Genomic DNA, 141,642 nt, shown 5'->3' on the forward strand with positions numbered 1-141,642 from the left:
TTTACGGAGGCCGAGGAGGGGGGGGGCGCAGCCGGGCCAGTTTAAATATTGAAGGTGATTGCGTGGAGAGGGGCGGGGGGGTGGGGGGTGGGTGTGATAATTGAGCTGAGTGGACCTGAGGAATCACATGACCTCCAGGGGATCCCACACATGCTCCCGCACGGAGAGGGCAGCATCAAAGGAAGAACGTATTAATAGAATTTCAGTCCAAAGGGTGGGGTGGCGGGACACGGGCTCGTAAAGTTTGGGGGAACATTCTTCGGGACGGAAGCGCAACTGGAAGCGGGTGACAGGGGGGCAAACTCGGGGGCGAGGATCAAGGAGGCGGGGTCACTGCGGTTGGGGGCGGGGCAGCGCGGGGCTCGGGTCGAGGCTTGTTTCAGGAGGCGACAGCTCTCTGGCCGGGGAGGGGTGGGGGGGGCTCTGTTGGCCCTGCAGGTCTCTCCTCATTACACCGCTCATATGTTTTATTTATGCCGTTTGTAGCGGGTCCAGCCCTAGCAGCGATCGCCCGGCCCTGCCAGAGGCTGTGCCAGGAAAGGGAGGATAACAGCTGATGCCAGAGCCCCGCGGTCCTCGGCCATTGAGGGAGTCCAAAAGATCAGAGACGGGGGGGGACCGCCAGCGGACCCCGGGGCCGCCCCTCAATCACATCACCCCGAGCTGCTGCGCGTAACCGGCTGCCTCCCCCCCGGCCCCCCCATCCACCCTCCCCAGTTGCACCGCTGTTTATTGATCAGGATCTGCCCTATAACTTAATAGTACACCTGCTTATTTCCCCCATGGAGTCTGCTTCCTGTCACTCCGGCAATGGGGGATCAATGGGAACCCTCCCCGGCAGGAGAAGGTCCTGGCAGGGGTCGACGGCTGACTGACAGGGGGCCTGGTTCCAGTTGGCAGCAGGACAACCGACGGTCAATGAGGAAAGCGTGTTGCCTTTGATACTGTGGGTCTGTGCGGCAGAGGGCTGCTGGTGGTGAATACGGCAATGAGACATAAAGGGGGTTTCTGCGTGAATGATGAGGACAAAACGAGCGGAGAGATTCAGGCTCCCCTAACCAGCCCAAAATAACAGCCTATTATCATTAAAGCACTCATCGAGCCACCCTTCCCCGAGCCAGGGAATTTAACACAAACACAGCCATTTGCACAGCCCACCACTATTATGTAATTTGTTTCCTAGGGAAGCGTTTATGTTTATGAGATGAGCAGGCGCAGACAGACACACCCCAGAAGTGACTCACTGATGGCAGCACAAAAGCAGGCAGAATAAAGACAGCCAAGCAACACCCACAATACCACGCCTTCTGTTTGGGGCGGGCGGGCTGTGTGGACCAGTAACAGGCAAGGAAGGGTTAATGGCTGGCCAGTGCAGAGAGTTACTTAAACACATTGCCTCAATTCACAAAAAAATGCTAAGGGCCACTGGTGACAAAGAAAGAGTAAGAAAGAAAGAGATATCAAGTGTAGTAATCAAAATGAAAAATGGGGCTCCGGCTACTTTAAACAAGAGCTAATTTATCACCAGAAAGTACGGATAAGTAGCCGAGTTGTTGCCGTTCAGTAAGTACCCGTTCCGCACCAAATTATTCCACCCCTGCTTGCGTGCGACCATAAATCATACACTTCCACACATCTTTTCCTATTAGCGGCTGTGCTAGGCATGGGTGCGTGTTCAGCTACCAAACACAGACTAATAGGCTACAACTTTTTAATTTTAAGAAAGCCGCCCTCCCCCCTTCTTTCTCTGCATCCCAAACACACAATTCACGCATCCACACAGTAGCAGAAAACCATCAAGCCAACCGGTTTGGGTCATTTATGCATTTGTTACTGCTGAACAGTGTTCACCCGCCTCTCTCCCTCTATCTCCCTCCATGCCTATCTCACCGTTGCTGCTTGCCTGGGAAGCGGGTTCTGGCACAGAAATTTCACCAGAGTGGAGACAGATCAAATTTCTGGCCACAGGAGACTTGGGGTCATTACTGTACAAGTTATTAGAAGAGGGTGGTCTCAATTTAGCCATCTCTGTATTGCAAACACAGATTAATAAAATGCTTCTATGGCAGACTAATTTCCAGAGACTAATGTCAAGAGCGCTGATAAGCAACTGCATTTCTATCTTGAATTGTCACTGGATGAATACTTCCATTAAAGGTGCAAATTAATGTCAACAACAATTTGAAAAGCATCAATATGTATTCTTGCGAACTATGCAATTATATGTAACCTGATTTTTTTAAATATTCAGAGTTCCACCTCATGTCCTAGATTGCTCATGCTAAATGTTGCCAGGCAACACATTGTGGTCTGGTTTCATAGACACAGATTAAGCTTAGTCCTGGACTAAACTGAGTTTCATGTGGAGAATCTCCATTCTAGGCTTAATTTGTTTCTGTGAATCTGACCCTATGAGCTGCAATTTTCTCAGGGAATAATTTTTACTTATTTAGGGCTACATTTTAAGAATTTGGTCCCATCAGTTTCTAAACATAGAGAAATCCCTACAGCTCCCATAAGGTGCAAAGAGTGAAGTTCAGGGAAAGAGAGATAAATGCATGTAACAATCCTATATATGTAAAAAAAAAATATATATTTTTCTTACATTACTGGATGTTGTAACAGAGTGGTTTGCATTAGTTTTTCTCTAATATCTTGATATCAAACATGCAGGATGCTTAGTCTGAAAGCGGTGAAGCATACATTAGAGGTCACAAGTGGAGACACACCCAAATGAAGAAAATTTAGCAGCTCTACATTTACACTGCAGGTCTTGATGCCCAGTTCCGATTTTTTTCCTATATCCGATTTTTTTGACCGCTTGTTTACTACTGTCTACTTTTTAAAGAGACCCATATCCGATACCTGTGCTCACATGGTTTACACTTGAAACAACCCGCATGCACACAAGGGTTTGGTTACCGATACGACAGTAAACAGCCACGCCGCCACGGCCATATCACCATCTACAACGGACACAAAATGAGAGAGAAATAATAATTCAAGCACCTTAGGTCCGCAACATCCTGTATTTTGGCCACTGTTCTTAGCCTCATCTCTTTTCTTACCTTGTTCAACAGTTGGAATGAGCTTCTCCACTCAGCCATTTTCCACAGAATCACTAGCCATTTTCCACAAGACTGAAAATACATATTTTCAAACTATGCTTCAATTAAATGTTTACAAAAACCTAACTTGTCTCCCCCATTGTTGTGGCTTGGTGGTGTGCATCTCTGTGATGGTTCTGATTTGATTTCTACTTTGCTGACCTCCCTAGCGGTGGTGCTCTAGCCTAAAAGCACAATAATTGTGCAGCGCAGCAGGTGGACAGCAGAGTGGAAATAAGTAGCGGCTGGCTGGATGCTTTTCGAAAGATTTTCTTGAAAGTGTGTACCCTCTGAATAAGGACGTAGCAGTAAGGGATTGGGCCTACAATTATGAGCAGCCATTCTAAAATGAAGAGAAACGCTGGAAGGAAAGAAGTTGTTAAAAAAACGCAATTAAGATAGGCATTGACACAAATTCAGCATGACAAAGGCAAAGGGACATCTGAGGCGAGACGTCCTCAGCACCAAAGGAGGGGTACAAAGTCCAGTCCAGCCTGATCTTCCAGCCTGATAGGGGTTCCCACTGATGTTCACACCTTTTTGCCAGTGATATGCTAAGCTATCCTATGCCCCTCCTCTCCCTCACCTTCAGAAAGGGGAAAAAAAACCAACAACAACAGGAAAACAATGGTGACAAAAATAACAACATCAAAGGAGTGGCACCTGAGCTGCTCCTGGAAGCCCCCGGAAAGACACAGCGCACAAGTCAGACGAGGACCTAACAGTGATGGATGGCATCTTTGACTTCCAATAGAAGTGGCATGATGGCCCGGCATCTCTCCGAAGTGCCGCGCTCGCATCGCCACCAAATCCCGTTATGTCCCGGTTTCATTGCGCTGACAGCATGAGGGATGCCTGGTTTTGTTCTCTCCACTGTTGTCATCCATCATCAGTGGGACCCGAGTGCAATACTGGCCCAACCCCCCCACTCCAACCCCCCGCCCACCCTGGTCTGCCGAGACGCTGCACACCTGCCAGGCCCTGCCTACTTATTTACAAACGTGTTGTGAAATTAGTCCCCCTCGCTTTTAAAAAATGCTTTTTAAAAACTATGTAACAAGCTCAGTTGAAATTGTACAAGCTGCTCTGCAGTTATATGAAATGTATTTTCTTGCTTAAAATGACAAACCCATCAATGTCTCGATACTAGCCACTAGCTGGCAGGTTGTTGGAAACGTCTGCTAGTATCTAAAATATCCTTCATCACAAAAAAAATCAGCCATTCAAAAACATGCACTAAAACTGAAATAATATCAAAAAACCTCAGAAAGTTAACTTTCCCTTTAAGGGAGCTGCATGGCTTTGTGTGCAGTTGGTGTAATGGAAGCTCAGTCACTGGTTCTTTATCATGTGTCACTGGGGATCACTGTCCATGAGACACATGAGCGGACATGCAGGGCAGTTTCCTAAAACAGTACAATAGTTGTTGACAATAGTTTAAGTTGCGCTCTTCTAAAGATGCTTGCACAAATATAGCAAGTGGCCATAAATCATAAATTGGTCAAACAGCCAAAAGTCTCTGCTTAAAGGCCAGTCATTTTCATATATTTCCTGCTCAACAAGAGAAGGTGTGAATGTTTACAGAAAACTCAGGTTAATATTCCCCCAGTCAATGGGGAGCACACAATGGTTCGGGACCATGAGTGAATTTCGGTTCCGAAAGTATTCTGGTTGAAATTCTTCAGATTAATCATTAAATCATGGCCATTGTGCCATTTTTTTCCACAAACATCTTATTTTTCTATCTTACCATTTCTATTTAATCGTATGCAAAGAATACCAGATCAAACTAAAGTCACTGAAGTTGATATTCATTTACCAGGATTCTAGATTAAATGAAGGCATGTCACAATCCGATGGCTAAACTTGAGCACGCTGAACATTCAGAAGTTGAATACTTCCTGCCTAACACTTTCAACTTGAAACTAACTAGCTAATATATCCAGGAATTCAATTAAATCAGGAGTCTCACATGATCACGTACCAGGCATTCCATGAACGCAGGATTAATAGATTAATTTTCGTCAAAAGTGGTCAAAGCTGTAATATCTAATTAGAAAGTAAACAAAAAAGGGAGACCTGTATCCAATCATGACCAGTCAAGCAAAGAAAGGGTCTGCTGTGATGGGGGAAACCTCAACTCCCAGCATATATCACATAATAAAAAAACTAATTAACAAGATTTAATTAGTGGAACATGACAGAATTAGAGAGTTGTTATGTAGTGCCTTTCATGCTTCTGTAATGAAAGAGAAAAAGAGAGACCCAGTCAATCCCTCTATTGCTCCAAATCCCTCTCAACCCAAGAAGTAAAACACCCAGTATGGTATGAACTTAATTGTTAAAAATGGATAACTGCCCCCTGTGATGCGAGTTAAAAGGTATGTCAAACATCAAATGCTATTGTGTGTCAGCTGACGACACAGCTGCTCAAAAGCTTAATTCAAGGGTAGCAGGAGAATACAGGCACAATGGCGCTACTCTTCAGATGTCCTTGTCTTTTGTTCTTTCCATGAGGCAAAGGGCCCTAATGAGAAAGAGAGCAGGACGCTAGTCAGGGATGTCACTGATCACTGCTCCAAAACTAATGCTTAATTGCCACTGTCTTTAGGTTTATCTTCATTACTGAATATATCCAGGATCATGTATCTACACATTGGAATGTCAGCTCGAAATAGGACTTTTCCTGTGTTATAACATAGCAACAGGACAGTGCACAGTGTTACTGTATTAGCGAATGGATACACAGGCTTGCTGTCACCTTAGACTCCCCAGAAATTCAATTTGAGTTTCATTCACTTAAACTGTACTGGTGTTTTAAAAAAGGGTGCACAGTATGAATAGTTACAGGTACTGTATACCACTTAAAAATAATGAATATGGCTTTTGAATAAACATACGTGGAAGGGTGTCAACAATCTGTGGTAAAATTAAAACGTCTTACATTTTTTGGCCTGCCACAAATCTCTGACGATTGGCCAAGGAAGGAAGTGTGCACATCTGTAGGACATGGAAGCACCCTTAAGTACAGAAGAGACCACAGAGGTGGGTACACTGCATGAATTTTATGGGGTCTGTTTGAACTGCTCTGCTCTGGTCCCCAATGAATACAACCTCAGCTTTCCTTGAGAGCACAAAACAGTATACGTGTGGACTGGCGTGGTCAAACACATTGCATTGACACTTTGTTAATAGTCCACTCGAAGTACCAGCAGTTTGAAATATGGCAATTTATAAGATCCCAAACAATGACATGCCAGTAGGAAGAAGGGTGGATTACTACCATGACCCCTAACCCCAGTTCTTCCTCATCATGACTTTGAAAGGACATGGAGCAACAAGCCTGGATGGCAGAACGGGGCCCCCTGCTGTTCCTCCATCTGCTACCGAGTGGCAGGATTTGGGTCTCCCCTGTTAGCTCAACAAACATGGCTGGTCACCTTTGAGTGAGCAACTATTTTATCGCTTTGCTGCTTTCTTACATCTCAAATGCAGGGGTTGCGTTTTGTACTGTGCTGCAAGATGAGTGTGCTGCACCTGATGTCATGATAAATAAAATGATGCACTTGGAGCCATTATAAAGAACTCTACCAACTGCAGGTTCTTTCCCAGTATTGGTCTGGGTGCTTCTAAGAGAAACTGTCATATAAATTAAATTCTCTTCAGTTAATATTAAATCAATAATAGTTTACCGGAGTCAAATGCGGATATTATGCATCCTATTTCAGTTCAAATTAATCGGGGTTTATTTTATAATGATCGTTTATTGTACATTGATCACTTTACGCACAATTCCAAAGTGATAATATCATCAATACTCTCAAGTGCAGAGGTTTCTTTTGGCCTCTGCACTTGCTTTTGCCATCACTCTGATACAAGTCAATCTTGGTCTCTGACCACAGGCCTCTGCAGGCTCAGTTAGGTGCTTCCTGTTTTTGTGGCTGACTAGTGTTCTTGCATTTTGCAGTGTAGCCTCTGTTCTGTTTCATGTCTGTTCCCTGAAGAGTGTTTCTGATCTGTTGGGCAGGCGTTTGGGGTTTTTTCTTCATTATGGTGACAATTCTTTGGTCATCAAATGTACAAGTCTTCCTTGACCTACCAGGCCCTTTGTGATTACTGAGCTCACCGGTGCCCTCTTTCTTCTTAAATGATGTTCCAAACAGTTGAGTTTGGTAAGCCTAAGGTTTGCTGTGCTCTACGTCTCTGATTGTTTTTTCTTATTTCTCAGCATTATGGCTTCCTTGACTTTCATTGGCACAATCTGGCCCTCACGTTGATACCAATTACTCCAAAGGCAATCAAATGCCTAAAATCAAGACTAGATACAAGAAAATCTCTTATACTTGCACCAAGGAAGCAACTGAACACGCCTGACTAATCAGATACACCAGTGAAGGCATTTGTCCCAAACATTATGGTGCCCTTAAATGGGAGGACTGTATATAAAACATGCTGTAATTTCTATATTGTGATGCCAAATGTATAAGAATACCCTTTAATAATCTGAGAATGTGAATTTTAACCATGTGAATTATTTGATTACAAATCTAAAATTGTGGAGTACATATCTAAATCAATAAAAAAATGTATTTGTCCCAAACATTACAGAGCTCGCTGCAATGTTTAGGATGGCGATTTCTATGGTAATACAGTATTTAGAAATAATTCTTAGAAATTAAGATTTGGAATATACAATTCTGGAATATGAGAGCAACTGAAGATTGACCCAATTGGGATTCTCTCCACACTGAAAAGCTAATGAGCTACATTTACAAAATCAGCAGGCAGATGCCACCCACAGCACTGTCATATTTAAAGAAATAGAACATTATGGGTGGCCATCTTCTCACAATGATCTCCCTGCCCAACCCTGAACAGGACTCCAAAGGTCTCATCAAAAGAAATTAATAACAGACTACATTTCATTTATAAAAACGCTGCACAGAACACTTTGGCATATGGGATGGAGAGGGAGAGGGAGGGAGGGAGAGAGAGAGAGAGAGAGAGACAGAGAGAGAGAGAGAGCAAGAGAGAACCTGCCGGGGCCTAATTTTCCTCCAAGAAAATGGATAGCGCGTCCATGTCGTAGCTTAGTTTAAAATGCAAAATGTGGACATTATCTGGCGCGGCGATTCAGCAGCATCCATCACGCTATGCTAATGCGGCCCGCTGGTTAAGATATTCTAATGTAAGCCACCCTGGAGATGTAGAGGAATTAACACAAACAGAGCAGGGCGGTGGGAACATGGAGGGGTCAGGAGATAGGAGGGGACAGGGGAGCAGTGCTGAGACAGCCGTTGCCACACACACCAACCTGCACGCGCGCCACACCGATGGGACACACAAATGAGATCCCCAAACTGATAGGAACTTGGACCCCGTGTCCCGTGACTCACCTCAGCTTTACATGCCAATCCGACGGTCCCAGGAAGGTATTCATGAGATTGATTGGACGGCTCAGAACAGACCATCTTAATTATTCAAATGGATACATATGGAGCCCACTGCTTTGGATGAAATGCAGTGCTGAAATACAAACTAAATAAAGTGTGGGTATGAAACGGTGCTAGTCTGTTGAAACACTTAAAAACACCAAAACAACCCCGTAACATCAAAGGTCCACACCACATTTCACCATATCCTTTAACATTTTAGGCCATGTACACCATCAGTGGGTTAGACATAGGACATTTGAAAGGGACGTTATACCTACAGTGAAATATGGTGATGGATCTTTGATGTAATGGGGCTGTCTTGCATCTAATGTGCTTGGGGCTCTTGTTAAGGCCAGTGGAATTATGATCTTCAGCAAGTGCCCAGACATTTTTGCCAAAAACCTGGTTCCCCCTGCCAGGAAGATCAAACTTGGCTGAAAATGTACCTTTCATCTAGACTCTGATCCAAAGCTTATCTCAAAATTGACCAAAAAATGATGAACTGTCCACAAAATTACAGTTGTATAATGGCCACCTCCAGGCTGGTACCTGTGTACCACAACTGCAGAACAAAGTATCTAAAGGGTATTGAAAGGTTTTGTATGAAGCAATGATCAATGATCACCAACCAATATATTCACCAATCTCATAATGCACTAAAAAGGATTACTCAGTAGTGTTATTCTTGCAAAGGAAAGGAGCACAATGTACTGGAAACATTGGTAGCAATAATCTTGGTGCCTGTCTTTTTGGGGAATACAATTAGTACTATAATTATAATGAAAGAACAGAGTTTTTACATATTTTGAGCATAAAACATAGCTCATAACCTGTGGTGTTTATTGTACATAGGCATTTTTTCCTCATCATTAGGGGTGCCAAATAATTTTGGAGCTGTGTGTAAAATCACTGAAATATTTTAAAGCTACCTGAGAATCCAAAAAATTCTTTGGGGAAACCATTATACAGAGAAAAAGATTACTTGTATGAAGGGTCTATAAAATACTCAGAAAAATGATTACATACAGTATGTACCTCTTCCACAGTACATTCTTCTGGCTTGTTTTCTTTTAACAAATCACCCACCAGAGAAACAAACTGATGGGTACTGCTTATTCATTTCATTCATATTACATTTGCTTACATTAATGGTTCAGATATAATTTAAATATAAAGACAGAACAATGCTCAACATGCTACCAGTTTGTAGATAAAATAAAAGCTGTACAATATTTAATTCCTATGCAAACCAAGCTGTATATATCTTCAGTGAATATAAAATCTCCAGATTCCCCCACTGAGACCCTATTCCTCACACCAAATGTGATTGTAGATCTGGTCATTTAATTTGGGGAAAAATGAATCAGACTGAAATGTAAAATATCAGCTAAAACCTGTTGACAGCACCCCCCCCCCCCCCCCCCCCCCCCCCAAATGGGATTTCCACAATTAGTTATAGAGTAAATATTGCCCTCCAAGCAAGCAAGCAATATCCATGGAACATCCTCCACAATGCACCTTTGCAAGTTGCTACAGTATGAACAATACATTCTCCTACTGCAGACAAACATGTTTGTACCAATTTATAATTCAGACAACACGCTCTAGTGGGCTCCTGGACTGCCAAAACTAAAATAAAATGTGTTTTCTTACCTAGAGAACATGCACAAGGCAAACAGAAATATATGTAATTTGCATCTATAAAAGGTTAACTAGCTTTCTCGCAACACTAGCTATCATCTTTAAGCAGCCAATGCATATGCATATGGTGCAGGTAGTCCATAAAACATTACGATTCATGAATACTTCCTGTACTGCAAACAATTACAATGCCCAAATTTCCCCTACTCACATTTACTACTCTATTCGTTTTACTGTCCTTGAGGAAACAGTGTCTGAATGCATTACTTATTACAAATGCACATTCATGCAAAACCATAATGAAGCTGCTAAGAAATATGTTGCAATATAATCCATTCATGGAATGTGATCGGGATACAGGAAGACTGGGATCAAACAAAATGCTAAAATGTTGGATTGGACTTGGATGCCAATAATCATCCTTTATTTTACCAGGAAAACACTATTGATTAAAATCTCTTTTGCAAAGGGGATCTAACATAAAACAAAAGTTTATCCAGTCCCTATATGTTATAATATTTTTTCTGTTGTTCTTCTACATATTCTACTTCTAATAATTGTTTCTGGTCTTTTTTTCTAAAAAATAAAAATAAAAAAGTTCAACATGGAAACAGATAATAACATCATGCTCTACAATAAAACAAAATCGTACTGTTACTGAGATATGTCAGCAGTACGGTACTAGTATCTTGCTTAATTCAATTCAGTCATTAGCACCATTGGTTTTTATAGCCAATTATACACAAAACGTGGCAAACCTTTGTGTTGATCGGTAACCCTGGATTGGACAGTTAGCTTTAGGGTTTCTGGGTTCTTTCTGAATAGCACGTTTAGTAAGTGGCAAGTGAATGATTTTGCATTGTGCAGTACATTTATATTATGAAACTGAATCATTGTATAGGAAGCTCATTACTCCACTGTATCTTGCCCATGTGAGTATAAAAATTCTTAGTGACAAAATCACACTGTAATCCCTACTAAAAAATGCTGCACATATTTTTTATCCTTTGCCACATGACACACATATTTGAAGGACCACACTCTGTTCAACAGCACGTACATGAATATATACACACACTTACAGTACAAACAGCATTCAGGGTATAATCCCAGAAGGGTTTGTATTATTGGCAATAACACTGCATCAAGCAGCATCAGCTCCTACAGTCCCAGCCACGCAGTGCACACTGAACCTCTCCTCCGCCATCTGCTAGAAAAAGAGCGCTCTTCCAGAGCAGCCGCTGTGCAGCGTTCTCTGCACTCGGGCCTTTAGGTGGAATTCGGCGGGGGGGGGGGGGTACCTCTTGTTTGGGGTGCGGCGATTGCGAGGCTTACTGCCCAGCGTTGCTTGGAAACCTCCTCCCCAGCCGGCGCACTTCCCCCTGGCAGCTCGGCTGCGGACCTCGAACGCCGGCGCTGCAAGGGAAGGCATTATTATCATTATATTAATGTGACATTAATTGCTTTTACTTTTTCACTCCATTAAGTGTGCACTATCTCTTTGGGAGCCTGGCCAGATGGTTTATCGCTCCTGTGCTGTTGGTAGCGCCATTAATGGGCTAAGACACAGAGCTATAAAATAATTGCGCCGCGGTGTTGAAAATGTTCATTGCTCTAATTGAAAAGTAATTGCGGAGGTATAGAGCAACTGTCATACCATAAAAGCCCTGTCATTGGAAAGGAGGAGGGATGTCTTGTACAGGTGCATTGTTGTTCGGTTGCAAATGAAGAGCCCCCTACACACTCTCGCGATGACGTTTAGGACAAGCCATTACCATGCAGCTGTGGCTTATGAAGCTTTTAATGAAAGTGCTAAAAGACAGTATCCTGCCTTGCGGTTATGATACATGTGATTTTCCATATTAACAGGGAGCCAGATTTAACAGTGGAAGCCTTCAGAACAAGTCAGCTCTAACGGGGTACTGAGCTAAAAACAGACTGAATACTGGCGACTGCAAATATAATTTTATCTTTTACAGTTCTTGCCTATCACAGTCAGAATGCAGTGTGTGGGATTAATGTAAAGCAGAAAATATCTGTAGGAAAGAACTCATGTGAAACATGCAGGTAACATCAGGCTCTTTCAAACAACATCAGGTGTTTCTAGCCGCCCCTTTGCCCAAAGTCCCTTCTCAGTTCAGTAAGTTTACAACTTGCAGTACCCAACTTCGGGCACCAGAGGGAATTCACCCTGGTAGATTTTCATCCTGGCAAGGTTGTTTTGAGTAGGTAGCGAGGGAGGGCTATGTTTTCATCAAATGAAAGTGTATCTTTTTGAGTTATTTATTTGTCACATTTTTTTGTGTGTGTAAATACTGCTATAGAATTGTGATAGATATATAATATATGTAAATACAAAGTTCATAGCTAAAAGTTACATTTTTTATGTTATCATGAATATGTGTCAAATCTATCTGGTTTTTAGCCTGTTTTGTCCATATGAAGTGTAATGAAATTATGTAGGTCAATGTAGTCACTCTCTCTTTCAACAATTTGAAATGTTTATGGAAATAGTACATGACATCACACAAGGCAGAATTTGTTGCATTACAGGAACCCTTGTTACAACCATGAAAATAAATAAATAAATAAATAAATAAATAAATAAATAATATGTGTTTTCTACTTATTCAAACACTAAAAAGAGTCTTTGGATGGTTATTGGCATTCATGACCCTACAAGTCCAGCACCCCAGCCAGCTGTGCACCCTAACTGGCTGAAAACTGTAGATTCTGTTCACATAGCTTTTCGTAAAAAAATTTGATTCTGTTCACATAGCTTTTGAGAAACTAGATTCTGTTCACATACTGTTTATTTGGTTAAACCATAGATTCTGTTCACATAGCTGTGGGGAAAGAGTTAATTCTGTTCACATAGCTTTGGGTAAACCATATACAGTCTGTTCACATACAGTAGCTCTGGAGAAACTAGATTCTGTTCACATACTGCAGCTTTGTGTAAACCATAGATTCTGTTCACACAGCTTAGGGGGAAAGTATAGATTCTGTTCACATACTGTAGCTTTGGGAAAACCATAGATTCCGTTCACATAGCTTTGGGTAAACCATAGATTCTGTTCACATAGCTTTGGGGAAACTGTGGATTCCGTTCGCATAGCTGTGGGGTCCATTTGCCATTAGAATCCTGCACAAATGCCATTAGGAAGAGCTCACGGCCGCATCCTTCAGACTCAGCCGGGCCCTTCGGTCATCACGGCGTGTGTATTCTGCAGATGTGCAGTATCAGTGACCTCGCACACAGAGCAGGGTTTGTTTCCAGCTGCGTATCGATGTTTTATTGTGTTTGTGATGCCGGCTGAGGGCGAGTGACGGACAGGAGGGGGCCGCCAGTCCGTTAAGCCGTCATTACTAAAACAAAGGCAGCCTCTCGCTTATCAACCCCCATTGACTCCCCTTCCTGCCTTTGTCGTTGAGCCAATCCACATTATCGACACCGAATTGAATGCGCGCGGGAGAGAGCTGGACGGTGAACTTGTCCAACATGGATCGGGGTCAGGTCCGAAGAAGGGGGGAGGTGGAGGAGGGAGCGGGAGGGAGGGGGAGGGGGGGTTCGGGAGACCCCCACGTACTGGGCCATATATCCGATAGTGCTGCGTGCTCCTTTCCCTCATGTGGCCCGTAGCCGGATCGATGGCGCCGTACGAAGACACAGGCCGAAAAGGGAGCGATTGATTGGAGCGGTTATGATGCCATGTTTATTGATGGCCTTTGATTTGTGGGGCATGCCTTTCGATCTCCCCGGGCTGCATGTATGTGGGAAGTGTGTGTGTGAGGAGCGGGACTGAGGATGCAGGTGTGCAGAGCGCCTGCGTGTGTGTGTACAGGTGTGCCCTCATTCGTGTGTGTGTGTGTGTGTGTGTGTGTGTGTGTGTGTGTGCGTGTGCGTGTAGGTCAGTCTAGGAGTCGTGGCCTACTCCAACCATTGTCACCGCCTTTACCCCACGTCCTCTTATCAAGGTCAATATCAGCAACAATTATTCTCAAAAGTTGGGGAATTTTAAGCATGGTCGCCCCCTCTACAAAGGTCCCCTCGGGGGATCAGGAAGGCTGTGACAGTGTAGCAGTGTAAAGTGAGGAGTGGACCCACATTCTCTTTAGGTCTCCATTAGCCGCTCTCATTAGTATCATTCACAAACGCTTTGAGGAACCCAGCATATCAACTTGTCTCAGGCAAAACTCCCTCCAGAGAATTGCTTTGTATTCCAAGAACTGCCTTTGAAAACCAGGCCAACCAAATGACATTAAAAAACCGCTGCAAAAATAAACTGCTGCACACTGCTGCAACAACACTGACTCTAACTGGCAGTAGTAGAGCGCCCTGAAATGGAGGGAGAGTGCTGAAGATGTTAAACAGTTCAGGTGAGCAAAAGCTGGTATCTAAACGTCACTTTCACTTTTCAACTAAATGTGGCCAGGTTTTCATCTGCACCCCCAGATAGTGCTTCACCAACATAATAGTATAGTAATCACCAGAAAACTGTTCACTGGAGTCAAGCTCAAAACACCAAAATAATTACATGAAATAAAATTAAAAAATTTCTATATCTTCTATAGTGTGTGCAACCTGTTCAGTACAGTGCATGCACACACCAATATTTACATATGGTGAGGATTTACAAATGGTGAATGTGCATGCAGTCCTCCCCGTTAATGAGTGAAAGTGAGCAAGCCAGTGAAAGTGTGTCTCCGTTCCTTTTGGTCACTCTCACTTTTCACTCCGGTTGGCAGGATCACAGTGTCCGCATTAGCATGCCCGTGGCAGCGCTGCGGTCACTGTTACAGCCCCATGAATAAAGTATCCGGCCGTGAAGATCTTTAAGGTCAAAGTTGAGCCTCCACCGTTTTTGCCTGCCGATGGACACTGCCAGGCCAGAGATCGCTGGTGCCAGAAAACAAGATTGGTGCCGATTAGTGTAGAAGAGGCTCTGGCAGGTCACTGGGCCAATAATTGACCCGTGTGCCTGACAGTGTAAACTCAAAACTATTTTTTATATTTAAAAAAAACTCTGTTATATCCATCCATCAATCCATTATGTATATCCGCTTATTCCTGGTCAGAGGGATGTTGGAGCTTATCCCAGCGTGCATTGGGCGAGAGGCAGGAATACACCCTGGACAGATCGCCAATCTATTGCAGGGCATCAATTACATTTACAGTGTATATTATAGTTAATCTCCAACCTTATAATTATTTAATTTATGATTTAAATTCTGTCTGATCCAAAATGATCACATATGAGCACAAAAATAGGGTGTTGCAATCATCTGTGAAAAATCTAACTGGCACACAAATACATAAAATTAGTGCAAGACAGAATGTCCCTGACTATATTTAATCCTTACAGATACCACTGATTATTATCCTGAGTGTTGTATGAATAAACATTATGTGAATGATTAAAGACAGGACACTAGGGTGTTAGCGTGTGGGTCTGGAGCTGGACAGTTGGTCTCCAGTGGGGGCTCATGGTCATGCTCTCCACAGTTCGGTCTCAGCCCCACACAGCTGTTCCATCCACGTTCCTCTTCTCACGAGGGACCCCGGCAGCTGTCGGGGGCCAAACAATTTGTCGGGGCCAATTTGGCGGGTTCCCGGCCGGGCCGTCCCAGGGGACGCCGCATCCTCTTCTCCCCGTCCACACCCGGGCCGCAGAGCGAGCCAAGTCCGGGGGACGAAATATAAATCTGTTCATAAACTCCGGCCCGAAGCGGCAGCTCCCCTGACTGTAAATCACTCCCTCGCCCTCTCTCTCTCCGCGCCGCCGGAGTGTCATCCTCCGAGCATTTCCCGCAAAAAAGAAAGGAAAACAAGACCGGGGAGGGAGGCGGGGAGAGAGTGGATGAAAACATGGAGAGGTGAGACGATGACGAGCGGCGAGCTAAGAGCATCCGCTCCCTGGCGAGCGGCGGGGCTCGGAGTCACCGTGACAGCGAACGCCGCTCAGAAACAAAACAATGAAGAAAGGGGGGGGGGGGGGGGGGATGTTGCTGAAATACTTTCTTTGATTTTTTCGCTCGTCCTCTTTCCCAGCAGACAGGAGCACCTGCCCCACATTTCTACAGGGCCGACCCACAGCCTACACAACCAGCACAATGGGTTACAGTGGAGAGGTGAGGTCATGGATTCTTTGCAGATGATGTAGGCTCTGGTACCTTCTGTCATTTGTAACTGACAACAGCTGTCCCCTTTCCTTTCGCTCTCTTAATGTAAGCCTTGGTGGACTTTAATTGGGGGATTAAAAGGAAATTTGCAAAGTTAAGGCACAGTCTTAGTTTGATAAATGAGCCAAAGTGCTGTGGGACCGTTCTGTGTGCTTAACTCCTGGAGAGCCGGGCTGGCGGTAAAGCAGAGGCACAATGGCGTAGCGCAACAGCACCTGGGTCACGCGGCAACACTCGCAAACTCACTTAAGGCACGGACGATCTGAGCCATTTCCAAAATTAGCACAAAATGGCTCCATTTCATGCAGTTTCAATTTTACCACCAAAAAAAAAAAAAAAAACTGCTGAGCACATTAGTGAAAGATGACACTCGAGCATGAGTGCCTGGGTAAGCATTATGTGAAAATCATTAAGGTGTCAAAATCCACACCGCCGTACGTTCTAGCATGTCAAGGATACGAATATCGTAAGGACACCGATTTTGTGGTTCCCAATTTGGAGCGTCACACTTCCTCACGCTCCGCTCGCCTCGTTGTTCCAGCAGTCAGGGCAGGGCAGGGCGGCCATTACCGCGAGCGTGCCAATGGCTGACCGCGAGAGAAAAAACAAAAAGGGTGCGGCAAAGTGCTTCCTGCGCCACTTTTAAGGAGCCGCAAAGAGGGAAGTGAGTGATTTGCATAGAAAAGTTCATAAGCTTGGGACATAAGGATCCGATCATAAAGAGAGCAATAAAATTTGACTATGACGGAATATTAAAGAGGCTGTAAATTTAACACGGGCTGGAGGAATGACCCCTGCGGTGTGACACACCAACCACGGGCCCAGACTGCTAATCTTGTCATGCGAGGATGTGCACTCACTGTACACAGAGCATAAACCATTCTTTCTGGCCCCCTGACAGATATGGCTGTCTTTCGCACTTCTGTCACAGAGGATAGTTAAGATTTAAGCTAATGACACAGCGACTTTCACATTGATGCGATTTTCTCCCGACATTGAATTTTTTAAACATGTGCTTTCTTCCGGGGGCCGGCTGTCAGGCTTTGGCAATGAAAGAGTTGAATGTCTCGCGCGCTCGCGCTTCTTGATGGCAAGAAGAAATTGTTCGTAACACCGGCTCCCCACACTTGTCTCAACTCATTTATTTCAACCAAGGTCTACAGATATAAATAAAAGGAAATGTTACTGGAGCATTTTAACTTGGAACCAGCCTTGAGACCAGTAATGTAACCACATATCATCAAAAGTGCTGAATCTCCTTTTGTCACGAGGCATGACATGCAATCCCCCAAAATATATTCATGTTACAACAGATTCAAACAAATAAATAATAATAAAAGGCCTGCCTCAACCCCATTTGTTCACCCTTTGCAGTGATTGTTTGAGCACCAATAAAGAATAAGCTTCAGAAAGAACATGAAAAATTTTCAATGCAGAAAATCAGAAAATAGAACACCATTTCATTATTTCACAATTTATTTTTTTCTTGTCCAAATTCAATTCAAAATCGTGACTCTCATTTGGCTCTAACTGGCTGCTTAAGAAATAAATGTCCACTTGTCAAGTCTGTGGGTAATCTTAATTGCAGTTCAACAGGTGGTCTATAGATGGAGCTCTTTTCATTAGAATACATTAAAGCCATTTTCAGTTGGTTCCGTCCTTCAGGAAGGCCGCCGCTCGTGAGGCAAGGAGGGGAAAGGCATCTTTACCTGTCCTTGAGTCACAGAAAGCATGGATCGAGCGCGTTCATAATGCAAGAGACCTGAAATTTACTGCCTGATTAAATTTATATTGTGAATGTATTGATAGGCGTCTTCTTTTTCTTCTTCTACTTAACGGACTGTGCCGCTGTAACTAAAAGGGAAATCGCGAAGCGTGCCACTCCGCGGTCCAGACCGACTTAATTTAGTTATCCTCGGAAATGTAATTACAATAATGCACAGTGAAGATTGAGCAATATCACTCGCCACTCATTGGCAGTCACCTGTCTCGTGCCTTGAGTCCCAAGGGGGGGGTGGAGCTGACACACTCAAAGGAAACAACAACAGCAAGCAGTAAAGAATTTCATTGGAGAAGGTTTAATCATGATTCAGGACCCAGTAAAGTTTTTAAAGGCAGTAAATAAAAAGTGTACGAGTCGTGGCAGCAGACGGGAGGCCGGACTGCACGCAAATGTGCAGCCAGAGACCGTTTCAAAGCCAGGAGCTTAGAAAAGCACGAGCGGCGTTTGTTTCCCTGCTCGTTTGATCGGTTGCTTTTTTACCAGGAGCTGTGTAGAAGAAGGAGAAGGAACAGCCCAAACACAACAAATGAATAAATAAGGGTATAGGCTGTGTTCAAATAAAGGCCAATGGTGAGAAACCACTTCACACGGAAGTAAATGGCTTTCTCATTCATTTCTGTGCCGAGTGGAGACAGGTTCTGGGCACCTGTAAACAATAGACTGCGCCTTCTTAAAATAGAGAAGGAGAAGCATTTTGTGCTGAGGCTAAAGCTGTCGCTCGCTCTGTATGAAAACCCTCTGGGTTTCCCCCCCCTTGTTTACAGCCCCGCCCTGCTCCGGCTCAAAGTTACCGAGGATGTGTTCATCCATCAAGTCCTTATTTCTCCTCAGGAGGCCCGCCGCTCTCCCATGCTTTTATTTAAAAAAACGGCGAAACATTTGTCCTGCAATCCACTGTGCATCATTATCAATTAACTGGGGAATAACTCTCCCTCTCTGCCCTGACAATACCGAGTCTCGTCTCCGTGACTGTCGCAAACAGCAGAGGGCGGGTATTATCTTGTCATCATAATCCAGGTGTAAATATGAGAACTCAGATTTGGGTTGCGGACAGGCTGTACCTGAGGGGGGCTGAGAGACAAGCACATCTACCCTTCCTGACGTTGCTATTGGAATGTCCAAAATAATCCATGTTCTGTCCGTTCTCATTAGCTGCGCAATGACACAGTTAATTCCACTGAAAAGAGCCCCAAAAAGCCTGCCGATACACAGGCTCCAACTCCACAAAGACATTAGGAAAGCTCCAGCGCTTCACGGAGGTAATCAATGCAGAGAATTGACAGGTATGCTTTCGGAATATAATCCGAGATATAGACTGTTAAATAAAACCCACACAATAGTATTTCTGTGGAGAATGTTTGCTTTCAGAATTCAAAAGGGCACATTGAAAACACTACATTTTTCAGCAGTGACATATTACTGTTGTTATCAAGTCCATTATTAAAATGTGAGAAAATACATATTTCAGATAAAAATGTTTTCTGATAAAATAAGGAAAGTTTATATAAATACATGAATACCTTGCACAGTACTTGGGGTTAGGGGTGAGCCTGGCATATACTAATGGCTGAAGAAATGCTTATTTCTTATATCCTGGCATAGGTTTTTAATGTAAGGAGGCTCCGATTAGTATTTCTCCTTTTTCATACAGACGTATGAAGGACTGGGAAAACTGTCTGTGGTGAGAGAAAAAAATTCTTCCAAGGACAGCAGAGCAGTTAGAAAGCTAGCAGTCAGACAGCAATGGGCAGATGAAAAGAAATGTAAAATATGGAGCTGTGGGTTTCACGCGCGTGTCAACAACAGAGTGCCAATGCAGGGTTTTTTTTTCGAGCCGGCTGCCCCGCCTGTTGGCGAATACCATTAATTGATTGGGGAAGAATCTTTATCTTTACTCAATCTGCAGTCTGACCGAAGGGCTGTGCTGAGCGTGGGTGACGGGGGCAAGTGTGTGTGTGTGTGTGTGTCTGTGCGTGTGTGTGTGTTTGTGCGTGCCAGCGCTCCTCTGTGTTTGTGTGCAGCCGTGTGTCTGTGTTTGTGCATAAGTGCGTGCGTGTGTGCGTGCATGTATGTGTGTGTGTGTGTGTGTGGATAGGGGAACGTGTGCTGATAAAGCATCTGACAGGGTCTGAAAGGGCCCTAAATGGAATTATTTCCATAGGGCCTCCCCACAAAGCCAGCGAGTGTGCATGTGTATTAAACTCCCAATGTTCTGGAGCAAGGTCAAACGGGACGGAGCAGAGACGAGCGGGATGACAGGGGTGCTGTTAAGCCCCAGGCCTTGCCCGTGCAGACGGAGACCATATTGAAATTAGCAAATGGACTGCACAGTGTCACTTACCGCCCCGTTCACAGGCAACCCCGTTTGTCCTGTATGGGGTGAACGGCGGCGGAGTATTGCCATTTCGGAGGTGGGGGGGGGGGGGGTAATGCCTACCCCCTATCCTAAAATGAAATGGAGCGGCTCTTATTTATTTACTGCATGTTTTGCACTCATCCCATAGCACAGTAAATTACCTGTGTGGTCAAGGTTCCTTTCTCTGGAGAAGAGATAGGAAAAAAAGGAACATGAAGCATGTGATCTATACAATATTTAATTCAGGAATCATGTATGATCTGTCAATTTCCATATATCACAGTTTATGAGTCATATATTAAATACAAAATCACATTTATGAATATAAATGTATGAATTACGATGGGTCTTATGTATTATACTGAGTGCAATACGTCTATGGGCCCCAGACAAAGTGCCATGACTGTATTTATGAGATTTTTATTTCTTTCAAAATTCAAGGGGATAAAAAATAAATTATCTGCCATCTGCATTATCTGCAGCTTCTGCTTACATATCAGTTCTGCCTATACATTAAATGCACTCTTCATCATCTTTAAATGCGTTTGTAAATTATGAACTTCAAAATAAAATGCAAAAAAATGTTGGAAATAAATATTTCCCCTGTTCATTTATGTCAGAAAGGCCTGCCTTCCTGCTTCTGACACCCCGTTCACTCAATAGAAAGTGCGCTCCCTCATTCTCTCCGTTAACATTAAAAACGTGTTTTCTCTTCGCGCTGCCTACTTTAGGCACCAACACAAAGGGAAACCAATGGATTCCCGTATTGACTAAAAAGGGCACAAATGGCTTTGTTGAAATGGGGCTGACAGAGCGTGTGCTGGAAGAAACTCGTGAGTGCGAGAGCAGAGGTTTGTATGTGCAGGAACAGAGTGAATTCCGCAGCGGGAGATTCCCCTCGGGAGAGGCCGAGGTCTCCCGCGAGTCCCACAAACAAGCGGGAGCTCCTCCATTATGGCAAACAAGTGCATTTCTTTTAAGGCCAGTGGAGATTTCTAACCTTTGGCTGACATGCAGAAAAGGTCATGTCCATCCTGAGCTTCCCCCCACGTGAGTCTTCTTTGACCATTTCCTCTGGCTCCCGGCAAGCCTGAACTTTGCCTGCGAGTCCCTCCGAAACCGAAACCCAGGACCATAGACTGTAAAAAAAAAAAAAAAAACTGCTCCTATCTGCACAGTCACCACTAGTCCGCCACAAGACGGACGCAGAGGAAATACGTTTGACCCACAGGGCAACCCGCTTCGTTTCCTTTCTCACTGCATTAGGTTTCTACGATGCCCCCCACTTCAGAATACATGGCAGTTCAGTTATGATAAAATTGACAATTTAATATCAAACAGTTTCACATAGCCTCCGCCGAAGAATGAGGGGAGCTGGAGCAGACAGAGCTTTTGTGTCTCATTTAATGAGCAGAGCGAGACAAGACGTTCAGGTTAGTCTTTTTTTGAAGTTACTCGCGTACGGATTCTTTTTATGTAGGCTATGCTATGATTTGAAGCGCCGTCTATTCCGTTTACAATAGCTGGGCTGAAGCACGTCTGGTGATTTTTTCCCCCTCAGTCTCTAATCCGTGTTAGACCAACGAAAATAGCCTACTTGTTATTAAAGTGATGTGCAGAAAACATATAGCCTGATACCATCATCGCAGAACGAACTGTCGGAGGATTTGAAATCCAAAATTTGAAATACAGTAAGCTACAGTACGCAAACTACTTGAAAATAAAAAAATGAAAATATATTATACATTTTTGTTTTGTAAATTATTTATTTATTAACAAATCAAAAGCAGAAGGTAGATCTGAAATCTAGAATATTACTGAACCGAAAGGCACGTGCCATCTATTTTCTGTAGCCTATTAATCCCACGGCATTAGGCAGGGCTACAAGAGGGTAACAAAATATTCAGACTTTTCAGTGTATTTTTATAATATACTATAATCTGCAAAATAACCGAGGCAAGTCCAATTCCGATTAAAAAGTTTTTTTTTTAAATAGCCACTGAAATATAATGCATTTCAAGTAAATCTATTCTGATTAACCCACGCTTCCACAGGGATTGATGACTGAAATACAAACAGGAATAGATGATATAATACCTGAAACAAACAGATGACCAGGTTTGTCAATAATTGACAAGGACTTCCATTATGACTTCAGCACGCAATAATTTTTCACATATAATTCCAGGATCTCTGGATTGATGGCGGAGAAGAATCGACATCCCAACAAATCATAACAATTCAACTATTAGTCAAATATCTTACTGATTTCATTTCAAGAAGAAAAACAGAAACACCGTTTTTTTTTAAAATTAGGCATAAAGGTGTGACTATGGATCATAATGCAAATGTGTTATCACCAATCTGTCCAGTCTATTTTGTTAATCTAATGTAATAATAATTTGCAATAAATATAAATCATATAATCCCATATGACCATTATTTGTGTTTCCAATTAGCAATATTGGTCAATGTATAGCTGCACAAAACTACACAGATTTACGTGCTCACACACACACACACACAAGTGCACACACATACACACAAGCGTGAAAGATTACGTGCAGAGCTCTTGTAAATAGGGATATAACCTCCCTGAACCGTGGACCTTAGAAATTCATTCCACTTGATAGGCGTATTCATGCTTATCAGAATTCCTTATCTCCTCCTCATTCTTTACAAACCGATGGGAAAATTGGAAAATCTCATAAGAATGTCTGAACACAGTATCTTTAAATGGCGGATGCAATAAAACAGAGGGAGAAAAACTCCCACCACAGAGCATCGTTTTGCTCCTGCAATATTAGATACACTCTCTAGATAGTCTGAAATATTCCGCTCTCCCACACAGCAGCGTATCTGAGGGCAACACAGGTGCAGTCAGCTATATAAATCTCAAACGAAGGAACAAAACATCAAGTGGCATTTTTCTTTCTCTGTTTTCCTAATCTCTGCTAAAGGAGTGCATTGCACAGAGATTCATTCATAACAGGTGTAAAGCCACTTCTACCCAATTTTCACCTCTACTTTTCTGTTCTCCACGAGTTCACGTTTAAAATGTAATGTTTTTCTACAAAAGAAAAACCTCACCCGCCCAATCCCCATTTCTTTTTCCATTCTGGGGCTTCTGGTCAGAAGATATTTTTTTTGATCACTTCATCCTACGGCATTGACCCACCCACAGGATGAGGTCGTTCACACAGGTCCCTTCAATTGGTGTGAATGACCCTCTGCAAGTCCTCTGTCCTGGGATGACATCAGTGCACATGCAGTAGTCTATCATCATTTCATCTCTGGAATAAAGGCTGCAGAGAGGTCACTGCATTGTGCTGGCTGGACCTGTGTGTCTCCAGGCAGCATGCTTTCCGTGTGTGGCATGGCTTTTACCAGCCAAACAGCATCGCTGTGTGGTGCGCTCGTATCTATGAGACTATTATTCTTCCCTATGGAAATGAAGAGCTCTGTGGAACATGAACGCTTACACGCAGATGGACCGTCGTGGCATTTTGAGTAAGAGAAACTATGGCTCTGAAGTACAGAACACAAATACCAAATGAAAATGCAGTAACCCAAAATGTGGCCCTGAAGTGCAAATGCAACATGTGAAAGTATCTGGCAGCCAAAAAGATCACATAATTAAGACACCTGTTTGTATTTTTACAGTATGTTGCATCTGTACCTCAGAACTGCTGTTTTTTGTAATGTTAGTGTGTTGCATTGCACAGACAGAATTTTTTTTTTGTTTTTTTGTTTTTTTGTATGTTCACGAGTTGCAGTTTAGGGCCACATGTTTTTGTTTTTGTGTTTTATTTTTGTTTTTGTGTTTTGCATTTCGGGGCTTCATGTGTTTTCTTTTCAGATGTCTCGTCTGCATCTCATGGCTGCGTGTCTTTGTTTTGGATTTTACTTTTGTATTTGTGCCATCGTAAGAAACTAACCAAAGAAATAGTTATTTCACAATAATCCTCAGTGGCAAATGAACTGTGGAGAAAATGGGAAATTTGTCAAGCTTAAGTGATTTTGCTTTTAATTATGCCTATAATAACTGTATCAACTTTTTTGCGGCCTTGACAGCGGAAACTGATAACACATTTCAAGACAAAGTCCACACTAATACTCCCTGCAGGGTTTCCTTACTGTGTAATTCTTACAACTTAACTGCCTTATCAGCTTTAAAATGAAGAGCTGCAATTGACTCATCTCTGCTTCGTTCATTGTTTTATTCCCTGATGATATTCTTTTCCTCCAGCTAAGTCTTGAGCAAAGGCAGGGCCTAGAGTGGTCAGGACTCCTAAGTGCCAGGCACACTGGGTCAGCCAGGAGGCTGTACTACACCGGAGAGTCCAACCCAATGTATATTAAAATGAAGGGGAAAAGGGGGCCACCAAACTGATCAATGTGCTTCCAGCAGTGGAAGATAGTCATGGCCCAGGTGAAATCTAAGAAAAGCTGAGGTCTAGTCTGTATGGCTGCCTATTAGCGACACTATTGATCAGTCACTGCGTGCCCAGTGGGGGTCAGAGGTTACAATGGAACAAGATTGTTTGTATTTCCAGACCAGAGGAAACCAAAGGACCAGAATTAATCTCAACAATGCTTGCAAAGAAATAGCCAAAGTTTCTCACCTGAAGACCTCTACAAAGACACCCTGATAGAGTCAGTTAAATATTTGGTGATAAAATGTTCCATACCTTTTCCAGGGTTGAGAACAAGGTGTGTGGATTTTTTACCCAACCAAGGTCATAATCAAATCAGTGGTACTGAAGCACACTGAAAACTAGCAGGCACTGCGGGCCTTCAGGACTGGATTCTGACACCTGTCACCTGGATGAAGTTCTGAAGGTAGTGAAGCTCTTCTTGCTATTCTGGTTGTAATCTTACAAACCGATTGTGAAATACTAAAATCAGTTCTCAATTGATTACAACAGGAGGGTTGTGGGGAGATTTCTGGGTTTTGGTGAGAATCCAGGTGCCATTGTTTCATACAAGCAGCAGCATGTCTAGTGATATGGTGGGAAGACCATTGAGGCAAGTTGGAATAATCAACCCTGGAAAAGGTAGGGAACATTTTATCACCACATATTTAACTGACCTCTTGTAGAGGTTTTCAGGTAGGAAGCATAGGCTAGTTCATTGCAAACATTGTTGAGATTAATTCTGGTCATTTGGTTTCCTCCATCCATCCATTATCTATACCCGCTTATCCCGAGCAGGGTTGCGGTGGGTGCTGGAGCCTATCCCAGCGTGCATTGGGCGAGAGGCAGGAATACACCCTGGACAGGCGGCCAGTCTATCGCAGGGCACACACACACCATTAACTCACACACTCGTATGGGCAATTTAGAGTCTCCAATCAGCCTACCTGCATGTCTTTGGACTGTGGGAGGAAACCAGAGTACCTGGAGGAAACCCACATGGACACGGGGAGAACATGCAAACTCCACACAGATAGGCCCCAAGCCGAGAATCGAACCCACAACCTTCTTGCTGTGAGGCGACAGTGCTACCCACTGCACCACCGTGCCGCCCAATTTGGTTTCCTGTGGCCTGGAAATACAAACAATCTTGTCCCAAACATTATGGAGCTCACTGTATTAAGGATGTACAGGCTTTTGGTTCCCTTTTCTGCACCTTGCCTGTGGAATGCCCTTCCTGAGCAACCATGGGTTCCACCAATCAAATGAAGCTTGTAAATCTGGTCTTATGCATACAAAATGTATGTGTATGTATGCAGTGTATGTGAATATACAGTTCAATGCAAACGTATTGGGACAGTTGTCAAATTGGTTATTTTCTCAGTACTAATCAAATTTGTATTTTCAAATCAAACAATGACAATGAGGCAAAAATCATGACTACAGTTATTTCATGTGCCTCTTTTAAACAGGCATTGAACTGTATGACAACGCGGTCATTCAATGAGTCAAATCTACTTTTTCCAAGTCAGCATAAATTTTGGGACAATTGCCCATCAGCTGTTTCAAATTTCACAGGTTTACCGTATTACTGTTATTCATATTCCATTTATAAATGGAAAGCTGTGGCATGGATTCTATCCTTTGAAAGCATTTGAAGAGTCTACTTTATAAGCTAAAAGATATAACACAAGAAAACTGCATGTGAGTGCCAGAGAACTGGGTATGAGAACCAAGAAAGCTATCGTGAGGAAGAAAGAAAAGAAAAAACCAATTAAAGATATTCCAGAATGATTGAGTACATCAAAGTCAACAGTATGGAATGTCCTAAAGAAGAAACAAACTGTTGGAGGACTTAGAAATCACCAGTGATCAGGCGCACAATATCAGAAAGAGCTGACAGGATGATTATAAGAGCTGTGAAAAACAATCCTAAATAGTCGGCTTGAGTAATAATTGATCTTCATATCCACTGGGGTTGAAAGTATCGCAGGACACAGAAGAGAGAGTTACAAAGCAAATTACAAAGGCAACACTTTCAGGTGTAAACCGCTCATCAGTATCAAGGACAGAAAGGCAAGAAATTTGCAATAAATACATATACAAAATACAAAAATGAGCCTGATGAGTTTTGGAAACAAGTCTAATGGACAGATGAAACAAAGATAAACATTCACCTGAGTGGAAATGTGGAAGTGTGGAGAAAGAGAGGGACTGCTGGACTCTCGGCATACTACTTTATCTGTCAAGAATGGTGGAGGCAGTGTGATGACTTTTATTGATGATGTAGCCGGTGATGGCAGCAACAGAATGACAGCTGAAGTGTACAGGAACATATTGTCCACCAATATTCAGAGGAATGCCATCAAAGTCAGTGGACTGACGTTTATCATGCAGCAAGACAATGACCCAAAACCTACAGCAAACATAACTAAGGAGCATTTCAGGGAGAAACGGTGGAAACATTTGACATGGCCCAGGCAGTCACCAGATTGAAACCCCAGTGAACATGCTTGTCACTTCCTCAAAAGGACACCGAAGTCCAAATCCCCAGAAACTGAAAGAGGCAATGGTAAAAGCTTGGCAGAAGACCTCAAAGGATCACATCATGAACCTAGTGATGTCCATGAGGAGCAGACTCAATGAAGTCACACAATGTATCGGGTGTGCAATGAAATATTGATCTTGCAAGTAATTCAATTTGTCAAAACTTACTTTGTCCTCTTACTTATGTTGACTTGAAATAGGGGGACTTGAATGGCACTGTTGCAATTTAGTTCACAGTCTGTCTGAAAAAAAACGCATGCAAAAATGCAGACACTGTAAATTTTTTTAGCTTCATGGTCATTGTTTGATTTGAAAATATTTATTTTATTAGTATAGAGGGAAATAAACTGTCCCTATACTGCATGCATGTTTTCTCTGCTTTTAGCATACAAGATTTATGTGAATTTGTTTGACTTTTTTCTCCTCTTTGACAAAAGCCCATCTGACATGTTATTGCTGGGTTTTGTTCTTGATCTCAAATGTGAACAATTTAATTCAGTCAGATCATGACCAGGTGACACTACTCATTGTAGAACAAAAAAGTAGCATTTTTATTATTAAACATATCTACAAGTTTTCTGTGTTAGACCAGATTGAAATGCACTGCATGTGACACATACAGGTATAACTGCAGACGCTGTCATGGGGAATGTTCATAATGGGGTGTGGTAGGGGTGGAGGGGCGGGGCCTATCATGACACGTGAACCAATCAAACAGGTCAATAACAGAAAGGAGTCTAGGAGACCTGAAGCTTGGCCAGAATTTACAGTACTGGTCAGACCACAAGCAGAATTCTATGTAGAAATAAAGACAAGGCTTTCTTGAAAGTCCACCGGCTGGCATAGAATACAAACCCTTTAGACTAGAGCATATGGAGCAAAGGAATATGCTCAGATATGAGTGCTATGTCTGACCTTTCTTCATAGAATCCCTGTCCTTGGCAGCACAATATTGCTCTCTTTCCATAGATCAATATGATTCAAGAAGAGTCATTCATTTGTCACTGTATATAGATATAAAAACATATTTCCACATTGCTATGTTCATTTTAAAGTTGGTAAGAGGACATTCGGGGAATTGTATTGCCATTTAATTTTAAAAAGCAAAAATGTAAAGTATGTTTAAATAACAGACAATGCCACGTGCATGATATAAACTTCATCATTGTTTTATTTTTTTTTATTGTACATTTAGTGCACTGCTAAAACGGTCTCACTTTAAAAAAAAAAAAAAAAAAAAAGCATGTCGTCACATTGTAGTACACTGAGCCAGAACGTAGTACAAAGGCAACAGCAGAGGTTCCTAAATGAAACACACAATGAGCGATTTCATGTCCCATTCCAGTGTGCACACCCCTTCCATCTCCAACTAAGACATTGATGCCCTGGGATCTGACACCCAGCCCGGTTCTTTCTGTGCGGCGGACGGCAGATTCAAGCAGCTTTCGCAGAAGAAATCAGTCTTACAATAGCAGCTCTTCTACAGTTGCATACTGATCATGAGAGAGAGAGAGAGAGAGAGATGGAGAGAGAGGGTGAGAGATGGAAGGAGGGAGACAGAGCGAGGGAGAGAGAAAGAGAGAGAGAGCAGGCCCGTGTTTTATTTCTGTGCCGAGAGATCTCTGGAGCATTCTTGTGCCCCGCTTCCAAACTAAGTGTAATTTAAGCCTTTCGTAGATGCAAAGTGTATGCAGGGGCTCTGTTCAAATCTAATCACTCACACTGACATGCAATTCTTTTCCCCACCACCATCAACTCTTTGAGAATAATAAATCACATAAAAACATAAACCCTCATACGCAGGGGATGGCAATCACATCGTGATGAGAGTCGGTGTAATTATAACCAAAGGTATAATTATTTGTCATCTCGTAACCAAATAATTGGAAGCCGGGATTACCTAATGTAGACTAGTCATTGTACGTTGCTCTCAGACCATCAAAATGGCCATTACACCGTGGGCTGAATGTACTTAGTATGTGTTCGACAGACAAGCCAAACCCACGACAGTGGAGGAGGCGGAACAGTCTTTTCTTTCCTTCGTGGTCATCCCTAAGGCAGAGTCGAGTCAGAACTTTAATTGTCCCATTTCTACAGAGGATTTCAGTTTAGAAGACGATTAAAATTAATTGGTTATATACCATTTTAGCTACTTAAAATAAATTAAGCATTTTCGTTTATGTTCTTGCACTCATTTTAAAAAAGGAAAAAAAAATAATTATCTTAAATTGCCCCTTAGAAATGTATAGAATAGGGAATACTCAGTCCCAGAAATCTCAGCTTTTACTGTAAAGATAGAAACTCTGCCTTCTGTCATTTCTTGCCTTTTTTCCTTGTTAGAATGTCTGATTGCTGTCTGTAACTAATACATGTTCGGCTCAAATGTTTCAATGCAATTCGCATTGTATTCCTCCACAGCAGTTGTATGCTCTGCTGCTGCCCAATAGGTCCCACCTTTGCTGTATTCTCTCTCAGACCTCAAACTTAAATCTGCTACACAAGCAATGTGAATTTCGAGGGTCTGAGCCATACAAATGTACATGTCATCATGCCTGCAGGCTTAGGATTATAAGCAGCAACAGGGGATGTTTAAGTATCGGTACTGTATGTGCAAATTTAAAGGTGAAAAGTTACAACACAATAAGGTCTTCATTGTAATAATAATAATAATAATAATAATAATAATTTAACTCCCCAGACCTACGGAGGGTACTTTGGATCCAAAGGAAGACAAATCAATTTGGCATGAAATGCGTTGAAATGTTTAGGCTGACAAGAGGTTGCAGACTGCAAACCAGACAGAATACATATTAAATCCACAGGAAAAGCAATGGATATACTCTGAGATCTTCAGTCTTCACATTAAAAATACAGTTATAACCCAGTGATTGAAGTACATTGCAGTGGGAGGCATTTCACAGCAAAAACTAAACAGATGACACACAACAGTAGCTCTATTTCGGACAGACATGGCCTTGAGACTGACCTTTAAACACACCACATATATAGTCTAATAGAAAAACCACCCCTTTAAGGTCAGTAGTTAAAACCAATTTGATTTTAAGAATGGTAAACAGAAACCATCTCAAACATCTTCAAGAAGGACTTCTTTCAAGTGACGTGCTAGAACACACAGTACAATTTCAGTCAAATTGAACCTCTGTTGTAGCCCTTACAAGTTTGTTAAGTTTGCTATGATTACCGTTGGAATCCAGTGCATGAACACGGAAATCAAACATCGGCTCAACAGCATTGATCTTGCATTGTGTGAGGTAATTACAAGATGATATACAATCATGATAATTGGTCTTGTGAGCACATACTAGCAGTGCGTCAACCTCTGTAGTCTGAAAGATCTTAAACTGAAACCAAGGATAGTTTTGAATTTCCCTGGCCAAGCCTACACGGTGGACAGCCAAAAGCCAATGAAAATACTAACTGAACATGTTATGTGCCACATACAGAAAGACATGATGGGAACCAGACATGAACACCAAGGTAAAAAAACAAGCCCAAAAAACAAGCCTAAAATGAGGGGCTGAGGTTTTTTAGGTTCTATCCACAGAAATCTGATGAGACAGTGGAATCATGCTAAGTGGGGGCTTGTAAGTGATTGTATTTGTCCAGAAGATAGTAACGTTTTTTTCCTCTGTGTACAAGCTTGGGAGAAAACAGCCACTTTGATAATATTTGTAGCTATATTAAAGTACAATCATTTTACAAGAAATCTTTTTAAAAACTGTACTGTGTGTCCTATGCCATAAGTGAAATAAGGTGGATGTTTGAAAAGACATCTCTTGTCTTTTGTTGGTAGACCCACCAGTGCCTAATACTGCAGTAAAACAGTTTGTACAACCAGATAATGCAGCATAGTGATGCTAACTGGCTATCATATGGTGTTAGGTACACATGAAAATCCAAATAAACAGCATCTAGAATACAGTATGCACTGAATCTACCACCAATGCAATTGATAACCAAATCTGGTCAAGTCCTTTCAGATTTATTACAGTACAACAGGAGGTGTATTTATTAATTTATTTTTTTTACTGCAAACAGAATATGCAGGGCCCCAATTAGTTCAATAATTTTAGTAAATAAGCAGTGTTATTCATAAATACGATCACAAATCAATCCAGATGCCCCTGCCAATTTCCAGAAGGTTCTTAGTTGTTGGCAATACACAAGGAAATATTCACAAGATTTCAAGTGTTTAGTCAGACTTGGGTCCTTCAAAAAGCTATTTTTGAGAAACATTTGCATTGTTAATTTATTATGGGAGTCAAAACTGTGTACAGACTGGCCATTTTCCAGGCGTGGCCAAGGGAATGGGAGCTCTGTAGGGTCTCTGCTATACGAAGCTAAAATTAAACATGCATTAACGTTACTATGACACATTAAAGATTTATGTGGGTTCCTCTGGGATAGCAGTGTGTTCTCTCATGGGGAGGGTACCATGGTGGAGATCAGGTTTTACTGAACTGCTGTCTGTCTCTGTCAGTTGTTTGAGCAATAAAGCAAGCTTTCTCATTTGCTCTGTCATCACCGTCCCTCAGCTCAGCTCTCTCTCTCTCTCTCTGCTCTGTTCAAGGATATAGAGCAACAAAAATGAGTCACAGTTTTTGGGATATTTCTTTCTCCTTTTTTTCTATTCTTTTAACAAACAACAAAAAAATCACAGATACTGGTAAATGAATATTCAGAGACATCTATTTACACCTCTGCCAAAAAAGGTATACAGCACATCATAAATATTTATAGTGGGGAAGAAAAAGAAATCACTTCTTATTTCTACGATTAGACACCGATTTTCTACACAATGTTTGTACAATATAAGAAATTAAAATGACCCCAGTTTCATTATCACCATCCTCTTGGTTACATAGAAACTATAGAGTGGTCTGTGGCCGGAAGACAACACCTGTTGAAACAGCCGTTGTTAGAGAGTTCCGAGGGGGTTGGGGGGGGGGGGGGGGGGGCGTTGCTCATCTCAACCAGGCGACCAATGAAAGCCCAGTACACTGATGGTGTGCACTGAAGAAATCTCCCAGACCAATGGAATTCCAAGCGGCCACTGTCCTCTTTACAATGACAGGGATTCCTTTGATCGCAGTCTCTGATTGGACAGTTGTACAATATATATCATCACATGAATCACTTCAGTAGTACCAGCATTCCCTCGCCACCGTGTCCTCTCAATGGAAAAAAAAAAGAAAAAAAAAGCAGAGAGTCTACAGCATTTCCATTTTGGAACAATGGAAGCCAACTTGTGCGCTGGGTGTGACGTCAAGCTAACATTTGCTCGAAATGTCACCGCCCTGGCTGAAAGATATATTCAAGTTTTGTATAAGATCAGGGAGAGGCTGTCGTGTCGGACGTGCTGGTGGTTGCGTGCCTCTCTCCAAATTCCTGCCTACTGCATTGCTTAATGTAGACCAGTGTGACATGGTTGGTGTAACCCACTGGGTCAGACACCACTCCATGCACAGGCCTGACTCCCCTGAAAGCTGGCTGCCCATGTGACTATCCCCTTCTCGCTAAAAAACAAACGCAGCTCCAAGCTTGGCAAAACCAGCCATTCACCTTTCATTGGCGTGGATCATTCTAAATTAGAAACAGCTAAAAAGAAGCAGACAGAGCACCTTGCTCTTGGGGGTTAGGATAGATAGCACCCTTCATATACGGGCCATTGATGATTTTGAACACGGACTCTCTTGGATCTGTACTACTCCGTGTCATATCTGTGATCCCCGCTCCCTTGTCAACCTGATCAAATCACACGCCTTTTTCAAGAATGGATTATGCGCTTGTGAATGTGCCAAAATTTGGTCCTGGGGATCATGTTCTTGAAGATAGAAACAGAAAACAGGACATTGCGTTTGTAGCACGGAGTGGCTTATCCTTTGCCAGAACACACACACACGCACACACACACACACACACACGCACACACAAACCTCACAGTGCATCAACATCGCAGAGCACCTGCAACAGGGAGCAGAGCCAAAACCGTAAGTAGTTTGAGTGAGTCACCGAACACTGAAAGCAAACCTATCCCAGCTAACCCAAGCCTCCCTTTATTGCTCATTTAATGGATAGTAAAGTCACTACCTGTGTCTACATTAGATTGGTTAGACGTATTACTGCACTACCTGTCTATATTAGTTTAGGTTAGACATGTTACTGGTTATGTGTTATTTTCTTAGCCAGGAGAACACCAATCAGCGCAGTGCTCTTGACTAAACTTTTAACAAAGTACTGAGGAGGTATGTTCACAGATGTCTGGCTCAAAGGACCTCGCATATTCCTTTTGTTTTTTTTTTTTAGAGATAGAGAGATACATAGAGGGAGAGATGACCATCCAATGCACCAGACTTTTAAGAGTACAGAATAATCCATTGTGATAAATATCTACACATCTGGACAATGTCCAGGAAGCAAAAATGAGTTGTGTTACACACAAAGTCTTCGTGTTAGCTAGCTTTTCGGTTTCATCAGAACACACATATGCACACTTCAGTCTCAAAACTCGGGAAAAAAAATCTTTTAAAAAAAATGAAGCAGCACATAGTTTTACAGGAAGCTGAGGCTCTTCCTCCTGAAGACAGAGAGAGGGGGGGTTGTTCTTCATATAGGACCACAGACCATAAACAAAACAACAACAAAAAAAATCTTACCTCTGTACATAGTATTTGTTATATATTTTAAATTAATCTGCATCATTTATATTTATATTTTAACCCAGTTCTGCATTCACTTTCTTTTTTTTCCCTCTCTTTTTTTAAAAATTTCTTGGGCTCCAAGAAACAGCAGTCTGTAGCCTGCGGGTGACAGCGAGCAGCAGCTCTCCCTCCTCGCTCCAGACATCTGTCTGTGTGTCTGGCCGCTGCGGTGTTGTCCGTCCATCTGTCCGTCACACCTTGGCCTCCAGCATCTCCAGGAAGAGTTTGTGCATGGGCACCTTGCCCTGCACTTTGATGCTGTAGAAGTGCTGCACTGCTTTGGTGGCGGTCTGGCGCAGGAGGGGCAGGGTCATGAGCAGCTTGCCCGCCCGCCGGGGGTCCTCCTGGTGCTGGCTGCCCTCGTAGTCCTGCAGGGCCTCGTGGAGGGAGTCCTGGAGCTTCTGCACTGCTTCCACGTCCTCTATGTGCATGGAATCTGAGAGGGAGGGAGGGAGGGAGGGAAAGGGAGGGAGAGAGAAAGAGAAAGAGATGATCCGTGAGACCAGTCTAGACACAGAGCAGTTCAGAACAGTACCGTAATGACGGTCTTGGGACAGGAGAGCTTTGGGTTCTAGGCTAGCAGGCTGATGAAGTGAACACACTTTTATCACTGGGTAACATTATGAATATGAGTGTGAGTATGAATAATATCAATCTTTATTGATATGATGTATGCTAAGATTTAAATTATTGCAAGAATACATAGTATTTTATGTATGATGTTTGCATCTGGACATCAAATTAAAAGTGCAGTATATCTTCAGACATTAAGCTTTTTTAGTCATTTATATATTGGTTTAGGTGAGCCCCTTCTTCCAGCTTACATACTTTATGTTTGACACATTATCCATTTACATAGCTAGATGAATAAAATCCAGCCATCTAAATTTTGTTTTACGTTATAAGCCTAGCTCCCTTACCACGTTGCACACTGCTGCATGACATTGGTCTCATCCAAAACGAGGGGCATTCTGAATTACATGTTCTGCAGGAGACTGCGTTGATTTTCACCACACAAAAAAAAAAAAGTGAAGAGAATAAACGGGAACTCCCTAGGAGAGTCTCCCTGGACGTGATGGGCACAGACAGCTGGGGGCCATAAATTCCATCCAGAATAATTCCATATGGAGTCCGTGGAGATAAATCCCACACGTGCGTTTAAGCAAACATCCAATGCAATCTAACCAATCCCTTAATTTTTGATGGCTCAGGTCTGAATTTCATATTGCCTCTGACCAAAATGACTGAAAATCAATGTAATCCCAAAGATACGCCAGGCACAAGTGGAATGAACATCGGCTTGTCAAAGGCCAATCCCCGCAGTGAAGGAAAGCACATTATACACGCTGTTCCCTAATACAGCAGTGGACTGCATTGTGTGTCCTCATACTGTGCACTCCTTCTGGGGACCAGAGGCAAGGGCGGTCCTTCTTTAACATATAGAACACACACACAGCCAGCGCCCTGTCAAGTTAAAATAAATGACTTCTTACAGAGAGGAATAAATGATTAAGTGAGTCATACAAAATGGCTCATACAGTGTTCTAAGATTCATGAAATAAAGAGTTGGAGGATTTTCTTGCTCTTGTGTATCTTGTACCATTTTACTGTCCTAGGAATTCTCTATTTTATATAATAGTGTTGACTTGTTTACATGACTGTGTTGTTTTTATGCACCTGCAATAACTTTGTCATTTTTTTTGAAGGCAAGGTGCCTGGCTTATTTCTTTCCTTTTCTTTCCTGAATTTGCCTAATAGTCACTCATAAAAACCATTCATGTTTTTTGTACAGAATAGGTAGCACATTTATGATAAATGGAACTGCAGTGCATCTGATTTTAAATCTGAAACACAAATGAAAACATTTCAGTAGGACTCTTAGGCCAATAATGCTGAAAGAATCAGAAGCTGTGCATCACTCCAGTTCCACTGTAAAGGAATTTATAACAAGTGCATATATAAATAGTATAGTATATATTGAATAACTACATAATACATCTTCTATAATATAAAGTTATTAAAGTATAATTAAATGGACCCCACATTGGGTTTTTATAAAAATTACTCAATCCTGTATATCATTTTTACTCAGTAAATGTCAATGTTACTAATGTTACTTAATTAATTCATTAGTTGAAAACAGAAATCCATACACAGGAGTACATTTTAAAACCAAAAAATCTTTTTCTAAATAAAAAAAAATCAAATTTTAATAATCAAGTTTTATAAATTAATGTTTTATAAAAAAATTATCTGAAAAAGTTGGGATTTATATACAATTATCTGAATTAATACTAATGAATATGACTGCATGAAGCCATTTTGATCTGACTGAGGATAGTCCTGGTGATGGCAATGCAAAAAATAAATAAATAAATAAATTCAATTCAAAAATAGTCATGATTTTAAAACTTAAGTACCAACCCTAGCTGATTATTAATAGCACTCACCAACACTAAAATGAACTCCTTGTGTCTCAGCTAAGAACGTTCCTTTTTTTTTTACACAAGTTCTTCTAAGGGTGTCCTAGCACCCCATTACGGCATTACAGTTCTTTTGTGTGTGGTACTGCGCTGCACGGCCTTCTCCTCGTGGCGGGGGGGGGGGGGGGGGGGGGCACTGAGGTCACGGCATATTCAGCGGGTAACCTGTGTCTAGCTCTCTGTGCGTGCTATCAGCTCTCGTGACTTCACCTTGGTGCATATTTCAGCACGCCGGACAGTAAAAAGAGGAAAACAGATTCCGAAATTCGCTTGGAATTCATTGACTGGAACGACTGTATTCCCAAGACCTTGAGACATTTCTCACCCTGCCGGCTGAAAGCAGCCCGCAGAGGGAAAATAAAAGTGGTTGTTTGGGAAACGAAGGGGAAGAAAAAAGAGGGGGGGGGGGGGGCAAGCAACAGCAAGCGTCATCAATAACTCCGTGATGAGACGATCGATATACAAGGAACGCTCAGGATTCCTCGGTCATATAATTTGAGATATAAGGTGTAAAAAAAACATGGCCGAATGAGGCTCGTTGCACTCTTCCGACGCCTAACTGACGGATTAAGTGTCTAACACACGATCCTGTGAAATGCACTTATATCACAGGAAATAAATTAAATATACGTATTCTTGAGATCAAGACGAGGTGTGTGAGAACAAAAAGCACATGGTAGCCATGTCTGAGTACTGTGGCAACATTCAACCACTGTGTTTAACAAATGCGCTGACCTTGAATATAAGTGAGCCTCTGGAAATGGGGTGTGTGTGTGTGTGTGTGTGTGTGTGTGTGTCTCTGTGTGCAGATGCATATATGAGTGTTGGTGTGTGTGTGTGTGTTTGTCTGTGTGCAGATGCATATATGAGTGTAGATGTGTGTGTGTGTGTGTGTGTGTGTGTGAGTGGTGGGCGTGGGGGGTGGTGGGGGTGGGTTGTTGGAGGGGGGGGGGGGGGTGGCTGTCTGGGAGGTGGGGGGTAAAAAATAACTTTGAAGAAACAATTTCCTTGCAATCCATCAGAGAGCCCACGTCGATCCGATTGATAAACTGCTAATTACAAAATCAATGGCTATGAATTTTCACAGCTGTCAGACAGAGGGGATCCCGAGAGAGCGATCTCACCGGGTCCTTGTTCAAACGTTCCAAAGACTCCCCCACGGTACACAGCCCCCCCCCCCCCACTAACCCTCCCCACCCTCCCGCCCCCTCCACCCCTCACCATCCCCAGAAAGGGTCTGTCATCTGAAAGTAAAGCAAAGCTCCCGATCAGCATTTTCATTTTTCAGGCGGACAAAAAAAAAAAAAAAAAAGGCGGCGGCTGGGCAGGCATTGATCAGAGGGGGAACGGGCCCTGCCTTCTGAAAAGCAAGCTGTCGATACGCGCGCGGCGTCTTCACACTGGAACAAACGAGGCCCGTCGCTCCCTGACGCTCATTCCATTCGACTTAACACATTTTATTGACAGCCCCTGTGCTCCTAATGAAATGCTAAATTTATCTCCCGTGGCTGCCGTGCCCCGCGGCTAGCGCTATGGAGATAGAGAGAATGGAGGGACACCGCAACACGGAAAGGCATTCAATTAAAAAGCGCACCGTTCCCCGAGCCCTTTTGTCCACCCACCCTGTTTATCTCAAATTTATCAACCTGGCTGCGATTCCGCGCTCAGATAAAAACCCACCCCCCTCCTCCCCCCCATCTTTTAAACATTATCCTTTTGTTTTGTTGACTCCTCTGTCTGACAGATGACTGTTCTTTTTTTTTTTTGTTTGTTTTGTTTTCTTGTTAAAACTTCAAACTGTCTCCGCTCGCCCCTGCTTGGGGAAGAGTATTTTTACACGCGACACAGCGGACGCCGTTACGTCCTCGTGCCATTTGAGAAATGTCCGTGTCAGAATGTCATTGACCCCAGTGGCCCCTCGTGAAAATGTTAAGATGAACTTTGCTAAGATCGTGAATAATTTGTTACGAGTAGGAGGGATTATTTCCCTGCTACCTTATACGCATTTCTTATTAGTCTGTTCAACAAAGCATGCAGCTGCAAATTCAACAAAACAAACAATTTAACAGCTGAAAAAACCATCAAACAACACGATGATAATTATCAAAAACATACAGTACAGTTAGGCTCCAATAATTCTAGCGCAATTAAGACATTTCTCAGCATCCTAATATTAATCATCAGAGAAGAGAGTTTTCATCAGTAGAATCTTAATTGCTCAAACTGAGTATTTAGGAATCCTTGAAATCAATGCGATGTTTTGTACTTGTCACTGAATGATGTATATCTGGATTGAGTTACCAACAGAGACATTTAGAGATGAAATTGTGTATTTTTCTTTTAGCAAATGGGCACATACAACACACAACAAATACATTAGCTCAGCTACTGTAACAGCTCATGCTTTGGTGAAATAAATATTATAAGTATGCTAACATTGTGTTAACCTTTTGTGGTAACATTCATATCTTAAGCTTTCAGGACTACAGTTAAATGAAAATGTACTTGTAATTTCATTTGTGCCATAAAATGACAAATAAAAGTATGGGCTGCATCAAACTACATCAAATGGTATAAATGTTACATTTTGAATGAAAATCTTTTATTAAATTATAAATGAGAAATTTTTAAAAAATCCCAATTCATTGATATTTTTAAAAATATAAATAAAACGTTCAAGAAGCACACAGGTACTAAATACATGTTTTTTTACTCTGGATGTTTGGGAGGGTGGGCCTTATTTGCATCGTTTCGAGTGAGATTCGCAGGGACTACGGGCAGCTGTGCCTACCTGAGTTGGCGAGGGCGATGGCTTTGAGGGTGACGAACTCCTCCTTCTCCACCTTCAGCTTCTTGTACTTGCGGACCAGCTGCAGGATGGACACGTACAGGTCCAGCAGGCCCGTCAGGCGCGAGTGCTCCTCGTCCATGATGTAGTCCTCCGCGTAGACCAGCTCGTCCTCGTAGGGCAGCGAGCGGAACACGATGCTCAGGATCAGGATCTCCATCCATGCGCTCTGCAGGAGACTCATCTGGTCTCCCAGTGACAGGTTGGAGAACCCTGGGAAGGAGAGCAACAGCGCCTTGTCAGATCTGCTGTTCGGGTCTACTGAAATGACGCTGTGGTGGCAATTTGCATATTTTCTTTTTATTCATTTATTTTCATCCGTATTTATTTGAGGGGGTGGGTTTTATGTTTTGTTTTTTGTGTGTTTTGTTATTTGTCTGTGCTTTTTCATGTGAGGTTTCAAAGCCTTTTTCCTCAACATAACTCCTGACATGCTAATATATCCTCTCTGAATCTTTGAATCCACAACTAGCTCTGCCATTAAGCAGCCGATATTGTAGTGTCTTGTAGGGTCTTTGGAAGTTCCTTTGTCTGAGTGAACAGAACGTGTATACACATGCGTATACCGTGTGATGTATCATGATTCTGAGGTCAGACTGTTTCCCTGCTAACAATAACAGCTAAAAAAAAAAAGGAAACTCAACGCTAGATGGACGGCGGCGCAGATTGGGGTGCTGGGGTGGACCGTGTCGATTCAGGTCAACTCCCCACATCCCGTTCCTATGTTCAGGAGCGGCGTATTTTTAGACGCTCTCTGGAATGTCCTCTTCAGAAGGAGCGCTCCCGCACTTCAGAGGGACTTAAGAGAAGGCGGTAAATAAGCGGGGAGGTTAAGATCTTTGAAACATGAGGCTTTCCCACATTTCCCTGTTTCCCGTCGCACTCCTATTCATCTAAGTGATATAATCACTTGGACAGATCCTCATTCGGAAGGTTGAGGACGTGACCCGCGGTGCTTAGCCTCCTGCTAGCAGTGCGCGCACGTGTGTGTGTGTGTGTTTTTGTGTGTGTGTGTGTGCGTGCATTCACGTGTATGTGTGGTGTTAGTGTGTGTGTGTGTGTGTGTTCATGTGTATTTACGGTAGGGGACACGCGGAGCAGGTGATGAGGAGGTGATGACAGAAGCTAGGTCTGCCAGGAGAGAGGGTCAAGCACACCCTAAAGCCCTGCCCAAATCCTCTTTCCGGCCCTGACAAATAACAGCTTAAATATCCCAGCTCCAAGCTTTGTGAATGGCTACATTATAAATATAATTTACATCATTCCTTTGCTTTCTTGGATAGCAGGCTTCTTCTACACCTGCTCAAATGACCAGATTTCTTTTTTTAAATCATAAGACTGAAAAACTATGGTGTCAGTTGATGTTGGAGAAATTCAAAAGAGGAAAGAAGAAATCCACAGAGAGGAAGAGCGGATAGCCATCTCTCCCAATTTTCTTTTTTCCCCCTCAGCTGCCAATAAACTCTTTAAAGCCCCTCGCCACCCCACACACACACACACACACACACACACACACACACACACACACACACACACACACACACACACACACACACACACACACACACTCGCGCGCGCCTCACATTCTGAGCATGCTGTTTGCCTGCAGGCGTCCCATTCTGACAGCATATTAGCCGCTCCACACAGCCTGATGATTAAAATGATTGCTTTTACAAGTTTACTGTGGCAATGCTATCTGCTCCCCTATAATTAAAAGGCAGTTGATTACTGTATTGACCAGGTTGGGAAATGCTCCTCCTCCTGTCATTTCCCCAGCCCTTTTTAATACATATTATCTCATTGAGGGAGAGTTTGGGGGGGTGATGTTTATCTGTTTGGGCCTGACACTTTGGAGCGCCTCTGCACACCGCGGGAGAGCCAGAGAGAAAAGGGGGTACCTGAGTGTCCAATTTCTCTTATCAGTCTGATGAACACAGGGAAAAGAAGACCTGGAGGATACATTAATTAACAGATTGTAATCGGCCTTCAGAATGTGAAGGGGAATCAATAGTCACAAGAAGGGAGGCGTCTGATCAAACTGAGTGCAGTGAAGGAGGGAGGCAGACATCTGCAGCCATGCTGAAGAGACCTGGCCCAATTATAACCCCTCCCCCTTTTTGCCAACCTCAGGAAGAAGTCAAATTTAGATAAACTCGAATGCCTTTATGTTCAAATGGACATCATGCACAGTTACTGTTGCAGTTGATAATATGGGGTGAAAAAAGAATAGTACAATAAATTAACATGTATATGTTTATATTTATATACACACATGGTATCTGAATATGCTATCTAAATATGTATTGATAAAACATGTCAATGGCAAATGCGCATCTATTGTGAAAGTCTTTCCTTTTTAATCTTATTTCACATGCACAACTTGTTCCTTCAACTATCAATTAAAAAGCCAGTTTGTCAGGATAATTGGTCTGTAATTCTTCCTATGACTGAGCTACATCTTGGAGTCTCCATTGGACGTAGTCCAGTAGTCACAAATCAGTCTCTGAGTAAAACCCAAAAAAAACACATTTTCACTTTATTCCAAATTCTAAAGTCGCACCCCCTCTGTTCCCCTGGAGTCCCAACACAAATTGATCGACAAACTATTTTGTGTGTCCGTTGTGTAATTTCCCTGTCCAAAATAAAAGGCCAAACCAGGCAGCTTAGCGGTACGCACTGTTTGAATTGACCACTGGAAAATTGTGAAGTAAGCACAGACATGAGGCAAATTGATTTGGGCATCAACTTTGCATCGCGTCCGCACGCGAGACAGCTTTGACCACAGGGCTGTTTTTACGGCAGGGGGAAAAATAGCCCTTTTGTTCTAAACGCGAGGGCGTGCGCGAAACGGGCTGTCTGCTCTGCATACACGAGACGGCGCAAAACTTTTCTGAAAAAAAAACAAAAAAAACGCCAGACACTCACAGCTCTGTGTGCACATTAAACACAACAGCCTGCAATTATGTTTGACAATAAAAGCCCTCGGATTGAAACCTCGGATGCAATTTGTTGTGGGACTTGAAGAGGCGATGTTTTCCCCCCCTCGCTCCGTCTTTTCTTTAGGAGCCTAAATTATTGCTCCAAATGGGATCCTGTGTCTTGCCGTGCCTTTTTCCACTCAATTTAATCGAGTAATGAAGTGACTTCCCGGCACCTCGGGTCAGATGGCGCTCCAGCCGAGGGGCTCGGGGGTGCGGCGGAGTTAAGTGCTGCTCGAGCAGGTGATTTCCCCTAATGAAATATCAATATTTACATCTTCATTTCCAACCTGCTGCTTTTGTGCAGTTTGACCAAACATGACACAATATTGAGCAAAGCGAGGGGGAAAGTCTATACCGCCGCCGTCGGAGCCGGGCGCCGCGTCGCTCGCGCCGGCCTGACCTCAGCCCGCGCCGCGCGGAAACCGCGGGGCTTCCACGGGCAGGGGCGGGGTCAGTCATGTGCTCACATTTGGCTTTTTCTTTTGTCGTATTTTGAGGTGATATTTTCATTGTTGATGCTTTTTTATGTTCAGACACAGCCATGATACGGTTTGGGTGCGTGTATCCAAAAAGCAACAAAGCCAAAAAATATCAGAAAGAAAATAAAAAAATAAAACACAATGAGGGTGTTTTTCACCCCCCGCCGGCGCGACGTCTGCCCGGCCCCCGACATGAAGACGTCCGCGCGGCGTCGTTACGGGCCCCCATGCATCTCTGTCTCTCCCAAGACTCGCCCATTATCTGGACGCGCGCGGCTATCAGGGAGACGGCGCTCGCTGCTGTCACGCAGGAAGTGACAGGCCTGTCCCCGGGCTGGGGGGAGAGTGACAGGCGCTCGGCGGCCGCGCAGCGAGCAGGTTAATCGCTCATTTCGCTCTTAACATGCTTGAGAGCCACTTCCTCTCTCCTCTCTCCCCCAGCAGGGTAGGAGCCTCGGATCACGCCCGCCGATTTTTTCTCTCTCTCTCTCTCTCTCTCTCTCTCTCTCTCTCTCTCTCTCTCTCCATCAGTTTATTACCTGAGCCGAGATTTTCACAGTGAGGACGGTCCACGGCATAAAAAGTAATCAGTTTGTCTGCTCGTATTTATGGCGCGCAATAAACTTTGCACCAGCAAACACCTTCCGCAACAATGCAAGGCCTGACCGGCCATTAGTGATATTTTTCAAAAACCAGTGCATCAATAACGGCCTCTCCCCCAGTAGGCTAGTGAATCTGCCTCTGGGTTACTGAAAAAAGGAAAACCTGTAACAAACAAGAAATTTATTTTATGCGGCGTTGAGTTCCTTTCTATATTTTTGAGAATGCTTTGTTTTGCCGGTTCACTTCACCAGGTGTTCGACATCCTGCCTGCCCTCCTCCTCCGCCATCTCCTCCTTGACCCCTTGGCCTGACTCTGTACCCTCTCCATTAAATTTGTTCACACGCCGGCAACGCTAATTTCCCTGTCTGTTATGCAAATTTCCTACAGCCGAGCCCCTTTCCCCAGTGCCAGAGACCCCCATCCCTCAAAGCTCCGAGCAGGGAACAATTGAGGCAGGTAGAAGGAGAGAGAGAGAGAGAGAAGAGGGGGGAGGTCTAAAAGAAGATTAAACAGTGAAGGTGACAAGAAGAAAAATAAATAGATTTTTGGCCATGATTAAAATTGAGCGTGTCTGTATAATCATCAGTGGTGGTGAAGAAGAGCTCCGTGGACCCCTTGCAAGGCTGCCATTTCATTTGCTTTCGGCGCCCAGAGGAAAAAAAAAAAGACAGGGGTAAAGAGGAGGGGACTGTGGGGAGGTGTGTGGGGGGAGGGGGGGTTGGGTGGGTAATCTCTCTCTCACTTGATAAATCTCAAACTGTCACGTTTATCTCCAAACAAATCAGTCCAGACCCCCGCAGTGGAGAGGGGCTTTCCTGACCCTCTCCATACCGCGCCGTTCCCTTTCTCCTCACATCAGTGTAATTCTATCCTTTTATTTGTCGTCACATCTGTTCGCTCGCTTTTTTATGCAGCGAGGAGGGAATCCTGGAGAGAGCGAATCCCTGTGTCCCACAAACCCCCCCCCCACCCCTACCCCACCCCCCAACCTCACCCACCCCTCCAGAACCACGGCGACGGGGAAGGGGGCCGCGCTGGAGCGGAGGCCGGGGCTGGCCCGCCGGGCCCAGCCCGCGCTGGGGCAATCGACGGGGGCATTTCATTTTCCTCCCGGTACCAGACCCGGAATTAAAAGCTCCAAATTTTCCGTTGAGTGGAGTTCATATTCTATTAATTTATTATTGTTGCCATCTCCCTCAGGGCCATTAGTGTTGGTAATAAAAGGAGATGTAATTATGAGACTGTGTGGCCCCCTCCAGCTGCAGCTCCCTCGTATTTCATCCTCAATCAGGCTGTGGGCGAGAGAGAGTAATTCTTGCTGGACAGGGGCTGATCTATCACGGCTTACAATCAGACAGCCCAGCAGCCCTAAAGCACCAGCCTCCCCTCCACCAGCAATCTCACTTTAAACAGCCCAGCGCTCTCCAGGTGCCTGCTTTGTAAATCTTGCCCCCCACAAAAACCCGCTGACATGCAAATCACCCGTTTTAAGCGCTGCAGCCGGCAGGTCTCTTATTTTCCTTAAACAAAGCGGATTTATCAGAGATGATTCCGTGGGTGTCATGGCTAATAGACATTCTACAGCAGAGCCACCTCTTGAGGAAATTGAGATGTAAGGTCCGTGCTTTTTTTTTTGCGATTATTTTTTTGTGAATAAAAATAATCAAATTGGAGTCAAAAATGCTAAAGCCGATGTCCAGATGATGGTTATAGTGACGGTGTATGTGTGTGTGTGTTTGTGTGTGTGTGTGTGTGTATATGTGTGTGTGTGTGTGTGTGGGCGCGGTTGTGTATGTGTGCGCAGCTGGATGCGTGTCTTCTTGTGCACGGGCGTGTGCGCCTGACTGTGTTGTGCGTGTGTGTGTGTGTGTGTGTGTGCGTGTGTGCATTCCTGTTTGTGTCCATACTCGTGTGTGTGTGTAACCTGCAGCTGCCGCCTGTGACTCTTTCTGAATTTACATGACAGCATCAGGAGGACCTAATCAATACATGTGCGGTCATAAATTGAAGCACTTGACACAAATAATTTGACCTGAACCCCGGTCACATGTGGAAAGACATGCAGCTCCAAAATAGCCTTGAAGTGATGAATATTTCCCCTTTTCTGATGCTGAAGGCACAAGGCCTGGGTCTCACACATGGGGCTGCATTGTAAGATGATACAAACGGCTTTGCAGTTTTACCACATTCATCTTTATTCCAGCTATATTAAGTTGTGCATTTTCATTACATTGTCATAAATTAAAGAGAAATGCACTCAGATGTAAGAAAGGCTGTGTGATATTTATTTTCATATAACAAAATGTTATATGTCTAGAGGATCTGTCGACACGTTTTCTACAATTTTGCCATGCTCATCTAAATCAATTTGGCAAAAAGTACTGGTTTACAGTTTTTAATGTATTGGGCTTGAAAGGTTGAAAACATACAGTACTTTGCGCATTTCAAGCATAGATTTTATTCAGCGTGTTACATACTTTAGCAAGCCGTAATTCACAGGAAAAAAAATGGAACACCTAATTTTTATAGCACTATCTGCATTTCTAAAACCATAGCCACGCCATTATCTCATGGTAAGGTACTGAGAATGAGCAATTTAGCCAATGGACTATGAACGATACTAGATTTTATAACATTAAATACAGTAATCCCCCTTGTCTTAATCCTCACCCCCTGACCCCGTGACCCCGATTTCTCAGTCTTAAGCACTCCCGAGAGTCTGGCATCTTTTATTTCACACCAAATGTCTCTGTTCAAACCAAGGAGCTGGTAGGATCCCGAAGATTCTGATTTACATTCACACTGAACAAAATTTATTTCAATTACCAGCCGACAGATAAGTAAAAAAAAAGGATCCTATTACACTAATGATTCCACGTAACCTGCACAGCATTGCAAAACATACAAATCTTAATTATCAAGACCTATGATAAAATGTCATATGTAACTGTATAATGCTATACTTCACCCAGTTAATGATGAACTCAAGCCACATAATTATTATTTAAACCAAAATCATGAGTAGAAATGCAGGACTGGTATTTAGTCACTACTTTGTGCTGAAGAGGTAAATAGGCATTAGAAGCACCAGTTCCCTTTTCAAAAACATTTCTGCGAACACAGAGGAATGCTTTTTATGTTCTTGCTTCTCTAAATCAGTTCAAATTTATGAGAGATAACAACAAATATGCTATGTTCCCAACAGCAGTCAGTTGTACACCCCCCCCTCTCTCCGCCACCACCCTCATCACAACCACCGCCCCCACCACCGACCCTTCTTCACATCAAAACCTTCAGCAACCTCTTTCTAAATGAAGCCACCAGCAGCTATCTTCTTTCATTATTACTGGTGTCATATCTTTATAGATGTGCAGCATGGATCACCAGGATCTTACCGCTTGTTGTGGGGGCCCGTGCCCCCAAATCCTACAAAGCAGCGGAACGCCCCTTTTCCTGCCCCCCCGCCCGACTGTTACCACGGTGACCCCCCTCCCTTCCTCCGCATCCCTCCTCCCCCCCTGCCTCATCTCTCCATTTCATGCATTGGTTTTGGGCTGCAGCATCCTCCTGACTACTCAATCTATCTTTATAAGTCTACGTCAGCCGGCAAATTGAATATACTAAAAGCTGTCTGTTGGTCTCTATATTTAATAAAGTGCGCTGATGAGGTGTTGATTTATAGCCTGGCTGTATTCACACTCTATTACAAGGAGATTATGCTCCTTGAGTGGGATCAGCCTGGCAACACAGTAAGTAGATTTCACAATTTAATAGGAAAGGGAAAACAGGCATAGGTGGGTGGTGGTGGTGGTGGTGGCGGGGGTGCTTTGGCGGAGGTGGGGGGGTGGGGGGGGTTTGAATGAGTGGCGTGCCGAGAAACAAAAACATCTCCGTTTGCATGACGACCGCAAGTGATGGCTCTTTTTGCAGGAGGCGTGCAGGCACAATTGGGTAAGACATAAGTGGCCCTTGCTCAAATCAGACTGTATAAAATAACATTATTCATAGCATTAAACTGCATGGAACTACAGTGCCGGATGGAAATCAGAGGGGGAATGTGTGAGGGGACGGAACGCCTCTTGAGCACAGTCAAATTCAGTGAGGGCGGTGTGGCGCAATAACAATTGATCAGCGAGTCTCTTTTTCTCCGTTCAATAAAATGCACACAGCAGCATCAACGCGCAAATGCCCAACACATCACTGATTGCATTAGAATTTAATTAAGGGGGAGCATGTGCTTTCTCTGTTAGTAATTACTATGCCTTGCATTTGTCTTTTTGTTATCGGTTTGCATTTGACACAAATAAATACCCTGGTATCCTCATTATAACTCATTAACACACATCTATCACTAACCTACTTATACTCAAGAGTCTGTCAGTGCTCTGAACTAAACCTAAATTATTGTGCCTCCATATATTAAAAACAAGCAGTAATTTGTACTGTAATTTGTACTTTGAAAAATAATCATCCTCCTAGTAATATTAACATAAAATTTATTGTGTAAAGTAGTTTTCAGGGGGCACTTAAGATAAATGTGGCAAGCTAAATAACAATATTGCGAAAACGTTTTGTAAATACAAATCCAGTTACTGGCGTTGACTGGTTAAGGAAATAATGTGAAATGATATGAAAGTCAGTCGACAACAGAGTACGTCTCAAAAACAAAATTAGCATTAAAATAAAGTGCGTTACTGTGGTCAGCTAAGGGTGAGCAAAAACATGACTTGACTGACTGTGTTGACGGATTCAAACCCGCACGGTGACGAAGGCGAAGAAATCTGTAGCATCGAGCCGCGGCGATTCCCGGCTGAGGACGGGGACGGAGGGACAGCAGGTGATGAACGCTCGCGCGGTCTGAGAACACCGCCCCGCTGCATTCCGGATTCCGCGCGGGAGCGCGTGACATTCGCGCGTTTGCTAAGTCGCGAGGGCATGACTGCGAGGAAAAATTCCGCTGACCTCGGACGCGTACGCACATGCTTGTTGAGTTTGTCGACGTCCTGCTTAACCCCCAACAACGCTCGAGCCTTTTGGAATATGAACGATGGAGTATTGGAGGGCGGGGGGGGGGGGGAGGGAGCAGGGGTTTGAAGGGAGGGGTTGCTATGGTGTCAAAGGTCTTCAGTATGTTAGAAGCGGCAGGCCATCTGTCACTGTCTCCCTATCATCACGCGCAACGGCCGCACAACAATTAACCTGCAGCCGCACAAATACCCCGCGATCTGCCGCGAACACGCAAACAGCGAAAAGGCTTTCTGCGCATCACTCTCCCTGATTACTGGTGCATCAGAGGCAGATTAAAATCAAGGTGGCGGCAGCAGAACATTATCAAAGTGGGTGATAATGAACCAGTGGCAGGCCCCTTGAGAGGAAAGCCCACATGGAGCATCCAGATCTTTTATATAAGAACAGAAATGGGAGTGAATTTCAAAGCAGTGCGGATGTACTGTACACTCACTGACTCACTGTAACACTCACTGACTCTGAGTATTACACCTGTAACAATGGACCCACAAATCTGTGATCTTCTAAAAGAAAATCACTATAAATAAGCATTGTTTTAATGCTGCTGATGATGATTATTATTATGATGTACATAACGGCACTACTACTAATACTACTAAAATAACAATAATAATAATAATAACAATAATGATAAAAATAATGATGATAATAATACCAATAATGATAAAAATAATGATAATGATAATGGTTTCTCCTTCTTCTTCTTCTTCTTCTTCTTCTTATTATTATTATTATTATTGTGGCATTTTTTTAATAAAAATCATATTTCATATCAGGTATAGTGTTTAAACAAGATTATTTGTATTAATATCGATCCTTACGTTGCTGAAAGAATGCACCTCATTGCAATACAGTGTGCGCACAAAGATTTCTGCAAATGTGGCAGACAAATATTGCATGAACATCAATATCCGAATGGTAATTGAATTTATGCGCACTTTCTTTTCTCCAAATCCAGATAACAAGACAAATTAATGTAGATCACAAGAATCAAGCGGAGTAATTTTCCCCGCACTTCATGGCCATGAGTTTGTGGCAAAGCAATCTGTGCAAAGCGGAAAGAACCACTCCACAGAATCACACGTGTGGCTCGAACCTTTTCAAACCAATTTATTAATATTATTGGGGAGAAGCAGCTATGAAAAATCAATCAGGAAACGTAAGAGCCTATTATCTTCGCCTATCTATTGTTACCTTTGGACTTGGTTGTTGCCTGTCTGCCTCAATCCTAATCAATGTTCCCCACTTCATAATGAACTGTTAATCTTTTTTAATTCCACTGCCCAAGGCCTCAAAAAATCTATCAGAATGCAATCAGCAGTTTTTTTTCTCAGAGAGAAGACAGATGTGGGCATTGAGCAACAGTGGTGGGCTACCCTGAGGAAAGAATTGTGCATGCAGGACTGTACAACACGATCCTTGCTGAGCAGTGAACCATCTCTCATCAGCTCAGCCAGTACAACGGGGAGTGCCTGTGTGTGTGTGTGTGTGTGTGTGTGCACGCGCAGAAGAAAGAGAGACAGAGAGAGAGAGAGAGACAGAGATAGCTTCACTTCCATTTCTAACTATATCTAAATTGCCTGAATTCTTTCCTCAGTATTGTACATTTCAATCAATATTGTTTGATGGCTATTTCATGTACACTGTAGCAGGGATGCAGGCTCGCTATTCCAGAAGCACTCTATTAGACAGTTACAGTATACAGTATACAGTGTGAGGGCAAAATAAACAAACTCAAATTTAAGGCCACTGTTCTGTCTTACATTTGAGTTCTGTTTTTCTCTCTGAGCATTGTAATCCTCACTCAGCTTTATCTTTTCTTATTCTACATATGCCTTCATTTCAGGAACTGCAGAGCTCATAATGTTGTCGAAGCAAAAAAAAAAATTAAATGAAACGCACACACTTAAATGATTCACTCATATTGAGGACAATGCGTGTTGCTGTCGCACTAATTAGACAAATAGACAGAAAATAAAGTAAGCATTTGAACAACTCGCTGATGAAAGAATACAATAGTCATTTTAAATGAAATCAAATGGAATAAAACAGTTGGATTTAACAGCTCCATTGTCTCAAAACAGCATTCATCAGGGCCAGACCAGCTGTTTGTGACAGGCTCACATTTTGTTCTGTGCAGTATCTTTTATCATTCAGATGTAGGGGGTAAAATGAAGCACTTATGACAGAATCCATACTCATGTTTCAAAAATATAAAATGGCACTTATGACAGCACAGATCCCTTATATAAGCTGCACAGTAAATACTTGTGTTTGCACTTATTTCTCATGTAATGTTTACCTGGGGGAATTGGGAACAGTTTTCTGGAGAGTGAGAGAGAGAGAGAGAGAGACGCACAGCCTAACCATTTCATGGTAAGCTTCTTACAGCTAATCATCCCGCAGCAGCCATTATTGTTACTATATTCATTCTCTGCCAATCAAAGGAGGGACAAACGGTTCCCGTTTGGTTGATTAACTGGTACATGTTGAGGGATTAGCAGGTAATATCAAAGGGTAAAAAGGATTTTACTGAATCAAGATATAGTGAGACCAACATATTTTTACTATTGCTGTTCCATTCTGACATAACTGCCATATTGTTCACAATCTACATAGTATTAACGGTTATTTTTATGGCTAGTATAAGTGTGGAGTACTATATATATATTTCATGTAATGTGTATGTTTTTGGAAATATTAACATTTAGAGGCACAGTATGCTTATCTATGAAGATTCAATGTAAACATTAACTTATGACCCATCAGCTAAATCAGTGTAAAATTAGGTTTAACAAATTGTGTGAAAATTGTGTCAAAGTTATGAATAGTGTCAGGCATGCAATTTATTAGTAGTGAGTCATTTCCTTCCATATATTTCCATTCTAATTATGCCATGTCAGCAGGTCCCCTATGGTTATGGATATGGTGGCAGGGTTAGGATTTGGGTTGGCCAGGCTGTCTTGGTGGTTCAGACAGCAGTCATCCATTTGGGCCAGCTGGGCCAGGTGACACGCAGACCTGGATCAGGTGGAGTGGACGGTGCTATTGGGTCAGTGGTGATCCACTCCCGGGTAAGCTGTCCCTTAAACTGCCCCCTGCTGACACAGCAGGCTGGGGCTGCTGCATGAGGGGGAAGCCGCCCGTTTAATCTCCTTACCAGATAACACCTCCTTCTGTGCCCGATTACAGCCAATTCAGAAACCGGAGCAGCTCCCTGTCCTCAGCCCCGCTCCTGCCTGCCTGCCTGCCTGCCTGTTTTTGGGGTTTAGCAATATCGTGTGCCCACGCGTGCAGCAGTGCTCGGGGTGACAAAACCAGTGCATTCTGGGTATTTAGCACAGCCAGAGACTAAATGTTGTGAAAATAGCAAAAAGGGAGTTGGAAATAGGAAAGCACAAGTTACAGCATTATTTACAATTATTTATTATGTAACTTTCCATTGCTAGTAAATTTGCTAGATGTAGCATATGAATGGTGCGTTACTGAGATCATCACCTCCTTTGGTTGACAACACAGTTTCTTTTGTCAATTTTTATTTATTTATTTTTTGCTAGAGATGGTGAAAAATTAAATGGTAACACAAACACCCATTGTTTGCTGCGGGGGAAAAAAGAATAAAATTAGATTGCGGATTATTAACCTTAATTTCATTTGTGGCATTTTAACCCACCACATCCTCTGTGAGAATTTCAGACAGGAGGGGAGAGGGGCATCCATGATTACTTTCATCAATAATTCAATTTTACTGCTTGTGTGCAAAGTACTTCTCTTATTTCAGTAAGAGGGTCTTCTCCTCTAAATCTCCCTAGTGATTATGGCCTACAGTGACACCAGGCCTAACATCCTCCCCCATTCAAATCAGAGGTTTTAGCTGCACTCTATTGATTTGATTTTTTTAAAGCAGCTCTATTGTCCCCATGGTGCACCTGAGCAGCAAATGTTAATTATCTGTGTGTGCGTGTGTGTGCGTGTGTGTGCGTGTGTGTGCATGTGTGTGTGTGTATGTGTGTGTGTGTGTATGCATGTGCGTGTGTGTATGTGTGTGTGTGCGTGTGTGTGCGTGTGTGTGCGTGTGTGCGTGTGTGTGTGCATGTGTGTGTGTGTGCAGGTGTATGTGTGTGTGTATGCATGTGCGTGTGTTTATGTGTGTGTGCATGCCTGTGTGCATGCATATCCTGAAATGGCTCAGAACTTGTTGTGAACGTTCGACGCAGAAATAGTACGCAAAACAGTTCTCAAATATTTAAGTTATGCACGTTTGCATTTTCCTAGTTCTCATTGAAAATATATTATTTACTTGCCTGTATTATTTACCTGTCTTCTGAATTGATAAACAAAGTAACTTTACACACAAAGTTCTTATCAAAAAAGAGCAGTCATAGTGCGCAACCGGAGCCCACAGAAGCTCCAAGTACATTTTATTCATTTTGATAACTGAATGTTGGGCATGTCTGCAGTGTGTGCTAGCTCAGTGAGTCTGCAGTGTGTGCTAACTCAGTGAGTCTGCAGTGTGTGCTAACTCAGTGAGTCTGCAGTGTGTGCTAACTCAGTGAGTCTGCAGTGTGTGCTAACTCAGTGAGTCTGCAGTGTGTGCTATCTCAGTGAGTCTGCAGTGTGTGCTAACTCAGTGAGTCTGCAGTGTGTGCTATCTCAGTGAGTCTGCAGTGTGTGCTATCTCAGTGAGTCTGCAGTGTGTGCTATCTCAGTGAGTCTGCAGTGTGTGCTAACTCAGTGAGTCTGCAGTGTGTGCTAACTCAGTGAGTCTGCAGCGTGTGCTAACTCAGTGAGTCTGCAGCGTGTGCTAACTCAGTGAGTCTGCAGTGTGTGCTAACTCAGTGAGTCTGCAGTGTGTGCAGTCGGGAGTGCTCTGAAGCGTGTGCTCCACGCGTGCGGCCCTACCTGGGATGTGCTTGGCCCAGCCGATGATGACCACCAGCTCACGATCGGCCAGGTCGCACAGCGTGGTCAGGGCCTTGATGTCACTTTCGGGCATCGTGGGGTCCGGCATGGCATATATTTTCTCCGGCTCCGCCACCAGCAGATGCGACACGATCTTCGTAACTAGGAAGCAGGGAGAGAGGAGTTACGTTTCTGTAGAACAAAAAAGTGCTCAGCCATGCACGCACACACACACGCACATGTATTAAAATTCTCATATGAAAACCCCACTCTACATATACATATGCAGCTCTGTATTATGACCTATGCAAAAGAGTGAACATTACATTAAAATAAAGCATATTACTTTCCAATGTTTTGAATGCTATTCAAAAGAAAAAAGGTAGTGTGTTAGCACTATTGATATAGAATTCAGATAAGGGAAATCAACAGTTTGGGAACCCCTGCTTATAGCCAGATAGACAGACATACAGTAATGTATACCTATTTTTGTAAATATATACAGTAAGTAATATATAAGCTAATTTATAACACATGTATATCCCGCTGACTGTGATGTTGATCCTATTTGTACACAGCAGTAAATAAAAATTATCCTTTCCTTTTCAAAATGAAAAACAAATCTGGATGGATGCATTAGCCAATGACCAAAGTTTACAATCACAGATGGAGAAAAGGGAATATTGCTTCTTGAACAACAGTTATGTTGTAAAAATGGACAGCGGTAAAACCAGAATTTATATTAGTAAATTTGTTGTTAGTTTTGAGAACTGTCTGCAAGCCCTTCAAGAGGGCTGAGGAGAGTACTGCAAGGGGTTTGCTGTCAATATCTTAACGATCCCAGCTCACTCTGTGAAATAAACGAATCATCATTGCGCGTCATTTACGTAGTTGGCGTCCTTATAGAAGGCAGCTTGCGTTTGGCGTATTAAGCATGTACTGCATTCGGTTGTGCTGTTACTGAGGCACTGCCTGGCTCGTGAACCGCTGTGCTGTTCTAAATGACAACTGAACCCATGACCCCCCGGTCATGATTTCACACTGCTGTCCCCGTCCAGCCCCCCGTCAATCCGAAAGAGGCAGAACAGGGCCACGGGAGATTATGGGACAGGGAGACGGGGAAGGGGGCTGGGCAGAGCGGGTACCCACGTGGTTTTTTGGCAGGAGGGGGGAGCGTGAGGCCGAGATAGGTGGTGTTCTCGGCGTCCATCCTCCTCTTGTACTTCTGTCTGCCTCCCCGCACGCGGTCCAGACGCACACCTGAAACATAACGTACACACGCATCAGTTTGGTTTCAAATTAAACGCTAGGCAAAACACATCTATCCAAGTTAAAAATGGCTATGCTTTAGAATTGGCTAGAAATGGATTTTGTATCATATTACATGATATATGTGTACACACAAACACACACACACGCATACCTATATATATAAATACATACATACATACATACACACATACAGATTATGCACTCATATTTATCATATATATTTCTGTTATATTCTTAATTATTGTCATTTAAGTTATACTAGCAAAATATTCTGTTAGTTTCAAAATAGAGTTGAGGAATAGATATAGTTTGTGCACACGTTACAGAAACAGACGCTCAAAATACATGCGCAAATCTCAAAAACATGGACACCGCCCATCTCTCTCTCTCTCCCTCTCTCTCTCTCTCTCTGTCTCTCTCTCTCCGCATTATAGCACAATCAGAATTTACAACATGTCAGCCTGTCCCTATCTGAGGGAAAATTAAAATTAAAACCTAAAATTATGTGATTCGGGGGCCTAAAGCAAAGGTTTCTGTCACCATATGGTCAATAAAGGGAGGGGGGCTTCAAGTGTCAGGAAAATGAGTGCGTTCCCATATGTGTACCACGCCTGGCTAGTCTATTGTGACATGGCGAAGCCTGGCAGAGCTCTAAACATATGAATATTTAACGCGGGGTCAATGATCTCACAGACTGCCCCTCTAATTATTTAGCTTTTTGGGAAGGACAGACAGCATACTAATGAGCAGGCAGGTACACACCACTCTTGTCCCCCTCTGTGCTATAGCACAACCTGCAGACGGAATATTCCAGCATTGGGAAATATCCCTACCTACACTGCACACTGGCTAACACTGCACAGCTGGTTTCTCATGAAATTATTACATTTTTTGCCACAATCTAATAGAACATGCACAGCGCCTTATCACCCTGTCTCGCTGATAAAATGACTGGCTCCTGTACAGTTGCAAATAAGGAGATGTCACTGCAGCTCGTAACATATGTTATTTACGATATTGTTGCATGATAGGGATGATTCAATTTATTTTCATCATATATTATTATGTTTAACAGGCTCCTGTAGCACTCCTGGCATTCATTCACCACCAATATCCATTGCATTTTCTAGTTTATTTTTTCTATGTGTGAAACTGTTATATTTATCTTTAATTCTTATATATATATATATATATATATATAAACATAGATCTTGTATATATACATATATACAAGAATTAAAGATATATATATACACATACACATCTATAATCTGTATAGACACTTTTAAGCAAGAGATACAAGTGTGTGCTTAAAACTTAAACTTAAAACCTGCTAACTCTGTTTGGAAAAACAAGCCTATTTTTGCCTCTGTGCCTGTGGTCCAAATGAAACCACACAGATACCACACTTGCGATCCTAAAACGATCGATTGAGGAGGTGGCGGCATTTTGAGAGGTTTGGACGTGATGCGCACACACCGCAAGAGGTAACACAGCAGCATCCGAAGACGGAAACAAAACGCCCTCTAAGTAACCCTTCTTAAAAAAACAAAAAACACCCCCGGTAGTGACCCCTAACACACATCAAGTAAAGGAGCGTCACATGACCGCTAAACAAACTTGCCTAATGCGAGCGGGAACCCTAATTGAACGGGGAGACGGTCCTGAAAGGGGTCCTCGGTCGCCCTCGCGAGCGGGAGAGTTCCCGGAGTTAGGACGGGGGAGCGTCGCGCCGCCACGGGACAAAAGAACGCAGCCCCCCCCCGCTCCCCACCCCCCCCCCCCCGCTAAACTGCCAGGCCTCGCACTGGCAGAGCACTCGCTTAATGCTTTCATCACTTTACATCTGTCAAGAGCGGAGGATGTGGGACTACTGCAAATGAGGCTAATATGATTTTTCTCCCACATTTACCCTCCGATAGGATGCACGCAGGCGCCCCGCGGAGCGTGATTAGAGGTCGTCGGACGGCGCAGGCACGGTTCGGGGGAGAGGGGAGAGGAAAGGAGGAGGCCCTGATTGGATTAGGAGCTCTGGGCGGACGCTCCGGGGTTAGGCACCCCGAGATCGGCGGTGTCCCTCCTCCCCGAGATTAATGTGGAGAACGCGCCGCCGCTAACCCGAACCCAAAGCCGTTTACTGGGGAAAGTCAAGGGAGACGTCAAGCCAGCGAACGCAGCTGAAGTTCCTCCTCCAGAGCCAGGGCCAATTGCTCATCAATGCTATTACCACAGTTAATAACTGGAAATGGTGATTCCTGTATGGTGGTATTATGTTCCTTCATTAATATTTTTTCATGGAAAATATTTGATTAAATAATATATGCATAAAATACATAACTCTTTTGTTTTTCAAGACAGAATTCCCCAGCATTCATAGTGGCCTGTTACATCTGAGGTTCACTCATTCTTTTACATTTAGTTGTGTTTACATTTAATTAAATGTATTGGTTTGTGAGAATTTATTTATCATAAAATAAATGTTCTTTTATAATAAATGTTAAAGTAAAATTCCAACCTTGCTTCCAAGTTATCTTTAAAAAATCTAATTCAAAAACAAACTCAAAAAGAGCCTTTCTGGCTCAGTGTTTCCAGGTACAATGCAAGGTAATTGATTTTTCTTTGTCTTATTTTAGTTTTCTCTTTGTAAGCAGTAAGCAGGAAGTGAAATGTATCTTATCCGAAAAATGTGGGCCGGTATTTGGGATTAAATGCAGCAACAGATACTGAACATGAAACAGAATACATTTTTTTCAAGCTGTACTGCTCAAAAAACAAAAAAACATAATTTTTCTGCACTCCACCATCTTTCTTCTTGTCTCATGGCTTGTATGCATGGGCAGGTAAAGCAAACTGTATCATCTTGTATGAGTGGAATGAGGAGATTTCTGCTACTTATATAAATTCTTTGATTCCCTGGAAACACAAATCTGATTAGGATTGTCTTTCAATTTCCTGACACTGACAACCCACTAACCTAATTACCCACAATTCCCAGTAGGGACCCTTTTTCCCAGCAAACACTGGAAGATCATTTGATGGCTGCCAGGTCGCAGTAAAATCAAATTCTTCCTAACAGCCATTTTCATTTCTACATTGATAATCACAGACAGACAAAATATATCAACAAGGATTGCAAATAGGCTTTTTCTTTAAGCAGGGATCAAGAACTGCTTTTAATTAATCTGTCTATTATGCCAGTGCATTATGGAAAGAATATAATTGACTGCAGGCAAAATCACCATTTTTTTTCCTCATACATGAAATGAGATAAGGTTAATATTAAAGTTAATTTTCCAATTCATTTTTACCACATTTTGCACAATTAAACTTTTTTTGTTTAAGAAATTCACACTATTATCATTGTTATTACACACTATACTGTACATTGCAAATAACTTCTATTTTAAATTTCAGGGATCTACATCTGTCCAGGCTTCCCCAAATTTGGAATCAAAAGAAAGCAAATATAGAACGATTGAGCCAGTGTAAACATGATCTCCAGTGTCTGGGTGTCATTGGTAGGTGTTAAAATGCTTAAGGGCAGATTTCCTGTGCCAGAAATGGAAAATTCCACTCTGTGGTAATTGTGATGTCACCACATTCTACGGTTTCTCCCTGCTCTCCTGAAGTTTGCGACAACTGTGGACCCCATGCGGGCTTTTCCTTATGAGACATTGTTCCGCTCGGAGCGTGGAGTCACAGGCCTATGACATCCACGGCGAAGCCGGTGTGAAGGTTCCGAGGTACATAGGTGCCTGTTTTAATTAGAACGGACCCGGCCATAATTAACAGATGCTGACAGGAATTAAAGCTTGCCACTCGGCAGGCTCGGTTTACAGCCAGAGTGGGACGGAGAGAGGCAGACAGGGGGAGAAAGGGAGAGATATTAAGCAAATCCAAGTTTATGAAGTACAGACTCGTAATAGAAATATAGCCAACGCAGGGAAACATGGCTATAAAACAGGAAAGAACGACCTCGCATTGTTCTATACAAAAAATACGGAGATGCACCTCTTCACAAATTGTGACAAATGCTAGAGACGCATCTCCAAAATAAAACAGATTGGCCCATAATTCCCAGTTCTGCAGGAAGAATTGCCCATCTTGGACAGCACCTGAGTTAAGCGGTACTGGAAGCCAAATTTACTGTGGCCTGTCACAGCCAGAGGGACAGGAGCACTCCCACAAACATACACACATGCACACACACATGAAAACATTTTGTGTCAAATCCATTTTTTAGGAAAACTATTTAATGTTATTTAAAAGCACTGAAAAATAGTAGTTGTATGATTTATTAGTCATAGCTATTGCTATTGTGATATTGTATTAATATTGTTTACACTGTCTAATGCATGCTCTGGCAACAGGAAACCATGTTTGTCATTCCCATAAACCAAATTTAAATTAAACGGAGCTGAGTGAGGCAGAAAGACAGATGAAACAAGAGATAGAAAAACAGATGCAGGTTTCTGTGATGTTGCAAAAAAAAAACCATTGTTTTGTTTTCATTACTCATATTTATCAAGTCAATAAACATTTAAATTTGAATTTGAAAGTCAGAGAGAGAAACAGGGAAGTGCTGAGGGAGATTTGGTAAGCACAAATGACTTACATAAACTAACATAATATAACAAAGTAGTAATATTTTTTTATCATGTATGCTCATAAATTCTGGGACAGATAATTGTTACTTTGCTCCAGTTCTGGTTTTCAGAGAGGAGTTTTGTATTATAATTTAAACTTGAGAGATAGAGACAGAGAGAGACAGGGAAGCAGGTAGAGGATGAAAGAGAATAATGGAGACAGGCAGAAAGAAGAAATGGAGAAAGACAGAGGAAAAGAGAGAGACAGACAGAAAGAGATACAGAGAGAGGTCCCTCCGGTTCTATTTTCCTATAATTGCTGCTTCTTTGTCTCTCCTCTCCGCTGTCAGACGGAGAATAGAGCCGGGCTGTTCCTCCTCTCTGCATGAAGTTACTTATCTCCGTGTGGTCCCGCTCAGGCAATTGCAAGAGCTGGATTAGGCCTTGTCACATGTAATGCCGCGCTGAGAATATCGCAGCGGAAAAAACAGCCGGAGCGGCTTTGGGGGAGGAGGCGCTGGGACCTTCGGAATTCGCTCGGAGCTCCCGTGGAACTAAAAAGAGCGACAGACGGAAGCGCGGCACAGGGAGGGAGAGGGGGCGCTCAACGCGGGGTGAAGTGAAGTGAGCAGTCGGCCGCCTGTTCGTTTACGCACCGGGGGGGCAAGCGACACACAACCTCCCCGAACGCTCCCCGCGAGTGGACGGCAGACCCGGACCCGGACCCGTCTAACCGCTGGGAAGAACTGAGGGGATGTCTGTCAGCGGCGGTTAGGAAGGGAGTGCGTCGAATGGCGGAAAAGCGGCGAAGAGTCCGAGGGCAGATTCTGTGAACTTGACGAGTGCCGCTTTTCCAGGAGGTGAACGGGTTTGGGGTGAGGAGGTGGGGCGGGTGGGCAGGGGGGCGAGGGGGGCGGGGGGGGGGGGGGTTAGCTGAGCTTAATCAGCATGCATTCCTGCGTTTTACGGCCCGCATCAAGATGCGACGAAGAAAGGGCTGCAGCGGCGGGCTCGGGTGTCAGCGCTTCAAAGCGGGGTGCAGCGATACGGGGGCTTTGGGACGGCCCGGGAGCCGTTTGGGGGGGGGGGGGGGGGGGGGGGATTAGCGCAGCCGCGTGGGGTGGGGGCCAGCTGACCCGGAGCTCCTCTTTCTCTCCAAAAACAATAATAATCCCCCCCGGAGCGCGCTCCTACAAAAGGGCCTGTCTTCACTCACTTTGTGCACCCGGCCCGGGGCATGGAGCCTTATTTTTGGGCCTCTCACCTGTTCGGGGTGTCTCTTTCTAGGGAATGTGTCAGAATGGCTGGGATGGTTGGCAATGCCAGGGGGAGCTTAGGGTGACCCTATTTTAGCTGGGAAAATCAGAGGGCCACATCCCCAGGCATGGCGGCACTCTCCTTTCAAGGCAGCCGCGGCTGAACCCCGTCAGCACTATTCGGATAGGGCCCCTCCGCCAGCGCTGCTGGCTGGCCAGCATGTGACAGCATTTGTTTAATCACAGGGTGTGATGCAGGAAGGGTGCGGAGGGGAAGAAACTGTTACATGACGGGCCCTACCCCCACCTGCTGCTCCCAACGGGTGGGACGGGCAAAGCCCCCAGACACACACACACACACACGCACACGCACGCAAGCACACGCACACAAACACACACAGACACAGATACACACACGCACGTGTGTGCACACACACACACTCAGGCACACACACACACGCATACACCAACCCAAGCACACACACCACTGTCAGGTTCACTCATTATTCCAGTTGAATTGTTTGATTCAAAACCGAATATCAGGTCAGTGGGACACAGTCCACTTTTTTGTTGCGTAATGAGTGTCTTGCAAATGAACATTCATTTCACTCTGACAAATTTAATCATTAATTTTTTCACACAGCCAGGTATGTATTTTCTGCAAACCAAGAGTGCAAAGGATTAAAAGAAAGAAAAAAAACTGACAGCATATCCAAACAGGGATGAACCTGGTCAACTCATTTCCTGGCTTGGGCTTTAGCACGAGGCTGGTTCTGTTTTAACACGCTCTGGGGTGGTCACAGACAGGGAGGCCCGCAAGCTAACAGAGGCAAGCACCTCGGTGTGTGTGAGTGTGTGTGTGTGTGTGTGCGCATGGGACCGTGCGTGTGTGAGAGCGCTTGTGTCCGTGCCTGCGGACGCGCCTGCGCGTGGGACCGCGATTCGCGGCAGGACCGGGAGCGTTAGCGTCGTCACGCGGCCGGCGTCTGTCTCCCATTAGGGGTGATATATCGTGCCGTACGGGAGGACTGGGAAGTCGACGGCTCAGTTAATCCCCCTGCTTCGGGAAAACACGTGTTCGCGCCTGTCGAAATCCTCTCACCTGTCGGGGCCACGGAACAGAACCGGGCCCTTAGGGGTGGTCTGCCGGACATGTTACACTCAAGCGCTTCTCTCACACACACACACACACACACACACACACACACAGGCAGGCAACACAATTCACCAGCCACTGCTTCGCCTTCCCTCCATGTGCTCTCTTATAAAATACACTGAAAGCAGCGATCGCTGAATGATAGCTTTGGTCAGTTTAAAGCGGCTAACATCCAGTGACATCACCATTTAAACGCATGCACATGCAAACAAGGGTGAAGCCTATAGCAAAAACCCTTGTTTCTTGTGTATGAGAGACTGTGTACATGGACTCACAGATGACACTTAAATTATGCTCCAGAAAAATCATAACAATATTAATATCAGCAGAATCTACTGAGTAAATTTAGGCAATATTCAGTTATGTGTAATGGAGCAAGAAAAAAATGTTCAAGGCAAGACTAGAGGTAAGAAATAACCTGTAGAGAGGGGACTTGGGATGACGTGATGTGAGAGGCAGCAGTTAGCGCTCCTGCGTTTTTCCGGCTCTTTCCGGCAGACGAGCGTGTAATATCTCAATATCTCTCCTCCCCTCCGCCTCTGCTCAGCTCTGATCTCAGTCCATTGATCAGAGAGAGAGGGGGAAAAAAAAAACCCTGCAACCCCTGACACCTGACTCTCTTATTGATTGCTTCCTCTTTTTGTACAGCCGGGGAAAAATAAAGCCACGGCAACGGCACTCGCAAGAAGATCCGTTTTAAACGGGCTGCTGATCTTTCGGCAGCGTCGGGGGGGTGCTCCCACGGACCCAAACTCAGCCCCTCCACCTCAATCAATCCGCGCTTCAGCCTATCGATCAGCTCACGTCTTAATAAGGAGGCGCACGCAAGCGCCCATACATTACCCGGGGAGAACACACCGCCTCTGTCTTTACTTTTAGCATTCCTGTGAGGTAGTACTCAAATATTTTTGTATATAGACCATATACAATTGTTTAATTTCCATTTATACACTGTACCCAACCCAAATGCCTATTCTTTAGTCCTCTGAGATGATTCATTCTGTGTATTTCTTCTCTGTGCAGAGTCTGTGTTAAAGTGTTTTGTTTTTTTTTTCTACATACTGGTACAACCTCAGAGAAGTAATCATGCAAACGATGTGTTAATTGTTGCACATTTTCCATCTTAAATTGTATTTCAAATGTTGATTACTTTCATACATTTTCATTTAGCTTCAGCTATTATTTTCCAGTCGTGTTAATGTTGTTAGCAAGAATTTGTCTGAAAAGAGGACTGCCTCAATAACTACACTAATGGTTTATTATGCACCTGTTTATCGAGTACTTCAGGAGTGGAGATGGTTGCTGTATAACACATTGGTGAAGGTCTAGAAGCCAAGAGGTGTATTTTTTAGATGTAAACTATTTACTAAATTTTTGCAAAAAGAAATGCAAATGCTTAAGAATAATGTCTTAAAATGAAATGTGTTTAACTGAAAGTGCAAAAACTAGCATCTGTAATATTTGGCCTGGTACATTAATAAAACAAAACAAAAAAAAGCTTTTAAAAGCTTCTGTTACTCTTCCATACTTTTTTCACGACTTTTCGTTGTTCCCACTATTCTTTGTAAATCATGAAGTAGACCAAACTATCCTTCAGGTATATAGTGAACAAAATTGCACCACAAGCGTTCACCAGAAATCTGGCTGAGTGTGTCCGTGCTGCACCTCCTTTGAGCTGTAGTGTTATAATTAGTGGGGATTTTTTTTTTTTGTTTTTTACCACTGAGCGGCTGACCTTTAATCTCAACTGAACTCCACCTAGGAAGTGCGCTCCACCCAAGAACTCCACCCCAGCGTTCCCGGGCCCGGGGGCTCGGCTCGGTGCTGAATGGCAGCGAGCGGGTGCTCGGGTGCTCTCATCCCGGCCGTCACTATCTGCATCTCGCTCCACCTGCCTCATTGATCTGGCGCTCACGCACGCAGACAAACGCCGACCTTGCATTAAGGAGAGACTCGGACCGGCGAGATGCATTTCACGTCTGCCTCTTAATTGGAGAGATGTATTTATATATTTTGATTGTACTTGAAAATTACACTTGAAGGAGGAGGAAGGGGGTGGGGGGTGGGGGGGTCAGGAGAATTGAAGAATAAAAGAGATAAGGAAAAGAAGACTGCTGGGCTGGAACCGCTCGGCAGTACTTCCCCTAAAATAAAGGAAGTGGTGAAACCCTATCTGGACAAGGGGGGGGGGGGGGGATAGTGGTGGGTGGGGCCGGGTCACCATGGATCAGGGGCTGCTGATGTCACATCTATACCAGGTCGAGAAGATGGCAGGATGGGGTAAGGTGACAGTGAGTGATAAGTGGCGGTCCTAAGCATCGTAGGTTCTCAGTCAGCTGACACTGTACACAGTAAATATAGTCATGCTTATAGGGCTTATATTGTATTAAGTCTACAGCAATAAATAGCTGCGTTTAGAAACAATGACACCAGCAGTCATGGACATTGCTTCTCAGGTTATGATGAAGAATTTTATAGGGATATTTAATTTGTTGTAATTTAAAAACCTCGAAATTCACATTAATAACCATTTTTCAATTATCAAGAAGTGTGATTTTGCCAAAAACAATGTGAACTAGCTTTAATTAGATGATTTGTAAACCTATATTACAGAAATTCACAATTCCTGTAGTAATTCTGCTTTTGAATAGTAACCTCTGCCTAGCGCTATTGTGGAACAAATGCACATTCTTTAAGACTCAACCTGATATTCAATACCACCCTGCCATTCCTTTGCACTGTATATCTTGTGTCAGGGAGCTGAACGAAACCTCCATTCTTCCATTTTTTGACCTGACACTTGTGATTCATTTATGACCATCGCTACCTATTTTCTGGTCTCTTATTCCTCCAGATAATATATTTGCATTAATATTTCATCGGAGAGTAATGTGATTACATTCTCATTCTGGGACAGACTTTTAACATGCCACATTCTGTGTGGAGATTCCGTTACAGGCCAGGAAACCGTATAGATTGCCTTCTGCAGCCCTGATAGGAAAGCCACTCAACAAAGAGACAGAGCGTGCGTCTGTTCTATAGACTTTATGCCTCTCATTTAAGAGAACACTGTAATTATCCACAAATTACCCACGCTGCACCATGCCCTTTGTAAATGTATCAGGCAGCTACCCAGAGGCAGCGAGCTGTTCGTGTTTCACACACTCGAATGTCCGCATAAATGGCTTACCGTTCCCACTAAATATAACGCCCAGGAATCCTCTGTGTGAGCACGCGATAATAGTTTGAGCTTTATTTTTGAGACTACTTTGTTTGTTATGGCCAGAAGCCAAGCTCCAGCGCAGGCTTAGCAGTGGCATAGAGATATCATGATGCAGGTGAAAAGAATGAGAGGACTGGCAGTTGGTAAGGGTTGGCAGGTGTTCTATAAATAGGATGGTGACTGCTAGGCAAGGGTATGGGGCATTTACACATAGACAGCCATAGTCGTGATATTAGAGATGAGTTATGTTGGTGGAGTTCCATCAAGATCATGAAACACGAGATCTTTCCACAACCACGGATGCCGTCTTCCTGGCCATGACTTTCTCAGCGTGGATAAAAAAGACAAGAGGTATGCTTACATCCACAGCCGCTGCGGTGTCTCTGATGCATTACGAATGGTTAGGGGAGAGTAGGGAAAACAGTGTTTCATAAATCTCCAGTGTTCTTTGGACCTGGTCAGAAGAAGCCCACCTTACCGCACTGAGGAAAGCAATAAATGTTTCCTTAAATAGAGACAGTTTCACCCCCACAGGGTGTTAAATAAACATGACCCTCCACCTCCACACCCTCCCCCCACCCCCACACTCCCCCCCCACAACCCCTGCTCCTAAGCCCAAGCCACACGATTCTCATTATTCACGTTCTGAGCCTTCTTCTCCAGGACCAACAAGTCAGACAACAGTTAAATGAAAGTGGCATTAATGTGCAGGCCCAGGTAGAGGTCCCTCCTCAGGAAGCTGCCCAGCCCCGGGGCCTGGGGGGAAGAAACCGAGCTGAAAAAATCTATTGGCAGCATGTTTAATTGTCACTGAATTCCCAGTTGGCGCGACTTTAAAAAACCATCCACAGGAAGAGAGCCGAGATGTTCGGAAAACATTTAGCGGATCAATATGCAGGGAGAGCTGAGCCTCGCTGGAGAGCGTGCCCAGGGACCCTGCCCCTGCCTTTCCAGTCGGAATACTGTTACACTTCTATTAGTCAGACGCGAGGATCGACCTATTCAGCATATTTTTGTCCCTACCCCAACTGCGCATTGTTAACTGCTGTCTTGGCTGGAGGGTAGGCATGGGAAGGGGTGGTGGGCGGGGGGGAGGGGAGGGTTTGGGATGTGGGTTTGAAATCACTTGTGTTTCCCAAACTGCAGCCAACAATCCTCGCCCGTCGCTGGATCGGGGCCATCTCTGTGCCACCCTGGCACACACACGCCGGCGATGACATCACAGATGCACCTCAGAATGCGGAGCCCTTGATCTGACGTGAAAACCTCTGTTCTCCCTCATTCCCCCCTCTGTCCCCCCCCCCCCCTTGTTCGTTGCGAAGGCTTAGCGCGATCGCTAAGATCTGCACGCTAAGCGAATCGCTTCGCCGTGCCGTGTCTGTGCTGAGATGTTACACGACAACACCCCCAGCGGAGAAATGTAAGAGCGACCGACGGGATGAAACCTGACGGAGAGGAAGATGGACGGGGCCGCCTTACCTTCCTTCAGCATCCCCACTTTCAGACACTTCATGAAGCGGCAGGCCTGACAGGACTTGCGTCTCCGTTTCGTGATCTCGCACTCGTTCGTGGCCGGACAGCTGTACTCGATGTTACCTGAGGAGAACAACAAGGGGACGCGGGTGAAGCCACAGGCATCCTGGTCCACGTGTAACGGAAACGCCTGGTAATGAACCACATTAATCTATCAGGATCATTGCAATTGAACTGTCTTCACTACTCAAGATACTATGACACTATGATAATAATTTTCCTATGGGGAAAAACAGACATTTTAACCAAGCAAAAAATGGATAAGAATCACTAAATGAAAGAGAAATAATAGTTAAGGTTGAGATAAATTTAACAGATAAATAGATAAATAAGATTTTAATTTTTGCACAGGTCCATTTTGCCTGTCTTAGTTGTCTTTTATAAAACAGACCAAAACCAATTCACCATCAGGGTTCAGGGACATATGTGAAATCCATGTGTGAAGATTATGTTGAACAAAAAGATCTGATTCAATGTACTCCTGTGCAACATCCACTCTCCTCTCATTAGCTACATGTGCACATAGTGTACAGACACAAAATTATCAACAGGACCGCTCTGAACTGATTTTCGCAATAGGATATTTTACCATTAATGAAAACATCCCTGACTAAAGTGCAGATTGAAAGAACAGCATGAAATGAGAAAGAGCAGGCATGCTGTGTTGGGGAGGACGCCCCTCTCGAACCCGATGCAGCCTGTGGGTGAGCAGTGGGGTCAGACCAGTCTTTCATAATATTACTGAGGCACATTATCCCCTTCGGGGAGAGGAAATGAGTGTGCACACATATATACGATTCACAGGTGTATTTAGTCTGTAGATGTAATGCACAGCTGTAGTGTGATGTGTGACTCAGTTTCCTTAAGTAGTGCATCCTCAGGAAAAAGGAGAGTGCTTACAACATCCTGGATGTGAAGACTACCATTCCAAAGATGATCCATCTTATGAAGCAAATTCATTTTCCCATGTCCCTCCACCACAGACTCTGTACATACGTGCAACTGAATTCCAAGGAGCGAGAGTAAATTCTGCATGTACACAGTGTGTGAGCACACCCTATGTGGAAGCCAGTTCCACTTTGCCCAGCAGGCTCTCCAGTAGAGGAGAATGGCTGGCTGTGAATGCATGTGCTTGTCTGCATTGATTACAGCCAATATTGCACATCGTCCCTGACAAACTAAGCAAACCTGGCTAAATTATTAAATCCCTGAGTAAAACTAAATTAAATGCAACTGATATCATTACAGTACATTCCACTTATTTCACAAACACTCTTATCCAGGTGTCTAATATAATAATAATAATAATAATAATAATAATAATAATCATCATCATCATCATCATCATCATCATCATCATCATCATCATCATCATTTATGATATCTACATTTTAATTGATATAATTTAAAATGAAACTTAAAACAAAATGTTATATTTTTGATGTGCTCAGTACACCTTGGTACACTGGAGTACACCAGTATTCTTCAATATAGTTCAGAACTCAACAGTCCAAATGGGGTACAGTCTGAAGGTGTTTTCTCAAAATCTATTTCTTTATTAATTTCAGTACCAACTCATTGTCCCCTCTTCATGGTTTTATGCCTCATTGGGTAATTTTGGTTAATTTGGGGTTATTTTCAGCTTTCTTATTGTAAAACGATGTTTGCACCTTTTTGCATCATTGTATCATGGCAATAATCTTTTAACTGTATTTTCAATATTTGTATCATTATTTTGAGATGTTTTTTTTACAGTCAGAAGCAAGGAACTCATCTGCAGTGAGGGGCACTACAATAAATAAAATATGATTCCCAGACTGAGAAATGTCAGAAATCATGAGCAAAGCAGGTGGTTATTGGGACACACAACGAATCACCAGGACTAGAACTGAATGAAAAGTGCGGTCATTAAAAACAGCGTCGTTTTTGCCATGCCTGAAAACTGAACCCCTCTCTGCTGCCTTCCCAGATTAGCAGAAGCCTGAGTGTTTGAGAGAAACTCAGCACAGAGTGAGCTCACATGTGTTTGTGCCCCCTGCTCTGGTTCAGATGCAGTCCAGGTGAACCGGGCTCTTTCCGCGGGTACGACCGTGAATGCACAAGATGGCCACGGTTGACATTGACAGGTGTACGGGCACCTCCCCACGTAGGAATAAGACAACCCCCCCCCTTCAGCTGCCTGATGTCTTACACTCCCTGTCCTGTGATGCCAACTAACCCAAAGAACCTGACAGCAGATGGGACGGTTCAAATTTTCCACTAGTCTGTGTTGCAGTCTACTCCCCCCCACCCCCCCTTCATCCCCGCAACTCAATACATCTGTCCTCCAGAGACTGCCCGACCTCCGGGGAGGAGAGGAGGAGAGCAGGAGAGGAGGGGAGGAGGAGAGGAGGCCCTCCTGCTGCAGGACCTCCATGCAGATGCCACCCGGGCTCTCCGGCAAACTGGCCTCATTAATGCGTCCGGCGTCCCCCACCCACCGACCCAGCCCCCCGTTCCCTGCGATCAGAGGTTCCCCGTGCCCCCCCCCCCCCCCCCCCGGCCCCCCCTCGCTTGTTCGATAGCAGGGCAGGGAGTCGGCGCGAAGGCCCGGCCGCTTTACATAATGTTCCACCGGACCCAAACCTGGTGTTACCGCCGCCGCCGCTGTTGACTATTTACATACTGTGCGGCGGGGCCTGATGCATTATTCAGGTCCATTTCAAACTCCCGATTCCAGGACAGCACAATGGGACAGAATTCCTCCGCCACGCAATCTGACTTTAAAAAGGAAAAAAAGAGCCCCCTTTTCCACTGTCTGCGAGAGCAACAATAGAGAGGAGGCTTTATATTGGAGTGCTCTCTCCTCCTGCCCGTGTGTACTTTTTACTGTATTCAAGCATTTCAATTAGGAGCACTTAGGAATAATGACAGCTCCAGGACAGGCTAGCATTCTGAATCCTGAAAAAGTCCCGTGTGATCTGCCATGTTTACAGGCTAAGAACGGAAGGCCCCCTGGCTCCCAAGTGCTCAAACTGTTACGTGTGTGCTCCTCACCACTGTTTATGTTTCTGTTGAAGTGCAATAGAAAGCGGCCTGAATTCATTTACATACGCACTAGACTATGCCTATTAACGTCCACGCGCTGCCCTACATACATCCAGCGCCGCGCATGTAAATCGCCCCACACTGTAGCAGGACCGAGTCTCTCTGCTCCACTTGCCCAGGTGGGCTTTCTTGCCCGATGGACAGAGAACAACAAGTTCTCTGAGATCCACCCCTCAGTTCCTTGACACCCAGGACACACGCTCTTCTCTGCAGGACTGGCACATGCAGTGAGCTTGATGAATTATGTGCTACCGTTTTAGCTCTTTTTTTCATTATCAAGATGACCTGTAAATGTGTACTTCCGTTATAATAAATATCCCTGTTTTTATTTGAGTCTGATGTCACTGGGCTGGTGTCCAGAAACTGCCACGGTAAAGACAAAAATAATGAACAGGAGCTTGAGAGAATGAAATTAAAACTCTTGCTGGGAAGACAGAACACTTCAATTTAGATGTACTATTAAATCAATCACAATCCTCTTCTCCTTTACTGTACAGCCATTCAAACAGGAAATCTCATCTGGGCACGGCAGAACAGTCAAATTCGAGAACATCGGGATTGATTCCAACCAGTACCGGGCTGGCATTCCACTCAAACATGGCCTGTTCGGTGTTTTGAGAAAAGAAGGCACCATAAAATGCTTCCCTCCAACCCTTCTCTGCTCATTACCGACTGCTGAAATTATGTTAATATTATTGCACAGATCAAGTGGAGGGTCCCCAGATATATTAAATAATTAGAAATTCCTCCTATATCGGGGCGATAAATCATTATGCTAATTTCCACAGTCCTCTTTGGAATAGGAGTAAATAAAGGTGTGAAAAAAGCAATGATGAACCCCGATTGCCTCCTTCCTGTTTCCCCGCTTCGTTATTGCAGCAGCAGATGACTGTAATTAGCCCTGTTTCCTTTCCGTTCTCTTCCAGTCAGAACACTTCTCTGCAAAGCCCATCAGTTGCGGCGATGCTTTTCAAATAACTGTTGTTACCGCGTTTTCAAAACTTTGTCCCAACGTTGCAGGCAGATAATATACAGAGAAGGGAGCCCACCCCCCACCGTTCCACACTGTCGGAAAAAGGGGTACAGTAAAGGCTCCGTTTTTGTTCTCTAAGGTACAATTCCAGTTAATGTTCCCTTACTGGGTAAAATCAAATACTAATCTGAAAAAGTAAAGGTTACAATGGGCATACCTTTGAGGGTACTGCCCCAGTGACAAGCCATTGTACCTTTAAAGGTCCAATTTTTGCACATTTTTTCTTACTGTGTAGAATGTGGGAAAATTGTGGTTTAGTTCACGGGACATGATAATATTCAATCTGATCTTCGGGGTGACATAAAATCAAATGAAATTGCAGTGTAGGTAAATGTGTATGACATTCTAACTGTCTGCGAGACAAACACAGTACTGCAGCTGACCCTGGATGTTCTCCCTGCCGCTTTGGGTTACAGGAGGTTTTTTCACTTCCCCCCGGCGTCCTGCTGAGCAGAACACGTGCATGGAGGTACACCTGAAAACCTGCAGACAGCTCTCTGCCTCTATCTCTGTCCCCCTCTCTCCCTCTCTCTTTCTCTGTCTCTATCTCTGTCTCCCTCTCTCTTCCTCTGTCTCTATCTCTGTCTCCCTCTCTCTTCCTCTGTCTCTATCTCTGTCTCCCTCTCTCTTTCTCTGTCTCTATCTCTGTCTCTCTCTCCTTCTCTCCCTCTCTCTGTCTCTATCTCTGTCTCCCTCTCTCTTTCTCTGTCTCTATCTCTGTCTCCCTCTCTCCCTCTCTCTTTCTCTGTCTCTATCTCTGTCTCCCTCTCTCCCTCTCTCTTTCTCTGTCTCTATCTCTGTCTCCCTCTCTCTTTCTCTGTCTCTATCTCTGTCCCCCTCTCTCCCTCTCTCTTTCTCTGTCTCTATCTCTGTCTCCCTCTCTCCCTCTCTCTTTCTCTGTCTCTATCTCTGTCTCTGCCTCTGTCTGCATCTGTCTCTCTGTCTCTCTGTCTTTCTGTCTGTTTCTGTCTCTGTCTCTATCTCTGTCTCCCTCTCTCCCTCTCTCTTTCTCTGTCTCTATCTCTGTCTCCCTCTCTCCCTCTCTCTTTCTCTGTCTCTCTCTGTCTCTCTCTGTCTCTTTGTCTCTCTGTCTTTCTGTCTGTCTCTCTCTCTGACTCTCTCTCTCTCACACACACGCACGCACGCACGCACACACACACACACACAAGCACACACAGACACACACACACTCACACACACACACACACACACACACACACACACAAGCACACACACACACAGCACCCGGGAGCAGGTCGGCCTGGCATCAGTGCCGCTCTATTTCGGGTGGGACTCTGAAGCGGCCGCCGGTCTGATGACGAGCCGGAGAGGTCCTCCATAACGCGCACGCCGCGGCCGCGAGTGCCACTTATCTCTGCCGCCAATCAAAAGACCAACTCTCCGCCTCACCTTTCAGAGAACCGCAGCCATGATTTCACTAAAGATTACAGTAATAACGCTGACGCACGACCGGATGAATTTGGTTCCGAGCTCTTTTTCTGATTTCTTGCTTAAAAGGCGATGTCGTATTTGCCTGGCTTTATACGCTGTAACTTAATTTTAAATATTCGCAGCGCGCGGCATACATTACCGCTTCGCTGGGACGCGTTCCGCGCCGCGCGACTGAAAGCGGGTCCTAAAAGCATCGTGTCATGATGTTGACACGTTTCGAAATCCGGTCGCATGTGAGGACCACACGCGCCCACTTATCTGTCCCTTCCATTAAAGGGAGGGCTAATGCGTCGTGTCCAAAAACACAATACCAGGTTTACCCGATGGCTATTTTATTACGGCAATACGAGAATTAAGGAGGGGAGGACGAAGGGAAAAAAAGATTTTCTTCTTGATATTTATTTATCTGTCTCAATTTATTTTATGGCTTTTCAGGACCCATGCCAGGGAAGTGAGGGAGTCTGTACTTGTAAGTAAATTACAGCAAAACGACAGGTATTCCTCATCAAAATCTAAACTGACTTTTACAGGCTTACTGTCAGGCTCTATTACTTCAGATGAAAAAAAGACTGGTGGGGGGTTTGGTTGGTTTTCAGGCAATTTTGCACCTGGGTTCAAAATGGGGGTACAATAGAACTCAATAAGAGATTTATGTTTGTGATTGGCGGGGCAGAAGAGGTTGCCGGATGGGTGCGTGATTGGGGAGAAATGAGAGCAGGGGTGTTTCTACGATGGATGGTGATCCAGGATGACGTTAATTTGGGCCTCGGCTTGACTAATGTAACTATCTCTATGTGTAAGTTCAGGCCAAGGGGCTTTTGGTTGGATGAATAGGTGACAGAAGATGGATCTATCGTTTCCTTTGTTGAAAAGTGACATTGGCTCTTTTTTTATCCACCCAGCATTAGGTGGCTAAAGAGAGAGAAAAAAAAGGGAGAGAGAGATTGAGAGCAGCCTGAGTGAGAGTATATGCTTTGGCAATAGGAGTAAATTGAAATCTTGAAAATATGCCTGGTATTGATTCTGTCTTTCATTCATTCATCCATTTTAACGGAGGTGTTGCTTTCACTGCTACATTTTATCCTCTCTGACGTAGAAAGTATTTCTACATCTAGTGGTCATATATTATATAGCCTTATAAATTTGCTAACCCAGTGGTCTAAAACTTAAATTCAATCATGTCTTCTTCTACCGCATGTTTTTGATTAATAAACAGTTCAGATGTGCAGGTGTTTGTATGTGTTCTAGTAAGTCTGGAGCGTAGACTTTAATAAGGAGCTTAAACTTACTACAAACATCCCATTTTATCTACGTTGTGCCTATAAGACATTAATATAACATTTACGTTCGACTTGAAACATTATCTAATGCTGCAGATAAAGGTGAAGAAAGATGGTCATGAGCTTGTTTTCGGCATACTCTGATAAAATGTTTATTAGTAGTGCTCTAACTATATTTGTTCAGATTCATTTCATTTTTAAAAAGGCCATCAGCTCAGCTGTGTTTCTGTAGCTGACTATAGCAATCCACCACAGGGTAAAATTATGCGCAAAGCGGTTGAATAAATCCCTAACAATTCCTGTGGAGAAAACTGCAGTGACAGGGGCAGGATTACCAGGAAGCATCTGATGGTAAAAAAGCCCTTTTCACACAAGAGGTTCATCCCAACTAACTGATTCTAATTAAGTGGCAAATTAAAAGCAACCTTTTTTTGCTTTGCTCTCATTAAGGACGCCATCTTGCATTTACAACCCTTGTCAGTCTCATTATTTACTTTATTAATCAGGTCTTGTCTTCCCTCTTCTTCAAGGGCTGTTTTCCTGGCTATTTACTCATGGCTTCCATCTCTCTCTTCCCCCCCTCCCCCACCCCCCACCCCACCCCTTTACACTGGCGCTCACATCCCAAAAAACTCTCTGCGTTCTCCTCCCTCTTCCGGCTGGGACCCAGTTCTGATTATTATTCCATTAAGTGTTCTCCTTTGAAAGACCAGCCGGGTCCCTCTCCAATCTAAAGAAGTCCTCTGGTTTTTTTTCCTCCCTTCCCTGAAATTACCCGGCGACGCGTGCCTGAGTTTCTAATTGGCATCCCTCTCCCTGGAGACGGCCCCCTCCCTTCTTTCTAATGAAAAGCCTCGGCCTTAATTACACTTTCCAAACGCTGATTGTTATTGACAAAACTCCTGTGGCTCGGACAAACGACGCTAGATTAGCTCCATTACAGGCAGCCCTCCAAGAAGGAAAAAAGAGAGGGATTGGAAATTGACAATGCAAAGTGAGGAAAAAAAGAGAACTCCTTCAATTTTCCTTTCATATGCCTCCCTCTCTTAATTGTTCGGCCGCTCGCTCCACTTAAGACATCTCTTTCTTTTCGGTTCCCCCCCATTATTTTGCTGTGATACCCTGCGCCCTCCCCCCCCTCCCCCCCCCACGCCGCAGCACGGGGAACAAAAGCCTCGCCATAAATATATGACTTGAGGGAAAGTGTTCATCTTTTGTCAATACGTGGGGTTGTTGGTGGCAGTAGGCGCCGAGGGTAAACAGCGGGATTTGGGCTAATGCCTTTGTTTGCCTGCGAATGGTACACAGCCTGTTTAAAGCTGGTGAGGCTGGGGGGGGTGGGGGGGGGTCCAAAATCAACACCTGCAGCTCGGGCTCTGCCCCAAAGCACTGCACGACAGGGTTAAATCACATTTTGTATGCTTTTTAACTGTTTCAAATATGAAACATCAGCGCTAGGCAGTGTGTTTAGGAGCACTTTACTGTGTGTAGATATATTTAAAGTAAGGCCTTTTCCCTGGAAAACCAGAAAAATCTAAACTTAATCTTCGGGAAAATTTTGAACAGCATTAGTGTATGAAATGTATTGCTTAAAATAATTTGCTTAAAAACTATATATTTTTTTCTTTTGTTTTTCATTCTCTAATGGGACAATTGAAAGCATCATAAGACATACTCTGAAATGTACAGTTGATCGCTGATTTTTTGGTTGATTTTTGGTTTTAGCTTGTCAAAGTAGTCAAGTCTTGCAAACAGAAATGTATCTGACTTGCGGTGATCGTCCCTGCGCAATAATATTTCTCTTTAGATTAATCAGGGACATAAACATGCCACTACATGCAACCCTGCAACAAAAATCGCAAAACACACAACCCACTACACACGTTCAATTCCCACAACACCAGGATAGACTATTTCAACCTCAATCTGCACAGGGGCCAGTTGATGATGTCATCACCAGCAGAAGGAGTGCCAATGAGCTGCTTTCCTGGAAAGCTGAAGGGTCAGCGGTAAGCACGTTTGAGGGCTGCTCCCACTTTCCATTCTCAGCATGCACCCAGGAAGATATTATATGTGGTGCTTTATTTTGCCCATACGTATTTGCCCAAATGTGATTATGAGGTACAGTAATAGTCGATCCTATTGGTTCTATTGCTTTTAAAACTAATCTATGCCTGTAGCTTTAAAAAAAATGTAAAAAAAAACTACTATTAAAGAAAAAACCACTAGAGAGTAAAGTTTCCTTTGACAGATGGGGGGAGGGGATGTGCTTATGCGGGGGGAGGGAGGGAAGTACCTTGTATCGTCCTTTTAAAAAAGGCTTTGCACGCCTCGCAGGAGGCAACGCCATAGTGATACCCCGACGCAATATCTCCACAGACCAGACACAGCCTCTTGGGGATGGAGTTCAACATGTATTCGCACTTAATGGGAGAGTCCTCCATGATGGTGCTGGAGCAGTCGTCGTAGCGCTTGCGACAGGCCCCGCCCCCCATCCCGCCCGGCGTGAACATGGGCGGCGAGTCCAGGCCGTTGGAGTGGCTGTTCATGGTGCTGACATAGCCGCCGCTGGCGTCCGAGTTGCCGCTGGGGCTGTGGTGGCTGACCGTGTCGATGACCGAGGAAGGGCTGGACGGCTCCGTCTTGATGTAGCTCCCGCAGCTGGAGGGCAGGTGCCGGTCATCAGCGGCCATTCTATTCAGCAGCCTGGGCAGGGAGAGGAGGGGGACAGAGGGGGGGAGGGGAGAGGAGAGGGTGGGACAAGCGTCAAAGAGAAGCCGGTGACACTACGCACTGTGAAACTGGACACTGAGTTAAAGCATTCGCTCAACTGCCAATCACCAATTGGCAACCGTTGGATGGATCCACTGCCTAGCCGTGACCCGCCTGCCAATCACGGAATACACTCAGGCGGCCAGCCGAAGCATAATAACCTGCATCACCTGGGCTTGACTATACCCATGAGTCATCCTGAGGTCTGGTCATGACTACCACTGACCTGCTTCCGTTGAATGGTCTGTAATTTTGTAGCACTCTGAAACATTCTGAAGCCAGAGAAACACAGGAGTGCTCATCCTTCTGATAATTTCAACAGCTTTCAATTTCACCACCTTTCAATTTTACATATGTTACATGTATTTTACATATTTTACATATGTTTTATATTTCAGAATTAAATTATGTAGCCCAATTTATTAAACCCGATTCTTGGAATTAATGTGTTGGAAATTTGCCTCATTACTTAAACTACGGTAAGGCAATTGGTCAAGAAATTTCTCTGCTATTGTTTGAATTCGTTAAAGCATTTTATTCGACATCTTTCATGTCAAGTAGCCAAACGGCTACGTGCCGCTAATTCCGCAGACTCTCTGACTGTGAACTCGCTTCAGGTGCGTCTGACACAGGTTTTCCCAGCGACGCGTTCACCGAAACGCCGCCTCGCTCTCTCTCTTCGCCCCCGTGCCTGGCGCCCGGCGTCTGCGCGGGCGAGCGAGCAGGCGAGCGGGGGAGAGTGGGCGGGCTGAGAGCGCCTCATTAGCGAGGCCCTTCACCGGCTGCGGGGGGGACGGCGGGGCGGCAAACACGGCGCCCGTTCCCCTCGTTAATAACACTTTGGGGCGGCCGCGGCGCGCGCCAGAGAGAGGCTCCCGCGGCCCACGTCCGCGCTTCAGAAAACGGAATATGCATTCGGCGCGGCCTCTCCGACTGCCGCCGCCGCTGCGGCGAAGGGGAGGGGAGGGGGGGCCGGGGGACGTGATGGAAGAATATTGACTTTTTGCCGCCTGGTTAATAACAGTGTGTGGAGTGCATCTGTCCTAATGCTACGCTGAGAGTGAAATAAAGTGCAGCTTCTGGTCATGGTATTGAGTGACTGCCATGTTCTTCTAAGTAACTTTCGGCCAGGGGAATTTTCCCCCTCACTTGTGTCACTGAAGAGCAGCTTTTTTCAAGGTCCTCCCTTTTATCTTCATTCATGTTTTTCTGACTGCTTCTCTTCGCTGCATAACAAGGGGCGAGAACAAGAATTTAAAATTCTATATCTCACTACGCGCTTATTTTTTGGTCGGTAAGCACAGGACACTCGGGTGATGGATAACACGTTTGTATTCCTAATGTCACATTTACAGGGTGACCCGCGGGGGTGGAGTCAAGGTCAGAACACCTCAGCACGGGGAGTCACTGACACAGGGTGAGAGGTCGGGAGGTGTTTGCCCACATTAATGAAATTGAGCCTCTCCCGCTCTATGCAAATTCAGAAACTAGGGGTGCGGTGAGTGACAGATAGACAGCGCAGGCACTGCGCTCTTCCTGGTTTGCATCCATCAGCAAACCGCGACGTGAAAAAAGCACTCGCCGTGCGTCAGCTTTCCTCCGGACCCCTGGCAGAAGGGCGAGCGAGACCGCTTCCCCCCCCTCGTTCTCCCGAACCTCGCCGCGCGGATAAACCGGCGCGGGTCTGTCTCCGGCTCGGGAGCGCCGCGGCAGGAAGAGGGGTCTCCGTCCTATTCCCCGCCGGCCCGCCGGCTTGCCGCTCTGGCTCTGATTTAATTGTGAGTGTGGGTGACGGCAGGGTTCAGGCCGGCAGGTCACCGGGCCAACCTTATTTTCTCACCCCTGCTTCCTTTAGCATCGGCGCCGGGGTCACCGTGTCACATTAAATCTCATTCCCGGGTCCCCCTCTCGCCCGTCATGTATATTCATAGGAGCTCCGAGTGCCCACCACCTCTGGAAATCCGCAAAAAGGTTAACTGCTAAAATAAATAATAAAAAAATGCCCCCTGTTAAAACCGCTGACCTTGTGGAATAAGCCGTATGGCTGAATACTCCATATTTTTTCTTTATTTTTATTTTGCCGGTGGAGCGCATACTCAAACACATAGCCGGTGTTATATTCAGGCCTTTAAAAGGAGGTGCACTTTCAGCCCGGGGACTGTTAAATTCAGCGCCTAATAACTTTCGCTAACATAAAACCCGTCAGCTTAAACACAAACACACAAAAAAAAACATACAAAGAACTAATACTAAAATTTGATCTGAAAATGACCTGCCATTTACATTTTTTTCTGTTGTATCTCCAAATATACTAAAAAAATACCTATTCTGAAAGTTAAATAAATAAATGATGCAAAAATCTAAATAGCAAAAGAAAAAAGTAACATGATATTTATAATTTGTCTTGAGAATTGAAATGACTATTTCCTTATTTAGCACATCTTGGGCGATTTCACACAATGCATGAGCTACAAATAGGCACTGTGCAAAATCAAAGAAATAAACCTGAAAATATTAAACTGTTCTATCTAATGCTAATGATTCCCTCCTGTGAAAGTGAGGGAGTATGTGCACTTGGTTTATTAAATGCTATTTGGGAAACGGCAGCACATTAGAGGGTGGCCCCATTTATTTTTTATTTCACAAATTCACAGGAAGCTTAACCTCAGCCCAAAGGTCACAGCCAGTGTGACACTTAGCATAATTGTACCCCAAAGCCAGGAATAAGCCTCTCTCTTAGTGTCTTAACCATTTCCCTTCCAGCTTCCTGAGTTCCTGCGCGACTATACATTTTCACAGCAGAACCCTTTTCATGTTTTATTATAAACAGTTTTGTTCAATGAACAATTCAGCTTTATAGTATACATTGATGTAATTCCAGGTTATGTCTACTATGCTACTGCTTCCAATGTATATTTTAAGACAGTTACACATAACCACGTACTCTACCTGTAACGTATAGTATAATAAAGTAACACTTATAATAAAAAAAACAAGACTGGGAGTTCTTTCTTGCTATTTGTGTGCAGACACCTGTGTGTATTCTTCCAGGACACTACAAAAACTTTGTTTGCTGAACCAAAAAAAAAAAGCAACCCCATAAGATCCACAGTGCTGCCTTTCCTCCCTGGTAAGTGTCCTTTAGATTCTGCTGCTTGGCTGCCTCAGACCACGCGCCAAAGACATATCTCTCTCTTTTTTTCCCCTCCTTCCTTTTGTTCCCTCAGTACCGATCAAGATTCATGCTGAGTGGTGGGTTATGTGCCCACAAAGCATAATGCACAGTTTAGTTTTAATCTGATTCCACCTGGCCCTCCAAACCACATCTTCCTCTCTAATATTATTCCGCTCCTGCTGCTGTGACCGAGATTAGCTGCCCTAATGATCTCCTAGCCCCCGCTCCCCCGCTTCCTCAGAGAGGGGATTGGGTACCGTGTGATTCTGTGTCTGAGCGCTTCCCCTCGCCCAGCAACATCGCTCCGAACACAGGCTGACACTAGCAGGGGGAGGAAGAAGCCGGGGAGCCTAATTGGTCCAATTTGTAACTTTTCTTCAGACTCTCCCACCCTATTGGTGGGCGATAATAGGCAGTTTCCTCAATGAGCCCGGCGAATCCGCCATCGGAGGGGCCGCGCTTCTCAAAATAGCAGCGTCCGCAGGGACCGCTCCGTCTACCTTGGTGGCTTTACTTCACGTTTAAAAAAATAAAAAAATAAAAAAGATTTAACAAATGGGCGAACAGCGCGTTTGGACAGCGCTGGCCCCTTCCGCACATTAGGAAAGGGGTCCCACAATAAGCCCAGACTGTGGGATCTCCAGCTCCGCAGCTGCTGGACGCATCCGGGAAAACTGAGTAGCGACGGTGGCGGCTGGTACCGAGTGGACTCTCTGCGGTGGATGTCCACAGGCAGGGGCCGCTATCAGATCCTGTGGCGGGGGGGTGGGGGACGAGGGGGGGACTGGTCTGGGCTCCCCAGGCGATGTCTCTGATAAGCCACTGGCCTCGGAGTCAGCAGACGAGGAACTCAATTAACTGGTGACAGGCTTCCTCTTCCCTTCAGCCACCGCGGCCCACGTGCCCCCGAGCGCGGGCTCTCTCTGGGGCGGCCCGAACGCCGGCCACTGGAACCGGCCGGGCCCCACCTCCTCCAACCGTGTCAACCGGGGCTAATTGAGGGAGACGGAAGGTGCCTCATTTGGAACTACGCCTCATCCCCAAAAATTAACACGCAGGCGAGCGCAGGCTGAGCGCAGGCTGAGTGAGCGCAGTGTCCCCCGGTACGGGTTCTGGCCCAGGCGCAGGGCGTCCGGCTACGTGCCGAGCCGGCGCACGTCTGGAGGGCCGCTCAAACAGAGCCGGCACTCTGGGGAAAGGGGAGCTGCCTCCCGGCCGGGACGCCGTGGGGCAAGTGAAAATGTGGGGGATGCCTCCACCCCTCCTTTACTGCTCTGGGTTAATAACCACCTGGGGAATTTCCTAGCCCCCGGCCCTTTGGCAGCGGTGAAGTGCATGTGTGTGTGTGTGTGTGCGTGTGTGTGTGTGCGTGTGTGTGTGTGTGTGTGTGTGTTTGTGTGTGTGAGAGAGAGAGAGAGAGAGAGAGAGTGGGGGTAAGGGCAGAGGGGAGAGTGTCCCAGTTTAATGATGTAAGGGAGGGGAACACTACAGAGAGAAGAGGCTCCCTGCACCCCTACCCCACCCTAACCCCCCTCCCTGCACTCCATCAGGACCCCTTTTAATCTTGCGCCGGGAGGACGCCCCTAATTCTGCTCTCCCCCATTTGTTAGTACGCCACTAAATACAGAGAAGCAAGGGGGACAGTGCAAACCTCTCTGTCACAGAGCACTCCATTCATGTGGCGCTGACAAGGATTTATGATGAAAAGATTTACAGCAGCAAACAAAAGAGAGGTAAAAGAGAGATGGATACACGGAAAGAGAGGGGGAGGGAGGGAGAGAGACTGGGAGACAGAGAGCAGGAGACAGAGCAGGAGAGAGAGAGAGGGGGAGAGGGGAGAGAGAGAGAGAAAGAGAGAGAAAGAGTGCACTGTTTATGCAAGCTCATGGGGAGAGCTTGGCCCCGGATCAATATGCCGGTTCGCCTGGAGATGGTGCAGGGTTACCACAGGGGGGACCTGGCTGCACCGGGCCTGGGCAATTAAGTTCTTCAGTCTCCAGCAAAGGATTAAATTTAGCTGCTCTCCAGCGACGTCACTGCGCGTCTTTATAAAGCCATGAGATCATTCACTGCTACAACATGAGCCTCGCGTTCCAACAGCCGGTGAGATAGTGCTGCCCGAGACGCAGATCGCATCTATCGATCGCCTCTTTCCTTCCTGTTTAAAGTAGAGAAAAAAACTGGCCTCTCACGGTCTAGGCATCCTGCAGCCACTGTGTTGCAGAGACCCCCTAAAAAGCTTACATTAGTTTGGGTTGGGTCCATATAATACTATTAAAGAAAACGCTCAGATTGGTGTGCTGATCCGTTTTTTTTTTTTTTTTTTTGCTTCCTAAACGACAGAGCGCTCCAGCAGTGAAACGGTTAACACGTCAGTCTGCCAAGCCGGAGTAGCACTCCCACTTGAATTGTGCGGCACATCATATGCAAAAAGTAGTTCATTCCTCGCTCAGCGTGCGGTAACACATGGGAGGTTTCCTTGTGTTACATTTAATGGAAACAATTTCCGATGGCGTGTCTATTTTGGGAGCCATACGACTTCCGCGATCTGCCAGGCATATATTCTTAAATTCAGACATTGCCCGAAACCAGGACCGCGACCGCGACCGCTGTGTGTTTTTTAGGAACGGCGGCGTCTCCCCTCCGTCTAAACACGGGACTCCTCGGAAGACCGCGCGGCCTCAGACCTCACGCTTTGCGGAGTGATTGTTCTCCCATGCAGAAAATGATACAAATTGAGCCGATGAACGCCTCCGGCAGACGTGAAGGTCATCAAGCTTTTCCACCACGGAGACCTGGCTTTGCAGCCGCAGAGTCTGCCCGATCCCGTGACAGGCGCGGGCACTGACACCGTGCCACCCAGGAGCTCGGGTCCTCGCGTTCCCGCTGCCGTCTTGCCTAGGCGCCTGACGGAAAATATGTTGGAACGTCACGTGCGGAAACTCGGAAAGAGGCGCCTTTTCCGAGAACGCCGCGTTGTTGCGACACACGTTCCCCCCCCCCGCCCCCCACCTCGGCTTAAACCTCCGCCTCCCTCCCTGCTCTTTCTGGCATTCCGCATAGCTCCAGAGGGCACGGAGGCCTTTCAATACTGTGAAACATTAATCTGCGGCCAGGAGCAGGAACGCACCGGCGTACGCTGGAGAAACGGGCACAGAGGCGCTGGCGCTGTGCGTGGAACGGCCGCGAAGCAAAGGTTGCTGGGAAGAGAGAGCGGTCGGAGGAGAGGCGTGCTTGAAGGGTTAAAGGCACCGGCCGCGCGCTCGGCATTGTATTTATCCGCGGGGAGAAATGTTATTGTAAAGGGTTAAGCCCATTGTATGAAGCGCAGTGTAAATCACAGGTTTAGACACACTCTGACTGAGAGAAGAGGGGGACAGAGGCAAGGAGCCATGCATGAAATTAGTTCATTAATCTTCCTCTGATAGGCTGTCCTTGTTTAGGGGAAACTCTACCTGCTTTAAACAAAGAGAGCCCATCCCGGCCGACTCATAAATTATACTCTTCATCAGCGGAAAAGCCCGGCCGAGGGGGCTGCCGCGCACAAAAAATTTACAGGAGGCAAAATTAGCGGCAAAAATGAAAAAGTATATCAGGTGTCCGAAACAATTAAACTGCAATCAAATGAATGAACGCACGCTCGCTCCTACACACAGCACAGCATTTCAAATTTAAATGAATCTGTATTGATCCATCTTTCAAGACTCAACTGGCCCTATGATATATATATATATACATTACGAAAGGAAAAATAGTTGAAGGTAAAATAAAAATTATGGAAGAAATGTTTTCTGAATCTCAGGGCTTCACAGTAAAATTGCCCATGTGTAAATTGTGAATAAATAATTCACAAGTGAAAAACAGCATTTTTTCATTGAAAAAAAATATCAATGCCTGTACGTAAATACTACGGTCGAAGGATTTGTCAAAAAAAATCAATTATTCGAATTGTTTACAAATGTAATATATCAATAAATACAAGAAGAAAAATTATTATTATTGTAATTGACAAAAAAAAGCATTTTCAGATAAGGCTCATTTTTTAATGTTGCCATATGTGGGACGGTTCAGTTATATCTCTTTTGAGTTACAATCTGTTTGGAAGTGGGCATCCATTTCCCGGTAAGCCTGACACATCACCGCTGTCGACAGGCGCTGATTGCCTCATGCACACAACTATGCCTGCTCTACCGGAAACATCAGACCCCATCTCCAATACATCTGGCCCTCGGACCCATTACACTGCCGCTTTTAAGGGGCATTACACACTACATATCATCCTCCAATGCCTCCATGATAACATTCGAGCAAATAAAAAGTCAACACAAAAGCTATGACAGCAAATTGACACTTACCTGTAATTTTCAATGCTGGGAACGTGTCAAAAAGGCATTAAGGTAAGAGGCGGTGTTTTTCCACAGCAAAAGAAATAAGAATTAAGAATTTCTTTATTTGTCCCGCTCTTAATGGAATGGGGGGCTCGGCCTGCTTTAAGTAAGGACCCCGGTGGGAACCTGCACTTTAATTGGTGTATAGGGTCCTGAGTAATTGACGCTGACCGGAAGGTACCTGGTCCCCCCCCCCCTCTCGCCTGCTCCAAAACGGTCCCCCTGCTTAGCCCTCCCGCCTGGACCCCCCTGTCCCCTCCCTCTCCCTCCTTTTCTTCCCCATAAATAGTGCTGTAATAAAAACTCTGGTGGGCCAGAGTGATTTATATGGTGGCCCAGCACCACGCTATTCAGGAATAATTAAACTGCGGGGAAATTGTCTGAATTAATGCTCTCCTTCAGGGGGGCAATCCTCACATACATCTCGCCACCCACTGCCTCAGACACGGGGACACAGCTCCACCTCACTGATGTCATTTCGGAGGAAAAACTCCACGCAATTTACTTAATTACCAAAACCCCAGTGCTGAAGCTCAGCACCCTCTGGGATTAAAAATCCCACAGTCAACCCCGCGCGTTCCCCGCGCATAAATACAAACACACATCGTGACGCGCGGACGAACCAACAAAGACGCTCGCGCTTACAAGCGCACGCGTGGACGCGCTTCGAACCGCGGCATATTTTAGCAGCTGCTTTTGCTTCTCTTGCTTAAATTCTTTTTCTTTTTTTTTTCCTCGAACATTGACATTTCTCCTCTAAAATGCAGATTTTAGTCAGAGAATGTACACCTGGGGAGTCAAAACATGACATTTTACCACATGCTCTACGCAACACTGATTCTCCCCAGCGGACGTTTGCAGGAGTTCTGGTGAAATGCTCTCCTGGTTGAAGCGTTCGCCCGTACATCTGCCTGATTTTCCGTGTTCCTGACATGACGTTCCTGATATGCAGGCAAAAACCTCTTTTTTTTTTTCCTACAGAGCAATGAATAAATATTTTCATTAGAATACAATTCGGTTTACTGAGAACAAGCCACTTGCCATTCAGAGGTCAGTTGCAGAAAGAGAGAGAGGGAGAGAGAAAGTAAAAATGGCGAGTGCAATGGCCTTTGATTTACGTGTTAAAGATAGCACCCTGACACCGAATTAATACACCAGAACTTTAATGGACATGATAACCTTCTCAAAAGACAAAAGGGGGAAAAAAACAACAAAACAATGGACAGCCTGGGCAGAGGAAGAGGGACAGCTGAAATCATGGCTACAGTGCATCACAACAAAAAACTATTGAGGTAAAATAAAGACTTACGTACAAACAAAAGAAGAAAGATTTCTAAGTTAAAATGCTCAAATTTCTAGGGACAAGTTTGAAACTTTTCACTGACAGCGTCAGGCAGGAAAGTGGTTTTCGATTGACAAATCAAAAGACGTCAACAAGTTTACTTGTTTACAGAACCTGGGGGAAAGATTAAGGAAACAAATAAATGAATACATAAATGTACTCCAGCGTTATGATCACTCTGGGCCCATAAAAGTAACTTGTGCGCATGAGAGGGAGAGGCAGAGCAATCAGTCAGAACTAGTCCCATGCCACAGACAGGGAGTGAGTGTTTGTGCCACACTTTCCCAAGGAGAGTATTAATAAAGTTTAAAAAAAAAAAAAAAAACCCTGCAGTCAGCAGACTCCCACGCACAACAGTTAGGGGTCTGGCATGGGTCAGTAAATTACTAAATACCTTTTACTACAGGTTGAATACATTTGTATTGCTTTATTCCTGCAACCGAAGCACTTTCGGGTCCTAGCGCGCTCCCAGGGTTTCCACCGGCGTCGCCCACGCGCCATCCGGCGCGCGCCAACCCAATGTCACCCTCGCGCACTTAACCGACTTCTACACCCGTGCCCCCACCCTCTTCCCCCCCTCCAGTATCCTCCTTCATAATCAAACCGCCAACAATGTCAGCCACGCCATCATCCAGCATGAAAAAAAGATTTGGGGGAGTGGGAAGGGGGGGTGGGGGGGATGGGTGGGATGGTTAGGGGGGTGGTTACAAACAAACAATTTTTAATTTAGAAGCGGAGGATGGCTTCTGAGGGTCAGCTGGTTGAGTCGAACACACGGCGTACTTGGTTAAGCTGTCAGTAGGAATCAGGGCTACTATTGTGACGGACAGTTTCGATATTGATTTCATAAATAAACAGAGCTAACCATCGATCCTAATGTTATTTTGCATTTCAATTACTGCTCAGAAACATAACCTTCAAACGACTGGGCGCTCAATACCAATAACATTCACTGATAAACGCCTGCGTGCCCGCCCAGCACACGTCACCTGTTTTTTGAACGTGCAAATTAGCAGACTTTGCATTTTCCCTCTCTCTATTACGTTTAATTGCGGGGTACACGGAAGAATGAAAAAAAAAGGCGGCTCGAATATTTGCCATTGTGTTGGAGGGAGTGACCACAAGGCGGATGCAAACACGGACCGAGAGTGATGCGGGGAAACGCAGACAGCGCCGAAGAACGATTTTAAAAGCCCTGAAATAATAGCTACGGCGTAATAAATAACGGCAACGCTCAAAGCATCTGATATCAACACCGAACCGAAAGAAAAAAATAAAATTACACTAACATTATATGGTTCTATTACAGCAGGGGCTCTTGAGTGGACAAAAACACATTCTTTATATCCGGGTGTCACTGATTCCAAATAATCCTTATCTGAAGAGTAGGAGGGGAGTTGCCATAAATGGATTATGATTCAGTTATAACTAATCTATTACTGTCACAAAATACTCCCCTGGAGTGGCTGTCACAGCGCAGCAGCCATCATTAATAAACATCAGATTACATCGCTGCACCGAGGGGCTAAAAACCTTCTTTTTTTCCTAGCGTGGGGCACCACCTGTTTCCGACATCCATCAGTGAAATCTAAAGTTCCCCGCGTAAACCATTTCCTCGGCATATTTTGAAAACAAAAACAGGTTTCCCCCAGAATTTTTGTTTAAATAAATGGGTGCGATGAAGGAGAGGACCAACGCCTCTGGGTTATTTTGCCTGTACTCTGCATTTGCTGATTCACAAATGCGAAAGACTACAAAACCATTTCCCTCCTCACTTTCAATAAGAGTAATTTCACACCATACTGGTTCTACTGAAGATATATCCTTATAGTAAAAATTTTTTAATCACTTACTACAAAATATCATTTCTGGAATACCCACAAAAATCCAGCCATGCCTATAAGAGTTTATATTTAAGAAGATCGTTACGGACACAATTATTTTAACCGAGAATCGCAAATATGAATCGCCAATTTAAAGGCGAAATCACAAAGGAAGCAACATTTCGTCCTTCCACACCCTCAATTTACGGGGCCATCTTGAGTTTTGATTTGGCAGCGTCCCCAAGGCTCCACCCAGCCTGGGCGAAAATGGCGAAAGTGTGACTGCGTGTGTAAATCAAGAAGGGCTCTCTGCATTGGGGCAGCGGGGAGAAGTGCTGACGTGCGGTGTCAGTGATACCGCACCACCGTCGCAAGGGCGCAAACATCACATAGGGCAGCACTATCCTCCAAGACTAATGGACCCGGCTATTTTTAAACCCATTGTTACGTAGGGAGGGGTTGGCAAGGTTACCGTGGCAAAGTTTGGAGGAAGGTAGAAGGGCTACGGCGGTCTCGGGCAAGGTGGGCACTGTGACTTGGGCACGCCAACGGCACTCATATTAAGCGGCACTGCAGCCCCACAGTACTGCCTGGACTGGCCAGCGTAGGCCTGAAGCTCTGTGTTCACGAGCAACATGCCCAGCTAATCTGGATACTGAAAAGCTGCCAATTCACCTCTCTCAGAATTCACAGACAGATCTGGACTGTTACATACAGTCTAGACCAACTTACGACTTTGAGTCAAATCCCAGCACAGAACAGCACTGAATTACAAAACTAAGGAGAACTGTATTTAACCATAGATGCTTATTTATGTGATTACCGAGAAACATCTGCGGTTACAAACCAAATTTGTGAAATAATACACCTTTTAGCAGAAGGCAAAAGGGAAAATATCTGAACAAAACAAATGAATAAATCTCTTTTAAAATGGAATTAAATGTATTACTATCATAATTGCCAATTTCAGTATTCCCTGTTGCACACTGATGCCAATTACTCAGTGTGATGATTATACACCAACTTACATTTACATGAATAACTCTCAATTAAATATATGTTCTGCAACTTCAAAAAGAAGGCAGGCCAGGAAAAGGGTTTGGATGACTGGAAACGAATATTTGCTAAACGTTTTTTGCAAATGCGAAACGTTTATCCTGGATCTCAAAAGCAAATTGATATTGGTTCCTAGTTCCAGTATAACCTACAACTTTACAATTGACTTCTCACTCAAATTGACTGTGTGTTGAAGGAGAATAGTATGGACAAATATTTAACGTTTCAGAAACAATCCCTGGTTCTATTCATAAATATAAGTAAAAATAAACTAAGGACTATTTTACTCTTTCTCAATAAAAACATAAATAAATTCATAAAACATATACACTATTTAAAATAATTCTCACAGCATCATAAAATGTATATTTGTATATACAGCTATTTCATTTACTAACATATCAACTGCTTGCTGCATCAAATATACACAATTAAATGCTATATGTAAAACCCATTATCGGAGACATTACTCTATACATTGTGTATTACACCAGGACCACTCAATTAAGATCTCAGGTAACTTGTAATGGATACATTTCATTCCAGCCTTTATTGATTATGACGTTGTCCTTTTGCATTTATATCATCTTTGTTTCCATAATTTGTCCTAAAACTAAAAACTTTTGGCGACAATACCTCTGTTGTGAACATCAATTTTGTATGTTGATATGAGAGTAGAAGTCTTTCAGCAAACATGGCATCCTTGAATCAGAGAACAATTATTCTCTTCAGTCAAATCCCAATGTAAAATGCTACTGCACTTTGCGCAGTGCATTCTGGAACAAATTTAAGTGAATTTCATACAAAACCACCCATTTAAAATCCCTCTTCATGGATCTCATAGTTTTATAACTGATGTCATTAGTGAAAACCTGTATGTGATCACACAGCACCATATTATAGACAGTATATCTCATAGTGTCATTAACACATGTAGATTGAAAATCAAACACAGAGCAGAACAGCAACCTCAAACAAAAGACGCATATGTGCTATATCACAAAAAGGAATGGAAAAGGACATTTAATGGGTGAGTTAAATTGGAACGAAAGGAGGAAGAGGATATGTACATTTTACAGTTGTGTGGAAAGACATTGAGATGGGCCTCTCTATGCCCCTGTCCCAGTCTGGGGAGGGCCAGGAGGAGCCGTGTGGGTAGGGGGTGCAGCTCCCAAATAGCAGGTGCTGGCCAGCCAGGGATTAAAAATGCACAGGAAAAAAAATGGAGGAGGGGGGGGAACAGCCACAGGGGTGGGGGGAGGAGGGGTACAATTAGCTTCCCAAATAGCACCGGTCTCTACCTCCCGGTGGTCCAGAGCGTCAGTGCGTCTTTTCTTTTTTTTTTTTTACAGTTAAAGAAATTATACGTATATGTAGGGCTTACCAGAAATGAGAGGAGTCCAGTGTGGCCAGCGGACTGCGTAATCGCTCTAATGAATCGGACAACAAGCCCCTGTTGGGACAAGGAGATGCATTTAGATCGGGGTGACAAATTGAATTTTAAACATTAGGTTTTGTTAAGGGGCCCCCGCTTCCCGGTGCCACCACTTAAAATTCTGGAGATGGGCAGATCCGCCCCGGTCTGTTTGCCCGGACTGGTCAAACAGCGATGGTCAGCGGGGCCATCTGAAGTGGACACCACAGGGCAGGGGAGTCCTGGGCTCACAGGGGGGAGAGAGTGCCGATCGTGTCCAATAGCCTCTTTCGCTAATGTATTCCGAAACCAAATTACCATCAGCTGATCCCATCTGGATAGTGTCTGTGCGAGGCCGTGCTGGTTACTCGTTACTACTTCCACCCACGATACCATCTCCAGCGGGACGGCAAAAATCTGATTACCCCAATAACACAGAAACACTTGGTCAAAAGAGCAAAGAGCTTTTAACTTAAGATGCACTAATGAAATTGTCTGGCCCTGGTTTTCGACAACCTTATTATAAGAGCAATGGACGAAGAAAAAAAAAAGGAAAAAAGAGAAAAAGAAAAGTGTTCAAAATGTGCATTTTGTCGCGGGATATCAGCGAAACGCGAGGCATTCACTGTAATCCTGCTCTGTAATCGAACAATTCCGGTGGAGTTTTTGCCAGTCCACATTAGCTAAAGGTTTAAAAGGTGCGGTCCTAAATGAACGCATTCTAATTATTGAAAGGGGAAAGGAGCATATGACACAGATAAAGACCCTAAGTGTCCTGTGGCAATAAAAGCACCTGAAGTGGAGACGGAGGGACGTTTGAAACAGAGAGCAGCCACAACTCAATTCACTCTCGCGCAGGGCAAATACGCCAGCCAGCACAGATTCATTTAAACTGACAATCTTCAGCAGTGACTTATTTCAGAGTGAAGCCACAGCACTGCAGCCCAGGAGTATACAAAATAATCACCCGGCAGAATGAAGTCCCAATATTTGGACAGGTTTGTTACAGACTCCACCAAAAGACATGACATAAAAAACAAAGCAGTGGAAAAGGTTAGATAAAAAGTGGCATTGAGAGAAGCTTTCTATCATTTGCACAAAAATTCACAATTTCTATAAATTAATTTGTATAAAGAAACACAGCATATAGCTTTACAATGACATCGCATGCTTCACCATATTCGCTCTTGCACCGCATTTTTAAAAAGAAGTTAATTTAATTCCATTTAGTAAACCAAAAAATGAAATTTTCTATAATAAATGCACTCGGTGTTTCATTCTAATTCGAGGTTTAGGGGGTCGTGAACCCACAGGTCAATCTATACGCAGTGTGCTGAATTCACGCCAATGCCGTGTTAATTAAATAAAGAACACAGCTTCCGCTAACCCCCTGTTCGGATCACGGCAAGCAACAGAGCATTTTCCATTGCAGGCAAGAGAACTGAAAATGCTGCCTAAACACTAGTATTCCACAGCAAAAGAGACAAACTCGACACATTGAGCTGCCCATCAATCACAGCACTGCATTACCTCACATTAGCCAGGAAAAACCCACTGCTGGTCTCACCAATATTAAAAACACAACTGATATATTCCATACTTTTATAGTACATTTTAAATCAGTATTTTTACACTCACTTATCACACATTTCTATAATTCACTTTCAAAATGCCTTTAACAAAAAGATCAAATGAAATAATTCCATTAATTTAAAGGCAAATAGTAGGCTTTAGAGTTTAGACAGGTTTCATTTAAAAACCAAGATATTCACCTGCATAAAAAATAATAATTTGAACAGAATGCTGCCCTTTGTAATTAAACAATATTTATTTGAGATTTTAAAGTAAACACAGCTAGACAACAAAAGACAGATACTGTCTCTTGGCAGATTTATTTATTGATAATCAATGTTCCCTACACTCTTTGATAATCAAATAAAATGCGTAATTTAATCTTTCTTGCACATCCATTGATTAAAAGCCTTGAAAATGAACCATTACAGCTCAAATCTAGTGTGATTTATTCTTTTCATGCAAGTGCCTGGAAAAACACTTCAACTGGCTTTAAACGAGACAGCAAATATGGCATTAGTATCTACTTCTGGTTCCATACTTTCAATGGATCATATCTATTTTCACAAAATGGTGAATGAAATATCCTGTTTACAAACCACCAGTATTAAACAATTAATGCACATCATTTGAAAATATACTCGCACATTTCCAAAATGACATTGCTAAAGCAAAGCAAAATAATAATTTGTACAGAATGCACTCTTACGGTATGCCATTCCCCAAATTCAGCATGCTAAATACTTAAAAATATACATTTCATGCATTTAATTAATCCATTTGAAAAGTAATGAATGCTGATACAAATTATTTGAAAAATTTACATTTTTAACATGTGAAACAAATTGCATTGGTTGTAGGGTAAGCGACCATGCTGTGCATACAAGTCTACACACGTACACATTTACACATTCTCTTCATATATTTCCCCCAACATTTACAATTAATTTCATTCTCTCTACCCATTTGTTCCTTTCCATTTCTTTCTGTAAAATGTGTGAATGTACACTAGTTGTCCTAGATCCACTGATACGTGATGTGTACATTTCTTTCTACAATATATAATTTATATTTGGTATCAAAATAACAACACTGGTTTTTGAACATATTTTTGAACCATACACACAATACTGTAATTTTGCCTAAAATTTGAAATCAAACACCGAAATCGCAACATCCTAATACTTAAATTCAAGATGATTTCATATTTAAATGACTAGCAAGCTCATCATTAAAATAACTGGTGTATATAAAGGAATTCCTTTTCTGTCATTATCTGTACAATTTATACATTATCGTTGGTTTTCAGATTTAATCTTCTGTGTTAAACTGAGTTTCTGATTGAAGAAAAAAATGCTGGCAGACTTTTGGGTTAGCTAATTAAACCCCAGTAATTAACTGAATGATTAATTTAATGAGAAGGCGCCCGAGTTCCAAAATGGTAGCGTACCATCATCCATCAGCAAATAACAGGAAAAATAATAGCATTTTAGATCATCTTAGCTGTTCACTTCTGTAAATACACATATGTTGCTGATATAACTCATTTGAGAAGGTACTGCAATTAAATAATAATATAAATGTGTTATGGGTTCAAATTATTACTACTACAAATTTTAAATATTTTTTTTCTTATTTGTAAAGAGCATTATTGCATTGTTGTTCATATACATTATGCCTGCAAAAGGAACTTGAGTCGTAAAATGGCAAACAGCCACTGTCCAGTGGGTTTTTAGGAATACAATGTGTAAAAGGCATTCAATAAAATTTGAAATGCAAATTAAATTGGAAAGTAGGCAAATGCAGCGATAGATTAACACAAAAAAAATAATAATTCAATGCCAATTTTTATAAAAAAGAAAAAGCAAAAGAGGTTTTTTCTTTTTTTTTAAGACAATATTGATCAAACTCGCAAATGCAGTTGTATGAACACACAGCCATTTAAGAAAAAAATGCAACACACTCGACGGGTTAAATTGCGTATTTTATATCTATTTGTAGCCAACGAGCTCGCAAGAGCGAGACTGAGACGTATGAAGACGAGCATTTGGACAGCAGTGTTGCTGAAGAGTGCGAAGCAGTGCAGAAGCTCTGTAATCCAGATCAGTGTTAAACACAAAGAAGATTACAATACGCTCATCTGAAGAGTTAATGAGTTAAATGGAATTGGTTCCCTCTGGCCAAGCAAGGGTTAACATCAGCATACTGGTGGTTTGGTTTATTTTTTTTTTGTTTTTGGTTTTTTTTATTGTCACTGAATGAGTTCTCTTTTCTGTAATTTTTTAACATCTGTTTGAGGTGCCATAAATTTTAAATAGTTTACAGAATTATGATTCGCTCCAAAGAATAATCTTATCTGGTGTACAGTGCAACCGTTTATCTTCCAAGCATATAAGTTGCTGAAGCATCTTTTCACCAGTGTCCAAAGCAATGAAAAATGCATTTACCTAATTCAATTCAAATAATGAAAAACATGCATGTAAACACAACATGCACGTGCTGCAAATACATAATACATTAATATGAAAATTTAATATTAATTTAAATACATTAATATAAAAACAGTTTGAAATTTAAATGTAATATTATCATTGTAAAATAATGAAAAAGGAAAATCAAAACACCAAAGAACTTGCTCAAACTTAAAATACTGCTTTAAATGTAATATAAATAAAAATATATTTAAAAACTGGAACAAATTTTTTTCCCCACCAACAGTTTAATTTAGTGAAAATGATCATAATTTATTATCAGAATATTTCAACTCGTAACTCACACAGACCAAGTAAAGACCACACTTCCACAATGTATTAAAAGCAAATGTCAAAAAAAAGTGAAAACATGTTATGCATATACCAATAGAAATTCCCTTTCCTTTTCTACATTTCTAGAATTTAAATTCTATATTCTGGAAAGCAGGCAAGCCTCTTCTTCAGCGAGACATTGTGCAGATCCACTTCAATTCCCAAAACATAAACAGTAAATATGAACGCTTGCTGTCCGGCCCGCGGCCAGTGATCACCTGGTCTCCCCCCACAGCCCAGACTGAGTGCACGGAGCGCGTGCCATCGGCCAGTCCCCTAAATCAGGCCAACGTACCCCACGGCCACCAGCGTCTAGCGGTGGCTTTATCCCGCGTTCCCCAAGCGCAAATATCGCAATGTGTAACTCTCCCCTCCCTGTCCCCTGCATTCACTTTGCCTAATCTCCCTGAATTTATTCCCAGTCCCATTGAGCAGGTGGGACACTCGCAGAGAAAGAAAGCAAGCCGGGAGCAAGTTCCTTCAGACCCACCTCCCCCACCCCCCTCCAAACCCCCCCGCCCCCAACCACCCCTCCGCCACCACCGCTCATCCCGGCCCCACCAGGACACGCCGTCTCTAAACCTTTAGGAAAGGCACACGGCCGCTCTAATCAAGGAGACGTGGAGATAAAGCCGCCGCGGCCTTTTCTGGAGATCACACACGCGCCGGATGAATTTAGGAAAAGTGTGCCACGCATTTGCAGCCAGTCGGCCCCTCTCTGGTCAACCCACCCCACCCCACCCCCCCTTCGCTAGCGACAGAACCACAGACAAAAGTCCACAACGCACCCGCCCCGCTGGTGCCGCGCACAAACGTCCCGTACGACTTCACAGACCCCCATGGCAAAAAAATAGAGAGAGAAAGAGAAACAGAGGGAGAGAGAGAGAGAGAGAGAGAGAAATGGAGAGCAGAGCATCATTCCCATGGCGGCAAAAAAAAAAAAAAAAAGTTACCCGTGTCGCATGGCAACTCCGTTACAGGGGAAACAAAATGCCCACAGTTTAAAAAAGCAGGAAGAAAAAAAGGGAGCGGGTAAAAGAAAGAGCGAGCACGAGAGAGTTAGAGTAAAAAGAGAGCGGTAAAAATCATTCTGGAAAGCAGGTTAAAAGGAAAGAAAGAGAAGAGATGCACCTACTGGTTATGATAGCTGAGAGGGTCTGGGATGCAAAGTTCGGAAATGTCCATCAGTCCAGTTTTAGCATTCCAGGAGTCAGAGGAGGCGGAAGAGGACAGAGGAGAAGAGTGACACCCGCTTTTCTCCCAAAGTGACAGGAGCTTCAGAGGCAGTAGCAGAATAACACCTCCGGCTCTGTACGGCAACCCCCCAGCCTGCACAGGTATGTCTGCGTGTGTGCCTGCGCCTGTGTGCGCACGAGCGAGCGCGCGTGTGTGTGTGTGAGCACGTGTGTGTGCGTGTACGTGTGCGCGTGCCTTTGCGTGTGTGCGTGTGTGTGTGTGTAGAAGTGAGTGAGACAGAGAGAGAGAGAGAGAGGGAGAGAGAGGGAGAGAGAGGGGGGAAGAGGTAAAGGGGGGTGAAAGAGAGAGCGAAGCCGAGGCAGTGGCAGAAGAGCGCTAAGATGGAGAGACAGTGTTAGAGCGAGCGAGAGGAATGACTCTCTCCATGGTCAGGATTGGGCTCTTTAAGACTCAAGGGCTTGATGAATATGGAACAGCTGCTGTTGGCTGTGGCTCCGAGGGGCAGGACTTAAAGCGGCAGAATGGGCTGGGAGAAGGGGGAGCAGCCAGTCAGGATTCAAATGCTCACCCAGGACATCACACACTCCGCTGCTCTCCACCACACACACACACACACACACACTCCGCTGCTCTCCACCACACACACACACACACACACACGCACACAAATGCACACACGCGCGCGCACACACACACACACACACACACACAAACGCACACACACACAAACGCACATACACACATGCACACATACATACACACATGCACACACACACACACACACACATAAAAGCAACACACACCACACATACACAAACACACACACACACACAAAAGCAACATACACCACACACACATAAAAGCAACATATACCACACACACACACACACACACACATGAAAGCAACATATACCACTCACACACACATACACACACACATAAAAACAACATACACCACAAACACACACACACACAAAAACTAACACACATGCACCCACACACACATGCACAAGCATGTATATCACACACACAACACAACATACAAATATGCACACTACACCCACGCACAAATAAATATACTCATGCGAAAACGTACATCATAAATGCACACATACATGCACACACATACACACACACACAAGCTAGCATGTACATCACATAGATAACACACAAACATACACCAAATACATGCATAAATACACACAAATAAATATGCACACCCACACACACTCATACAAAGGCAGACAAACATCTACATATACACACATCTCTCTCTCTTTCTCTCTCTCTCTCCCCCTCTCTCTCTCTCTGCACACATTCCTCATCATAGAAGAAAATGCCAATACACACTAAAGATGTGTGACAGCCCCTAATTATAACAAAGTATTTTTTAAGCACGGAATATCAATAATTCACAGATTCACAGCTCCCTAAAATTCATCCAGCATGCAGGTCTACGGACACATTAACTATGCAGCAAGAGGAAAAACGATCATTTTAAAAAGCTAAATACAAAATTGATTCGCAAAATATGCGCTTCTGTTTATGTTTGATCATTACACTTAATACTATTGTGTATCATTTAGTGTGTAGTTTTAATTTTCACAATTTTCCACTGAAATAATGTCATCACTCATCATAGAAAAATCCCTATGTGGTTTTTGAAATGCCAAGAAACAAATCTATCTTTTCTACTGTAAATGAAAACTAGTGGAGAGTGACTGTATGACCAACTACTATTCACAGAACAAAAGAAAGCAGCACCATTGGTGAACAGAACCAGATCCATCGATAAAACAATAATGGTGTAAAATCTTACTTCACGTATGCTCTTTAGAGTAAGTTTGCTAATTATTTTGTCTGCATGCAGAGTAAACAGACAACCTGATGGAGTTCCATTGAAAATTATTTCTCTCAATAAAACGAAGTGTGTAACTTTATTTCGAGATTGCTTGAATCTCTCAGACGGCCGCTATACTGTTCCACAGATTGCCGCAGTGATGTCAGTAATGTAATACATATGTATGGGGGTGGGGTTTCAAGGAACAAACGCCAAAAACAACGCTGAATTTCATGCTAGGAGCAGCAGCCGCATTCTGTCATGCCCTCAGCACTCATTGCTTCAGAGAGGAGTCAATCATTAAGCCATACGGGAAAGTAAGTGCAATTAATGGCTTGAGTTTCACTCTTTCCTGGTGGGCATGAGAAAGATGACTGCGAGCCTTTTAGCTCCTGTGAAAAAAAAAAAAAAAAAAGACACAACTGTGAGCCATAATTCCCACCCGGGGAGCCCACCAGCGGTTTAAGCAGCATAAAATCCTCCTCTGGCTAGCATGATACCGTCTTTAAAACCGCCTGTGTTTCAATGTTGGTCGAGCTCAAAAAGAATGCGAAGAACGCAGATAACGTTTCACAGTCGATGAAGGCCTCCACGTTCCGGTGTCCAACATTATAGGCAAACCATGACATCTTAAAGGAGAATAGACAGTCAGACAATGCCTGCCACTGGAGTTCGTAACACTGCGCAAGGCACCTTATCTGCCCCATGATTTTCCTACAGTAAGCCAAACCTGCACGGACATAGGCAAACGGTGTACTGATAGAAGCAAGTTACTTGACTATTTTACAGAATATAAAAAAAGAACAGTTTAGAAAGTATTCATATTTAGCCTTCTTAAAGGCAGGGTATAGAGCAAGGAACGTTTCACTGGTCTGTCACAGTGTGCACACTGCATAAGTAGAACAAACTGGAGCTTTCTCAAATGCATTGCTCCTTTACTGACCACCACTGCGAATGAAGTCCTATACTTCATCAGCTCACGTTTCCCTAATCAATACAAAAACATCACGCAATTCTTATTGATCATTACAGCCCTGCTGCCGCAATACCAGAAGTCCTTTGAAAACTGGGCGGATAAAACTAAAAAGGTCTTTTACATAAAGAAACAAAATTATTAAATCCTTTCAAGTCACTCCATATCATAGTCAGAGAAGTAAAGGCTGGTCAGAATAATGGGACCAAACAGGATCACAATTTTATTAAAGTGTAAATCAATGATAAACCCTTTAATGCACTTTCAAAAAATAAAAGAATCAGAAGCTAGAACTAAACAAAATATTTTATTAAAACAAAATAGACAATCCAGACAAAATCAATATTTGAGACTCCAATTTTTTCTGGAAATTAAAGTGCAGCTTTTAATTTCCTTGATCTGGCTACAATGTCACAAATCCATGCATTTTTCCTGCACTTGGCTTGTTTGTCTTGTGAGTAAAGAGATGTGGTGCTTCTGTACAAAGGGATATATACATTCACAGTATTAGTTTCCATCTGAATGAAAACCATTTTGTCTCGTTCTACGGTTGCACGTGCTAAACCATTTTAACTGGTTTCAGAATGCTGGATGATATCAAATGGATGATTGATATTGTAGAAATTCTGAAATGTACAGTAATTGAATTGCAGCACACTGGATTAAAAGGTCGTTCATCCTAATTTTTTAATCCATTTGATTTGGTCTAGAGAAGAGAACAATCCCTTTGGAATGCTTATTGAAAGTAAGGAATGAGAATGTGCATGAATTCTTAATGAAAATATTCCGTATGTCTATTAGCTTTTTAACACGGTTTGACACTTGCATGCATGCTTGCTTGCATGCACACATATGCACACGTGTGCTCATGTGCACATGCGTGCACACACACACACACACACACACACAAACCTTCATGAAACTATTAAATTATGTACCGCAAAGTGATAGCTACATGTGTTTTGCAGTTGTATCTTTTGAGAAATTCTCGCTCTGATTTCCCACTATAAATGTAATGTAATGTAATGTAACTGAATTGCACTGTGGACGTCGGTGAGGTACTGTGAGACACCCCAAAAACAAAGCAGTCAAGTGTATCACTTCAGTCAAAACCCTCAAGGGCATTTAAAACAAGCCCTTCACCAGTCTCCTTAAAAAAGAACACCTTTGAGAACTTAACAGTTCCTACCGGAAAAAAATTACTAGATTAACAAAAACTTGTCTTTGATTTTTCCAATACTGGCAAGTAGCAAACAGCTTTTACTGCATGTGAATAATTCTGACTTTGAAAAAGGTCTGATCCAAAATGGCTGCCCAGGTCCTGCATACAACCTTTCCATTTAGTGAGTAGAATCATTCTGGTAATTCTGTTTCTGTGGTGCAATGGCTCCTAGAGGCCAGTCACAATTTCAACAAAAAGCATCAAATCCACAGCGAAGAACTGACACATGTACTCTGGGAAAGTTAGCCAAAGCCACTTCAGTGCGGCTCAGATAGAAAGAATCTGCCATACTTCTAACAATAAAATGAACAATTTTGTTTTTTCATCTAATCTACAAGGATATATAGATGTGGGTGGGACCTCCAAAATGTGAATTTGGCCTGCCTAAGAATTTATTGGAAATGGCATTTACTGATATCAAGCAAATATTCATTTTACACAATATAGTTGCACTCCAGCAGCACAGACTCGTGAAACTGCTAAAACTTTAAAAAATGAATTTTGTAGTAACTGAAATAACAATAAAATTATAGTTTCATCGGAAAAATAATCAACACATATATTTAAGTGGATTCAATATAGTTCTACAACAGCGTTTTATATACATACAGTACTGCAGCTTTGACTACTACTTGATCAAACTAACACTTTTTTAGAAGCACTATATCATACCATATCAAACAAATGCGAGTATAAATCAAATAAATAAAAATATATTTTGAATACCCTTCCAGATTTCCAGATATAGAGACTGTTTACTCTGTATACACCGCGAATATACTAGCTTAATGTTTTAAACAGCGCGTGCAGAAGGGCACATGCCTGTTAAAACAGCGCGTGACCGAAAGGACCAAAAACGAGGCCTGCTTGTCCAGGTCAAAAAAAGCGAAACGTTACAACCATCAGAAAACTCTCTTGAATTCAATCTGTGCGAAGTGAAGTCTTTTTAAATTACAAAGAGTTCGCACGCTTGCGCTTCCCGGTTGTAACACTAAACGACCAAGTCGCCGACAAAGACTTAAGTAAGACTGTAAGAGGGACTACAGAAAGTGCAGCAAGCAATTGTCTGTGAGCTCTGTTCACGCAGCTGCGGTGAAGGTGCGCAATTCCTTTGAGTTGCCCCTGTGCTGCTTCATAAGGGGATGTCCCCTCTCCCGCTCTCCACTTGTTCCTATTTTTCATTATGTTTACGAAGCACAACCAACGCACTTCAAACTGATTTCAACGCCACTGATTAACAGTCCTCCATGACAGCATTATGCAGTATTCAATATAATACTGACTTTCAGCTGCAAGCACACAAATTAAACATGCATTGACATCACCAGGCATGTACATTTTAGCTAACCATTTGAGAATGATGCTGAGATTTTGAATAATTACACAATGTTCTAAATACATTTAAAGATAAATGTTATACTCTCAATTATCACCACCTCCATCTTGTGTGTGTCTTTAAATAATAATTAATGGCCATATGCACTCCAATCGTTTAGCATAATTTCACATAAAACACCATGCGTGTGACCAGCATTGCAATTACAAAATTCCCTTCAAAAATGTGTTAAACTTGAATTCAATCCCTACTTTGGTTAGGATCCATTATGCTGTGGCACAAAAATAATCTGTCATTCAAAACTGTAGGCTAATGCAAAGTTAAAAGAAAATGGCAACAAAGAAAAAGAGGCCTAAAACCGGCTAGACAGAGCAGAAACATAAACTGGAGAGGGTTTACTCTACCTTCTCACATAGACAGGTCATACCGAATCCCCAGGGATATACTGCGTAGGAGAGGGAAGTCTTGAAGTTACAGTGGAAGCCTCAACCTCTGTGTCAGTCAGCGTTCCGTTTCAATAATACGGCCGTATCAACTCCTCCTCCAGTCTTCAACCTCTCATTCCAGCTCTACGGACACGACCAGATCACAGTTTCAAGCTACCTAGGTACCCACGCGGCTGTTACAGTCTCTATTACAGTTGCGAAGAAAAAAACGAACGGGATAATTTGGAGCTCTGAACTTTGGCTCCTCTGGAGTTTTTATGGGGGGTGGGGGTGGGGGGGCAATAAGCGGTAACATGTGGCCATAGTTGTTCAAAAACGACATTCGCCAAAACGAGACTGACAGCTGACATCCTGCACAGATGAATACTGCAGCAGTTTATTTGTTTATGCATGTGTGTGTGTGCGTGTGCGTGTGTGTGGGTGGGTGGGTGGTTGCGCGTGTGTGTGTGCGCGCGCGTGCGTTTGTGTGTGTGTGTGTGTGTGTGTAATCTGTTTCATTCTTGAATAAATTACAAGACAGTGCAGGCGTGGCGTCTGTGGCGAAATGAGATCAGGCCGTTGCAGGTGTATCAATTGACAGTTGTCAGTAAGGCAACAGTTGTTTCGTTGGAAGCAGGAAATACTGTGTGAAATCAATGCGTGTTAATAATCCCAATGTTTTTTTATCGTGCGGTGATAAAACTTGCGATATTCGTGGACCTTCTGACTTTTCTCTAGAAAATTGTAGCTCACCGCTTAAAACTATAACTAGTGGAGAGGACACTAGCCTTTGCTAGACAGCTTTAGTTAACTAAAGTTAAATATTTGCATTTCAGCTTAATTGAATTGTAGTAATTAAATGCAAATATTTCAATGTTAACATTTATTAATGCATGTTGAGAACAGTAATACACCACAGAATCAAACCCAGTACATGTTTTTTCTTTTCACTAACAATCTTTTCATGTAGCAGTTGTAACCAGTTATATTCATATACAAAAATTGAAGGTAATGTTTACTGTTAAGATCTCATGCGACTCGCATTTTAATTAATTAGAAAATTAAGTTTTCAAAATTGTGGGGTCTATGTATTTTCATACGCGGCTTCTCCTTCAAGATGCTACTTACCGAAGATTGGAATTCAAAACGTCCGTTCAATTCGCATGCCAATTCAACCATCTCCGCTAGAGGGAGCATTGTTTCACAAGAACAACAAAGACAGGTGAACTTTTTTTTTTTTTACATTTAATCATGGACAGATTTCTGTAATCGATAAATGAAAATGTTAATGTTTTCACAATTACCGATGTGGTGGTCATACTGTATTATATTTCACTCAATCGAAAATAGCCCTAGCACAAACGTATTTAAAGGATTGTATAGTAACATATTTGTTTTAGGTATTACGAACCCTGGCCTTACGTTGAGCGACTACCACGGTAATGGAATATTTTATTCGTAATAAAAAAACAGACGGCCATAATACAAACGGCAATACTGAAAAGAGGCATTTGGGCTGGTATGAGGCTTATCCTGAACTACCGGGTTCGCGATACATTTAAATGAATCTGTTTATGGTTGGTCAAATAACAGAAAATATATATGTATGTATAATACTGGGGGGGAAATCAAAGGCATGTATCGTGTGATACCTCTCTCTCTCTCTCTCTCTCTCTCTCTTCATAGTTAACCACGCTAAACCAATGCTATTTAAAAACAGGATCCCTCTCCCTCTTGAAATTCGTGTGAAAGATATAAATTAAGAGATCAGATTATGTCTACAAAGGGAAAATCTATAAATGCAATTTGTTAAAGGTGCAAAATCCCTGTGACCAGACGTATTACAGCAGCGGCTCTGTTAGGTTCTCAATGAAAAGAGTCGTGCTGGGACGGAGATTATATTTCAAGCTGCTTACCGTAGGGGTCTGAGCTGGAAGCGTCTGTGCGGAGTTGTTAGGCAGGTTAATGAAATCATACATTTCTGTGGACTAACTAGAACCAAAGACCCTGAAATAAGAAGGGAAATTAGCTGCTTGTTATTTATACAGCAAATGCAATGCATTTTTTTCGCGTTTTCATAAAGACATAGGCCTAAAGCACAAAAATTATATTTTTTATGTTTATGAAAATAAAAATGTGAGTACTGTAACAATTTGAACAGTCTTTATACATGTTTGGAGGCATTTCATGAATTAGGACATAAGAACTCATATTTCCTTGGTGAATATGTTCTATAAATGAAGTAGCCTATGCATATCAGTGAAAAAAATTTGTGGTCGACTGGTGCTTTTAGACAAGAAATGAGGAAGATATGTGAATAGCGAAGGTAGTTTACTTCGCTGTTACATATAGGTTTACTGTACTCGAACTTTTTTTTACAAATACTGCACGTGACACACATTTCGAACAAGCTAAGTGGGTGCTTTTTTTGGGGGGGGGGGGGGGGGGGGGGGGGGAGTCCACCATTACCCTAGTATTGTCCGAAGATCAAGAGAATCCAGCATCAATCTCAGCGTGCTCTCAAACGTTGCATTATTCAAAACCAAACATTTTTCTTTCCCGGGCTAAAACTGAATCAAAGCCCAGGCGAGTGCTGTTTCTTCCCCTCCGTTTGCGTACCATCGGCTTGCTTTAACCCCCCCTGCTCCACCCCAAATTTCATTTGGAATACATCTCTCTCTGCTTCTCTAAATTCAGTCCACCACAGCTTTTAGATTTGCTTCCTTAACAAATATGGACAGGAGGCCTAAGTGGTTTTTGAAATCTTTGAATGGACTTTGGAGTGCCTGTGCGCGCGTGTGTTTTTCTTTCTCCTAGACTCTCTACGTCGGAGATCGCAGTGTTTGGTGGGAAGGCAGCCGGGAAATGAGATAAGGATGTCTGATTCATAGGATCTGACAGGAAATCTATAGGCTGCAATGTTTATAATCCAGCCATTACTACACGGCCAAATGAAAGAACAATAATCCAATCATTTACTCCATATTTACCTGAAGCAGATTTTCAGCTTTAAAGGTGAAGCGGGGATAGGGATTGGCTACAAAGCTAATGTTGTAGGCTGCACACACGAATGTGGTGGACAAAATAAGGCTCATGCACTGTCTGTCGTGGTGTGGGAATGTTAGTGTACTGGCATGTAAGCAATGGGGTATATGAACACAGCCTTTGTATCGTGCTGTCTATCTATACAGTCAGGTAATTAGGGTCAGGGGCTTTCAGTGTTTATGACTGTCACAAAAGGTGCAATTGAGGATCCCCTTGTGAAAAGAGCATTTAAAATCACATGACATCAAATAGCAACACATGGACATCAGGCCAGATATCACATATTCATATCCACTAGGGAAGTCCTTATGCAAGTGGTTAATACCTTCACTTTAAAATATATTCCATTCTTGCAGCTGTGTAATTCAGAAAACAACAATTTTGTAAATTTATCATTAATTTTGATTTACAGTTAAATGCAAGTGTTTTTGTCCTCACAAACAAGATATTGGAAGTTCTGCAGTGACAGAAAGGTAAGTATTTTTTTGGTATGTTTTGGTCCTTCAAAGCAAGCTTTGGTTAATTAGTCTTGGTGAACTTGCCATACTGGTTTTACTGAAATAATTTAGAAAGACCTAGTTTCAGTCAATATTTATTAAATTAAATGTGTCATCATGTGCAAATTTTTCCTTAAATGAGTGTTTGTACGTTTAATAATTTCAGTGGTAAAGGGAAAATCTTTTCTCAATTATTCAATCACCCAAGCCAATTTGCGAAACTGAAGAAAAAGAAGCAAAATGAATACTTAGCATTTATTTCTACCTCTGATTTAAGAAGAAATGTTGTCTTGTCTCAAGTACACAGCTGACAGAAAATATGATATTTTAAAAAGACAGCTTTGTAAATTATGGATTAGGGAATCTGAAGAGCATATGCATGTTGCTATTTCATATGTCATATCATTTCAAACACCCTTTTTGCAAACTTGAAAACAGACAAATAAACACAGAAATTCTCTGACCGTAATAGGAGTAGAGGTTCTTTAGCTTAAGGATGATATTGGTACTACTGTTAGTTTTGCATTTGGGATTCGATCCTGGCGTATTCCCGTTTCTGAACGTTGCAGTACGGTGCCCCCACGACATGCCACGCGACAGTGTTGTCATTATTGTTTTGGCTCCATGGCAGCGCACCTCGGTGTGATCCTTCTCCCTGAGCTCGGTGTGTCTTTCTCCCAGTTCAGCGAGGCTTGGGGTCATGTGACCATGTGGCCTGCGTTGTGTCACGTGTAATACCACAGCACTGCCCTCATTGCCTTCGTTTTTAATTCGGCAGACTGAATTAAACAGAATTCTTTTCTCCTTCAATTCATGTCCCTTTGCTGTTTCACGCGATGTTTTTGGAAGAAAAGACGAGAAACGCTCGGTGACAAAATGCACGCAGCGTAGAATGTGCGACCACAGGTATTCAGGGGGTAATGTCTAGACCTGAGGTCACTGATGCACATGAAATGGCGGGAGTTGATGCGTTGTCTGCCATCAATTATATGTCCGTTGAAAAACGTTGGCGGCGATCCTTGACAAAATGACATGAAGACCGAGTGGGCGAAGGCAAGGCGCGGACCCTGTTGCATACAAAGCTCCGGCACTCTGCACATTCATTTACTCGCAAGGAAGTGCAATCAAATAAAGTTCCTTCAAATAACGGCCAAATTATAATCAGGAGTACCTGGGGTTCATCTCTGTGTTTTAAAGGGGAAAAAAGGTTTATCTTTTTTTTCCCTGAAAAGTGAAGGGGGCCTGGCCTTATCTGTCAATAAACAGTAATTAGATTTTGCTGCCGATAGCGTCAATTGGTTTCTAATCTAGCTGTCGCCCTAGACGTGTGTAATTAAAATCCTGATTGATAAAGGGGCAAAAGCCCGCCCACACTGCCACCTACCTGACCCTGCGCCCGACCCCTTTATAAAACAAACAAGGGAAAAAGATATCAAAGAAAGCCTGCGGGACAGAGCGGCACTCTATATTGATCACGGCTATCTGCGCTCCCATCAACGCCCTTTTCTCATAATGGAGGGTCCTGTACAAAGGTTTCATTTGCACTTGTCATGGGAGAAGTTCTTAGCGCTGCGTCTGAGGGAATTTCAGGTACGCGCGCATCCGCTGGAGCGCTGTGCGTCTGGGCGAGGCCTCCACTGGAACCTGCCTTCTCATGACTGTCAGCAGATCTCTTTTTGATGTCTGGTACAGTAGCTCTACTATTGTGGGATTTGTTTCGAATAAGGACGTACAATTAAAAGGCATTTTTATTCACTCAATTTGCAAACTTATCGCTGCTGTGTGCTGTTAAATCGAATGTTTCAGAAAGCACAGCTTACAGGTACAATAATCAAGAGTTCTGGCCTTTCCGCAGCAAAATGAGATTTAAACTAGGGACGCTTCCTTATCAAAAACCTGTCAACCACCACCATCACTCAGCCTAAACGCTATATCTTAAATGGAACACATCACATGGTTCACATTGTTTAACATTACTACGATGTGTTTAAAATGACAACTGTTGTAAAACTGGTAATTAGCTTAATTTCCGATCTTGTTACTTAATGGATATTAGTTCCTTAGCACGTTGCACAGGTGGGAGGACAGGGTGCATACATATAGACCTTAAGTATTTGCGTGTGTGTCTGATCATGGTTGGGTGTCCTATGGGAGTATATTTATTTGTGTATGTGTGTGGGTATGTGTGTTGGGATAGTGAGTTGTGACACTGTTTGTATTTGTGGGGGTGGGGTGTAGGTTATGGTTTAATATTTTCCAGAAATCAAGCATGATATTTTGTAAGCTGAACGAAATCTGTCTACTCCAGGCAACGATGTCAGGATTTCATTAGTGATTTTGTGGGCCCTAGGTATGCATTGCTCTCATTATTTTGGTCTCATTCTGTTCTTTGACTGGGTCATACTCATTCCCCTGGTTGTTGGTAAAAGACTCAACATTGTTAAGTCTATGCACAGCTAGCAGCTAGCTTTATGCATTCCATCTGTAGAACCACGACACACTTTGTTTTGAACCACAGCCACTTACATTGTTTTCACAAGTTGCTGTTAAAGTTTGGAAGTTCCAGAAATTCCCAGAAAATGGGACATGAACTCAACGATTTAGAAAAGATTGTTTAATTTCAGCAATTAGATGCTTGTTTGTGTTGTTTTCCCTTCTTTATCCAGGGATCTATTTAATTTGTGGTCTATTTAATAAATTACAAGACAGCGGCCGTGAAAGAGATAGACGTTTGTGGTGAAATGAGATCAGGCCGCGTATGGGTTGGTGCGGAAGTTGTGAAACTAAGAGTGGAGGGGCCCCAGTCCTCCACCATGAGCTGGCCCCTGTTAATAAGGCAGTTACTGTGAGTTTAATGCAATCAATGGGAAGAAACCCCTGAGGCGATGTTGAAAGGAAAAAAAAAGAAAAAAACACCTTCATCTCAAAAACCAACTGGCCTGTGAACCTGACTGATACTGCTCACACACACACACACACGCACACATAATAATACATGCACATGCAGAACAAAAAATGTGCACACACCCAATGAACACACATACACATGCAAGCTTGCGCACATACATGCAAGCATTCCCATACCCACGTGCACACATGCTAACATACACACAGAAATGTATGCAAATACACATGCATGCACACACACACACACACCTCCCACAGACTCGTATGAAGTAAGGAGGCTGGTGCATAATACGCTAGATAAATAACATCGTTCACACTCTCCCAGCTCACTTGTCAGCTCCCTCAGGAGCTCAGATGAGGACAGCCCGTACAGCAGCATTCAAACACAGGGGCCTCCGCTCTTTGCTGTCTCAGGCGCAGTACAGGCTCTTGGGTGCGGTAGAAAGGACGCAGGCCCACAAATAAAGACGGGGATGAAACCCGTCAGCCAGCGAGGAAGGCAGCGCGCTGAAACTTTCCGTGGCTCCTGTCTGTGTCTCTACCGGCCGCGATGAAGCGGAGGAACTGACCGCTGTCCTGACACCGATACCGTGACAGGCCGGAGACGCTCGCGGAGATGACCTCATGGGCCGTCTGGCCGCTGTTGGGGTTTGTCGCTGGGTCCAGTTTCTGTGTAAAGAAACACAAGCTGGTGTGTGTGTTTGTGTGTGTGGAGAGAGAGAAAGAGGAAGAGAGAGAGAGCACTGTATCTCCTGACTTAGGTCATCTGGTGTCACATGCAAGGCTGACCTGGCTGACTGAATGAAGGTTGTGCGCTCTACGCCAACACCCCCCACCCCCCCAAACACAGCACAGTCTTCTACACCGGGCTTCACTCGTCAAGCGCACCAATCCTGGCCGCTTCCACCAGGACTTAATAAATCACAAATTAAAAGGGGAGGAGGACAGGGAGGCCCAGAAAGCACTGTTCCGGGAGCTAATTTCCTTCTTAATGGAAGGCAAAATTTCGAAAGGAAAACTTCCATTGGGCACAAAATGACTTTCCTTAGTTTTCAATTTCAGAGGCCATGAAAGAGATTGAGATTGATAAATGCTGGCAGAGGCAGCCCATGCATGTTTCACCCCTGGAATTTACCTCTTGGTGCATAATTTCCAAGCCAAAAAAAGTCATTTCTTTGAAGGAATCTACAGTACTTCGGAATGTAGCTGGAGCCCTGAACATTGTATGTTGATACTGAACAAGAAATATAATGTCTCATGAGTTACAGCAACAGCTGATATTTCCCCATGACTGGTAGCTTCTTCATTCCGGTGCAATTAAGCTGCTGATACTATAGCTATTGTTCCGCTCATAAAAAAAACAGTCTGAACGAACAGCTCTACTTTGATGTGGACTAATCAAACTAATTCCACTGGCTTTTTAAACATCTCAAAAAGCTTAATTCACAAAGATAAACAGACGGCAGTCTCGGCCTTCCTTATAACTCCTGGGTCTCCCTCCAGCCACTTTCATGGCACTGTGCTATTAGAGGCATTTGTACTCCCTAATGCTAAACCCTCTGGCAGGCAGTCTCTCCCTCGCTGAATAAGCCCATAACTTGTCTCTGGGTTTGAGATTTCCCCGTTCCTCGCAGACGGCTCCTCTCTCTCTCTCTCTCTCTCTCTCTATCAGCGACGGCGTGGCGGCGAGTCGCCAGGCGGCGGGGGCGCCGCGGGGCACCATGGGAAATGGCGTGCCGAGCAGGAGAGAGATGATCGGCGCAGCTCCCCGGCTGCCCGCCGCCCCGCTTTGAGCAGATCGGGGGGCAGCGGCGAGGAGGGACAGAGGGGCCGCGAGAGCTGGAGGGGCTCGGCTTCAATTAACTCAAGGACCCCGCGTCCGCCATGCGTTCCCCCAGCCCCAGTCCCGCGCGCTGCCACCAGACCGAGCTGACGAAACCGAGATGGAAGAGCCTGAATCTACAGAACAGCCTCATCGGCCAGGCTGGGCATACTGATGGCTCCTCTGGGCCTGATAGAAATAGAGAAATCTCCACACACAAATGATTGTTAACCTGGCACTCATTACATATACTGTATGAATATATATATATATATATATATATATATATATATATATATATATATATACACTGTATATATATATATATATATATATAGTGTATACACACACTTATATATTTATGTGTGTGTGTATACACACCAACCACTTTATTAGTTACACCTGCTCATTAATGCAAATAGCCTGCTTCTCCAATCAGCAAGTCATGTGACTGCAATTCAGGATATAAGGCATGGTGAAGAGGTTTTATTGTTTGTTTGACCAAACTTTGGAATGGGCAAGATTTGGTGATATAAGAGACTTCGATCATGGTAGCATTGTTGGTTCCAGACGTGGTGGTTCCAGCATCTCAGAAACAGCTGCCCTCCTTGGGTTTTCCCACACTACAGTCTCTAGAGGTCACAGAGAGTAGTGCAATACTCAAAAAACATGAAATGACCAGCATTTCTGTGGCCAAACACTTTGTAAGCGAGAGTGGTTTGACAGGGATGGGCAGACTTGTTCAAGGTAACAGAAAGGCCACAAATGTTAAAATAACAGCTGTTTACAACAGCGGTGTGCAGAAGGGTATCTAGAAATGTGCAGCGCTTTGAACTTTGACACTGATTACAGCAGCAGAAGACCATTCTAGGTTCCATTCCTGTCAGCTAAGAACAGGAAGATGAGGCTACAGTGGGCACGTGATCATCAAAACTAGATTATTGAAGTTTGGAAAAACATTGCCTGGTTTGATGAACCTTGATTTCAGCTGCAACATGCAGATGGAAGGGTCAGAGTTTGGCGTAAAATAGCAAAAATCCATGGATCCATCCTGCCTTGTGGCAAGAGTGCAGGCTGCTGGTGGTGGTGTAATGGTGGGGGGAATGTTTTCTAGGCACACTTTAGGCCCCTTAATACCAATGGAGCATCATTTGAATATCACAGCACCCCTACTGTAAGAATGGTTGCTGACCATGTGTGTCCCTTTATGGCTACCGTATTCCCTTTTTAAAATGGATACTTCCAGCGGGATAATGCACCATGTCACAAAGCACACATCCTCTCAAGCTGGTTCCACGAACATGACAGTGATTTCAGTTTATTTAAATAGCCTGCACAGTCCTACATCTCAATCCCATAGAGCTCCTTTGGGATGAGGTGGAACAGGAGGTTCACAGGATGAATGTGCAGCCAGAAAATATGAAGAAACTGCGATGACATCACGTCAGCATGGACCAAAATCCCTAAGGTGTGTTTCCGGCTCCTTGTTAAACCCATGCCGCAAAGAATTCAGGGGCTTTTCTGGAGGCAAAAGGGGGCTCTACCTGGTACAACCCGGTACTATAATAATAATATTTCTATACTAATGTCATAATACCGCAACAAGTTCTCCATAGGTTTGATAAAATTATATCAATTACGCTGTGCATTACCTAAGCAGCTTAAGTGAGCTGTCACATATGAAAGATTTCCAGACTTGGGAATTGGGGCAAAACGTCTAGAAAAATTAGTTTTGTAAACTGTAAACTGCAAATGCTTGTTGAAAAATATCGTAGTAGACGCGTGAAGAAAAGATATGCCCATACAATGTATTAAATGCTCCCAAACAAGTTTGATTTTATCTCTCTACCAGTTTCAGAATTTTTCCTAATTGCAGTATGCAGTACCACTTCACTCATTCAGAAGTGCTTTTACCCATACAGTATGTTTTACCCTCGAGAAGGCTGCGGATATATACTGTGCTTGATAAATACACGTCGGGTAGAAACACTTTTTAACTAAACAAGCGAATAGATTTTCATTTTTAGCTGCCTGGGACACGAGAATGCACTGTGTACGATTGCTGCCAGTCAGAACACGTTTTCCCCACCATTAAAAATGTATGTTGCCACAAGAATTCTTTGGTGTGGAACTCCAGTGAACAGGATCTCATTAATATTCACCCCCAGTTCTCCCTAATGTCTTTAAGTGATAAATAGCAGGGGGGGCGGAGGTGTCTGATTGTTCTTCACACACAGTCAGCACCATAGCAGGGGCTTGGACGGAAAGGGTTTCAGACAGCCATCCAGTTCTCAACAGCCGAGGACAGATGTGCAGTGATGTAGCAAGTGCAGCTATCACTGCAGCATTTCCTTAGTCAAACCTCAAATTAGGCCTGGGTCTAGGCATCAAATCTGCTGCCATTCTAGATAGGTAGGCATGCCATAGAAATGTATTGCCACAAATAATGCAAATACTCTTCCAAAAACATACACTATGCAGACAATAGGCTAACCAAACAATAAATTATGTGTCATACAGACAGACCATGTAATATATTCAAGCATTTGCTTTGAAGTGTGTCCCTCGATCTCTGTCAAAGGGATGTTATTAGAAGTAACATTGGTTGAATAACAGTAAGGAAATCCATAGAAGAATTATGGCACATTGTTTCATAGTTTTTTTTGTGTGTGTGTGTTTTTATTATCCTCAAACAAACTCAAATATTTCACTGATCCATTCAGGCCAATCAAGTGTTCATTTATATTAGGGTATGAATTACAATGCAACTGTGTGGAAATAACAACTAGCTGTCTAATAACACTCAAATACTTTTGCTTTCAGCTGAGCAAAAATGAATATTTCCATATTTTGATTGATGTAGTGGAGCATATTATATCCCTGGGCAAATTGTAGAAATGTTCCACTGGGAAACATAAGAGAGTTATTACGGAAAATAAAGAGTGAATAAACCAAGGACAGTGAGAGTTAACCCCATGTGGAACATAACAGCTGAAAGACTAAGACATCAGAATCAGAAATGTACATATAAAAGTCCACCATAAGCACATAAAGGGACACATTTCTGTTGTCATTCATTTTAAGACTAACCAGCAGTCAAGCTCGCAGGAATTGACTGTCTGGAACAGTGTACCACAATCTAAATTTTCCAACATAAAGCATATCTATACTGTAATAACTATGCGCAGGAAGTACATTAGCTGTCAAAATGATTTTCTTGCAATGTGCCAGTGTTTTAATGTGCCAGACCCTTAAAACATCTCAGTCATTTTGATGGCGTGCTTGCCGTCCATGCTGGTTGTGTTGACCGCCATAAGTCTCCCTGGCTGACTGGATAGAGTACAGCTTTATGCAGGGCAAGGTGAGTCCAGCCTTCAAAACTCTCCGGTACCCCAGTTGCTCCTGAGATGAAGCCGAAAGCTGAGAGCTGCTGGATTTGGTTCATTGTGTCAAGTGTGTGACGCTTTTGTATTTATAACCATTAAAATAGTTCCATAGGTGGTAAGGTAGCATAGCGACCTTTTTGTCAGAGTTGTCGTTGCCCTACTTCGCTTGTCACCTGTCCCTGCCCGACTTACTTTAGAAGTCAGGCATCTTCTCTTTTTCACCTTCAAGACTAAAGGAAACGATGATGAAACATACCCGGACAACCAAGGGCGCATCCATCCCCCTAGCCCTCCAGCGGTTGGACCTCCCACACGCCCCCCCTCCCCACCCACCTCGGCAGGTTCCGGAGGGCTCCTGTGGTGAGCACATGCATTCACTCATCCCCTCATTCGCTCATCCCATCTTTGGCCGGTTGCTCTGATAAACTTGACTGGCTTTAGCCTCCTATATGGAGGGAGCTTGAGTTGAGAGCCTGTCCATTACAGATGGTGCCAGTGTATGGGGGGGGGGGGGGCCTCCATCAGCGCCCGTACCCTTACGGCCTCCCAAACCGCAGAACCATCCAAAGGCTGGGTGGGCAGGTTGCGGGAGGAGCGCGATGGGTGGAGCACGAGCACCAGCCAGCAGCGCACGCGAGCGTGTTTTTGAGGGGGGGCGTCTCGCAAGGAGACCGCGATTAGCGCTACCACAACTTCCACCGCGGTTCGGCTTCTCCCTCTCTCTCCCTCTCTCCCCGTCCCATTGTATTATGTGGGAAGGCAACCCGCAGCGGGAGAGATCCTAATTAACAGCCTATTCATTTGCGAGCGGCGCTCCCGGTTTCCGAGCGCTTGTTTTATCGCGGCGCTGGGGAGCCCCGTCCGGGGATTTGGAGAGGGATAATTGCCTTTGCCGCGGGCTGCAGTAATCTGGTCGGCTAATTCATTATTTTAATAAGTTAGCGTCTCCTCGGGGGTGCGCTAGCTGCGCGGCGCCCGGGCCCTGACGGAGGGCCTCGTTACCGAGGCGGACTTTTACGACAACGCCCGCGCGGGGTTAATAACCGTTATTAGCCTCTCTCTCCGGCCTATAATTTCTCGTTTAACAGGGGCAATTCAAAGGAAACCTTGCAAGCGGTTAATAATCAACCTCTGCTGTACCCGGGGTAATCCCGCTGAAGGCTTCCCTGCCGGAGAAGGAACGGGGAGAGGTAATAAATGCAATCGTTTGAGTGGCTCCGCTTTATTTATCTGATTACGTGGCGACGTTGTTTTTGTTGTTGTTGTTTTCTGCCGTGCAGTCCAAATTCATTAAAGGGAAAAGACTTGCCTGAAGCTGGGGGAAGACGGAACAGATTTATGAAAAACAAACATGATGATCATTAGGTTTGCGTGACTAATGGCTTCATTTAAGACACAATCTTCCATCCCTTTAATAGACTGCAAAATGGTGTGTGTGTGTGTGGGCATGTGTGTGAGGCGAGCTGGTGTGATTAGGACCGCATTTCAGTCAGCTGCTCTGCACGTTGCAAGATCAAAAAGCACGATGTTAAAAAAAAAACGGTACACAAGACCGGGACATGCGCATGAAAGTATTGGTAAAATCCAATATTGAAGATGGTCGTGGCTGACTGTTTGTTTATTGAATCTACAGCAAAATCCTATTAGGAATATGGCTTCAAAGTGGTTAAATGGTTTTCACTGTGTCTTCTGATGCATAATATTTCCCTTTTGGCAATACAGAAATGGTCTAATTCGTTTTTGTAGGGTACAGAAGAGAAATGAAGAATTCCTGTCTGGCATCTGACCATCTCAGATCTAAATTCACTCCTCTCTTGTCTGGAATCCCCAGTCTGAAATGATGGTCATAAAACTGGAGCAGTCAGCATCATCTTTATAAGTTATATTCTTTGCAATGACATATTTTCTCTTTAAGTCAGACAGCTCAATCAGCAACAGACCATTCCGTTGTACCAACCGACTCAACAGACAGAGGGAAGTATCCAGAAAAGCCATAGCATTGAAGGTTGACATAAATGTGTTACCAAGATGAAACCTAACAGGTTTTTAAAAAGACGTGTACAAGGCAGTTCCTGCCACAGTAAATTCAAAATGATTATACGTGTTTAACTGACATATGACAAGACATATCTACATTAAACAGACTCACATAACACCAAGGCCTTACGTTACTGCTTATACTGTCTGACATATCATTCCTTAGAGCTGGCACCATAATCTCTGTTAAACAGGTAGAAAATGAAGGACAACCTTTCTGGAGATCCTATCTACGACATTATGCCAAGAACACAATCAAAAGCATCTCTAATTTATTTGCAGCGAGGTCCAAGCTACGTAACAAAAATGTTCCAGTCAAGAGGATATCTGCCTCTTTGTTGAACAGACACTTTCCCTCATTAAGATAGTACTGGTTGGTTGACCAACACGTGGAAAACACATTCCTACAGTACATCTAGTGAGTCTCTGAATCAAGGTTGGGACAAAAAGGGAACAATTATAAACTATGGATGAAAAACTTTGAACCACGGGGCATTATTCCCCTGCTCATTATTCATTGCCTTTTAAGTGCAAACCCTGTCCGACATGTTAGGCCGCTCAATGCCACTCCTTCTCTACTGAAACAGTGCAGGTAGCGATGGTTCTCGGTTCATGATTTCGGCCTTAGTAGTGAACCGCACACGGCATGGCCCAACCCCCTCTCTGGGTCATGTCCCAGCCTGTGGTTTAGGTTGTCGAAAACTTGTCATCATAGAAGGTTCTCTGCCAGCCATTGTAGAAAGGCTTGCTGGATATTAAAGGTGGACTATCTCCTGATCTGAACTGAACTCTGAGTGACACGCCTCACTTTATGGGGGGGGGGGGGGGGGGGGCTGCAGGGTGAATAGAGTTATATTTAGGACAGGCTAGAAGAAGAATGTAGCATTTACTAAGAAGCCATCTCTGCACCACAGCAAAAGTGAATGTAAAAATGGTATGTATTAAATTAAATTAGTTTTTTATGATGCCTTCAGCAGTTTTAACTTAAATTAGATATGATTACAATAAGAGAAAAATACACTCCTACAACTGTAGTGCTAAACTTGGTCTGTATCCAGAGGATTACAGGTTCAAATCCCAAGAAGGGGACCAATGTGCCCTAAAGCAATGGTTTCTTCCTGAATCAGTTCAATAATAATTCATTTGTACAGTTGTCCTTAATAACAATTGTGAAATTATTATAACTAATTGAAAAGCATGATTGTTATTCAGTACAAGAAGTGCTGTGAAAGGCCACTGCTTGCTGATACTACCTGTTACAGGCACCACCTAAACCTTCACTGTAAAATGTCTCTACCCAGCAAGCATTGCAAAGGTTGCCCAATGTTGTTTTAAAAACCTGCCGAAGTTTAAACGGTTTTCCTTGGCACTCGTGAGCGTTCCAAAGCACCCGCGGGCCCTGGGTCCCAGCCTCAGCATGCAGAAGAGGTGGATCCAGCCCATAAACTCTGCACGTGACATTAATGACCTCGTCCACTATTAACCATTTTATGCCCGTTCTGACCGGCCGCATGTGGGAGGCAGGCTCGCGCTGGGCTCCCGGGCCACCCCGAGGCACGTTCAAGGCGGTGGCTTTTTCAAACCCGGAGCGCCATCTGTTCTTCGCAGGCTTGTTATCGCAGGCCCTTCCTGTCCGCCGCACTCTCCCGTGTCTGCAGACGGCCATGCATATGCATGCCCGCGTATGTATTCCTGTCCACGCGCGCGAGCCGAAGGGAAGCGGCGTGCTGCTCGCGCTCGGAACCCGTACCTGCTTTTTTTTTTTTCCTAGGCCCCGCCCCCCTCGCTTTTCCGAGAGGTCGGGCTCCTGGAGGCGGACAGCCCTGCGCCGCGGTCGGCCGGCACATTGCGGCCGAGCAGAGACTGTCTCCGAGCAAGTGCCGATCCGTGCCGTGCCGCGCCGCGCCGGGACGCTAACGAGCAGGCGCCGAGTTCGTGGCGCATTTCATCGCCCCCTTCTGCATTCATCAATTCTCATTAGGGAAAAATCATTACGTCTAATGCAAACTTTTGGCTAAATATTCATCACTGTCAGCCCCTGATCCACCCAGCTGAAATGAAGAGAAAAAAAATAATGAAGAAAGAAAAAAAAACTCAGGAAAGAAAAGGAAGTTTGGAACAGAGACATGGCTTTTTTTAATATGCCTAATCTCCTCTCTTTGACTCAAATCCAAGCGGTGCAATCAGATGCCCTGAAAGCCATCATGTGAGGACAGTCAGTCCGTTTCCCAAGTGGCCCGGCAACCCTTGGCTCATGTGACACTGTTCCACCACAGCACAGCAACAATCGACCCCCGTGACTAAGCCTGAGGGGGATTCAGCTGAGACTACTTTCCGAGCAGCTGGACAGAGGTCATGTGACGCAGTACCTAATGTGCCACTGAGTCCCTTCAACACAACAGTCTTTTGCCAAACCTACAGCTGCCAATCTATTCTGACATGTCACAATTCTAGATATACATATATATATGTGTGTGTGTGTGTGTGTGTGTGTGTGTGTGTGTGTGTGTGTATGAGCTCCATAATGTTTGGGATTGCGAAAAATTTTGATTTGTAATTAACTATGTAGAAATTACAGCACTTTTTATACAACTTTTTATACACTTTTTTGGTCCCTCTCATAGAATTCAAACTATTGTTAGCTTTATGCAATGACTGCCTCTATTTCATGCTTGCCTATTCGGGAGTATTGACTAACAGGGTATTGGAGTAAGATACAAGGCAAGTTAACACAACATAGTAAAGTACTCTCCGTAATACATATTTATATAAAATTGAATAATGGACTCTCTTCTCTCAATGCTCTACAAAATCCAGCATTCTAAAGCAGTTAAACAGGAATGTCATTCTGTCTATTTTGAATTAAGGTTACATCCCCTCCCCCTTTCAATGTCCAATTTCACAATTAATGGCAACATTGAATCAAGGTTCTGGTAACTGCAGTCTATAGCTTGATTTAGGGTTGTCCGCCATCCCTCAAAATATAGAATCATCCCTTATTTGTACAATACAGGATGCATTCCATTTTTAACTCATACAGGACAGGACATGTTCCATATCTTTGTGAATGATTGCATTTATGGCTGAATTTTAATATTAGAAAGGTAACATACGGCAAGCTAGCATAAAGCTAGCTTGCATTCTGACCTGGGTTCAGAGGGACTACAAAAACAATATGTCTACACTGCATGACCAATCCATTTTAAAAAGCAAGACAGAGCTAGGGAGACAAATTTGAGTTTTGATTTCATTCAATTTTTGTAAATAATGTATTTACAAAATAACCAAAATTGGTGCCAATTGTATGGTATAAAAACAAGGAACTATTTTTTTCTGATAGAATACTCATAGAATTAACAACCTGAGGTTTTTGCGTAACAATGGTGCAAATAGAACTATCAAGTTAAGCTGATTAAGTCGATAAAAAAATAAGAGTAACTAATATAGTCATTGTTGGTAACTGTTTTATAAGTGGAATAAACCACTTTGGGCTGTCCCGTTATTGGAAGGTAATATACGACGGGGTGGTGATGTGGCCGAGACGAAACCGAGGTTTATTCCGTAATATACAATATATAGGCACACAAAATTTCTACAGGGTAGGATGGGGGGTGTAGTCAAAATTGGAAAGCCTGTCACAGGTGTGTGCAGTAAAAATCACTCTGTTTTCAGATCCAATGCACAGGATGGATAAACAGCATAGGTATATTCCTCTGCATTTTAATCTAAATATCATCCATCTCTGTGGCAATTTTAAATTTTCCTTTATCAGCAAATCTGTGAGCCAGTCAAACATCACAGCTTCGTTGTAGTGCATCTACGTCATATGCATAATACATGCAACATCAGTGGATTCACCCGCATAAAAATAGCATGGGCTTATAACTCTCGTAAAGAGTAAGGGATCAATAGCTTCGTTCTAGGTTCACCTCTGTGAACCCCCCCATCCTGACCAAATCCAGAACGGGACAGCTTGCAAAACAGAGCCGCGGTGTCAGCGAGTCGGACCGCATTGCTTCAGCAGCACAACTTGCGCTGCAAAACCCGCTCCGGCCATAAGTTATCCTCCCGAGGGGCATTCACCTGGAGGTCACGGTGATCGCCTTCGCCGTCTGAGGCAGGAAGCAGACTCCTGCCCACCCTGGGCGGCGGAACGAATGAGACCAAAAATAGAAACGCAAGGAGCCGCAGCCAGAGGACCTTCATTCTAGCCCACAAGTTATTAGCGAGAACCATTTGCATCAACTCTGGGAACATTATAATAAATCAAAAGCAGTAATAAATTACATTAACACTTACCAGTAACAGGCACTAACAACTGGTTCTCAATTATTGTCATTCAGTCCATGCAGCAGGGCTCGATAATGCTCTGGCCCCTAATTGACTTCAATGTACTTTTGAAGCACAACTGAAGTGCGGCTATTTTGAGGCGCTGATGTATTATCTAATGCAAATCTTGTGGTAAGCTTGACAATGGCAAATAGCTGGAGCTGTTTAAGAATACATTAACTCATCAACACTGAGGGTCTGAATGCAGGCACCAAGCAATTTTTAATTTCAAAAACAGTCAAAGGTGGTTAGCCCACACTTTTATTTATTTGCATAGTGTGTGTTTAAATCGCCAGATTTTCATGGCAAGGATTTCATAAAGTACCTTGCTCAAGGGTATAATGGCTCTGCTTCTCTTGGGATTGCTGCTGCACAGTTTCTGACTTGAGTCAAGTGCCATGACTACAGCCCGGCACAGCTTCCTGTGTAGATCAAATGCACTGTACGGAGGAGGTTAGAGTGAACAAATAACTTCTTTAGAAATACACGGATGCTGTTTTTGAAAATGCCCGTGTCCAATTACTCAGCCTGATCCTGATCCTATGTAAAAAATAAATAAATAAAAAAAACACTAAAAAAAAAACGGCAGCGTCTTCAGGTATCGGGAATTCATCCACTGTCATTGGTTCTGGCAGCCGTCATCCCTCTTCTGCCTCTTTGTAATTCCAAACCGACCTCAGCACTGTCTATAAATGCTAAAATAACTCCGGGAGGCCGGAAAAACAAAACTGGCCGCGTCTGACTGCGAGGGCCGGGGCGATCTGATGCTTTAAGACCCCCGTTCCTGGCAGGCTGTCTAAGAGCATCAGCGGTGCACGTGTCAGGTCCCCTCTTAGGCCTGATGTGCTACGGGGGGAGCTTTTAGAGATAAGCGCGGCTGTCAGCCTTCTCTCTAACCCGCGCACACTCTCGCCGAATCTCATGTAATCAAGCCAGCAGGTACAGACTGACCTCTGAGACTTAGAAGGCAGCGGTGTGCTATAATGGCGAAGGTGCTATGTTACTTTATAAATGAATGCTACTCTATGTAAAAAAAAAAAAAAAAGAAAAAAGATGTAAACTACATAGTGCTAAGTCACTCTGGATAAGGGATGCAGTGTAATGTACAAACCGCCGCTAGGCAACAGGGGTGTGTGTATGGCGAGGGAAGGGGGATGATGAATTAAAGAGGCATCACTTTCATCCCCAAAGGCTGGACTCCCGAAGTTCCCGAAGCGCACCAAAAAACGTCAATAAGGAGCAGGGAGAAGCCCGCGGAGCAGGGCAGGAAGGAGGAGGCTGCGGTGCCCCGGGGTGAGGGGAGGTGATGGGGATGAAAAACACATTCCACCTCCCGCCAGGGCCCCGCTGACCCCCCGCCCCGCGGCGCGGCCGTCCATCGCTCCACACAGCTATCTCTTACTCAACCCTTGATTGACACCTGGAACAGCTCGCCGATCCAGCCGCCCCGACTCCCGTTAAGTGCCGGAGACCCGGAGTGGAATGAAAAGCCGAACTCGGCTGCCGGGGTTAGCCGGCCCTGAGCCGCGAGATGAACTCTGCTGTTAGAATCGTTCCACGTTATTGTTCTCTCTGGGAAACCAAGCCGTCTCCAAAGACAATTGCTTGACACTGACAGGGATTTTTAGTGCCTTGTGTGTAGCTAGCTAGTCTGTTACTAGCTACTCCACCTTGTGGTTAGCTATCCCCCAGTCCCTCCTCCCCCACAACTCTCCCTGTCCACCTTGAGACACACCTTGCGGGTCTCTTGAGGTGGTCTTTTTGAATTTTTGCAACAAAAATAAATGGGACGTTTCCAAATATTCCCAGGAAGTGGGAATGAACCAAATCGATTCATAACCTATGCAGCGGGAGTGCTTGTGGCTCTGGCTGGGGATCACAGGATTATAAGCCGAGCGTGGTCAGAGACGGGGGGGGGGGAGAGGCACCAAGGCCGGCGTGACCCTCCAGCGGACCGCGAGACGCGGAGCCGCGCCGACTGTAGTCCGCGCGGCCGATCAATGGACGATCCCCGGAGTGGCGGGAGAACGGCGCCGCAGCTCCGCTAGCCCGGTGACAAGCGGCGGGACTGTCATAACAGAGCCCACGGCCACGGGCGATAAATCAGGGGCCCGCGCGCGGCACAATTTCTTTGTCTCCCCGTGATGTAAAGCGGCTGAACTTTTTCTGCGCCTGATTCATGAATCCCAGGAGTCCCCCTGGGGCTGGTGATTAAAGGAGAGGTGGAGCGTGGCGGGCCGCGCGCGGAGAGCAGGAGTGATATTCTTCCAGACTCTTCCGAGGGACCTGCCTGGATTCAGAGGGAGAGACAGGGGGAGAGCTGAGGGGGAGGGGGGGGGGGCGGTGGGGGGGGGAGCCGGGGGATTAAACCCGGGCCCATGGAGCTCTGACACGAGCTCGGGAGGGAACTTTGGTATCAATACAGCTGCTTTTGCTCTTCATGATGCCGGGCCAGCCAGCTGAACATTGTGGGAACAGACTACTGCTGTACTTTTTTTGGTCAACGAAAGAATGTACTTTAATTTGGACCGTAGCCCCAAGCATTATTGAGTGCCTTATGTGTTTAACTGTGTGCAATTTTCATAAAACTATAAGATATTTCTTATACAATCATCTACATGATAGAATTAGTAAAACACCTAATTTCCATCTCATAAGCCTTAAACCTATCAGCATTTGTCCTTAACTTTGACATCAAAGTAAATGCAGTTAAATAGGTTTAGTGTAAAATAAAGAAAAAACATGTTTAAACTGAAAAGGTAAACATGCTTTTATTTGTAAGACAAAGTTGAGGACAAATGATGATTAAATGTTTCAATCATGCAAATCTTAAAGACAATATTACCTTTGGGATTTTTCATCTGATTGCGAGTTATGATTTTATTTGCAAATTTACATGCAGACTGGTTGTTTTTATTTTGTTTTCTTTTTGCAATTATCGGTAATATCAAACAATGGTTTCTTTCCAGCAAATTATCTATCTAATCGTACGTACATTATTTCATGCAGTTATAGTGTACAGCAATAAAGGCTACTGTAATGTCTCTGAACAGGAGCCTCTGTTTCTCTCATTGAATTAGCGGTGAACTCCGCCCGAGGGCGCTCGGCTTAATTCTTAACCTGGGTCACCCGCCGGGAATTTAACTCTTTGTGCCATCTAATTTCAGCTGGATGCTTTTCGTTAAATGTTTAACTTAAATTCGGATCCTCATAAATATTCCAAATCACTCGCTCTGTGTTTGATGAGGAAATGAGTCTTTTACCCATTGCGATTCCCCAGGCTAAGAGAGGAGGGGGAAAAAAAATCTCTGCAACTTAACTCACAGAGCAAGACCTGCACAGCGTATCGTCTGCATTATCACCCAGAAAACTATCAGCAGCATCTGAAAGGATAACTACATATTAGCCACATTACATCTGCAGTAAACATTGTGGTGCCAGCAGTAAATATAATATAGTGGTTATTATTATTATTATTATTATTATTATTATTTAGTCTTTCATGAAAATAAGCCATATTTATATATCTATATATGCATTTTGGGATTTGTGTAGACTTATATTTCAGAATGCCAAAAATTAGTTTCCGATCAAGGCAGACATTTCTTTTTCTGCTTTCTGAACATTGCTAAAAGAAATGCTACTTGGGGGAGGAAGTCACAGGGCGTTGTTGCAAAAGAGCACGTGTGCTCAGTCAACCTACCCTGTGTAAATAAAGGTTAATAATAATAAAAAGCAGTGCAAAAAATTGTAATTTAAGTGTTACAAATCATCTGACGAGCCAAACGTTATCCAAAAACGTTATCCGCAGCGTTGGACAGAAGCAGGAGCGCAGACCCCTCGGTCAGCTGGAGTCCACTGAGCTGCGTGTCAGGAGGTGCCGGGACAGGCCCCCTCTCGTGGGTGCCGCGCGGCCAAGCTCTGGACAGATGCCACGGGCTCATTGTTCAGAGGGGCCGTCTCCGCCGACAAGGTGCGCCCCCCTGTCCACCGCGGTCCTCTGGTCATTAATCTTCCGCTCGGGCTCGGTCCCCTACCTGCCCGCTGACCATGACCTTGCTCGCCACCTCCTCCCTGACCTCCCTGACAACTCCAGCGAAAGAGTTAAGTCTCGGGTGCCCACACCTCCCCCCCCCCGCCCCGCCCGTCCCACCAGCTCTCCGGTCCGGAAATGCAGCTTGTTCAACGCTCTGCCTTCCGTGTCGTAACTCTGCGGAGGGAGCGGGGTGCCCACCATGTTTTACCTGTCCTTGTTATGCCCTCGTTTCAAATGCTTCCAATCACTCATCCGTCTTTTAAGTACCCGGGGCGACAGTAATTCCCTATAATACCACATATACCCTGCCCCAAACCGACACAGAACCATCCCTCAGCCTAGCTGTGCAAGCGCAGCGTAGTTATGACTTACAGTACACCCAATTTGCCCCATTAACTATATACAGTATGCACAGAGTCATGAGTGCACTTAACTGCTATTGGAGGAAATCAAGATGAACAAGATGTGAAAAGTCACAAGGACTTAAAGAACCAGAAGAGGAAGTCAGATTCTGACAATGACAGTTCCTGACTCTGATTCCCTTTCGGGTTGGAACAGTTTGTGACTGCGCGCTTTCTCTCCGTGTCAGTCTCAGGTTCCTGGCGGCGAGAACAGGTTGTGATCGCGCGCCGCGTTTCGGGGGGTCACGCCCTCGCTCCTCCGTCGGCACCGCAGACTGGGTTACAGGAAGTCTTCGGGAGGCAGCCAGGAGACCTCTCCGCATCACACAGCGCTTGTTGTTTTACATATGCAGCATTTCCCCGAACCTTCACTCTTAAAACAAACTCGGGGTGGGTGATGCGTTGGAATGCAAAAGCCATGGCCACGGGTTACAGGTGGGCCTAGCCTGGGACACCGTGCATAATTTGTTCCCATGGGGCAAGAAACTAGACAAATAACATGCTTCGTTTTGGAATTCAGATGCAGAGACCAGCAAGTGGATTTAGCAGAGGACTCGGGAGCTGTAATATTTTGCTGGCAAAAGGAGCATGTAGAAAAGTGAAATGCAGTATCCAGCTTTACTTTCATGCAAAGTCACAACCACGCAACAGAATACTTACGTATGACAAGTTAATCTGGAACAATATTTCGCTGATTTGTCAAGCGGTTAAATAAGAAAAAGTATGATGGCTACACACAGTACAATAAATGCTTGTGAATGCTTTAATGTGAGACTCTTGCTCCATGACATGAATGCCACTGGGTTATTAATCCTTGCATGGAGAGAACCAGGCCATATTGAACATATTTAAAATTATACAAAATTATCAAACAATTTAAGCAGTAGCTATGCTATTCCCTCCTTTCAATTCTCTGAATGACATCCAACCCAAATGGAATTATCCCTTTTGACTTAAATGTGAAAGGATCCAATGGAAGACTATGTATAGGCCATCAGATTACATTTCAATACCACACTTCATGGATGGTCTGAACACGGCTCAAACAGAAGGTGGACAAAAATCCCATCAACAAAAGCAAACCCAAGTCCATCTCTTGAATGCTTGCACGTCCTTACTGCACAAAGACTTGACTGGCAGCAACACATGTCCCAGTTGCTCAAGACTAGAGTTTTACCATCAGCTTCTATGGATGACTTTCAACATGTCTCCCTTCTCCATCTCACTGGGGTCACCCCTGTTAGTATAGCAAGCGCAGCAGTCACATTGCTGCACAATGCAGGCAGATTGCTTATAATAACCGTTAGGGGCCTTTCATTTTTCATTGTCAGCGTTTTTGCAGGATAATTTTGGCACCCTTTAAGGATACAAGTCCTCTAATAAGAGGATAAAAATAAACCAGGTAGTTGTGAAAGCACTATATCGAGACAGCGTAATCCTATTTACAAGTCTGAATGCTTGGAGAGAGTTTGTGCGCAATGAAATTAAACTACACCAACACAGTTATATATGACAACTTGCACTATTTTTAAAACAAGCAGAAAGAGTTGAGTCCAGGGTATTTGAAAGCCAGAAAGGCTAAGTGGATGATACATGACGTTTTAAATTGCATTACCAAAGGGGTTCTGAGAAGACGGCTGGTTTATTTACGTAAGAAGTCAAATAATTCACTTCTGCAGTTTTTTCTGAAACTGAAAGAGTCAGCGCAATTCTTCATATATCTATGTATGCATTTTTTTTGTGTTTATATAGAGACATACAGTTAAATGCAAAAGGGCTGTAATTCCTACACGGATTTCCCAAAATGGATGTAAATACCCTTAAATTATAGTCTGACAGTCTGCACTTTAAACTCATTTCCATTGTGTTGAAATCCAATGTGCTGCAGTAGAGAGCCTAAACAACAAAAATTGAGCTACAGTCCCATTTGAATTTAACTCTATAGCCTATAAGAAATTCAACCATATAAAAAAAATTACAGTTGCTTTCAATTTAATCTTGGGCTGGAACATCATCATCGTTGTGTGCTGATACAGAACTGCTACAACAGGTAAGACGGGGGCTGAATTATAAGCTGCATCCACACCGTGACAAGCCGCCGCTGTCGTTAACCAGCGGCCCGCATGGCACCGCGGCTAGGCGGCTTTCAACGTCAGCCCGCCGCCTGTGCTGAGTGGCCGTCTTGTTTGAACTCGGCAGAGAATTTGAGAGAGCTCGGAGTGAGGCCCTGACAGCTCCGGAAGAAAGCTCCCATTGAAGCTCGGAGCGCTGGGGTAGGAGCCAATCGGCCCGGGAGTGAACCGCCAGCTCCCTTGCCTGGGATTTGAAGCGATCTCTTTATTCTCCGACACGCCCGCGAAAGACGGCGGCACGCGCTGGCGTTGGGGGAAACCGCGGCTTTAAAGGAGCAGTTTTGCACAGTCAAACACCTGGGGGAAAAGAGGGGGCTCCTCGTAACAGGGCTCGGCAGCGCGAGCGTGTTCAAGCGTTTTTTGCCGCTGCTTTGAGCCCTTTGTCAGAATCTAATCTCTGTTGTTCCCCATGAGTGGCGCAGCTCCAGGTAAGCTGCATCGCGGGTTATATTAAATGCGTGGAACACTGCGTCTCGGGGTGTGGCTACTCAAACAGGTCCGTAGCAATTGAAAGAGAACGGCAAGTTATTGGCTTTTAACAACAAACAAAAACACATTTCGATGGTCAATCTGCTTTCACACACACACACACACAAGACCTTTAAATATTCTGTGTATTCATCCCAACTTGTGTGCCATTAGTTGTGCCAACGCATTAAGGGATGGCATATGCACTTGCATTTTATATGGTCAGCAGCTATCATGATCAAGAATATGACCATAGTCTGAAAAAATCAGAAAAATTCTTGAAAGATTAAATGTGAAACTTACATACTTCTGTAATGCTGGAACGAATCTAAATAGGAACATACATTAAAACAGAACGTTAGCTGTCCTTTTAAAGTGGAAAATTGTCCAGAAAAAATATATTGTAAAATTAAATAAGTTTTCTATATCTGTGAATGACAATATTAACTTCCAACAACCAAAAGGTACTTCTGTCCCCTTAACATTCAGCAGAAGCAGCCCTCTGAATAGTGGTGCAAGTACAAGATGGGCCTGATCAGACAGGCCTGACCTCCCATACAGTTTCATTGGGTAAGGAAGACCTAAGTATGTCTCTAAGTATCATAATCAGCAAAGATATCCAAAAGTGATCAGTGGCATAAATAGGTCAAATTCACTCCGGGAACTGTGCTTTTAATAATACGTAAGCCCAGGTCCCCGAGTGAATTAGTCTAAAACAAATGATAAATTCACGTTCAAATTTTAAAACATGCCATTGTTATTTTATACATTAAATCTTTGAAGTGTCAGGAGCATGCTATACATAACACAGTAAGCTTTTTTATCACTAAGTAATTCAACAATTTTTTCTACCTAAACATCATCATAAAACTCACTGCGCTTTACAGGAGAATCATTTTTATCCAAAAAAGTTAATTTATTTATTATCTGTGCCCTCTTTTTCTTTTGCTTTACACTGAGTTCATATAAATGACGTTCAAGAATGAACCTTCATATTAGACCATAGCTATAAATGAAAGGCAGAGACCCTATAGGGATTAGACAGAGAGAGCGAGAGAGAGAGAGAGAGAAATAGAGACAGAGAGAGGAACAGAGAACAGAGGCACTGAGGTCAGGTGAGGTTGAGCAGAGGAATAAGGGACTGTGATGGTGGAGTGGAGCAAGAGGACAGAAAAAGAAAGAAACGGTAGAGAAGAGGGAGAAGGCAAGGGGGAACGCCAGAGCAAGGGAAAGAAGAAAAGGGAAACCGATGGACAGAGGGAGATAAAATGAACGGGAGATGAACAAAGCGAGACAGAGGGGCAAAGAGAGCCAGAGAGGTAGCAAGTGTGAGGCCAGGCAGCCCTTTAGAAATGCTTCCTCTTGGCTCTGAGAAAAGCGAAACATGACAGCAGTTACTGTACGGCTGGCTCAATTTTAAAAGATAAAACAATCTGGAAAATGTTATGCTGAATTACTTGTTTGCGGAGTATGAAATTAACTTATTCTTGGCCATTTCTAATATTTATTCAGCTTGGGCTTCCAAATCTACCCGATTAAATTCCTACCATTTCTAATTTTACACGCATGTTCATTTACACTGTCAAAAACTGCAGGCAAGAGAAATAGCAAGGGGCAGTCCCCCTTGAACCCCTCCCAAAATGAAAATGGATCTCATTCATTCCATGGTTATGTTTCCCTCTTTCCTGCTCTCTCTTTATGTATCTAATATTTCTAATTTACCATCGTCCAGGAAAAGCGACACGAGAAGCCATAAATTCCCTTCTAATTCCAAATAATTCCGATTACATGGACGAGTAGTTTTCAATCAGAAAGATAATCTTGATGATAGATGGTGGGATAATTGACTGTCTCTGCGACGTAAATATTGTGTCGTTCTATTAATCTCGCCGAATGAGGTGTCAAAGCTGTCACTCATTCATCAAACAGAATTAGGAAATATAAAGAATAAATAAATGTACGGGAGCAGGGGGAGGGGGGTGGGGGTGGGGGTGGGGGTGGGAGCTGGGGGGGTGGGGGTTGGGGGGGTTGAGTAGAGGTTTGTATCCAAACAGCTGATAGCAGGTAGCCCTGGTAATCAGTGTTTAGCAAAGCAAAGAAAACAGCATTGGTCACACTGGTCACAAACAGGGAGCCTCCTCCCTATCAGATGGATGAATGAATGCATGCGATGCCAAGCAATTGATATTTTAAAACATTATATCACACTATATACCGTCCTCAGGTTTATGAGGACCCAATTCATTAATAAAGATATCCAGGACACGTATATTTCCTGTTTCAGGAGCCAGCTTTGTCATATATCTCATTGCTCTCACAGACTGAATTAGACCATAAATATTTTCACACTGCCATCAGCGAGAAGGAAAGAGTGATGATAATTAATCAGCCACAGGATGCTTCTTGGAACTGAAGGAAAGGTCCTGAATTTTAGATGATGCCATATTAAAATCTCTTTTATCCATTGAACAATTGAGTACAATTAATTTTTATGGTTGCATTAAAAAGAATTGCATTTAGCACACCTCATTTAGCATAGCATATTTTCATAAACCTTATTTTCCATCAGGCACGAATAAGGCAGTTTCTTCCCCAAAAAGTCCTTACATTTCAGGTAGACTGATAATCTGCAGGAGGAAAAAAGAGAATCAACTGCTGACATCTTCTTAATTTAATTTATAAAGATCATAATTAATGACCTGAAGGCTGTAAGAGACCCCATTTCAGAGTCAAAGACGAAAGGCCCCCGTCATAAGAATAAAAATGAAGTTTTTCATTGAATTCTGAATTAAATTTCAAATATCAGTAATTTAAAAGAAAAGGTCAGCTCTAATGGAGTTCCTCCTACGGTTTTAATGTCTCATAATTCTCTTTAAGGAGCCCACCTGGCATAGCGGGAGATGCTAATTGCGGCGTATTAATTAGTTAAACTATCAGGTATTTGTAAAGGCAAACAAAACCTGCAGTGCTCCTAAATCACAGATAGCCTGTGACATCATTATTAACCACCATCGGGTTAACTCACTGGCTTTGACGCGTGACAGATGACATTTTCTCAGGACTTGGGCCACAGATTTATCTGCATTATAAGGTAAGAGCGTCGCTAGGCTTCCGGTAATCAGAAAGACAATTAGGCTAACGAGCTAATAATTACCGCACCGCGCAAATACAAATACACTTTCTCCGAGACCGTCCATGCCTTCAGTGTAGAGTCGTGGGTTTTATTTTTCGCTAATTGCGTGGCCCGTTATTTATGCTTGCGCTCCCTTCCCTCGAAAACAAGGCACGGCGTTTGCTATTCCCCCGCCGTCGCTTCGGCCCAGGAAGGCGAATCGCGCTTAATTTCCTCGGCGCAGATTATTGCTGATAAATCACCTGTGTGTGTTCCACCCCGGGACAGGGGCTGTCTTTTCCCCGGAATAATCTCATCGCTCCAGAGGAGCGGCACCTGCACCGGGGCGGCGGGATTTACAGTGCGGGGGCGCGGCGGGCGGGGAGCGGCAGACGGGCCCGCGCGGGTCAGCGGCGCGGCGCGGCGCTCGCAGTACGGGGCACGGCGCGGCGAGCCGGCGGCCGGGCCCTCGTAAAGCTGACATCTTCACTAAACTATGCTAACAAGGCTGCTGTGATTTGTATATGCACAGGCCCGTGGCACATGCCTGAGAGGGAACACGCAACCGGGAAGGGACCGTCAGGGCCTCGCGGATAGAGGGTGGGGGGCGGGGGGATGCAGGGGGAATGGGGGGGGGTCAGAGTGGAATTCAGAGCCGCGGAGGTGCGCGGATCAAAGCGGTAGCTCGCACAAGTGCACGGGGGCCACAAGGCAGAGGGTTCGCATGTGCGGGCCACGAAACACGCTGGCACACATTTTCCGCGGTGCTGGGATTCGGTGGGCCCCTCCGTGAGCACATTGTTGGTCCAGGTGCACGGCAAGCCGCGGCGTGGGACGGCCGATTCCCCCCGCCCGCTGGAATGCCTTTCAACCCGACAAACAGGACTTAGGATGTCACCACAAATAACATTGTTATTACTCAAAGGTTTGTTATTCAGTATTGAGAGGGCAAGGTCAAATGGCTAAGCTGTTTATAAGCACATCGGAATTAGGGATGAGAATCAAACTTATTAAAATGATTTTACATGTAGACAAAGCCAAACATAAATTATTCATTTTAGATTTTATAAAAAATCTACAGAGAACTGATAGTAAAATTAAAATTCTACATGTTTTACCGGATGGAAAGGCATATGTAAATGCTGGCTAAGAATACAGGAATACTGTTAAATATTCAATGTAAGTATTTAAACATTCTCACACTTTCAACACTGTTAAACACAGCTTATGACACGAGTACTGACCAGCTTTATTGTTTAATACATACGGTAAGGGTTTTGCACCCTCAGAACACTAGTCCCTTTTATTCCATTGCTTTCAGCACTTAAACACACATCAATTGAATTATTCACATCATAGCAGAGAGCGAAACCAACTGGAGTCACAGCTGGAGAATAAAACTCACAGCCGGTGCTATGGTTACCCTTGCGGACCGAACGCGAAAACAAAACCAATATCACTTACAGACCTCCCAAAACGGACCGCAAATTGGGCCCCGCCAGAAACCGAAGAGGTTTTTGGCGAATAATCAGCTGGTTAAACGTCTAGCGCAGTCCAGCTGCACAGAGCGATCTAATGCGGTGGCATTCGACCGACTTCCAGGGAATGAGGAGAGGAATGGCGCTGCTGGACGAGCGCTTTGTGTGGGATCGGCTCTCCCTGGTGCTCGGGTGTCTTCAGCCTCACTGCGGCCTGCCCCGCTCTATAAATACCCCCAGACCCTGGCTTCGCTGGCAGCGAGCGGAACAACCTGTCCACTGTTCACAAGCCCGTGATTGACGGCCTGCGTGTTCTTTACAGCCGGACAGGTGAGGCTTATTTGCGGACTTTGATGATTGCTGCAACCCAGCCGTGACCCAGGCACTGCTAATTTAAGAGCTTCCCCTTTGAAAACACTGCCTATAAAGGGTTACCGTTTTATCTGCCGAAAAAGGAGGCGGGGGAACGGACGGCTTCTTAATATAATCAGCTGTGTAATGGGTTCCACCATGTCCCGTTCAGATAAGCAGTCCTATCGTGAAGAGTAGCAAGCACCAAAGAAACACGACGTGCATTTGGAAAGCCACTGGTGTGGTGGCATGTCTCCTTCTTAGAGTGCGGTCAAAATAATAAGGTGAAAGGTCAACGAAGCGACAACAGACTGTACGGAATTACCGAAACAAGATTACGTGCTGCACATGGATCAGAATCAATCTGTTCACTCGCTCATGGCACGAAGGCCTGGTCACTGAGCGTGACAGAAATAAGACAAATCGCACCATAGAGTAAATTCAGGGTACATTCTATGGTTGTTCTGAGCATTTTATCAGGAAGAGTGGCAGGAGGGAGAGAGGACATGGCCCCTCGTGCTAGTGTGCTTTTGGCAAAACGCAGGAGGAAAAGGAGGGACCAGGGTCTCCATGTTAAGATAAAATGAACCATGAGGAATCACTGCAGCCTGGAGTCTGGGAGTAGGGGGGGGTGGGGGGGCAGCTCTTCAGGGACCAGTTCTGCAGGCCATTTAATATGAAGCCTCAAGGATCATCTCAGCAGTCCCACTGCACTGCTGTCTCCAGAGAGCTGGCCTTCGCCTCAGCCACCCCTCTCCCCGCCAAGACCGCTCAAAAAGCCCCCATATCAATCACGGGACGATGGATTAATGAGAGCCCCAAAGCTTCTTTTGGGTCCAAAAATTAGAACTAGACTAATCCGTGCGAGCTATCAGGAGACAAAGACACCCATAACCTGTTGCACCTGCTTGCTCCTGCCCCTGGAGGAATCCAGTTGGAAGTCTCAAAAATAATTTTTTTTTTTGTTCAGATTTGTGTAATCCATCAAACAATCAAACATGAATGGGGAGGAATTTGAAAGGCTGCTGGAGTGGCGTTTCGTTGGGCCGCTCGCTGTGCGTGGGGCTACCCGCACAACTGTTCGCAGCAAAAAGCCCAGTCACAAGGCAAGGACAACCAGGATACGCACCAAAGACACAGGAAGACAAGCGGATGAAAGAGGGCGAGGCAGTGCTGTGAATGGTGCGCCTGAAACTACCCGTTCAGTTTACATCCAAAACAAGGACACGGTAAGACAGAAACTTGTAGCCGATTACAATGCCCCCCCCACTGCCCCCATCCTCATCCCCAAAGACTCCCTCCACACCTGCTGCAGGGAGCATCCGATCTTGCGTTTGAAGTTTCCTCCTATCTTTCTCAGCTATCTGCCGACCACCCCACCCCACCCCCCAGCCCCACGGTGCCCCACCCCGGCCGGGCCACGGCGGTGCTCCGGTACCGAGGCGGGGAGCGAGCCGCGGATCTGCTTTCGGGGGCCTGTCAGCGGCCCTGGAGCGAGCCGCGCGGACCCGGTGTCGGACGGTGTCGGGTTTCGGGGCCCGACACTGCGGCCCTCTGTCCTGCCCGTGGCCGGGTCTGAATGGGCCCTTTGATGGGGGGCCCGGGGCCTGTCATCGCGCGCCCTGCCCCGGGGGCAGAGGGGGGATCCGAGGCCCAAAACACCTGGCAGGAACAGGGGACCACGTGCCTCCGCCAAACAAAGGCCACTCTGTCACACGTTTATTGCAAATTAATTTCCTCCCACCGCCCCCCCCCCCCCTTTTTTTAAATCCATAAAATGTTGTCGGGAGTTAAGGGAAAGGAGATTATGAATATAGCGTACATGTTTGCGCCACATTATTCCAGGAAAAAGATTTATTCGCAAGGGAAGTCTAGGAAATAATGTAACACCGCAGAGTAAATATAAAATACGTTAAAATTATTTTTCCTCTCAAATAAATAGATAATGCCCCCTATTGGCTATCTTGCGCACGCGGTCAGTCCTGTTACGGGTCAGACAAAGCGCTTCTCCAAAGCAAGCCTTTGCAAATTTTCACCCCTTACGTTGTACTAAGCTTTTTATTAAGGGTGGACCGTATCAAACGGTGGCATTTTAACAGCGCACTAAAATAATCTGGGGACACTTAAACACATCATTAAATGATAATTTATTGATTTTCTCCAGCCGCTGCAAAAAAAAAAAAAAAAAACACACCGGTCTGCAATTATGTCTCAGATCTTTCCAGACTGGATGTAGCCGTGCTCAGCACATTTAAGTCATAAAAGGACGCCCCGGAATCCTCTGTAATTGGGAACGCGTTTTCGGAAAGGACATGATACCGCACAGGAGGAGCGGGGTTCGAGCAGAACTTCGGGAATTTCGAGGGACCTTCTCCGTCCCGCGCCCCAGGTGCGCACTTAAAAGAAAGGCAATCTGTCCGTTCTCTCCTCCCATCCAGGGAAAGAGGTTCCAGGGATCCTCTTCTTACCCCCCCTTATCTGCGTTTCAAAGGCCGATGACGGAATTATCTCTGGAGGGGCCGGAGAAAGGAAACAACTCCTGGCAGCTCTCGCCGTGGCGGGGAAACTCGTGGCTTCCCTCACAATTGGCCGTTTAAATGCGACTCCTGGCTAATCTCGACGAGGAGAGATGGGGCGGAGGCGTGCCCGGGGTGGGGCTCGGTGAGACGGGCCGGTTTTCATCCCCCCTCCTCCCCCCTCCCCCCAGCCTCCAGTGAAGAAGGGGGTGCTCTGTTGAGCCCGACGCTAGTCCTTTCTTTGTCCATCTTCCCTCCCGCCCCACGCCGCTGGGGTGTCATCGGATAGCGGACGGTACGAGAGGAAGCGCCTTCGTGCGTTCTGGCGGGCAGAGAGCAGCGTCGCAGCGAACGCTGAAAGGGGAGGTGCGGTCAGAAAGGCCACAGGAGGCGACAGAGGAGCTCGCCGAGGGCCGGGTGTGGGAAAGCCTCTCGAAAAAGCGCTTTATTAAACGAGCGCGTTTCGTTCAGCCCAGTGCACCAGTAACCTTCGATCAGGATATTTGCGTGTAATGAAACGTATTGTTTTTGCCATTACAGATGGGGAAACGATGACAAGAATCGTCATCTATAGCAAAGACGTTTACAGTGGGTGACTTTTACCACCATTATGAACAACGGAAAACACATGAAGGTGCTACACGTGCTACCTTACCGAATATCGGCCTTGAAATACAGAGCACTTACAGTATAGTACCGCACAGTATAGTCACTCACCTCAGGCCAATGAGAGTCTTTCTGCTGCTTCTGAATTTCGTACCGCAAGCAATTTTGTCCAACTGGGAGTATTACTATTACTTCAACAGACTTCGATAATTAATTAATAGTCTCCGAGTAGACTTTTAACAGATAATCGCTTTAATTAATTGATTGTGGTCAATTTCCTGCATCCACCCTGTCCTTAAATCCTGGCTAACAGCGTAGCCGGCCCAGTCAGCTTTCCGCTAATCTCCATCTCCGACTCCTCTTTTCCCTCTCCACTTACGCACAAGGTCATCTCCCGACGACGCCCGACAATCCAATTAAAGAAACTGACGGACGGCGCTAATTGGAGGGATTTATAATCCCCTTTTATGATGCTTCATGAGGAGGAGCAGCGCAGGGCGTTAACATTTACACGTCTCCGGCCCGGTCCCGCTCCCCGTCCGACACAGACGGCCGTACACTTTTCTAGCGTCCTACAGAGAGCCCTGTTGTAATCTCTTAAAAAAAATAAAAAAATAAAAAACTCAGCCTGGAACCAGAGCTGTCCCTCCATTCCCCCCCTCTCCTCCCACAGCAGAATGGGCCCCTGTCAGACGGGCTCCATTAATGAGACTGTGGTTATTGATTGTATTGTCAGGTGGCTGACCGGAGCGCGCGCGGGGTTGAGTCCATCTGCGGACAATGCAGTCAGTTACAGCTCACTGCCCCATCTAATAAACTACAGTCAGATTAATATCACGTGCGCCTGAACTCTGCCCAATGCTCGCAGCCACCTCTCAGCACATTCGCCGAGGGGAGGGGGGGGGGTTCTCTGATCTCATAACCCCGACCCCCCCTCCTCCTCTCCCCCAGCCGGTTATTTATCTTAAATATCTGAAAGGCTCACATAAAGATGGGGGCCGAGGCGACGCGCAAACGCTCTGTTTTAATAAAACTAATAAAGCCGCAGAAGAGACCTGCGAGAGATTGGCCCCTGAGTGATACAGTCCGCGTTCACAATTATGAAGGAATGCAGCGAGAATGACCGATAAACCTGTGAAAGTAAAGAAAAACGCACGGCATTGTGAGCACGTTTTGCAACTGCGCAACAAACTTGCTGAAGGCGAAATTTCACGTCGCCTACAATGGGCTAGGCATCTGGGTATTAGCCCTTTGAACTGTGTTTGCCGTTTTTAGATTTCTTGCATATGCCTGCTATGAAGGTATCTTATACAGTATTTATGAAGGAAATTCCATTTCTAAGTTCTCAATCCTGATGATTTTGTGTAATTCTACAATGTTCATATGCAATCATTTCCTTGTTCATAACAATTTACTGTGAATGAATCTATTATATTTGAGTGCTTATACATCCAGCTGTTAAACTTGTGCAAACACACATATGCTACCTCATTGCATTATGTAGAAAACAATACTATAAAATGCCCTGGTAGTTTTACATTGAAACACAAACTGTTCCAATGAAACAAAGCCCAAAAAATGCGGTCTGTCTGGTCCCCTGAAGGCGCTGAACTCAATCGGTTAGGTGAGGGGAAAACCAGACATTTTCGTCTGGCTTTGAAACAATAGCGGTTTGAGACGTACTCATCGAGGAGCCGGAGACCCCGGCACGTCTCCGCTCCGACGCCGCTATATCCCAGAGGGCAGCGCGCGGTCCGGCGGAGTTAATCAGGACGCCAGGGCTGCCATTTATAAAGTGATTAAGGTATCCCATTTTTGGGATGTGGTCCGGGCCCCACCGGGCCGCCGGCCTCGACCGCGGGCGAGCCGCTTCGCCCCGGCAGCGGCGGGACCGATTACTCCGGAGCAGCCAGCCAAAACACAAAAATCAATAAACAATCTCGACGTTTCTGAGAGCCTTTCTTCTGACCTAATAAATGTCTCAATTCGCCGTTATGACTTCATTTCGCTTTAACATCTTCTTCATGTGCATCTTTTGCCGATCAATTAGAAAATGGAGTGCCCCCTGCTGCCCAGGCCGCCCTCTGTCTCTCCCTCTCTCTCTCTCTCTCTTACACACACAAACATACACACACACATACGTATGTGCACATTTCACAGCTTGAACAAATAAAGATATATTTTTCCTTTTTTCTGAAAATGTTTCACATTTTAGGTTTCTCAGCCATAGAGGAACAGACACCAGCAGTACCAAGAAATGTCAAGTCCTCAATCTCATAGACTGGAAATTCTAGACTTTTTCGCTGTATATTTTGAGAGCACTGAGAAGACAGGAGCTTTCCCCAACACAACAACATTATTTTCCACACACTGTTACAGTAACTGAGAGGAGACCCAGTGTCAGAGCATCGGAGCCTATTTCCAGAGGTTCCGGAGCTGCCTCTGTGTTAGTTCAGGTAAGAAGGTGTCTGCGCCCTGTAAGAGAGCCTCCATTTCGGGGCTGTCACTGACACTGACATGCGCGCAGCCCCTCCGGTCTGTCCCCCCCCATCCCACAGTTCAATCCGAGGAGGCGCGGGGGGATGACAGGTGAGCCATGCGAAGACTCCGGGAGGAGCGGCGGATCTGTGGCGGGAGAGGAGCGCGCATGTGGCCCCCGCTTGTCCCCCATCGACTCTGCCAGTTCTCATTACCGTCAATCAGGGCAACAATATCTCTATGGAGAGAGAGAGAGGAGCCGGAGGGAGACGCCGGGGTGGCAGGTGCAGGGGAGGGGAGGCGCGCCCCCCACCCCCCCCCCCCCCCCCCACCTCCCCACCTCCCCAACCCCAAACAGGCACGTTCGGGGTGCCTCTCTGCGGGCTGTGCCGCAGGGAAACACTGCTCCTGCAGAACTGAATGGAGCAAAGTTTGCACGGAGGACCAGCCCTCTACTGGTTCCTTGCGCTGCTCGCTTGAATAACGGAACAATATCACCCCACAATAGGAAAATGTCAGAAGAAGAAGATTTTGCCACTACAAAGTCACAAGACCTTGAAAGGCCTACATCTGCTACTCCCCCACCCCTCATCGCCCCGCCCCAGTATCAGGCCACAGCGGTCCGACGCAGTTTTAAGAAGTCGACCTCGAGGCGCCTCTTCACCCCGAGACGCGGTTCGAGACGCTCACATGACGACGTGGAAATGAGGAATCCACGACTAGACCGACGGTGTGCGAGGTTTTAAATCTACGCAAAGATGGACGTGAGGGACCCTCAGGCTCTACGCCCGAGTCCATCAGAACCTCCGGTCCCGCACCGGTCCGCGTGCGCGCGCGTGCTCGCGTGCACGCTTTTGTGTGCGCGCGTGTGTACGTGTGTGTGTGTGTGCGTTCTGGTTGGGTAATGCGACTGAACGGCAGCCATAAGCCCGGGAGATTGATGGGCGCGGCGCTCTCCCCCTGCGCTGTAAAAGATTATCCGCTCACCGAGTGGAAACAAAGCTGTGATGGAAATTCGTCTCGCATCATCAGCAACAAAATATCTACACGCCAAGCCGGGAGTCTCTCATTTTTCATGGGCTGTATATTAAATAAAAAAAGGGTATTAAAAGGAAGAGGGAGGCCTGAGTGATAGCGCTAGTTAGTATTTTTAAAATGGGCCGCTTGAATCACAGAGATTATAAGGTTTTTATTGGCTGTCAGGAAACACAACTTTCGGCGTACCTCACCCGCTGAACCTCATAACGCTCTGATTAAAATGCCAGGAGAATGAAAAGGAATGGTGCTGTTCTAATGCGGGGGAGAGGCGTCGGCGCCCAGCTCCGGATCACCGCAAACACCGCGCACAATAAATGGCGCAATCACGCCCGGGGGCCGCCGCCGCCGCTCCCGGAGTCCGGCCTGCAGGTGCAGGATAAATAAAACGGGCGAACCCGCGACCGCGGAGACGCGCTTCCCTCGGCGTACAAATCAGCACCCGCGCATGCCAGACTGCTGCTGCGCCAAGGCGCCGCGTACGAAAGCGGTCCACGCTCGGGCTGCGGGTTAGCGCGCGTCCGCTCTCCGGTAACTTGTTTACTGTACGCGGACCGCGCCAGGCACTGAGCCCAAACAAGCAGAGGGAGGAGTTTCTAAATGCATCCGGGGTCCAAGTGTGCCAGAGGAACCGCTCTAAACAAAAACGACTTTAAAGGAACGGGGTGAGGCATGATGGGAGATGAGCCGTTTTGCCTCTTTTTCATCTGTCCCTGTGCCAGTGCGGGTGAACGGGGAGGTGGCTGCTTTGTTATTCAGACCTGATCCATGTTCTTCAGGAGAAGGGATGAGAGACCAGTCCAGGTTCTCCTCACAGACAACCAGGACCTCCCAGCAGGCAGACCACACCCATTACACCATCTACACACGACTACATAGCTGACCTCCCCATACACAATTCCCCAGGGCCGTTCCAGGCCAGGCTCTTGCGGACACACAGAGGAAGCAGAGGACAAACAGACTTCAGTAATTGCCACAAATCAGAGGCTGGGCCCCTTCAAGCCGGCCCCCCGCGCAGCTCGCCCTCCTGACGACGGGCAGCGGCCGCCACAGGAAAAAAAAGGTGAGGCCAGGGAGACAGGCAAAGGCAAACCTTATGTAAATCACTGTTTGAAATAAGCTCATTTCCCTGCCTGGAGCCAGCCATGAAACAAAGGGCCATGGAGGAGGGGGGGGGGGGAGAGAGTGACTGATTTGTAGTGGGTGCCGGCCTTGTGACCGACTCTGTGACTGCACATCAAACTCTTAAACATGACAAAGCTTGCTCTTTCTGACTAGAGGAAGCCATTGATTTTTCTTCCATTTCACCATCAATCTACTGAAGAGGAAGGCGGGAGTAGAAAAAGACAGACAGCAGAAGATGCGATTTGTAGCTCTTGACTGCCGGAGCACGGAGTGATTTGCTTGGTTCTCAACGTACGACGAAGTGGCAGCAGACTCCTTCTCCGTCGGACCAAAAGATTAACAGTGGGGGACCTATTGATTTACCTCCCAAAGCCTCGTTAGTCTTCTCTCAGCCAAAGCAATTTAGGAACGTTGGTTGTGTTTACTTTGGCTTAAGAGTTGCACATGGGATTTGTAGGGTTTGGGCTGTTTTGTCTACTTGATTACCCAAATAGTACTCTCTCGCTCACATCTTGCCTTGAATCTCACATCAATGAACTTGAACAAAATCAGGTTTTACCATTATAACCATAAAGACCAAAACTTGAAACAAATTTTGCTGTAAGTGCTCACATTCCACAGCTGGATATTACAGCCTCTCAGAACTCCCTTCTGAGGGGTTTTAAACGCAGATAGACATAAACAGCCACCACAGTCAACTTAAACGTGCCGTGAGAACGGAAGAGGACTCATAATAATGAAGAAAAGTATCCAAAGAGAATGTCTGTTACTTACCAAAAAAGGAGGGAAGGGAGCCGCGGTGTGCTGAGAACAAAATACCCTACGCGCTCACCCCAGACCTAGACAGTGGGGACAGGAGACATCATTAGTTCGTGTGTACGCTTCGCCCGTCTAACTCAGTACCGCAACACTTACCTTATTTGCCTCACAGAATAGCACCAGACACCACAGGAGCACGTCCACATTCTGCTGTAGGCGCAGAACCTACAGAGGACAGGTATTCTCAGAATATAGACCACATAAACACAACCCCCTGATTGCTTTTGAATTTTTGTTTATTGGAATAATACATATGTCAATCTTTTCCAGTTAATGGTCATAAGTCATAACATACAGTATACCAGCAGAGTACACATACAAAAACAATTAACCTAAGGAGTAAACAACACAAACATAACAGGGTCCTCCTGAACACTTGCAGTTTTATAATTCAATAACAAAATAAAATGGAATAAATACACTTGGACTAACAGTGTGGTGATAAAGAACCAGAGGCTTTTAATCACTTCCCAAGCATCGGCCCAAAATATTATTATTAATATGTATATTTCCATTTTTTTCCAGATGTGGTGGATCTGGTCCAAATTCACAACCGCTAGAATATGACATGTCTGTCATTAAAAAACTCCATAAAGTTTGAGAGGTTAGACTGCAAGGGCAAGCCAACAGGAAAGTCTTATCCACAATATTCCTAACCAGTCACCTTTCCTGAAAAGCAGTAGGCCCCCAACTTTCACTTTCCTGTGCAGGTGCATGATGATCAGGTAAATGCAAAGCTAATCTGTAAGTTTGTAACAAAGACACGTCCACGTTAGAATTAAACAAATGAAAGACAGAACTATGGCCATTACGCACAAAAGATAGAGACAATCATTCCACTTTTATCAGACAGAGAATATGAATAAATGGCATTTTAAAATTACTAAGGGGGCATCTGCAGCTAGCTAGAAGGCTAACTATTTATGCTGTCCAGTGATTTGCAGTTGACAGATATGATGTTATATTTTTTAAAAGCTCAGAGGCACACCTGTATCCTCACAGTTGTGAACACTTGTCCAAGATGAATTGATAGTAAGCTAGCAACCTTAAATCCATTTTACTGTCAGTAAATTATGGACTGGACATGAGCCAAATATATGCAAACTATGGAAGGAGACAAGCTTGCAAATACTTTTTTTGCCATCCCACAAATCAAATCAATAGTTAAGCTAATTAACGAACATATTCTTTGAATTCAGATTTCAAAATAATAGGACATTTAAAAATACAAGCTGCAATAGCTAAAATTAGCTGAAGCAGCCAAGTGCATCAATTTATGTTGTTTTAGAGCATTATGTCTTGCTTTGTCATTGGAGACCATGTTGTTACATTAGCTAGCTACATAGAGAATGAAAAGTTAGAGACTCACAGGCATATCTATATCCCCATAGAGCCAAAACAGAACATGTCCCATAAAACAAAACAAATAATTTGCCTGAACAAACTACATGGCCATCCAGCTCAAATACATACACTCGTTTGTTTTGCTGGACCACAGAATTTTACAACCAGCAAGCTAGATGGCTAGTAGCAAAGGACACCAACCTACAGCATATGGTTGGAATAAATATAGCAGTTAGCAGATCACCAATGAAAATGAGTACAAATTACTATTCATCCTACATTCATCTTTCAGGAGATTCTTGGAATTCTGGTAGGCGGCAGGAATCCCCCAGTCTAGCAAAAGAAAAGCAAGGTTTTGTTCTTAACATTATTTGGTGACTTTATATAAATGTTAATGTTTAACTGAAATTACACTGCTTATAAGGAACTAGCCCCAAAATGTAATTTAATGGAAATTATTTTTACAAGATTCGGTAGCCTGCTATTTTTCTATAGCCTGGCACTTTCAGATCTTGTTAGCTTACCTTACCAAACATTAAACTGAAAACTTAAGCCAGCATATTGTGCTTAGGAATACTGTGGATACTTAAAAGAATGTTCTTCACTTCAACAAATGTGTTCAACTGAATTAACTTTTATTTATTTTTAGTATTTAGAAAAGAAAGCCTGATTAATTCTAATGGTGGCTCCAGTTGCGCTACAAATTTATACTGCACTAGAGTTTGGCTTTTTCTGCTATAAAGAATTGATCTGTAAAAACTGGATGCCTATTCCAACAAATATGACATCATCAGGCCAGCCATTGTGCCAGTGGATGATCATTTGTTGTGCATAATGCCTCCTGCCATGATTTATGTTTTCCATTAAAAAGAAAAATGTTCATTGGTTTGTGTAACTGTATACTAGATAGCTGCCAAAGTATACACTAAAACCCAATGTTCAAAATATATGTACAGACTAGAAAATTATTTTAGAGTAAATTAAAAC

General features: G+C 44.2%; 1 protein-coding gene across 7 annotated transcripts; it reads right to left on the bottom strand.

Moving 5' to 3' along the window:
• Positions 1-28,620: 28,620 nt before the first annotated feature.
• Positions 28,621-100,989, bottom strand: esrrb (estrogen-related receptor beta). 7 transcript variants are annotated; one of them, XM_035395618.1, is made up of 9 exons: positions 94,692-94,728; positions 89,681-89,779; positions 89,333-89,401; positions 75,689-76,098; positions 66,487-66,603; positions 54,664-54,774; positions 53,515-53,676; positions 39,464-39,733; positions 28,621-34,625 (listed from the first exon to the last, which is right to left on the bottom strand). In XM_035395618.1, the coding sequence occupies exons 4-9, from the start codon at positions 76,083-76,085 to the stop codon at positions 34,381-34,383; spliced, it is 1,302 nt and encodes a 433-aa protein (XP_035251509.1). In that variant the 5' UTR covers positions 76,086-76,098; positions 89,333-89,401; positions 89,681-89,779; positions 94,692-94,728; the 3' UTR covers positions 28,621-34,380. The 7 variants fall into 7 exon arrangements, with proteins under 7 accessions (XP_035251509.1, XP_035251518.1, XP_035251484.1 ...); XM_035395627.1 differs by lacking the exons at positions 89,681-89,779; positions 94,692-94,728 and adding an exon at positions 100,711-100,989; XM_035395593.1 differs by lacking the exons at positions 89,681-89,779; positions 94,692-94,728 and adding an exon at positions 94,874-95,378.
• Between the last annotated feature and the right edge of the window lie 40,653 nt (positions 100,990-141,642).

The sequence above is a fragment of the Anguilla anguilla genome, chromosome 1, assembly GCF_013347855.1.
Source record: "Anguilla anguilla isolate fAngAng1 chromosome 1, fAngAng1.pri, whole genome shotgun sequence".
Lineage (NCBI taxonomy): Eukaryota > Metazoa > Chordata > Actinopteri > Anguilliformes > Anguillidae > Anguilla > Anguilla anguilla.

Bases quoted from the DNA above. Each gene is read 5' to 3' on its own strand.
- esrrb (XM_035395593.1), bottom strand. From the start codon at position 94,923: ATGGACATTTCCGAACTTTGCATCCCAGACCCTCTCAGCTATCATAAC. The intron at 66,604-75,688 runs GTACTTCCCTCC...TGTTCTCCTCAG, and splicing joins TTTTAAAAGGACGATACAAG to GTAACATCGAGTACAGCTGT. The intron at 54,775-66,486 runs GTAAGGCGGCCC...GTTATGTTTCAG, and splicing joins AGTGGGGATGCTGAAGGAAG to GTGTGCGTCTGGACCGCGTG.